Consider the following 144,179-nt stretch of genomic DNA (forward strand, 5'->3'; position numbering starts at 1 on the left):
ACTACCTCCACTTTTGTGCCTATAATGCTTCTGCAATTAATGATCCAAACAAACAGAACGAAAGGTTCATCTCTAGCAAGAATCCATATGCTTGGATATTTCTAGGATCTCAACTGCAGACTTTTCAGCGATCATTTAACTTTAGGACTCAATTGAAATAAGCCCTTCATTTTATACTGGTCTCTTTTTCCGAAATCATTTTTAAGACCAGTAAAGCATCCAGATAGTTATCGTAGACGTTATTGATTTCCATTGCTTGTCATTTGGTCAATTTCGACGTGGCCATTTTCCGTACGAAAGTGATCAATTTCAGTATGTTGAAACCTTGCGTGAGAGACCATTCGGACCGCGGGTAGCTCCAGGCGGAAGGTAGTGGTAACACTGGACGACATCGGGGGAAAACGTAGGAGCCCAGTACTCTGCAGACATGAAAAGGCTTCCATTCTGAGCTAGAAAAATATACAAACATGAAGGGAGTAAAGAGACAGAACTACTGACGACAAAGCCTTCACCCTGGATCAATTACGATGACATGCTGAAAAGCAATATCTTCGCATTTCTTATGTGGAAACTCTTAAGGCTTTTTAAACAAAACAAACTTTATTAACTGTTGTATACATAGTTCCGCGTAGTCAGCGCGTACACAACTTTCCCACTAGAGTGCGCCCCGCTAAGCACAACAGCGCAGGCGCAGTGCTCGTCCGTCTCCGCACTACGAGATGGCGCTTCCTTAGAGATGGACCACATTCTGCTTCCGCCGATCCGTGTATTAATATGTAACGCAGCCAATGAGATCGCTGCTAACGTAGAACCTTTTCTCCCTGCAGATCACACTCGCACAGTGATACATGAACGCACGAGGTATTATAATGAGTGTACAGACCTCTGATTAGTCAGTCTGCATTAGTCTGTACGAGTCTGCATTTATTTTCACCTGTCTTTACCAGTCTACATTAGTCTGCACCAGTCTCTAGTCAAGTTTCAGTCTGCGCCTAATAAGATTACCATATGCCTGTACATAGCCATGAAGATAAATGTATAGACACTTTGTCAAGTATCAGAGATATGTGAGAACAAGATTAACGTACCAAGACCAAAGAAACTTCAGAGTGTCAATTGTCAATAGCATCCAGAATCAAGTTACGTAATGTTTATGCTTTTTATTATTTTAATAAATGTGTGTGAAAATTAATCAAGTTCTGTGTAAAGCTGGTCACCATCACTCTGCTACTCTAAGCGTGCAAGTTGCATTTCTATCGTCTGACATAACAGCAGAAGATAAACACGCCACGATAAGACCACAAGACATATTGCTGACACTCGCCTACTTCGTTAGAGTGACAAGTCAAATAATCTGATGGTGTGTGTTAAGGTCTTACAGTACGCACACCATATTAACATTCTAAATCTTTATTCTTCATGTCTGCATATTTTCAGCGCTCTGCCGCTAGAGGGCTTCGAATTCTAGCGTGTAACGTGGCGATGCGTAACGTAACTAGGTCGGTGCGTGTAAGAAACAGCGTGCTGTAATCGAGTTTCAAGCTCAACGAGTTCGTGCACACATGAGGCACCTTCTCCAACCACATAACAATGCCAGGTCACACACGAGCGCTGCTACAATCTGACACCATGGTTTCACCGGCCGCCGTGTCATCCTCAGCCCACAGGCATCACTGGATGCGGATACGGAGGGGCATGGGGTCAGCACACCGCTCTGCCGGCCGTATGTCAGTTTCCGAGATCGGAGCCGCTACTTCTCAGTCAAGTAGCGTCTCAGTTTACCTCACAAGGGCTGAACATAGAAACTAAATATGCTGGAATAGTATGGAATGTGGTCTGGAAAAACATCAGCAGTGATGTTCTTCCGTCTGACGTGCGAACAGCGTGGTACAAGGTAGTCAATCACATCATCAGCACTAATGTGCGTCTCTTTGCCATCGGTTTAAGTAACACTAACCTCTGCAGAATATGCAACCTCGTTGATAATGTGCCTCATCGTTACATATGTGGAGATCGGATTATCAACTGGAGGTGGACCAGGGAGAAAAGCCCTCAAATAACAGGGCTGAGTGCACCCCGCTTGCCAACAGTGCTCGGCACATCGAATGGTCACCCATCCAAATGCTAGCCCAACCCGAAAGCGCCTAACTTCGGCGATCTGACGGGAACCGGTGTTACCAATGCGGCAAGGCCGTTTCCATGGCTGTAGTTACACGTACGTTAAATGTGATCCCAACAGAGATGCGACAGGACGAGCTACGAGGATAGTAGGTTTAATTAGTTTATAGACACTTAGAGAAAAGATAGAAATTGACGCACATCTTCATGCCATTTTGGAGTCACAGTAACACGACCAAGATCACAAGATCAAGATCATTAGATACAGATGGCTCATGTTTACATAGATAAGTTTACGATTAATTATGGTAGAATTAAATATGCAAACCAGGAGAATATGATAAAGATAACACAAATCCTGAAGGATGGGATAATTTCCTTTCCGAGCAACAATGGACACTGTTATTTACGCACATTTCTTTTCTGTTGTGAAATATGCAAATCAAGAGCAATATTTAATAGCATGTATCTCGACTACAAATAATTGTAGAATCAACCACATAAGATTAATTTTCTTGTTTCATTAGGTTCATTGGCGTGCACGGAATGCCATGGATTACGGAGTATCGTGATGAATTACGAACAATTAAATAATTTACGTTGTACTTGTTAGCCACATTCTGACAATGCTTTGTGACGTCAGAAGCCTAGGAGAGCAGTCTGCAGAGAACAGGAGGCCACGAGCGCAGAAGGAGGTGAACAGTGGGCAGTGAGCGTGGGTAAGGGCAGTGGCTCGCTTTTTCGGAAGTGACGCTGGAGTTCCGTACGGTACCCATTTTGTGTTGAACAATAGCGTGAGCTATGGGATTGCCGCTTTAATGCATCGCATATAAGTCGTAGAACGGTTTTACTGCACTGATACTGCGTGTCTCGCTGAGAATTGCCGCTGGTTCGATCAATGAAGTTGGACAATGGTACTCTACTGCAATTACTAGCGTGATCGTCGAGTAGTCTGCCTCAGACGGACATGTGAACTGGTTTCTGTCTACAATACAATGATTCGATTCTGTTTTGAGGTGTGCCAGTTGTGATATTGTTTAAGTTCCCTTGTATCAAAGGAAAACAAGGTAGAGCGCTTGCCCGCGAAAGGCAAAGGTCCCGAGTTCCAGTATCGGTCCGGCACACAGTTTTAATCTGCCAGAAAGTTTCATATCAGCGCACACCCCGCTGCAGAGTGAAAATCTCATTCTGGAAGAGTAAACTTTATTTACTGATGATCCCGTGTGTTGCACAAAGAATATTTTTTTCTGTAACTACTCAACGTCTTCCGAAATTTCAGACGCTCTCAGGAAGGGGCTTGTGACCTCGGTTGAATTCTCGTGTGCAGTCACCCCGACTTGAATTCAGCGCAGCTTCGTAATGGAACACTTCCATTTGGAACTGCTTACGAACTCCGTTTCCGTCCATTAAAATAATCGCACATGGTACGCTTAGCTTTGTTCTTGATTGTCTCGTAGAAGTCCAAGCTGCGTAATTAGTCGCTCTGGGTTCGCTGCTGCATTTGCAGAAATTTGCACAATTGATTTTGTGATTTTAATTATGATAAATTAAGAAACGTCCGTTAGTGACAGTTTATTAGTTGATTTTTTGCTCCACGTATCAAACACGTTAAAATTTCAAAGTGGATAGTGGATATCTTTCTCGAAACGCCCCTTACGAGGGAGTTCTTTCTCCATGTATTCCGTGGGAAACGTGACCAGAGTTAAGCCGCGTGGAGTGGCCGCGCGGTTTGAGGCGTCATGTCACGGACTGCGCGACTCCTCCAGCCGGAGGTTCGAGTCCTCCCTCGGGCATGTGTGTGTGTGTGTTGTTCTTAGCATAAGTTAGTTTAAGGAGTGTGTAAGTCTAGGGACCGATGACCTCATCAGTTTGGTCCCTTAGGAATTCACACACATTTGAACATTTCAAAGTTAACACAGGTCTTAGATGCAGACTTCTTTACGTCTGTCACTGAGAATGGTTCAAATTTAGATCAAATACTAAACATTCGTCGGTAACTTTAACGTAGTACCTCTCCTTCTCGGTAATGATCACGTTCTATGTACGTTCCATTTATCGTTCCTGTTTTCAAAACTTCAAGGTATTTGATAACGAAGGTCATTGAGGATACTCGTGAAGACAAAATTACAGTGTCATGTAGTCTTTTTTCCCAACATGGCTTTTCCGAAACAAAAACGACGACGAACTATTACCCACGGCTTTGTAGAGAAGCAATTGAAATATATAAACATAGGGATAATTTTAATCGGAAAGAAGAGACCATGAAACTTAGTGATATTTGGACAGTAGCACTATACAATTGCTAGACAGTTTTATCCGTGACGAGATTACGATCGATAGTTAAGTTTTATCTCTGACAAAGATTATCTCTGCATATCACGTGCAACTCTGGTCACGCCCACTTTCTACGATATATAAGTCGCTCTCAGACGTCCGACCCGTCAGTCGGCAAGACTCACCGGAGGAGAAACACCCCTCTGAAGATGTCCAGCGCAGCTCTGGACGAAACGTTAGGAGCTGAAGAGTTTCATGGACCACGACCTTACATCCCGGAAGGTTTACCAGAAGATATGTCATCCGGTCGTGAAAGCCTTCATACTACGGCTTTTCAAGTTCTGAGTATTGTTTCAGTACTGTAATAATTCAGATATGACTTTAGTTCCAGTATTTGAATAAATTAATCGCGTTTCAGAATTCTGATTTGGGATGCAGCTGCGAAATTAATGTTTGAATTTTATCCCAAATCGGTAGATATGACTCACTGTTTTTCCAGTCTGCCCAGGCTACGACGTCCGACAAATGTAATGAGGGGCGGCAGCCCAACCCTATGACGTCTGGACGGCGCTTCGCCTTGGTTTCGCTACGTGTTGAAGACACTCACCACAGCACTCCTCGAGCACCCAACAAGTCGTGCAGTTTCCAAAATGCTCGTACCGAGCCTCCGGACTTTCACAACCTACCCTCGGTGAAACTCAGATAGATCGCGCGCCTTCCCCATTCTACTACACACGGACAGCACGCTCACTAATACCACATGCAGCGTGTGTGTGTCTGACTAGCAGTCATTCCTCTCCAGGTGACGCTGCTATCGCCTGGCGGCTTTATGTCGATAGAGGGTCGGAGGTCATAATGTTCTGGCTTATCAGTGTAAGCTGAACATTATTTAATCTATAACCATATAAAGCAAAGATGACAATCTGGGTTTCTTCATATACGGCTTTTATTAGCCGACGTTTGAGCATACAAAAGAGTATTCTAGTATCCGATCACGAACTGATTTCTTCACACGCTAGAGATCTACACTTAATGGGAAGAGGGAAACACGAAGATGTGCAGTTAAGAGCCATAGTTTCCAATGCATTTATCTGCCCTGCCAGAAATAGTAAATTTCATGATTTTGCTGCAGATCCAGCGCGTCAATTCGTATTCTGTACATTAGTACTTAACGAAAGTCTGGTATACGTTGGCATAGAGCTACGTTGTATGGCGTCAGCGTCTCCTTAGAGTTAACACGACTCGGATGTGATGGTTATCCCAGTCGGTATGACGTTGAACGGCGTCCGTCGCCCACGACAACGCCACCCTGTAACTAGCAGAAAACATAAACTCCTCGCGTGGTTTGGTCATATTTCAGATACCGTCTTCCGTGATTCTGTCAACATTTCGATAGAGCAGCGCGTCAGAATGTGTAAGCCGCTCTTACTTCTTCACTGATAAACGCGGAAATTTCACCACTCGATGGCGTGATGACTCCTTTGACCTGAAATGATGACCAACAGTTTTCTTTTCTTTTGTTGCGAGTCCGCGACAGACTTTTCAGCTTGCACGAACTGGCTAACTGTAATTCTTCTTTCTATTATGCCCGGTTAGATAATGGATGTTGAATATTAATAACATAAAGTCTACATCTACATCTACATCCATACTCCGCAAGCCACCTGACGGTGTGTTGCGGAGGGTAGCCTGAGTAACTCTATCGGTTCTCCCTTCTATTCCAGTCTCGTATTGTTCGTGGAAAGAAGGATTGTCGGTATGCCTCTGTGTGGGCTCTAATCTCTCTGATTTTATCCTCATGGTCTCTTCGCAAGATATGCGTAGGAGGGAGCAATATACTGCTTGACTCCTCGGTGAGGGTATGTTCTCGAAACTTTAACAAAAGCACGTACCGACCTACTGGGCGTCTCTCCTGCAGAGTCTTCCACTGGAGTTTATCTATCATCTCCGTAACGCTTTCGCAATTACTAAAAGATCCTGTAACGAATCGCGCTGCTCTCCGTTGGATCTTTCTATATCTTCTATCAACCCTATCTGGTACGGATCCCACACTGGTGAGCAGTATTCAAGCAATGGGCGAACAAGCGTACTGTAACCTACTTCCTTTGTTTCCGGGTTGCATTTCCTTAGGATTCTTCCAATGAATCACAGTCTGGCATCTGCTTTACCGACGATCAACTTTATATGATCATTCCATTTTAAATCACCCCTAATGCGTACTCCCAGATAATTTATGGAATTAACTGCTTCCAGTTTCTGACCTGCTATTTTGTATCTAAATGATAATCCATCACCCAAGTCGTGGCCACATTATGGAATTGCGAGAATGTTAAGTTAATAAATTGTTATTTCATAGTCAAGACGTCGCTACGTCGCATGTTCAATAACTACACGACGTAATTCCAGAGATAACATATACTTAAGCAATATTCAGAATGCGTCTTAATCTTGCGACAAATCGATGACTGTTCATAGTTAAATAAGCATTAATTAACTTTTCACTTCATGATATTCTAATAGCCCATTAATTGACACTAATACACATGAAAATGTCTATTCAATCATGTAGGCGACACGAGGAATTAAAGTTTTATCCAATTTTACTGTTCCTTGTAATTAATTGTCCCTACGCTGAGCACGCACACCGATTTCTCACTCAGGGAATTGCTTCCGTTTGCATCAGTAATTCTATCGTTGACGAAAACTTGTGACAACTCGGAGCAATTGTACGTTCTTCGTGTTTGCGTTTGGTTCAAATGGCTCTGAGCAGTATGAGATAATCAGTCGCCTAGAGCTTAGAACTACTTAAACCTAACTAACCTAATGACAACACTCACATCCATGCCCGAGGCAGGATTCGAACCTGCGACCGTAGCGGGTTTGCGTTTGTCTATAACCTACACGAGACTAATAATTGTTTTTCTGTCGGCCATCTTCCTTTTCCAATGTCCTTGAATGTTCGTCCTTATTCAGTATCGTGAAGGCTAAGTCCCATCACAAACCTCACACAATTTAATTTCGTCTTGAATCTCCGTATCCCGTTATCTTGCTAACGGTGAAGATGACTTTGCTTTAGTATGACTTCTGAATAATACTTCAGTCTATATCGCAAAGCTTTCAAACTTCCGATTAGCTTAAAACAATCTGGTAGCGCTTACAAGCACGCTACTATCGCAATAGTACTCGAGAGCGACTAGGTAGCAACTGAAGCTGACATTTCCATTTCCGAGTTATTTTGTAGTCACATCGAACTTCCTTTTCGATGCGGCTACAACTCTCTTCTATGGTAAATGATATCTCTGTCCAATTTACCATCTGGGCTTTAGCCTTCGTTATAAACTATTTTGCAATTCTTTCTTTGATGTTTCTGTTGCGTATCCTATCATATTCTTTCATTCGGTCTCTATTTAATGATAAATATTATTATTCACAAGACATTCCTGTTGATCAAATTATCACAAGTGTTAATTTTATCGTCAGCCACTGCCGTCACTGCCAGAATGACTAATTTTCCTACTTCTTTTACAACAAAGGGATGTTTATTAGGGTTTTTGTAATTGGGGTATCACAGATGTCATTTCTTCCTCAGGCATCGCTTCGATAAGCTCACGCCATTGGATAGGCATTGCGCTGTACTGATTGTGTCATCACTTTTGGAATGTGATCCTAGAATTTTTGCATCTTTTTAGAGAGTGCCACGAGTGCGAACTAATTCGAATTGCTACGTCTTTGAGATGTTTTAGTGAGTACAGTCTGAGGCTGTGGTTGCAGGTCTGTGTTTGTCCACGAAAATCCTGCATCGTTAAAGCAGCAGTAGTGGCATCATCGGTGCTCAACAATGTTTAAGATAAATTCATCTGCAAGTCTCGTGTGATAGTTTTCATAACAAATTGAGCAACATTACTTTGAGTGCTCCATACCCCATCATCTGTCAACTTTCAATCTGCGCGTCGTGCTCAATCTTTTGTATCGGTATTAAGCAAATTTGACTCTGTTAGAGAGATTCTCGGGTAGAATGCGGTCTCGAAAAACCTTCCAAGTTAGCCGGTCTGGAACAAAGAGCAGCTCCACATTCAGGACAGCAATGCGCGAGCAAAAGCTGAACGTTGCCAGAATAGGTGTAAAACGAGCAATGCGAGACAGTGTAGGTGAATTTTAAAATAAGTTAGCAAATCGATGAGACTAAAGATCCTAAGACTTTCTGATGCTTCGTAAAGCAAGTAAGAGAAACTAAATGACACGTTTAGTCGCTCAGTGACCACAATGGCACCGAACCGGAAGACAACAGAGAAAATGCCAAAATAAAGAATTCAGTATTCTGGAACTGTTTCACCGCAGAATTTCGTGATACAGTTCTTCTTTTAAATCATAGCCGAGAGCCGAAATCGCAAAAATTGCAACAAGTGATCACGGAATAGAAGTAAAGCTAAAATCGTTCAGAAATTGAAATGCGTCTAACCGGATGAGGACCTGTGAGATTCTGCAGTGACTATGTGAAAGAACGCGCTTCTCTTACAGCAGTAGTATATTGTAGGCCGCTGTAACAAAGAAGGGTAATAAGTGTTTGGAGAAAAAAAAAAATAAAAAACGCGACCATTCTCGATTTCATGGAGGGTCTTCGAACTGATGCATGTAAATATACCAGGAGCGTTCAATAAGTAAGCAAACACATTTGATTCTGAAAGTATGTTGGTTTTATTCAGGATTACAATACACCAAACTATGAATACTCTTTTGGCTACAAAACATTGTTTTTCAACATTACCTCCGTTGAATGCGACGGCCTTACGTCACCTTACTGAGAGGGCTAGTATGCCCGCATGGTCCTGCTCTACTAGTCGATGTTTAAGCCACCGTCTTTCTGCATCGATAACCTCCACATCATCTACGTACTGCTCTTCGCTGTGGGCATCCTTCATTGGGCCAAACACAGGGAAGTCGGAAGGTGCGAGACCCCGGCATGACGTTTTGTTACCGGTTAGAAGTGATGGAACCCAAGTTTCATAGCCTATTACGGTATTCGACAAAAGATTGTCACAATAAACATCGTAACGCGCAAGTAACTGAGCGCAAACGTTTCTTTGTTGCTCTTCAGGGTCTTCCGTTACGCGACGAGGATCGAGCGGGCACACACTCCTGAGTACCCTTACTGCTGGATGGGTACGTCAACACTACCAACAGAGACGTGCAATTGTGCAGTGAGGAATTTGACTGTCGTCCGCGCATCACCTCGAAAGTGAGTGGGCTTACGTTCCAGCACTGCAGTGATCACAGCTGAGTGGGAGATGTGACCGGTTTGCGCGACTTTCTGCAGTCTGGAACCGCGAGACCGCTATGGTCGCAGGTTCGAATCCTGCCTCGGGCATGGATGTGTGTGATGTCCTTAGGTTAGTTAGGTTTAACTAGTTCTAGGGGACTAATGACTTCAGAAGTTGAGTCCCTTAGTGCTCAGAGCCATTTTTTTGCGCGACTTTGTTGCGATTACAGACGCCTCGCCCTACGGCTCACCGTGATTTTCTTCCGTATGAGGTCTCCGTGGACATTCTGCAAGCACCTATGAGTGTCTGCGTTGCTCTATTTTTCCGCCAAAATACACTCTGCTCTGTACTCGGAACGGACCTCCGTTAAGCCGTCGACACACGGACCGTGCTGTCGAACGTTAACGTTGAGCATGCCAAGTTCAACGTGCTGCTGATCGCTCAGGAACGATACGACTTGTGCATACGGTACGTGGGCCCCAACGTGGTAGACGCGATCGCAACACACTCCAGCGGCAGTTGAGGGATGTTTCTAGTTCGTAAATCACACTGTTTACTCAACGGGCACGCCTAAAATTTCCACGATAGCTATATTAAAACGCAGATTTCCTCCATCGTCCACGAAAAGGAAAGTACCATGTCCAATCAATAATGACAGAGGCTTATGAAAGTTCCATTACAAATAGTACGGCAGAAATTTGGAATACTTCTCCGCATAAGATAAACATTATTTCATCATTCCTACATTTTAGTAAAACCCCAAGATCATTCCTATTTGATCACTGTTCCTGTCCAGTAGCAGAATCTTTGCAACATGTGAATTACGAACGTAAAAGGAAAAGGAGAAAAACATCTTTGTACAAGTAGCGCAAGCTGTCCAATAGGTTAAGCCAATCGAACAGTCACCCTTCAAAAAAAGGTGAACTTATATTTACATAACATCAAATATTGTAGTATATACTTATATTAAAGTAATAACAAAGTATCAGAACCTAATAAAAACACGAATGTTAGGAAAAAAATTTAGAAGTGTCGAGACGCGAATCACCGCCCCAACAAACAACTGAATAGAGATGACCGACGCTACACATATCGCTGAACCAACAACAGAACAGTTCTATCTAATCATAGTGCGTTACCCCTTGCTGAAAACCTTAATCGTAGATATGTTACTAATTGCAATATAATGATAACAAACTGTACCAAGAAGAATGCGTTTTGGATGGATCTTCAGTGTGTCGCTGCCTTCAAATAGCCTACTCTCATAATACACAAGTTATAATAATTCTTTTGTCACGTATATGATGTTTGTCATTATTGTATTGGAACGAATCACACAGTTAACAACGGGTTTTCCAGTGATTCTCAATTTGCTGGTGCTCAGAAACGGCATATATACATATAGGGTTAAAACGAATGCCAATATGGCGCCTCACAACTCTGTGCTGAAGGGAGACGGCGTGCGTGTGACGTAGGTGGCGTTGTGCCATCTCATTGGTCAACGCTCAGACGCACGCTCAGAATATATGACATGTTAGCTATTGCTCTGACGTTCGGAAAGACTCCCGAACGCGCTATTCCACGCTATGACGTCAGAAACTCGGCACGCTCAACGCTCAACGTTCGGATGCACGGTTCGTGTGCCGACGGCTTTACAGACGCCAGTTGGAACTCTGCGTATAGCGCTGACACCTATCAGAACTTCATGAAACTGTAGGGCCGAAACAGGATTATTCCGCGATATCCCAAGACGAATTCCGCATTTTTTTCGACCCAAATTGACCGAGAAAAAGTGTCGCATTACTTATTAAACGCGCCACATAGGTCTATGGGGCTAACGCCAAGCTGTAGTGTAATTATGAAACATGCTCTGTGCTAACTCTTGTGTGCCTACAGAAGGAAAATCTCATCTATAAAAATCAACGTGCAAGTAGATTCGATAAACAGAAACCCTCTGAAACCTAGGTCACGCTGTTTGTCCATTAAAGGTTTCAGGAAGGCATTCGATAGAGTCCCATGCCATCGTTTAGCTAACAAAATACTAGTTTACTGAGAACATGACCAGATATGTGACTGGTCTGAGGACTTTCTAAGAAACGGAATTCAGTACGTAATTATTAACGGAATGAAATCGACGGATGTAAAGTAAATTACGGAATATGACAGGCGACTGTTATAGGGCAAATACCGTTTACAAAGTATAGGCTGAATCCGCTAAACGAGGAAAAACTATGGGAAACGATCGCTGAGAGGGTGCGGAGCGAGAAGGGTCACGTGATCGTACGGCCTCAAATCCGTTCCGTGGAGGCACACCCATTTGGAGATGGATATAAAAGATCTGACAGTTTCAGTGGTTGAAAGCATACGTGAGAACACACCAGGAAATAGGGATTGCTGTGTCAGTACTTTGGCGCTGTTTCAGCTCCGCTGTCAAGAGTACAGTAATGTTGTCCATGATTGCTGCGCGCTCACTCATCGGCATTACAGGGCATCCGCTTCAGTTTTATATCCGGTTCACTCCTGTATGGACGTGTGTCGTGTACTGCTGCATTGATAGTCAATGGCCCGATGGACCAGTCCGAAAATGGCCGACGTGGTGTTTACATACAGAGAGAGGAAAGGGAATGGGAGCATAAGGTATAACGAAACTGATCAGCGGCTCATTTTACGCGACGTATAGTACTTGTTGATACAGTTAAGAATAGGATTTCCGAGTACACTTCGTAAAATTAGCATACATTGCAAACATCTTTATCCCCATGTTTTTCAGCGAGCACAAGGTATAACGAATTGATTAGCGGCTCATCTTACGCAACATATAGTACTTGTTGATACAGTTATGAAAATGAGGCCGGACACTGGGCCCGAGAGGTTCTAGGCGCTTCAGTCCGGAACCACGCTGCTTCTACGGTCGTAGGTTCGAATCCTGCCTCGGGCATGGATGTGTGTGATGTCCTTAGATTAGTTAGGTTTAAGTAGTTCTAAGTCTAGGGGATTGATGACCTCACATGTTAAGTCCCATAGTGCTCAGAGCCATTTGACCCATTTTTAAGAAAATGAGTTCCGACTACACTTCATAAAATTATCATACCACGCAAACAAACTCATAATTATTATTGTTTCACATTTCGTAGAATTGTAGTAATATGAATGATTTGAGCTTCATTATTTTTCTCCTAAAGTGATTGTTTTTCTTATATTCGATTTATTTCTAGATCTGTTTTTGTAATATTACCTCGATTTAAAGCAATCAGCATAGCAAATTGGTAGTTATAAACTATTAAAGCACCTTAAGAAATGATAACAGATAAGTACTTCATTTTTTACATAAAATACTTTCTTTGAAGCATACATAATTTTTGTCGTATGTTGTATATTGGCGGGAGGTAGATGTAGTTGTTGGCGAACACGGCCGTGTTGCACAGTTCTAATTTCATTATATACTTGGAAGTTAATTCAAATCATTCCATGTGATGAAATTTGCTGGGATAAGTAGGCAGTGATTGTTTACTTATGCAAACTTTCGTTTTGTAGAGAGAGTATAATTTTTGATTTGTCGAACCACTGTCACATTATAACGCAAAATTTGTAAGTCGAGGATGCGGAAACGTCGAAATGAAGAAAGATTAAAAGTTTAACGTTCCTTCGATAGCGAGGTCATTAGATATGGAGCGCGATCTCGAATTGAGGAAAGATTGGGAAGGAAATTTACCGCATCCTTTTCAAAGGATCCGCCCTCTTATTTGCCAGGAGCGATTTAGGGAAATCACAGAGCACCTAACACTGAACGGTTGTCCTCCTTAATACGAAACCGGTGTGCAAACCACATCACAGCCCTTCTGGAAGGAAGCATGGAAATGACTGTATCTGATATGAAGATAATAAATCAACAGATAAACGCGTTTTAACGGCACGACTTTCTTATCTGGAAATCAAAACCTCGATCATACCACCTGGACGTAACTTATTCTTTCAGCGAGCCACAAGAAGCAGATAAGTAAAGACAATGAAAAAATAAATTATTTACCTATTTCTTGTGCCTCATCTTTTATCACTCATTTTCATTGCACTACACTAACGTTCTCAATGCTATAAAACTGCACTTAATTGAAACAATAACTAAAGATGTTTATCAAGTTGGGACGAACGGCACTTGCGCGTTATGTAAGTACGTTGCAAGCAACGGTTGCGGTCACAACAGTGTTCTGTGTAGTTGTGAGTGCATTATGTCGAACCTTAGTGATTTAGAAAGTGGTCAAACTGTCAGTGTGGTATGGTGGCCGCTTCGGTAGCCAGGGTATCCTATGTCTTTGCTGTTTTAAGAGACACCCTAACGATGACTTGTACCGCATACAGGGAAAGCGGAAAGTCACGACCGTCTAGTGACAACGCTGACGAAAGGGTGCGTTGAGTGAACGGGACGGACGGCCATTGCAGAGGACTGGGACGGAAAATAAGAGGCCGACAGCTGCAAAATTCACTGCAGAACTGAATGTCGCGCTCATGAAACCTGTCGGCATAAAAATAGCACTAAGGGAGTTTCAGAAGTAGGGAACTGCTCGGCGAGCTGGAATTTCAATATCACCGATCACAGATACAAACGCCCATAACACGAAAACGTGGTGCCGAAGCCATAAAACCTGAACTACGCAGCAATTGAAGGAAGTTATTTGGTCGTTGCGTCTTGTTTCACGCTGTTTCCAACCTCTGGCCGAGATTAAGATTGAAACACGGCAGATGTTAGGTAATGATTTGGGAACCATGATGTCGTATTCCTTGGGTACTATCTAAGGGCGCTTTATTACGTAGGATCATTTGACCATTTTGGTTGATCAGGTCTGGCCTTTGGTACAGTGTTTGTCCCCCAGTGGAGATGTTGAGTTCCAAGGCGGCAGGACCGCTGCTCACACAGCTCCCATAATTTAGGACTGTTTTTGTGAGCACGAGGATGCATTGTTACCCCTCCGCTGGCCACCATAATCACCAGATCTCAGTATCACTGAGCCTTTATGGTCTACTTTGGAGAGACCCATATGTGATCGCTATCCACCTCTATCATAGATATCTGAACTTGTAACTAATTAGCAGGAAGGATTGTGTAATATATGGTGTTTCCATGTATCTGTCGACGTCTTGTGGGTCCAAGCAGATGCCGGACACATGGTAGAAATCATAAACAAAGGCAAGTATGCGAAGCAATGTATACAGTGAAAAAGTATTACAAGAATCAAAAGGAATCTACAGAATGAAATATCGTGCCTCATGACCGAATACCAAACATCGAATCTATCGTGCTGCGCTTCGTAACTTTACACCGTCACACAGAACTTGTCAAAACAACTTTGTAAAGTAGAATGTTCTGATTTTACGAAAGAGAGAGATAGACATGTCATCTGTATACACAAATGCATGAAGTAAAAGCGTACACTGGCTTCTGTGTGCTCTTATGAAATCGAATGGACCACAAAAGAGTTGTAAGGTCCCTCTGTAACACGAATAAAAACGCGACCCGAGAAGTTAGACCGGTTTGGGTACCTCTGAAGCATATTAAAATTACCACAATCAACAGGTAACACGAATGCGCGAAGCTTGGTGTGATCTCACGAAGTCTTGCGCTACAAGAGATTGAATGCGCCCATCTCGAAACACAAAAGACATGCTCCCTGAATTACATTCATTCTACGAAGCAACAGGAGCGAGAGTACTGTTTTGTTCAGCTACATGAGGTTCTGAATTTTGGCGGCTAAAGCTGTGAATGGCCGTCACTGATAAAAACATTGCGTGCGCCCAAGATATACCACGCGCTGATTTGCGAAGACAGACGCCGCTAGCAGACGAATTCGCTGGCGTGAGAGATTCGCTATTCTCTGAGAAACAAAAGACTGGCATTGGCGCACAGATGCGCGTAGTATGAACACACACACACACACACACACAAACACACACACACACACACACACACACACACAGTACAGAAACTTTATTATCAAACATCTTGAAAAGTACTTGAAAGATTGACTTCAAAGCTCTTGGTTGACTGATTTCAAATTTCTACATTCAGATGACACAATGAAGGGGAACCAATGAAAAATTAAATGCCCAACAAACGAAATATATCGTGGTAAATTATAATTCCTATCACGAGAATAAATTACAGCGGCAATATCCGTCTTGGGGATAGTACCACCAGACGCCACTAGGTAGCAGCACAAATGGAAGCTGGATAATTAGACTGAATCGTGATTTCGATAATTTATTTGCTGATTAGTTGCCGTTGTTACTTGTGATATATACCCTAGAAAATATTTTAGTCCGTGTTTCACAGTTATTTTTATTATTAGAATTCAGAGTGTCAAACAAACGTTATATATATATATATATATATATATATATATATATATATATATATATATATATATATATATATGCGCACGTTGAAAAGAAATCGTAAGTAGCACATAACAAAATATGATAGACAAACATGTAAAAAACACAGTATCGCTATAAGACAAAATAAGACAAATTTCTTCGAAATTATTGTAATACTTTACTAACAGGGTTCTGTGTATCTTTATAGTTCGTGTACTCTGCAAATAAGGGGTAAGTCAACAAATGTTTTTGGGAGGTTGTATTTTAACGTAAGCAAAAATTAAAAAAGCAGATTGCCTTTATATACTCGCAGCTGCTGTGTAATAACGGACGGTAAACGTAAAATAAAGATGTACCACATGTTTGCATCAGAAGTATATGTTTCAAATCTCTACTGGTAAATATTCTTTCTTTATTTCTTTCTCTCTTTTTCGTCGCCTTGTCGCACGTCACGTAGGGTCGGCGTTGCTCTTCTGGATCCTTCTCCTCCATAGTACTCTATCCATTGCCTGTTCCTTCTTCCATCCTTTCTCCCTTAGGTCCCCGGATATCTTATCCTTCCACCTCACCTTCGGTCTTCCTCTCCTTCTCGCTCCTTCAATCTATATATCTTCAACTCTATTTCCGATATACTCTTCCCCTTTCCTCTGTAAGTCTCCGTACCACCTTAGTCTGCTAATCTTGTATCTTTTTCCCCATGGGTCTCACTTTCACAGCTCCTCTAAGAAATTCATTTCTGACCGGTCCTTCCTTGTTAGCCCACACATCCACCTCAGCTTCCTCATTTCCGCAACTTCCATCTTCCTTTCCTGGGCTACTGTGATTGGCCACGTCTCTGCCCCGTGTATGATAGCAGGCCTTGCCACCGACTTGTACACTTTCCCTTTCGACCCAACGCTCACCTTCTTGTCACACAATACTCCACTCATTTTCCTCCAGTTGTTCCAATCGCAACTTATTCGGTGTTGTATCTCGCTTTCCAGTCCTCCGTCCCTCTGTATGTACGACCCCAGGTATTTAAATTTGCAGACCGATTTCAGCTCGTCATCCTGGATCTTGCAAGACCTCATCTGCACATCCTTCAGCGCTAAATATTCTGACTTTGTGATAAAAACAAACACTAACTCTCGTTAATGTTTTCTTTGGACTTCTGGCTGTGTGTACCAGTAATGAAAGACATAAACAAATACGTTCGTAAATTTCGAAATAAACATGGAACATCATTACCTTGCAAATCGAACATTTTACGAGGGAGTACTAATACCTAACCTAAAAAACAATAAGCCTATCTTCAGTACCAATATCCATGCTTGTTCTACATTATATAATATTTTGTAAGCAATTAGTAATTAATCATCATGTCAGGTCGTTCTAATTTCACGAATATAGTAATCAGGAAAATATATAATGAAAATCCCTGTGTTATTTTGTAACTATCAGACTTACCCTAGGAACTAAAAAATGGTTCTAAGCACTATGGGACTTAACATCTGAGGTCATCAGTCCACTAGACTTAGAACTACTTAAACCTGACTAACCCAAGGGCATCACACAGATCCATGCCCGAGGCAGTATTCGAAACTGTGACCGCAGCAGCAGCGCGGTTCCGCACTGAAGCGCCTAGAACCGCTCGGCCACACCGGCCGGCTCCTAGGAACTTTTTTATCCTCATCTTCCTCTATCCTTCATTAGAAGGAAAAGAAAAAAAAACTGACTCATATTGTCCTCTATAGTAATTGGATTTGCAACCGGCTTCTAGGTATTATACTGATGGAAAAGAACGCGAAACTTCACAGAAATGCGCGCTAGTGCACAGTCCAGCCCCTCAGCGAAACAGCTGATTGTGTCTCCTCTAAGTGATCTATTTATCGCGAAAGTAGTGAGGCAGCACAAGACCAGCCGCGCTTCAACTTTTCCGTGCACTTTGATATCAAAGAAGAGTGGCTGGAAATGCAACCGCTGCGCGGGGTCTGGACGGGCAGCATTACGGCGAGTTGCGGCGCCGGTCGTGCAGTGGATGCGCCTCTCCCGCTGAGTGCGCCGTTTTATCGGCGACCGCAGCGCAGCGCCGGTCATCTGTCGCGGTCGTATCAACACAAGGCCAGCGATACGCGGGCAAGGAGACCTGTCCCTGTCTCTATCTCTCTGTCCGCCGAGTGGTGGCCGCCGCTGCCGTTGTCCGACAAAGCCAATCGAGGCGGCCGATGTGACCGGCATGCTGGCTGGCTACGCTCCTAGACCGCTGATGGCGGTCGCCGCAGACCTCGTCCGTCTGCCCTCCAGCTCACATAAACGTGGCCCATAACCGGAGTCGTTCTTACGTTTATTCGTCTTCCCCGTAAGTACGAAGTGCGAATACCAATGTGACGTCTGCATCTACGTCGGTACCCTGTAAACCATTGTGGAGTGAGTGGCGGAAGGTACTTAGCTTTAGGGGAAGCTAGGGTAAGGTGGGCACTGTAAGGGAAATTGAATTTTCATTAAACCACGCCGCTTACACATGTTGAATCTCCATACCGTAAGGTATCACACAAAATACAGGGTGTGTCAAAAAGAATCATCCGATTAGGCACGTCTTCTGAAACTAATAAACATATACAGCGAATTTTGTTCTTTGATGGACGAGAAACTCAAAAAGTTTTTTCAATCTTTTCATAAGTGTTCAATATGCTCCCCTTCAGACGCACGGCATATGTCAGAGCGGTATTCAGTTTGTTCCCACACTGCAACGAGCATGTCTTGAGTTTCAGCTTCCACAGTTGCTGTTATGCGATGTCTCACTTCATTCACTGTTGTTGGTAACGGAGGCACATAAACTGAGTCTTTTATAAAGCCCCACAAGTAATTATCACATACAGTCAGGGTCCGATTACCTTGTAGGCCAGTAATGTAAGGATTAATAATTTCGTCCAGAGCGACCGATCCAACGTTCAGTAATCATTTGATTTAAAAATTTCGCACTTCCAGACGCCAGTGTGGCGGGCCCCATCCTGTTGATAAATGGAGTCGTTTGAATCAGTCTCCAACTGTGGTAAAAGAAAATTCTCAATCATATCGAGATATGTGATTCCTGTAACAGTGTTCTCGGCAGAGAAAAATGGACCATACACCTTTTCCTGTGAAACAGCAAAAACACATTAAATTTTGGAGAGTCCCTCTTGTGTTGTACAACTTCATGTGGGTGTTCTGTACCTCGTATTCTCACATTATGAGAGTTTGCCTTTCCATTTAAATGGAATGTTGCCTCCCCACTAAACACCAAGCGTGGAAGAAAACTGTCATCCTCCGTCTTGCTAAGAACGAAATTACAAATCTCTACACGTTGGTGTTTGTCACCTTCACGAAGATCTTGCAGTAACTGAAATTTTTATGGTTTCATGTGTAAACGTCGACGCAACACACGCCAGACGGACCTTGGAGGCATGTTGAGCTTTCGAGCTGCACGGCGCACGGATTTCTGCGGACTCATTGTGAAACTACTGAGGATTCGTTCGACTTGTGTCAGACATTTTGGGACGGACCGGCGATCTGCCTTTACACAGACAACGTGTTTCTCAGAGTTGTTCATGCTATCGTCTAATGCTCTGTGCTGTAGGAGGATCCATACTATACCTAGTACGAAAGCGACGCTGAACGGTTATTACTCGCCCTCCCTGAGAAAATGTAGCACACAAAACTCTTTCTCTTGTCCCGACACCATTTTTACTAGAACTGAAGTGGGGGCACACTTTAGCTACCTAGTGGAAACCATGTAAAGCTCGATTGTTTGCTCTTTCCAATAGCACGTTGTTCACGAACACATCTCAAATAACAGTTATGAGCTTCTTTTTTTTCTTTTTTTAATCGGATGATTCTTTTTGATACACCCTGTGTTTTTAAGTGAAAAAGAAAATGATTTATAGGAACCATATACAGTTTTCTGAAGGTCTTCATAGTGACCACTTTCCCTACCTAAGCAGACAATGGATACAGTGCCAATGGAGCAGCATCCCATGTTTATTGTTCTGATTTCAGAACTTTTTTCCAGGCGTCTTGATGCTCTGGTAGCTGAAACAAGACCAGATGGCTGCTGCACACCGTTTTCAATCGGATTTTAAGCAATAAAATGAATAAATAAGTAAATAATTAATTCAAAATCGTAACAACAGGTAGAATGACGAATGATAACATGGTATATGAAAGGTTTTAGGAACCAGTCTAATCAGCAGTATTGTGAATGATACATGGAAGTAACTAGCTCTTAGTGGGGTACCCAGCGAGGTGGCTCAGTGGTCATCACACTTGCTTCGCTTTCGTGGGACGACGGTTCAGATCCCTGCCTGACCATCCAGATTTAGGTCGCCAATAATTTCCGAAAATCGTTCCTCGATGTGTCTGAGATGGTTCCTTTCAAAAAGGCACAGGCGATTTCCTTCAGCATATTATCGTACGGCGAGCTTGTTCTCCGTCTCTAATAACCGCGATGTCGACGGGAAGTTAAATTGTAAGCCTGTTTCCCTCCTCTAATTGGGTAAACCCTTGGGAACTTTCTCCCGATTTGACGCCAAATAGGCATTACTGGTTCACTGACCAAACTAACGTACTGAAAGAGCCCGTAAGAAACTACGTTATTTGAACATTGACGTTGTAAGAAACTGTTACTATACGCATAAGTGAGATTGAGAAGAATAATAATAATCACCAGACAACTGAAAACTAAAAGATAATGGAACAAGCTTCCTTTACCAAACTCATTCACAACAATGTTGGCGTATATTAATCTAGTTTGACCTCTTCCCGCCAGGCAGCTGCACTGTTCACGGCAAAAATAAGTAAATAAATAAACAAAAAAGTGCTTTGTCTACTTTTCCCACACTATCCACTTTAACTCCCCTCCTCTTGTTCATGTTAGAGTAGCTTCCACTTCCAGTCACGTATAGAGAGGGTGGGTGTGGGGCGGAGATGATTATTTAAAGGCCTCTGCCAGCGCCGTAGTCATTGTTCCTTGCCTTTTGCTGTCTTTAGGAAACCGATAAGCACGGGACACAAGTGTGGCTCCAGATTCTTCACTTAATTCTGATTCTTGAAAACTGGTTGGTAGGATTCCAGGTGATGGTTTACAATTATATCTATGGGATTGCCAACTCAATATCTTCTAGATTACCGTCACACTTCCCAATTAATTAAATGAATCTATAACGATTCGTACTGCCTCCATTTCTGCAAGTTCAAAGTCTCCTGTTACTCCTATTTCGTATAGCTCCCAAATTGTGGAAATTTGTGGTAAGATCTTATGGGACCAAACTGCTGAGGTCATCGGTCCCTAAGCTTATGCACTACTTAATCTAACTTAAACTAACTTACACTGAGAACAACGCGCACACCCATCCTCGATGGAGGACTCGAACCTCCGACGGGGGAAGTCGCGCGGACCCTGACAAGACGCCTGAGACGCGTGGCTACCCCGCGCGGCAGGCTCCCAAAGATGCAAGTCATATTGTGTGATGGGTCCTACGAAATTGTAGATTGATTGCGTCTCTGTGGATACGAAGGCCGTCAGTGCCGCAGAAGATGGACGCGCATGACCTATCAGTGAACCGAAGTCTGTAACATGTTTTACCTATGACTGTGCATGTATGGTCGTTCTAGGTCAATTTCCTCACAAATTATTACACCTCTGAAAGGAGGCACTTGGTGAAGGAGTATAGTGTCACAATAACGTTCAGTGGTAAATGTAGCGAGTTCAAATGGTTCAAATGGCTCTGAGCACTATGGGACTTAACATCTGAGGTCATCAGTCCCCTAGAACTTAGACCTAACTAACCTAAGGACATCACACACGTCTATGCCCGAGGCAGGATTCGAACCTGCGATCGTAGCGGTCGCGCGGTTCCAGATTGAAGCTCCTAGAACCGCTCGGTCACACCGGCCGGCTCTACTGTATTCATAGATTTCGGTGTCATTTATGCAACGTCAAGCCTCCTCACACCATAACGCTTGGAACATCAAAAAAATCATTTTCGACAATGTCCCTGGGTGCATTACGTGTTCCCACCTCCGCCACATGGCGCTACGTCTAGCATTATGACTCTCCACCTAAACTTAGAGCTTTTTTGCGTTTAAGACGTAATTTTTAAGACATTTTAAACGTTGAATTAAGACTTCGACGTTTGACAATCGCCGTACTCTGCGGTTCTCTTGTGGCTTACGCTACGGTGCATTCTTCAAATTGTAACGGTCATCGCTCAGGTCACGAGGTCAGTGGGTGTCGAGGTTCGACAGGCGAGACGGTGACATTACAAGTGCTGGAGGCTGAACTCCAAGTGCTAGTAAGTGTTTTAGTTCTACGCCCAAAGGCCCCAGTGAAACAGTGGTATACACAGTATCATTTTACTAACGTGATTGCTACAATAAATATTGCCACTGAGGTTGCTGCAGTGGTAACACCGGTTCCCATCAGATCACTGAAGTTAAGCACTGTCGGGCTTCTGTAGAACTTGGGTGGTTGACCGTCCGGGTCTGCTGAGTGCTGTGGGGAAATGCGGAGCACTCAGCCCTTGTGAGAACAATTGAGCAGATACTTGCTAGGGAAGTGGTGGCTCGAGTAACAAAAACTGACACTGGCTGGGAGAGTGGTGTGCTGACCACATGCCTCTCCATATCCGCATCCAGTGACGCCTGAGGTAGATACGGCGGTCGGTCGGTACCGTTTGGCCTACTGAGGCTGGCTACAGTACGCCATGCTGCCTCACTGTTAGGCAGAGTGCCTGACCAGCAGCGAGCAAAATGATCTGCCAGAGAGCTGCGTGTAGCATTCCTCGCTGACGCCTGAGTGAGCAGCTCGGCCCATCTTCTCTGCGCCAGAGAAGACAGTAATCATTGTAAATTCCTGACGGCTTTGAAGGTCTGTAAATGTAATGAAATGGCAGACACACAAAATGGCTCTGTGTGTCAATGTTCGAACTTAAGTAGACCCGTCGCTGGAGTTCCAGAGGGGATAACGAAGCGTATCATTGGCAGCGGCGTAGTCGTTCGTGGCAGGCAGCGCCCTCGTGCCGCCATGGCGGTTGCAGGAAACGCATCGGCGTGACTGGTTGCCCATATCGCAGTATTAAACTTCAATTACAGTGGCGATCCTCCTCTATTGTACAACTCTGTGAAGTATACGTATATCCAACTTGCGAGTAAATTATGCGTTATCTATTGTATTATAACAACAAATATATGTATGGATGGTATTTGCACTGAATATAAATTAGTTTCTGGGAATCTAATTGATCTTAGACTAAAGATGTTTGGATTGTTAACAGTACTGGTTTGCATTCAAAGAAGTACGATTATTAAGAACTACTGGAGCACAAAAAAGTCGAATATGCTCCTTTTTAAAATGCTGTCACTGAAAAGTGGGGTACCTGTGCCTCATTCTGACTCCTTCAGCACCTTTAAAATTTTCCTATAAACTTTGGCATGTGAACATTTGTGCGCTTTTTTTAACATGCAACTCACTTCTCACTATCACAATCTCTACTAACCATAACTCGCTCACACCCACTAGTCCATCGCTGTAAGTCGCTCATATCATCCACTCCCACTTCAACTTTCTGACTCACTCATTCAGCCCAACTCTCTGACATTATCTCTTTGTGTCTCTCTGTCACTGTCTCCTGTCTCAAAGCCACAGTCTCCTTCGTTCTGTCCTCCTACTATTACTAGTCTGCTCTAACTGTCAATGTCTCCCTCCTGCTTTCTCTTACTGCTATTGTCTCAGCCATTCCTTCCTGCTACTCCTTTCTCTTCTCACTATCACTACCTTTCTCTCTCTATTCCTCGTTGTAATTGTCATAGAGTCGGTCTCTAAATATCACTGGCTCCCGCCCACTTCCACTTTCTCCTTGTCTTTCTTCCTGTACATCTGGCAGTGTCTCCTTCACTCTTTTGCTATACCCAAATGCCACAGAGTCCTACCCTTTCTATAAAGAGTCCTACACTTTCTATACCACAACCAATGTCTACTGCTTTCCAGTATACATTTTTTTACCATCTCTTCCCCATTGCCACTATCTTCTTCTCTCTCAGCATAAAAAAGCGTGAATACGTAAGCATGTCAAAATTTTTGGGAAAATTTTTAAAGGTACAGAGAAAGGTTGAATGAGGCGTCTGGTACTTAACTTTTCAGTGAAAGTCTTTTGAACAGAAGGATATTCGCCTATTTTGTGCTCCGAAAGAAGCATTTTTCCGCTTGTTCCCTTCTTTTCCCTGCCACACAAGGGTGTGTCACTCATCTGGGCGGTAAAATTTTCGTAGTTTCCCCAAGTGAAATGGAAGTAATGCAAACCTAATTTTACACCTCAGACGGGATTTTACGTGCACAAAAATTTCGAGTGTGCTTCAGTAACAAAACATGGGGTTTTCAGAGCCATTCTGGTGACAACGGAGACACTTTACAGCGTATTAGCATATTTCTCCGTGCCACGTCACTTTATAAACAGGGTTTTCGCCTCACACCAGATTTTACGTGCGTATTTTATGTGAACAAATAGGGTAACTTTGATCCTCTGTAACGCGGAAACGGATGAAGATATCAGGAAAATTTCAATGTTGTTCCTAATAGATATTGCAGAAGTATATAGTGAAAACTACACCCACTTTTTATGCGTAACCATCTTACAGTTTGCGTCTCGGTTTTGGGAACTAAATACTGCTTTTCTGGGTGGTTTATCCATAGCGGAAACAGATTTTTGAAAACGTGAAGGTGGAGTTTCTCGATAAAGGTCTAAAGAATGGAATTTTAAAATTTCAGGTGTCTGGAAAGAAAAGGAAACTATTTCAGTTGTCTGATGACCAGATACACAGTTCTGAATAGCTTACTGTAATGCTTCTCTCGTCGTAATTAGACTGAACTGTTGCAAAACGTACATTTATCTGAAATGTGAGCTCTTCTTAGTTCTGCCGTAATATCAAGTTCACAGTAGTGACCCTACTCTTAAATATTGACCTAAACGTTCGTTTTTAACAAAATGGCAAGTGTGATAATCATGTAACTAACCGAGGTATCTTCTACGAGCCACCAACGAAATTCGCCTCACGTCTTTCGAGGGTTCACATTGCTACTTTTGCGTGTAATTTGTGTTTAGAAAAGATTGTCAAAAGTAGTAACATTGGAAACTTTCACGAAAGTTGTTTGAAAATACGATATGCACGAATTTCTTGTGACCGAAATTGGAATAAATAATATACTTCGTAAAGTTAAATGAAAACTTCCCGTTTTATGAAACTGTAATTCAGGAATGAAAATAACAGAAAATTTAGAAACTGTAGAGCGCAAGAATTTGTTAAAACGCAAGTCCTAAAGAAATTCAGGCCACTTTACATTCAGTTAAAAAATTAATTTTGTTAACCATTGAGCCGAAGAGATTAAAAAAGTTCTGGAACTGAAACTAAATGTTCTGTCATCATGGACTTCCACAATATGGAGCATTATTTCGTATCTAAACCATGGAGAAGACTTCAACCTTTGTCTTGTTTGTTTAATTATTAAGCCAAACAGATTGATGGACGCGATCACAGCTATACTATAGCTAGAGTTCCCCAGGCCAAGCGAAATCTTGGCTGAGGAAGAGCTATGGTTGCTTCGACATTTCAGATGGGCATATCTGATTCCACTTCGTAGCTAACATACTGCGGAGATCTTCGATAATAATGTTATCAAAGAAGGATCTGAAAAGTAACCAGAGAAGAATGCTTCAGATCAGCAGTTCCCTTGTTTTTCATCTTTGAAAAAGGCGCCACGCAATTACAATCCTACGTTCAGTGACACACGAGGAGTTCCGTTGACGTCATCTCTGATTATCTTTCTGTGAACACATATGCCACAGATATACCTTATGTACTTGATGTTAATAGCCGAGTGCTCTCTCTAATGCACTAGGGAATTTTAACAACCCAGCAAGGCCGGATATCGGCCATCATTTTCATTATTTTCAATACTACACTGACAGCTAGATCCATGTGGATTACATTTGCATTCTCCTAGCCTACGGGGATCAGCCGCGTATCGCATCTGCGTAGTGGGAAAGTGATTGACCTATATCCATTTCCGAACTTGAAACACCACTTTGTTTCCACGTAACTATGTTTCCTAGTATTTTGCCACATTTTTCTGCGTGAGTGGTAGACGAGTTCTTCAGATACAATATCGCGAATTCCATGTTCGCATGCGTCAGGTGTCCAGTAGTCAAAATTTCAATGATTTTTACGTTTTTAACGAATCAAAAGTGCTTTTTAAGAAGAGAAGTAGATTAGCTGGTGTATAAAGTGCTGCCGATGTCTAGGTAATTGGAGCCGGAAGGCTTGGGAAGAATATGTGCTGTGTCATTTCTGAAAATTGCGTTAGTCTGACTGGGAAAACCACAAAAAAGTAAATGTCGACAATGGATTTTGAAAAGTGTCCTTCCGAATGCCCGTGGATTGCCTTACCATTGCACCTGCAACATTTCACTGGTTGTGCTCCCGGCTCCTAATTCTTCTATATGGTTTAATATGCTCCTTCAATTCTTCGGCTATTGTGTTATTCTTTCCATACTCGTGTACCTACTATAACCTGCCTTCCCTGAAAGTTTTTTCTAGTCTGTATCTGTTTCAACAATATTCTCCCCACGGGTGTCGTATACACTCTACTTTTTGGACAATATACAGAAGGACTAAAACGATGACGGTCCGTGATAAACAAGTGGAAGTGAGATTGAAACAGGTATCGAGCCATATAGTTAATCGTCCTTGTCGAACAGGATGCAACAAATCCCATCTCCAGTGAAACGTACTGAAGTACATTCGTTGTCAAAGGAGCGGGCACTAGACATAATTACGTACATAAAAGATCATCCACAAGGTAATAAAAAAAACAATTAGGAACAGATTTCGATTAAGCCCGTAGCAATACGACTGTGTAGTGCATAAGAAAAACTACGGAATTTGAAGGGAGGACAAGGCACACTTGTTACAAACACTGGCGTTTGCGCGTTTCAGAGATACTGGATACAACTTACAAGATATGTATCATAGCGAAGTACTTCGTTAGGCACATCAAACTGCGCTCAACGTAGCTTACAGTGATTTCAAGGGAAGCAGTTGTTGGTCGCATAACTTCAAACACTGTTACAGAATTGGACGACGTAAGATAACTAAATTTCAAACAAAGAGTCAGCCTGACTATGTGTAGCAAAATGTGGAATCGGCCCTTTGCAAGAGGTAAACAAACTTAACTCGTCGTTCAGTAAGGTATTTGTTTTCAATTCCAGCCAAGTTGGATTTGAGGGGAATGCATATGAAGGGAACTCTGGAAATTAGAGGCACCGAGAGAGATCTCTCAAGATCAGTTAATATCATCGCCTTAACGCATTCCTATACACTTATGCTGACTGTTTATCTGAGTGGCGAACTGGCTGGAAAGTTATTTACTGTACTGCGAGAAGGTGGAGGTGCTGTGCCCCTTCATTCTTTCTAGTGTTCGTGACGTTGCAAGGTCAGTAGGGAATGTCACGGCAAGCGAAAATGGGCAAATGGGCGTAAGAGACCTACAGCTACGGTATGATTACAACTTTTGGCCAATAGCTGGTCAAAATAACTTGCTTTTGCTTGATTCATGGTCTGCGTATAAAAATCGTACTCCCTGAAAAGTGTATGGCATTGCACTTCATACAACCTGGAATCACAGGAAAAATTCAGCCTCTGGATGTTTGATGTTTGCTTTTCCCTGTCTATAAAACATATTATCGCACTATATGCAGGTACGCCTTAAAAGATAGTCAGTTTCACGATAAGCTCCATGACACACTGTTTCGCATTCGTTTGCTAGCCAGCACATCCCAGCAGTTCTCATTACCCCATTACACGGATATGATTCTATATGCATTCTTTCAGAACGGATAGTTAGCTGAACATCCTCCATGGCCTATAACTCCCGAGGACTGCGTCTCCGATCATGCTGGCGCAAACCTCTGTGATCAATGCGGCGCGTCACTTTTCATTCAGTGTTCTTAGTGCAAGTTCATGGTTTGTTCTGAACACTTCTAGAATATATACGATGTCCATATTGTGAAGTGGAGTGCATACATCCCATAGAAGGTTGATTTGCGTATCTACTGGACACTCATTTTTTTGTGGCCCTCCTGATGCACATGGTGAGTCATTAGCGACTAACATTTTTCCTGGTAACTACACTCCTGGAAATGGAAAAAAGAACACATTGACACCGGTGTGTCAGACCCACCATACTTGCTCCGGACACTGCGAGAGGGCTGTATAAGCAATGATCACACGCACGGCACAGCGGACACACCAGGAACCGCGGTGTTGGCCGTCGAATGGCGCTAGCTGCGCAGCATTTGTGCACCGCCGCCGTCAGTGTCAGCCAGTTTGCCGTGGCATACGGAGCTCCATCGCAGTCTTTAACACTGGTAGCATGCCGCGACAGCGTGGACGTGAACCGTATGTGCAGTTGACGGACTTTGAGCGAGGGCGTATAGTGGGCATGCGGGAGGCCGGGTGGACGTACCGCCGAATTGCTCAACACGTGGGGCGTGAGGTCTCCACAGTACATCGATGTTGTCGCCAGTGGTCGGCGGAAGGTGCGCGTGCCCGTCGACCTGGGACCGGACCGCAGCGACGCACGGATGCACGCCAAGACCGTAGGATCCTACGCAGTGCCGTAGGGGACCGCACCGCCACTTCCCAGCAAATTAGAGACACTGTTGCTCCTGGGGTATCGGCGAGGACCATTCGCAACCGTCTCCATGAAGCTGGGCTACGGTCCCGCACACCGTTAGGCCGTCTTCCGCTCACGCCCCAACATCGTGCAGCCCGCCTCCAGTGGTGTCGCGACAGACGTGAATGGAGGGACGAATGGAGACGTGTCGTCTTCAGCGATGAGAGTCGCTTCTACCTTGGTGCCAATGATGGTCGTATGCGTGTTTGGCGCCGTGCAGGTGAGCGCCACAATCAGGACTGCATACGACCGAGGCACACAGGGCCAACACCCGGCATCATGGTGTGGGGAGCGATCTCCTACACTGGCCGTACACAACTGGTGATCGTCGAGGGGACACTGAATAGTGCACGGTACATCCAAACCGTCATCGAACCCATCGTTCCACCATTCCTAGACCGGCAAGGGAACTTGCTGTTCCAACAGGACAATGCACGTCCGCATGTATCCCGTGCCACCCAACGTGCTCTAGAAGGTGTAAGTCAACTACCCTGGCCAGCAAGAACTCCGGATCTGTCCCCCATTGAGCATGTTTGGGACTGGATGAAGCGTCGTCTCACGCGGTCTGTACGTCCAGCACGAACGCTGGTCCAACTGAGGCGCCAGGTGGAAATGGCATGGCAAGCCGTTCCACAGGACTACATCCAGCATCTCTACGATCGTCTCCAAGGGAGAATAGCAGCCTGCATTGCTGCGAAAGGTGGATATACACTGTACTAGTGCCGACATTGTGCATGCTCTGTTGCCTGTGTCTATGTGCCTGTGGTTCTGTCAGTGTGATCATGTGATGTATCTGACCCCAGGAATGTGTCAATAAAGTTTCCCCTTCCTGGGACAATGAATTCACGGTGTTCTTATTTCAATTTCCAGGAGTGTATTAACACTTTCAAATGAGCCTTACTAAAATTTGGACTTGCGGCCATGCACTCAAGGTGTTCCTTGTAACACCATGAGTGTTGGGCGTATTGTCTTCTAAATCGTTTATGTAGATTAGGAACAGCAGGGGGGCCAATCGCACTTCATGGCGTACGCCAGATATAGCTTCTGTTTTACCAGATGATTTTCCGTCGATTTCTACGAACTGTGACCTTTGTTACAGGAAAGCACGAATCCAGTCGTACAACAGAATCAATACTCCACAGGTACGCTATTTGATTAGAAGTTTCTTATGAGGAACGGTGCCGAACGCCCTCTGTGAAACTAGAGTTATGGAGCCAATTTTTAGATCTCCTGTGTAGAGAAGTCATTACTTCGCGCGCATCAAGAGCTGCCTGTGTTCCACAAGAACGAAATTTTCTGAATTCTTGCTGACTGTGTGTCAATAGACCGTTATTTTCGATGTAATTCACAATTTTTGAATAAGTTCCAAAATCCTACTGCAAATCGTAGTCAGTGATGTGTGTCTGCAATTCTGTAATTCATCGAATTAAACCTTTTTTCTGTCTTGTGTATTGGTGTGACCGATGCAATTTTCCAGTCTTTCAGTACAGATTTTTCGACGAGCGAGCGATTGTATATGATCGCTATGTATGGAGCTATTGTATCAGTGCACTCTGAAAGGAACCAAACTGGTCTATTGTCTGGATCGGAAGACTTGCGTTTATTAAGTGAATTTAGCTGCTTCTCTATATCTGCGATATGTTTCTAAATTACTTATGTTGGCAGCTGTCCTTGGTTCGAGTTCTGGAATATTTACTTTATCTTCTTTAGTGGAGGTATTTCGGGAAATGGAATTTGGAAACTCAGCTTTAGTCGCACTGACATTGGTAAAATTACCATTGCTGTCACGCAGTGAAGATATTGATTTTGTCTTGCTGCTCGTATACTTTACTTACGGTAAGAATATCTTTGGGTTTTCTGTCAAATTTGAAGACAAAGTTTCGTTGAGAAAGCTACTAAAAGCATCTGGCAATGAAGTCGGCGCCAAGTTTCGAGCTTAATGGGACATGCTCGTGAAAATGACCAACAATTTGAAAAAAAAAAATTTCTTGGTCTATAGAAAAGAGCATTTGATACTGATTTCAAAAATGTATAGTTTATGGGCATTATCATTTTCCGTTCGTTCTAAAATAGAGGTTGAACATAATGTTGCACAGGGGCCACGCCCATCTGTCAGTTTGAAGTGCATCAGAATACGTGATGCATTATTTTGTTCTTCAGTTTTTTTCCATCGTTAGTTATGGGTCGCCAATACAGGTGTATTCTAGAAGGCACTGACTACTGGAACCAAAGTACAGCCTTGTCTAAAAGGCTATGGTTCGAATGTAAACAAAGATCTGAGAATATGATTTTGGAATTTCATACGCATGTGGTTTTGTAGTTATTGTGTGTTGTTTTGTTTCTGTGTATGTGTTTCCTGTGCTACAAATGCCGAGAGTAAAGAAATTTAGCCCCAAACGGAAGTTTCGCGGCAACCACTTCCAAACACAACCGAATAATACAGATTATATGCCTCAAAAGTCGCCCACGGAAACTGTATCTACAGGCAGTGATTCTAGACGTAAACTTTCGCTTTCTGGATGTAATAAGAACAATCCTAGTTGTAATGTGAGCACTATTAACGACGGAAATGTTATTGTGATCACTAAATATGCTGTTTAGACTTTTGAAGAGTGCTGTGAAATGTAAGTTCTGCATTTGTGAACATAGTATTGACGTTTCTGAGGACATTTCAGCAAGGAAGGATCTTTCAAGTCAGTTAGTGATTGCCTGTAACTCGTTTAAGATGGAGAGTAATAATATGACGTAGCTAGTAACTGATAGTCGACATTACAGTGTAAATATTCTGCTTGCTTATGCAATGCGATGTACTGGAAGGTGAAAGAGAACTGCCCAGACTTTTTGTCCAGTGATGGATTTGCTTCCACCTCCACTGACGTTTGACATATACAATAAATTAATACATAATGCTTTATGTGGTATAAGTGAACATTCAATGAAAAGAGTAGCAGAAAAAGCTGTAGCCTTGTCTGAGAATACAGACATTCTAGCAGCATTTGATGGATCTTGGCAGAAGAGAGGTCAAACTTGTCTGAATGGGATTGTAACCGCCATATTTATTGAAACTGGTAAGATACTAGCTTATGAATGTCTAACAAAGCACTGCCAGGGCTATTCAGGCAAATTCAATGGCACCCACGTTTGTGTAAAGAACTTTGATGGTCCAAGTGGAAACATGGAAACGAAAGGAGTTCCAAACATTTTTAGAAGATCAGAGGTCAGTCGTGATGTAAGGTATGTCGGCTAACTTGGGGATGGAGACTGTAAAGGACACACTACTGTTGTTAAAGGCAGACCATATGGGGACACTCAGATGGAAAATCTTTAATTTGTTGGGCATGTACAAAAAGAATGGGAGCTCGGCTGAGAAAATTATGTAAAGACTTCAGGGGAAAAAATTGTCAGACGGAAAACACATAGGTGGTTGGTTGGTTTGGGGAAGGAGACCAGACAGCGAGGTCATCGGTCTCATCGGATTAGGGAAGGACGGGGAAGGAAGTCGGCCGTGCCCTTTGAAAGGAACCATCCCGGCATTTGCCTGGAGCGATTTAGGGAAATCACACATAGGTGGTCCAGGTCGTCTTACAAAATGTGAAATTGATTCTTTGACTCATGGATTAGCAATAAGGAGAAATGAAGGAGATTTGGAGAACATGAGGCGAGTTGTTTGGTCAAAATGGTTTCACAGAGAGTCTACAGATGAAACCCCACAGCATGGTTTGTGTCCAAAAGGGGAAGATTTGTGGTTCAAGTACTGGTTGGGCAATGCTATAGACATACAATATACCCACAATCATTCCTTACCACTTTCTGTAATGGAGGCAATTAGGCCTATACATGGGGATCTGGTAAATAAAAATCTACTTAGGAAATGTATGCATTGTCTCTCTCAGAATGCAAATAAAAGCTTCAACAGCTATATATGGGAGAGAATACCCTAAAACTTATTTGTTGGGCTGACAGTACTGAAGGTTGGTGTAATGGATGCTATAGTAACATTCAATGATGGTGCAATTTCAAGGATCAATGTTACGAAGAAATTGAACATCCGGATGGGAAGGAATATGCCTTCAGCTCTAACTACTACTGATAAGCGGCGGGTAACCGAAGCAGAGACAGCTGCAGAAGTTGCTAACATGGAGTCAAGGATAAAGAAAAGAATGAAGAGAAAGAGTATGGAGGATAAGGAAACAGGAGGGCAACTGGAGTATGCAGCTGGAATGTTCTAAACGAGCATAGTTAATAAAACTTATTTTGCGATTTGTCCGCAGCTCGTGGTCTCGCGGTCGCTTCCTGAGCATGGGGTCCCGAGTTCGATTCCCGGCGGGGTCAGGGATTTTCACCTGCCTCGAGATGAGTGGGTGTTGGTGCTGTCGTCATCATTTCATCATCATTCCTGCAAGTGCCGAGACTGGACTGAGCAAAGGTTGGAATTTGTACAGGCGCTGATAACCGTGCTGTTGAGCGCCCCACAAGCCAAACATCATCATTATCTTTTTTGCGATTTACCGAAAACTGGAATTTTCATCATTCAGGTGCACTTTTCTCCTAAATGACTGAAGTTAAACTCACAAAAATTTGTACAGATATTTAGAATGACCTCCTCTACCGCCCTTGCCTACTATTTCCTGAAAAATGTATAACATGATGATGATGATGTCGGTGATATTTGAGCTACATTTTTAAATATTTTTGTTGTAGTAAAATAAATTAATTGTCTTTTTCCAGATCAGCATTAGGGAAGGAAATTGGAGGCATAAAACTCTTATGTGAATGTTGGCTGTACTCTGATTCTTTTTCCAAGTTGTGTAGTCAGTGGTTCCAAAGGAAATGGTACCGCTGTGAAATAGTGTTCCGTTTTTTATACTATTATAAATATTGTCGTCAGTGCCAAAGTATAATAAATATCTCAGTGATTTTTTGGGAAATGCTTTGGCTAATGACCCTAATTGTGTGTAAGAATTTTGAGCTATCTCTCATTTTACAGATCAGTTGCTCTATGAGGGTGAAGATAATGCTAAAAATGTAGCCCGTTCAGGGGCGTGTCCCCTTAAGCAAACCATCGTCAGTATAGGAGATTTTGTATTCATTTAAATTTTGTATGCTTTTCTTGTGGCTCCTGCAACACTGTGCTGACCTGTTTTATGTACCACGGAGGTCATTACCATCTTTTATTAATTTATTCGGTGTGACTCTCGCAACTGCCGCCGATAGTATTTCTTTGAAATTAAGCCACATCTGATCTACACTTAAATATTTGGGAAGATTTGGAGGCTGTCTCTTAGGAAGGCGTCAAGGGAATTTTGCTCTTATTTTTCAAACATAAAAAGTTGCATTTACTTGTGGCGAGTTTGGACATTGCAGAAGTCGGTCTCGCTACAATCACCTTGTTGTCACTAACCCCCCCTATCGGTCATAATGCTCTCTCTTTGCTCAGAGTTATTTGTTGTTAAGCGGTTAATAGGAAAATAGGAATGCGGGTAAGCTACTACACTCCTGGAAATTGAAATAAGAACACCGTGAATTCATTGTCCCAGGAAGGGGAAACTTTATTGACACATTCCTGGGGTCAGATACATCACATGATCACACTGACAGAACCACAGGCACATAGACACAGGCAACAGAGCATGCACAATGTCGGCACTAGTACAGTGTATATCCACCTTTCGCAGCAATGCAGGCTGCTATTCTCCCATGGAGACGATCGTAGAGATGCTGGATGTAGTCCTGTGGAACGGCTTGCCATGCCATTTCCACCTGGCGCCTCAGTTGGACCAGCGTTCGTGCTGGACGTGCAGACCGCGTGAGACGACGCTTCATCCAGTCCCAAACATGATCAATGGGGGACAGATCCGGAGATCTTGCTGGCCAGGGTAGTTGACTTACACCTTCTAGAGCACGTTGGGTGGCACGGGATACATGCGGACGTGCATTGTCCTGTTGGAACAGCAAGTTCCCTTGCCGGTCTAGGAATGGTGGAACGATGGGTTCGATGACGGTTTGGATGTACCGTGCACTATTCAGTGTCCCCTCGACGATCACCAGTGGTGTACGGCCAGTGTAGGAGATCGCTCCCCACACCATGATGCCGGGTGTTGGCCCTGTGTGCCTCGGTCGTATGCAGTCCTGATTGTGGCGCTCACCTGCACGGCGCCAAACACGCATACGACCATCATTGGCACCAAGGCAGAAGCGACTCTCATCGCTGAAGACGACACGTCTCCATTCGTCCCTCCATTCACGCCTGTCGCGACACCACTGGAGGCGGGCTGCACGATGTTGGGGCGTGAGCGGAAGACGGCCTAACGGTGTGCGGGACCGTAGCCCAGCTTCATGGAGACGGTTGCGAATGGTCCTCGCCGATACCCCAGGAGCAACAGTGTCCCTAATTTGCTGGGAAGTGGCGGTGCGGTCCCCTACGGCACTGCGTAGGATCCTACGGTCTTGGCGTGCATCCGTGCGTCGCTGCGGTCCGGTCCCAGGTCGACGGGCACGTGCACCTTCCGCCGACCACTGGCGACAACATCGATGTACTGTGGAGACCTCACGCCCCACGTGTTGAGCAATTCGGCGGTACGTCCACCCGGCCTCCCGCATGCCCACTATACGCCCTCTCTCAAAGTCCGTCAACTGCACATACGGTTCACGTCCACGCTGTCGCGGCATGCTACCAGTGTTAAAGACTGCGATGGAGCTCCGTATGCCACGGCAAACTGGCTGACACTGACGGCGGCGGTGCACAAATGCTGCGCAGCTAGCGCCATTCGACTGCCAACACCGCGGTTCCTGGTGTGTCCGCTGTGCCGTGCGTGTGATCATTGCTTGTACTGCCCTCTCGCAGTGTCCGGAGCAAGTATGGTGGGTCTGACACACCGGTGTCAATGTGTTCTTTTTTCCATTTCCAGGAGTGTACAAACAGCATAGTGAACGCATTATTTTGGGCCAAGATAGATACGAATCCCACGCCTACTACAGTAGTACAAGTTTATATGCCAACTAGCTCTGCAGATGACGAAGAAATTGAAGAAATGTATGATGAAATAAAAGAAATTATTCAGATTGTGAAGGGAGACGAAAATTTAATAGTCATGGGTGACTGGAATTCAAGTGTAGGAAATGGGAGAGAAGGAAACATAGTAGGTGAATATGGATTGGGGGACAGAAATGAAAGAGGAAGCCGCCTGGTCGAATTTTGCACAGAGCATAACATAATCATAGCTAACACTTGGTTTAAGAATCATGAAAGAAGGTTGTATACATGGAAGAACCCTGGAGATACTAAAAGGTATCAGATAGATTATATAATGGTAAGACAGAGATTTAGGAACCAGGTTTTAAATTGTAAGACATTTCCAGGGGCAGATGTGGACTCTGACCATAATCTATTGGTTATGACCTGTAGATTAAAACTGAAGAAACTGCAAAAAGGTGGGAATTTAAGGAGATGGGACCTGGATAAACTAAAAGAACCAGAGGTTGTACAGAGATTCAGGGAGAGCATGAGGGAGCAATTGACAGGAATGGGGGAAATAAATACAGTAGAAGAAGAATGGGTAGCTTTGAGGGATGAAGTAGTGAAGGCAGCAGAGGATCAAGTAGGTAAAAAGACGAGGGATAGTAGAAATCCTTGGGTAGCAGAAGAAATATTGAATTTAATTGATGAAAGGAGAAAATATAAAAATGCAGTAAGTGAAACAGGCAAAAAGGAATACAAACGTCTCAAAAATGAGATCGACAGGAAGTGCAAAATGGCTAAGCAGGGATGGCTAGAGGACAAATGTAAGGATGTAGAGGCCTATCTCACTAGGGGTAAGATAGATACCGCCTACAGGAAAATTAAAGAGACCTTTGGAGATAAGAGAACAACTTGTATGAATATCAAGAGCTCAGATGGAAACCAAGTTCTAAGCAAAGAAGGGAAAGCAGAAAGGTGGAAGGAGTATATAGAGGGTCTATACAAGGGCGATGTACTTGAGGACAATATTATGGAAATGGAAGAGGATGTAGATGAAGATGAAATGGGAGATATGATACTGCGTGAAGAGTTTGACAGAGCACTGAAAGACCTGAGTCGAAACAAGGCCCCCGGAGTAGACAATATTCCATTGGAACTACTGACGGCCGTGGGAGAGCCAGTCCTGACAAAACTCTACCATCTGGTGAGCAAGATGTACGAAACAGGAGAAATACCCTCAGACTTCAAGAAGAATATAATAATTCCAATCCCAAAGAAAGCAGGTGTTGACAGATGTGAAAATTACCGAACTATCAGCTTAATAAGTCACAGCTGCAAAATACTAACACGAATTCTTTACAGACGAATGGAAAAACTAGTAGAAGCCAACCTCGGGGAAGATCAGTTTGGATTCCGTAGAAACACTGGAACACGTGAGGCAATACTGACCTTACGACTTATCTTAGAAGAAAGATTAAGGAAAGGCAAACCTACGTTTCTAGCATTAGTAGACTTAGAGAAAGCTTTTGACAATGTTGACTGGAATACTCTCTTTCAAATTCTAAAGGTGGCAGGGGTAAATTACAGGGAGCGAAAGGCTATTTACAATTTGTGCAGAAACCAGATGGCAGTTATAACAGTCGAGGGACATGAAAGGGAAGCAGTGGTTGGGAAGGGAGTAAGACAGGGTTGTAGCCTCTCCCCGATGTTGTTCAATCTGTATATTGAGAAAGCAGTAAAGGAAACAAAAGAAAAATTCGGAGTAGGTATTAAAATTCATGGAGAAGAAATAAAAACTTTGAGGTTCGCCGATGACATTGTAATTCTGTCAGAGACAGCAAAGGACTTGGAAGAGCAGTTGAATGGAATGGACAGTGTCTTGAAAGGAGGATATAAGATGAACATCAACAAAAGCAAAACAAGGATAAAGGAATGTAGTCTAATTAAGTCGGGTGATGCTGAGGGAATTAGATTAGGAAATGAGGCACTTAAAGTAGTAAAGGAGTTTTGCTATTTGGGGAGCAAAATAACTGATGATGGTCGAAGTAGAGAGGATATAAAATGTAGGCTGGCAATGGCAAGGAAAGCGTTTCTGAAGAAGAGAAATTTGTTAACATCCAGTATTGATTTAAGTGTCAGGAAGTCATTTCTGAAAGTATTCGTATGGAGTGTAGCCATGTATGGAAGTGAAACATGGACGATAAATAGTTTGGACAAGAAGAGAATAGAAGCTTTCGAAATGTGGTGCTACAGAAGAATGCTGAAGATTAGATGGGTAGATCACATAACTAATGAGGAAGTATTGAATAGGATTGGGGAGAAGAGAAGTTTGCGGCACAACTTGGCCAGAAGAAGGGATCGGTTGGTAGGACATGTTCTGAGGCATCAAGGGATCACCAATTTAATATTGGAGGGCAGCGTGGAGGGTAAAAATCGTAGAGGGAGACCAAGAGATGAATACACTAAGCAGATTCAAAAGGATGTAGGTTGCAGTAGGTACTGGGAGATGAAAAAGCTTGCACAGGATAGAGTAGCATGGAGAGCTGCATCAAACCAGTCTCAGGACTGAAGACCACAACAACAACAACAACAAGCGGTTAAGTATGTTTTCGCAACCTTTTACTCTTCAAGTGGGCTTCTGAACTAGTTGATCGAAATAATCTTCGGAAAAAGCATTGAGTACAATTCCGGTCGTTATTTTATTCATCTATTTTCGCCAACATGTCGAAGGTAGATTGACATGACCGCCAACTACAATTGCATAAGTGCGGTACCTACTTGAAATGAGACTCAAGTTGTCTTTGAATCGTTCAGCAACTATCTAGTCTGAATCGGGAAGTTGGTATATGGAGCCAATTACTAATTTATTTAGGTTTGTCAGCTGGGACTTCTACCCTACTCACTCACATTACCTTTGTCCTTGAATTTAATGCAAAGTAAATTACTTCTAAGAACATCAAATACGCCGCCAGCAACTGTCCTTTCTGAATACAGATAAGTAATTTGTAAACAATTCGGCTGAACTCTTCAGTTTCAGGAAGCTTTCTGTACCTATGACAGTTTGTGCTTCGGTGCTTCCTATTAGTACTTGGAATGTAGTTCTCTTCCAACACAGCTATAAGAATATTTAAGACTGCAATACTGGTTGTCCCTAGGTCTACACTGTAGTCTGTTTGACGTCGACAGTTTGAGAGTGAAACCGGTTTTGTTCTTTCCTGAGGCCCTCTAACCTAGAAGACACCCCAGTCCAATCCATACAGCTACCACTGCCCGAATATTTGCTTTCTGTGTGTAGTGAACCCCATACCTATTAAGCTGTACCCAAAACCCCGGCGCCCTAAGGCGCAAGTCAAGAAATCTGCAACTTACCAAGGTCACAGGAAAGTCTGAGCCTCTGATTCAGACCCACCACTCTGCTCTGTACCAAGAGTCCACAATCGATTCTGTGACTTCCCTTTCGTAGTTTGACAGGTCAGCTTATTTTTAAGATGCAAAGAATAAAATGTGTTTACATCAATGAAGTTGCGGTTTGAATATGAGCCCATAAGATGAACAATAACGTAAGTAAATACCCAATGGGATCTGTGAAATGGTTTTAATTATACAGCTTTTTAAATCAGCCTCATTACTCTGTGTTTTTTCTTTCAAAAGAAGAGAAACTTAACTCATTAGGTGTAATAAAACTGTTTCTCGTGTTTTTTACCAAAATAATTTCATAAGGAAACTTTTGTACCTTACGGTATTGCTTGACCTGTGCGTAGACGTCGCGTGCCACGTACCTCCGGAAGACCGTCACGTAAATACAGAACCCATGCCTCGCAGAATCGCTGGTATATTGCCATGCATAAGTTGGCCAACACGCTGTTAACAAAGTGCTCATAATGTTTTGGCTCATCCGTGAATATCGCGAGATATGGCGCTTATAACAGGTTGTTGGTGTAAGGAGCCGCTCTCTATGTCGCAAAATGTCTCTCTTGATTGGGACGACCCGGAAATATATATTTTATACAGGGCAAACCAAGCAGACAAAAAATGTAAACATGGAATCTAAAATGCATACCTACTGACCTGTGAGCACTTGTTCAGTAAAGTAATGTGTGTCAGAGTAGCGAAGATGAACAAGCGGTCATGGCTCTTAAGGTATACACGTTAGAGGCCCATTTATTTCACGTTTTGGTCCATACTACCATATCTCAATAAATGAAAACCAAAGAGTTCTCATTCGAAGGTATGTGTCTCATTGTAACGAAGATGAACAGATGTTGATAGCTCTTAGGGTGCAGTGCACATGTTACTACCTATTTTTACTGGAAACCCTTTTCGTGAGCCTGGAGGGGTTCACGCAGGCTAAATATCCGTGGAAGACCAGCCACATTTGCCTCATAGCTGTGATTATGTCTTCTTGAAGATGGTGTAGCACCCTATTGTATCTGGTTCTGTGACTGCCTTCCTCTTCTCTTATGGTCCTAGTATTCTCCTTACAATTTTTCGTTTCTTGAGCTATAGTTTCCTGCGTGGAACCTCCCTGTTCATAAACAGGCGTTCAGAGGCGTGTAATATGGATGACCTTACTACTAATTGTAAGGTCTGATTTGAAAGTCCGTGGAAAGGTACTCGGAGACAGAGATGCCCTTTCATGAGTGGCAGACCCTGTCCAACTCGGCAAGTCTGTTATTTATGCTGAAATCCACTCTTTTAAATAGTGGACTAGAGCGACTTTACGAATGGTGGTGCCGTCTTGTGGAGTGGCAGATGGGGCTCATTTTATATTAGTAATGAACTCGGATTTTGTATACTGTCCTTCAAATCGGTCTTAGCCACCATGTTGCAGAGGCTCTGTAGCTATTAAGTTGTCTTCACTATTCATGGGCTAACAAGTCATCCAATCTTCAATCCAGCTCCCAGTGATAGTGTACAATTCCAGTCCCTGATAACCTTCTATACTGTACAGTTGAAATATCTACGAGATACAATCGCCTTGTGTCACTTCTATTGAGATGGTGAAACTCGCAGAAGGTCCACCTCTAAATGTGGAGGTGGTGTTCCTCACAGTGATTTGGAGTAGTCTGGTGGTCTTCTGACCTGTTCTTGTAAGTTGTGTAAGTAGGCTGTTTAGGTTTTTTTTATTGGTAACGCCACGTAGCGCTCTGTATGAAAATCACTGGCTGTGCCGTGTGCAGAGTCTGTGGCTGGTTTGCATTGTTGTTCGCTATTGTAGTGTTGGGCAGCTGGATGTGAACAGCGCATAGTGCTGCGCAGTTGGAGGTGAGCCGCCAGCAGTGGTGGATGTGGGGAGAGAAATGGCGGAGTTTTGAGAGCGGATGATCTGGACGTGTGTCCATCAGAGACAGTACATTTGTAAGACTGGATGTCATGAGCTGCTATACATATTATGACTTTTGAACACTGTTAAGGTAAATACATTGTTTGTTCTCTATCAAAATCTTTCATTTGCTAACTATGCGTATCGGTAGTTAACGCCTTCAATAGTTTGAATCTTTTATTTAGCTGGCATTAGTGGCGCTCGCTGTATTGCAGTAGTTCCAGTGACGAAGATTTTTGTGAGGTAAGTGATTTGTGAAAGGTATAGGTTAATGTTAGTCAGGGCCATTCTTTTGTATGGACTTTTGGAAGTCAGACTGCGTTGCGCTAAAAATATTGTGTGTCAGTTTAAGCACAGTCATGATTAATTTTTCTAAGGGGACGTATCATATGTGTCTGTGTAACTTGTGTATTTGTGTTCTTCCTGTCTTTATATGTTTATCTGATAACAGTTACATTGTAGAATTTTTCTAATACTATGTTATTTACTTTGTAAAGATGTTTAGACATTATTTATTCTGTTTTGTTTTAATGCTCATGTGTGAAATTAATGTTTCGAAACTGTTCTGATTATTTTATTTATTTACTTATGTCATAATTCCTGTAACAGTGATGTATCTGTTTATTTCAATTCTATTGTAAAGCCTGTATTACCACAAATGTTATCTCTATTGTTATGTTCTTTAATGATGTATTTTGTACCTTTGTAACTGTATTCTCATGTCATAAATTTATAATTGTATAGACACCAGTTCTTCAAATTAAGTTTCATTTCACTGCACACGTTTCTGTTGGTCATAGTATATGCACAATATGTGAGAAGTTGGGACTGTTAGTGTTTGCACGTGTGTTAATAATTCAGCAAGGGACTGGTTAACAGAACTGCTGGTTCTAAGGACAATTCCAAAAAACTTTGTGAGTGCACAAGTGGTGGTTTATGGACTTGATATATTGTCCGCAAGACTCTTCGATGGTGATTGTGCACCTGCACAGTCGCAACAGATGGCTGCTGGCCATCTCTACAAGGACTGCAGTGGGTCTGCACCTTTGATGGCCCACCAATACCATCATTGCTACAAGGACCGCAGTGAGTCTGCACCTCTGGTGGCCCACCAATACCATAATCTCTACCAGGACTACAGTAGGTCTACTCTGTGATGACCTACCCACCAATATTCTTCAAAACTTCGACTGACTCTGTTCTGGGTTGGTCTGTTGTGGCCCATTACCTGTCTGCATGTCAAGAGTCAGCACTGTCTTTCCGTTGGAAGGACAACACTACTTCATCAAGACTGCATGGAAATCCACTACTTCCGTGTGCATTTTCTTTTACTGCTCAGACTTTGAAAAAAAAAAAACACTGCAATTTTACTGTGATGAATGATCAGGACTGTCTTTATGGACTGTGAGAAAATTTTAGCTTTTGACCAACATTGTAACAATAAGTGTGTGCATTTGATATCTCTGTTATTGTAATTATGAAAATTTTTTCAAATCTGTATTGTCCACTGCCCAAAACAATTCGTGAAAATTTTTTTTCAAATCTGAATTGTCCACTGCCCAAAACAATTTGTTAAACTTTTTGTGGGGAGCATGGGGGCTATGTAAGTAGGCTGTTTAGGTTTTTTTATTGGTAACGCCACGTAGCGTTCTGTATGAAAATCACTGGCTGTGCCGTGTGCAGAGTCTGTGGCTGGTTTGCATTGTTGTTCGCTATTGTAGTGTTGGGCAGCTGGATGTGAACAGCATGTAGCGCTGTGCAGTTGGAGGTGAGCCGCCAACAGTGGTGGATGTGGGGAGAGAAATGGCGGAGTTTTGAGAGCGGATGATCTGGACGTGTGTCCATCAGAGACAGTACATTTGTAAGACTGGATGTCATGAACTGCTATATACATTACGACTTTTGAACACTATTAAGGTAAATACATTGTTTGTTCTCTATCAAATTCATTCTTTTGCTAACTATGCCTATCAGTAGTTAGTACCTTCAATAGTTCGAATCTTTTATTTAGCTGGCAGTAGTGGTGCTCGCTGTATTGCAGTAGTTCGAATAATGAAGATTTTTGTGAGGTAAGTGATTAGTGAAAGGCATGGGTTAATGTTAGTCAGGGCCATTCTTTTGTAGGGATTATTGAAAGTCAGATTGGGTTGCGCTAAAATATTGTGTGCCTGTTTAAGCACAGTCATTTACAATTTTTCTAAGGGGACGTTTAATACACTCCTGGAAATTGAAATAAGAACACCGTGAACTCATTGTCCCAGGAAGGGGAAACTTTATTGACACATTCCTGGGGTCAGATACATCACATGATCACACTGACAGAACCACAGGCACATAGACACAGGCAACAGAGCATGCACAATGTCGGCACTAGTACAGTGTATATCCACCTTTCGCAGCAATGCAGGCTGTTATTCTCCCATGGAGACGATCGTAGAGATGCTGGATGTAGTCCTGTGGAACGGCTTGCCATGCCATTTCCACCTGGCGCCTCAGTTGGACCAGCGTTCGTGCTGGACGTGCAGACCGCGTGAGACGACGCTTCATCCAGTCCCAAACATGCTCAATGGGGGACAGATCCGGAGATCTTGCTGGCCAGGGTAGTTGACTTACACCTTCTAGAGCTCGTTGGGTGGCACGGGATACATGCGGACGTGCATTGTCCTGTTGGAACAGAAAGTTCCCTTGCCGGTCTAGGAATGGTGGAACGATGGGTTCGATGACGGTTTGGATGTACCGTGCACTATTCAGTGTCCCCTCGACGATCACCAGTGGTGTACGGCCAGTGTAGGAGATCGCTCCCCACACCATGATGCCGGGTGTTGGCCCTGTGTGCCTCGGACGTATGCAGTCCTGATTGTGGCGCTCACCTGCACGGCGCCAAACACGCATACGACCATCATTGGCACCAAGGCAGAAGCGACTCTCATCGCTGAAGACGACACGTCTCCATTCGTCCCTCCATTCACGCCTGTCGCGACACCACTGGAGGCGGGCTGCACGATGTTGGGGCGTGAGCGGAAGACGGCCTAACGGTGTGCGGGACCGTAGCTCAGCTTCATGGAGACGGTTGCGAATGGTCCTCTCCGATACCCCAGGAGCAACAGTGTCCCTAATTTGCTGGGAAGTGGCGGTGCGGTCCCCTACGGCCCTGCGTAGGATCCTACGGTCTTGGCGTGCATCCGTGCGTCGCTGCGGTCCGGTCTCAGGTCGACGGGCACGTGCACCTTCCGCCGACCACTGGCGACAACATCGATGTACTGTGGAGACCTCACGCCCCACGTGCTGAGCAATTCGGCGGTACGTCCACCCGGCCTCCCGCATGCCCACTATACGCCCTCGCTCAAAGTCCGTCAACTGCACATACGGTTCACGTCCACGCTGTCGCGGCATGCTACCAGTGTTAAAGACTGCGATGGAGCTCCGTATGCCACGGAAAACTGGCTGACACTGACGGCGGCGGTGCACAAATGCTGCGCAGCTAGCGCCATTCGACGGCCAACACCGCGGTTCCTGGTGTGTCCGCTGTGCCGTGCGTGTGATCATTGCTTGTACAGCCCTTTCGCAGTGTCCGGAGCAAGTATGGTGGGTCTGACACACCGGTGTCAATGTGTTCTTTTTTCCATTTCCAGGAGTGTAGTTGGAGATCAGGGTCTATTTGTCTGTTGATTCATATGTCTTTCGAGAGACCATTAGGATGACTGTCCAGGGATGACTACCTTGAGTCTGGTATGTAAGGATGTCTTGAGGTTTTGTATTAGCTCGAAAGCCAGCTTGATATTCTACTAGTTGGGAGTCGAGCTGTTTGGTGATTCTATTGAGCAAGGCTCAGGAGATATGACTCTGTAGGTGTCGAGATTTGTCCAGCTGACCTTCTTGTGAAGAGCCGTATCTTTCTGGTAAGGTCTCTGTTACTCATATGCCGTGTATTATCTGGTGGATGCTCTATACAGATTATTCATCCCCACCTTTCAACATCTCCACTACCATGCCGTCTTCGCCTGAGGCGTTGTTGTTCTTGAAGTTCTTGATAATTTCCTCTGTTTCTTCCCTGGTTGGTGGTATTGACTCTGGATTCCTAGAAGGGAGCTCTTGGAAGGTAACTCTCCCTTTAGGTTCCTCTGCATTTGGAAGTGCTGTGAAAGTTTTTTGATGCAGTCTCGATTGTTTAACTGAAGCTTCTCATCAGGTCCGCGAAGCTGAAGAGTGGGGGCTGTGTAGAGCGTGGTGTGCATCTGGTATCCCCTTTATGGAGGTCAATTGAATTGAAGTCCTCCTCTACCCGTCGTACCAGTGACCTGGCGTAGTTTCTCTTGGTATTGCGGATAGTATCCACAGTTATTTTTATTTCTGTTCGAGAGGCCTGGCATTTGTGCTGATCCTTACGCTGGTTCCACTTGATCAGTGCTATGTACCTTTCCCTTACAACCTGACTACATTCTATGCTTCGTCAAGAACGCTTACCTTTGTTTTATGAGGCAAGGATAGTTTGTTGTGCGGCGTCTTGCAGAGCTTTTTGTAGGTTGGCCAACGTCGTCTTTTTTTCGGTGGTCTGGAAGGTGCAGTCCTCATGCTTCAATCGTTAGATTTTGAACTTAGGTATATTAAAGCTCTTTCTAATGTTAAGCGCTGTTCTCAATGGTTGTAGGTTCGTATTTACATGGGAAGGGTAATAGCCAGAGTCTGGGTTAGGTCCTCTGAGTACCTGATAATCTGTATCTCCCTGTGGTACCCTTCATGTATAGCGAAGGAGTCTGCCTGGAATTCACGTAACCAGAGGGTTTGAGCTCTTCCAACTATTGGGATTTCTGGGTCGGTAGGTTGACTTCAGAACCATGTCATATTTGTTGCAAAGATTTATAAGGCGCTCTCCATTCGTATTGGCCCTGCATTGCGGTCTGGGTAGTAGCAATATTTTAGCTCTTTGCCAAACTGTGCACTGAAGTCACCCATGAGAATGGTTGTGTGCTATTGTCGGATCTTGGCTTTGTTGGCGTTCTTCTAGGATGTTCAACAGCTTGTAGGTTTCTCCTGTTAAAGCCATTTATAGGTGTATGGAAGTTCCCTATAGTATACCCCCTGTTGAAGAACCTTAAGCATAGTGAGGCAGTCCTACTATTAGATGAAAAAACCTATTATGTGCTCGATCATCCTTCAATGTACAGCAAAGCCAGTGGCTGGGTGTGGGACCGTCTTTATCACTCTGATGCCTGGTTTCCATTTGTCGACCCTGCACCCTTGGAATTCCATCATGTCTTTGTCCATGAACCAACTCTCCTGTAGTACTGCTGCCTTGTTGTTACACTTGTCCAGAACATCCATGGCATGTTTCATTTTACCCATGTATACCAAGGGATTGATATTGACTATAACTAGGTAGGTGAAATTTCCCCTAATTTTACGTTATTGTGTATATGGTGGAAAACCTGAAAATACAGGCTCCTGAAAACACAAAGGCCTGCTGTGGGGGTGGACCTGGGGTATTCTGTGAGTTAATATTTCCCACCTTGTTGAGTCCAACGAGTATTTAGGTGGGGGCACCTTAATGGGTGGAGGATTTTTTGACAAAAAAGCTGTTAACTCTGAGGTTTATGATACCAGCCGCTCCTAAGATGGAGGACAGACGTTGTTTGTAGCCACTCAATCCGAATCAGACGCTAATGAAAATAATAGTTCTTCCGCCTCCTTCATCTTAAACCCTCTCACTGGTTTGACGTGGCCAGTCATGACATCTCCTGCATCTCCTGTACCAATCTCTTCATCTCAGAATAGCAGCTGCACTCAGCGTCTCCAGTTATTTGTTGGATATATTCCAATATCTTTCTTCCCCTACAGTTTTTACCTCTACAGCTATCTTTAACGCCGTAAATTTCCTGATGTCTTATCTTATGGCCTATTATCCTGTACCTTCTTCTTGTTTATGTTTTCTTTCCTCGTCGATTCTGCGGAGGACCTTCCCATTCCTTACCATGTTGGTCTACCTTAGTTTCAAAATCCTTCTGGAGAATTACATCTAAAAACGCTTCATTTGTCTTCTTTTCGGTTGCCCCAAACTCCATGATTCAGTTGCAGACAGTGCTGTGCTCCAGGCATACATTCTCAAAAATTTCTTCCTGAAATTAAGCTCAATGAATGTTCTCCTTTCCCGTGCTAGGCTGCCTTTTATGTCTCTCTTGCATCGTCCGTCAAGTATTATTTTGCTCCCGATGTGGCAGAATTCCTTCACTACATCTACTTTGTGGCCCTCAATTTTGATGGTAAGTTTTTTACTACTCCCATTTCTGCTACTCTTCATTACTTTAATCTTTCTTCGGTTTACTCTCAAATTATATTTTGTGCTCAGAAGCCTGTCCTTTCCACTCAATACGTTCAGTAATCATCATCACTTTCACTGAGTACATCAATCGCATCAGCGAAGCTTATCACTGATAGCCTTTCACCCTGAATTTTAAACCCAACCGTGGAACTTCCTTTTACTTCCGTCATTAGATCTACGATGAAGAGATTGAACAGTTGGAAAGAAAGACTGTGTCTATCTATTTCACCCTTTTTAGTCTGAGCGCTCCATTCATAGGCTTCAGTTGTTATTGTTTCTTGTTGATTTTCATACGATGGTGTGCTGTAAAGTAATGTCTCCAAATTTTTTATGCGAACACTCTTAAGGCTTTTTAAATAAAAGAAACATTTTTAACATTCCACATCTTTATTCTCTAGGTCTACATACTTATTTCTCAACATAGTCATCCTGGCGGCGAACTCATTTCTCTCAGTTGGAGACCAGTTTGTTGATACCGTCACTGTAGAGTGTTTGAGTTTGTTGACGGAGGCACAACATCAACTCTGCTTGCAACACTTCATCACATTTGAAGTTTAGTCCTCGAAAGCGTTCTTTATATTTTTGAAGCAAATGAAAATCATATGGGGCCAAGTGGGGACTGTATGGAGGGTGATCGACGACAGAGAACCCCAGGCGTCAGATTTCTGCAGATCTTGCAGCGCTTGTGTGTCTTCTGGCATTGTCATGCTGAAGTGGAGGGTGCTGTATGTGTGGACGAACTCTTCTGCGGCTAGAAGCTCGATCACAGCATGCTATTTATCACACACCGACATAGGTTCGTTACGCATCGCCATAATACGCACACTACAATGCGGAGCCATCTAGCAGCAGAGGGTTGTAACTTGCGTCAGCGAAGCTGGAAAATCGCCCAAGTAATATGAATGACATGTCATACCTTGTAAGGTTTCGTAGTAAGAACAATTGCATACGCTATAAATAACTTTGGTTTAATGTTGCAATCTTATCACAGAAATACGCTACTGCCCATTAAAATTGCTACACGAAAAAGAAATGCAGATGATAAAGGGGTATTCATTGGACAAATATATTATACTAGAACTGACATGTGATTACATTTTCACGCAATTTGGAGGCATATATCCTGAGAAATCAGTATCCAGAACAACCACCACTGGCCGTAGTAACGGCCTTAATACGCCTGGGTATTGAGTCAAACAGTGCTTGGATGGCGTGTACAGGTGCAGCTGCCCATGTAGCTTCAACACGGTACCACAGATCATCAAGAGTAGTGACTGGCGTATTGTGACGAGCCAGTTGCTCGGCCACCATTGACCAGACGTTTTCAATTGGAGAGAGATCTGAAGAATGTGCTAGCCAGGGCAGCAGTCGAACATTTTCTGTATCCATAAAGGCCCGTACACGACCTGCAATATGCGGTCGTGCATTATCCTGCCGGAATGTAGGGTTTCGCAGGGATTTAATGAAGGGTAGAGCCACGGGTCGTAACACATCTGAAATCTAACGTCCAAGTTCAAAGTGCCGTCAATGCGAACAAGAGGTGACCGAGACGTGTAACCAATGGCACCCCATACCATCACGCCGGGTGATACGCCAGTATGGTGATAGCGAATACACGCTTCCATTGTGCGTTAACCGCGATGTCGCCAAACACGGATGCGACCATCATGTTGCTGTAAACAGAACCTGGATTCAACCGAAAAATTTACGTTTTGGCATTCGTGCACCCAGGTTCGTCGTTGAGTACACCATCGCAGGCGCTCCTGTCTGTGATGCAGCGTCGAGGGTAACCGTAGCCACGGTCTCCGAGCTGGTAGTCGATGCTGCTGCGAACGTCGTCGAACTGTTTGTGCAGATGGTTGTTGTCTTGCAGACGTCCTCATCTGTTGACTCAGTGATCGAGACGTGACTTCACGATCCATTACAACCATGTGGATAAGATGCTTGTCATCTCGACTGCTAGTGATACGAAGCCGTTGGGATCCAGCACGGCGTTCCGTATTACCATCCTGAACCCACCGATTCCATATTCTGCTAACAGTCATTGGATCTCGACCAACGCGAGCAGCAATGTCGCATTACGATAAACCGCAATCGCGATAGCCTACAATGCGACCTTTATCAAAGTCGGAAATGTGGTGATACGCATTTCTTCTCCTTACGCGAGGATCACAACGACATTTCACCAGGCAACGCTGCTCAACTGCTGTTTGTGTATGAGAAATCGGTTGGAAACTTTCCTCATGTCAGCATGTTGTAGGTGTCGCCACTGGCGCCAACCTTGTGTGAATGCTCTGAAAAGCTAATAATTTGCATGTCAGAGCATATTCTTCCTGTCGGTTAAATTTCGCGTCTGTAGCACGTCATCATCGTGGTGTAGCAATTTTAATGGCCACTAGTGTTCATGCATTTACACTGTTTACAATGTGACAATATCACAACAGTTGTCAAACAAAGACATCTCGTCCTCAGAAAGTGAAATAATCCTAAACCCCACAACGATAAATTTTAACTAGAAGTTTCTTTAAAAAAATCATTCTTACAACTACGTCATGATGTTGGCCAGTAATACGACAAATCTTCCAATTCCGGTTCAAAGTTTGGTACTATTTAGGATGACAATCAAGTCCATGGAGGATGATTAGTTTTGTCACAAGTTGAGCAAAAGGTTACCCAAGGTCGCTCGAGTGGACGTAAGCTGGTGAACCAACAAGATTACGCCTCTGCGCGTGATATTTACCTTTGCTGCGGTGAGCTGTCATCCGCATGGCTGCTCTCGTCCTCTCAAATTTCTGTAAAAACTAACTAAGCCTTTGCTGATTTTTCCAGCAGGAACTCTCCCTATGTTTCTCGTTACGCGAGAAAACATGCACTCATCCGTAGTCTTGGAATATGGCTGGAGCAGCGTGCATATTAAAATGCCCTCTCAGACTTCAAGGACAATTAACTAAGTGGCTGTTTCGTCTCTCCACAGTTTGAGCTCAACGACGCTTCAGCGGATATCTACCTGAATGTCAGCTGCAGTGAACGCAGTGTTCACACAAATTTCTCCTCTGCATCCTACAGAGCATTATGTGTCTCATTCTGCACTTGACGTCAGTTCAGAGAAGAGTCTATGAAAGTTTCTCTCTCGTCTTTCTCGTAGCCGAACTCTCTCCCCACCTGGGTTCTTTCGTTCTCCACGTCATGGCTTTTTTCAACCAATAGTAGCGTTCCTCTTATGTTGTGGAAACTCTCTCTGACAATCTCAAGGGCCCCCCACTGAACTGTTTCGAAATCTCGGCACTTTACTCTTTCCTAGTTACTTTCCGCCAATCGAACGTTTCATGCCCACTCACATGTATACTATTCAATGTTCACATGATCAACTGTGTCACCGGTTTTGTTCATATCCATTTAGAATTCCGAAACACGGTTTTCTAAAGCTTATTTCTGTCCTACTTCTGGTGGCCCATTACTTGCTGTGCAGTATGCATCACCTGTCCGGCCGCTGACTCCCGCTGTGGGATGCTTCGCATGGTGCCTTTCGTGGTGCGGCTTCTGCGTCTGCCCACGCTGGCTTCCACACAAAACGTTTCCTCTCGCTGCATGTTTCACCTTCTGCTCATTGACATATATTATATAGGAGTGGTGTGTTAATATCGTCAATTGAGTGTCATCCCTTTTGCATTACATACTTATAGGTAAATCTGGTCATTACTGCCAGAGTAAGTTAGGTGTCATATTCACCTTCCCGTTACGATTTATGAAGCTCTTATGTAAGGTGCGAAATTGACCTTCATTTATTCTGCTACCTTACATATCCTCCTCCATCCATGTTCAATTTTGCGCTGGGTCAATCAATGGTTGAGAAATTGATAGAAGTCAGTGCAAAATTGTTTGCAACTGCTGACTAGCAGTTGACCTATTTACTGACCAACTTCCTATTTCAATATTTTGTGTACCTTAAACAGTGGTTCGACCTAGTCTCCTTATCGTTCTATTTTACATTGTACTTGATTTCATGTTTACTGATTTGAGCTCTTAAGTGATGTTGTTTTTTCTTTCAAAATTTAACATTCTTTCTAGTTTTCCGACTTTTGTACAATTCTGTCTAATTAATCTAAGATCTTTTAATTTCACTATAGTTGTCTACATTTTACTTTTAATTTAAATTCGAATAATATGAGCTTATTTATAAATTTGTATCATCCCTAAAAATTTTAACTTTGAGACTGATCTATGTTAAATGATGATGGTTGTATACTGAAGTTGAGGAATCCTTCATTTAACATTATCCTTCCCTTTTTCAGTATCTCCAGCCTTCATATCAATCATAATCTAAGAAAGTTTCATTTCTTATAATAAAGCTTTATGATTTGTTTTAAACTCAACCGAACGATTTCCATGACTTAACAGGCTTAATCCTATTCATAAACATGTTTATATTCCCCAAAAATCTTAAATCTAAGCATTATGAGTTTATAAAAAATTTTAATTTGACTTTTACAAACATATTAAATTTTCTAATCCTTCCAATTATTTTACAGGATTTAAACTGACATCATGGAATTCCTGAACCAATTCATATTTATCTATCCTCAATTTTTGATAAACCTGTCACACATTAGAATCTTAACCGCTCCAAAAATGTTAACTTTAGGTTTTCTTAATTTAAACATGTTGAAAAATATGAAATGCAAGGGAATATTAAACCCATCGCCAATAAGGGTTGTTGCTAACACATAAAAGTCTTCAAATGCAAATATTTTTAAACACGATCGCAAAAAAGTTTCTTATTTCCTTTTCGTTTGGATACTGGTATGTCACAGACAGTTCTTTCTCCTACATCTTTAACATGGTTCATTGAAATCGTCACATCGTTTTTCACGTGTTTCGATGTGCCTCCGTCGAACATGGGATGACGATCGGCTGTGGGCCTCTCCATGTCTCCACTGAGCGTGGAGTGATGATCGGCATGCGCCTCGCCGCGACTCCGATGAGCATGGAATGACTTTCGTCAGAGAGGAAGGTTGCTGAAGGTCTGAGCGTGTCGTGAATGCGTGGTTGCCTTTGTTCCATTTCGCATGTGTCTATGACTACGTTATATTGGAGATCTATTCTTGGCAGCAAAAACGTATCTTCTTCATTTGGCGGATATTTAAGTCGGTTCATCAATGGTCTATTCGTCTCCAGTTTTTCATATGAGTAGTCATCTTGCATCTCTCGGTATGATATCTGAAGGTCTTGCAACAAGGAATATCGGATATTTGTACCGCCAGAACAGTTAAATGCACTAATGGTCTTGCATGGGAAGGGATTTGAAAAGGTTTCTTGATCTCTTCTAGTCCAGGCTCCTCTTTCTTCTGTGTTGCATCTTCTGTTCTAGGTGCTTCTTGCTGTCTTCTCACTTGGCTCTTCGTTCTTCTCCAGACCGGGAATTGGGATTGAAGACCTGTTTAATCTCGTTGATCCGTCCATTCGGCGTCTTCTTTGAAATTATTGTGTCTTCTTTTATTGTATTTGATTGTTCATTTAGATAGATTGGAGAGCCTTCCATCGTTTTCTTGCTTTGTCCCATGTGTATTCAGGGGTTGTTTCGCAGTTGTTGCATCCCGTACGGCCTGATAACAGTTTCAGCTATTCTGCACTTTGAGTTACAGAAATGCGTCTCTTCTTCTTCCTGCAGTGAATTTAAACACCCGTTCTTCCTCGTTGTAATATGTCCGCCTCCGTTCTGGTTCGGTGGACATCCATAATCTCTCCAAATGCTGCTTTGAACAGTTCACGACAAGTGTCAAGTGTCTAACACTGTCCCAAAACCATTGTTGTAATGCTTGTATGTGGCTTTCGTCGGAATAAATCTCACATCAGGGTACATGTTGATTGTATCCAGAATGCATTGTAGCTCTCCAAACTTTTCCCCGAAGATGTTATCCTCTTGGACCATTCCATCCACCTAGGCCTCTTCTTTCGTCATTTCGTAAGGTGACGTACCAGGCACTCACACTGAGTGTCCCTTCCTCTCACGCCTAACCGCTCTCCTCAGTCTTGTCCTCAGTAATGATGCTGCACCTTGTCTGCTGACTTCATATATAATACAATGTTTGTCCCTGATTTGCTTATCTTACTCCTCTTACATCCTCACCTATTCTCTATTTCACGTGATGTCATTATCTATTTTGTTCTAACCCTTACTCCCTTAAATTACGTTACACCTTTACAAACATAAAAATTTTCTTACTAAACTTTACACAAGTTCTCGTGTACACTATAAAATGTTTTTCTTTTCAATGTTTTATTTATTCATCTTTCTTCCCCCTTCTACTTGATTTCATTAATCTACATGTCATGGTTTCTTCATCTTCATCACGACGTATAGAAAGAGTGAAATTGATGGTGATGACGTTTAGTAAGTAAGTGAATTCCTTCCTTTACCTCATTTTAGTTCTCTAACTTCAAGTATATTGTGTTATTTTGAGAACTTCGCACCTTGACTCCGACTTCCGCGTCTTTTTCTCTGCAATCTCTTCTTTTTGGCGTTAGCTGTAACAGAACTTCAGAATACAATAAATCTCTTCCCTTCCTTTTTCATTTTCAAAAATTTTCTCTAATGTCCTATTGTATGGTTTTAAGGCTTAAATTTTTTTCCTCTTTTGTAGTTATCCTTTCCTCCTTTTTCTCTATAGTAAACTTTTATGTTCCTTCCTTTCCCCATCGTACTCTTCCTTATGGGGTTAATCTTACTTATTCCTGTTTACCTCCTTCGACGAAATAACATGTTTCTTGCTTAGCTTAATAATTCGATTCTCTTTCCTAATTATTACCTCCTAACGACTTCTTATATTTATTTCCCGCATATCTTTATTTCAATATCAGTTTGTGGTACCTTCCACAAATCATAGATGCTTCACACATTCCCCCCAAAATATACCCTCAATTATTTGTTCACCGTGCTCGACGGAACAAATTAGAAATGACTATCTCCTTCTTACATAATTCATAATTTTTTATTTCCTTGCTACTTCTTCACTTCCTTTGGTCCACAAAAATCCACTTCCTTCTCCTTTACACTACGTCTTGAAGAGAGGATCTACTACAATTTCGTCGAACTATCCACATGCTGATCTCTGTCTTCCTGCTTGCTTTCTACTCTTTCCCCAGAACACATTCCGTTTGTAGATGAGTTATTTAATTGGTACTTCCCTGTCTTTTCTTCATAATATTCTTTTAACTTCCTACGCAACTTGTTTTATCTATCCAACTGAGATAAGTACAAGTTAAAGTTTTATCTTTGTGCATTTTTCTACCTTTCTTTAATTTCTGGACGTTTAATACAACTAAATTCCCTTACAGAGTTACCCTGTTTTCCTTTTGTTTATCATTCATACAATTTCAAATGACTCACATGGTGCAAACCCAATGATTTTCCTGTTTTTGAATTAATCGGTTCGACTGCATTATCATGGACTACTTTACTCACTTCCATGGGGCCTTTGTATATAGAAAATAACTTGTGGCTTTGGTGTGTTTTCCTGCAAGAGAAATGGTGGGTTTTTAGTAGTACCTTTTGTCCTAGTGAGAATACTTGTGAGTCTGCCGTTCTGTCCGCTCGGTTCTTTCTCTTTGACGTCGCATTCTTCAAATTGCTCAGTGCTAATTTTATTATATGCCGATGTTGTGCCCTGGGTACTGGTGGTAATTCATTTCCAACTTGGGTATCATTATTGGTGTATACTCTTGGTATACTATTTTTCTGTCCGTTTCGTATAAATGAGCTACATCTCTTACAATTTGGTCAACATCAGTTTTTGTACTACTGTCTATATTCACCGTTAATAACTCTTGTTTCTCCTCATCGGTCGATTACCAGTTAATTGAATCCCAGCATGCTGGTGTTTGTATCCGATTACTCACTAAACCTACTTCAGAATATTGCCGATCAAAACTAAGTCTATTTACATGTTTAATTACATAATTAACTTCATTTTGTGATTGAATCAGTTGTTACTGGTCTTCGTATCGTTCATCTCGTCAATTCTGTCTTTCACCCGGGTTTGGTGGCCTCAACTCGACTTCCTGTACCGGTTCATTTCGCGTGTTTTGTTCTACTGAAGTCTGATTTTTACAACCTATCTGCGTTCTGACCATTCCATTTCTACCTGAGAATTGGAATTTGTTGTTGAAAAACTCTAAACCTTCCTGCCGCGTTTGCACGGTGATTATATCTCGGATTATAGTTACCACCGTAGTTTCTAGGTCCAAATCCACTATTGTAATTCCGCGGCCCACCAAAACCACAATTATTAATTGACCTCTGAGAGTTTCCAAAACTATGGTTACTATTGTTATTCCATGGGCGATTACCATTCTTTCCAATACGATTACCTCTTCTTACGTTGTTATTGCCATTGTAACTATTATTAAAGCCTATTCGGTTGCTATTATTCCCTCTACCATTGTTTTCTCTCACCGTACGTTGTTTCTTCGTGTCATGTTCACTGAAGGTGAATTCAAATTTTCTTAACATCCCTCTAAATGTTCGTATATTATCTCCTGCTCTACCAACCAATGACTGTTGATAACGTAACGGTTACTTCATTGTGCACGTACGTATCAGCTCCTCATCACTGTTCTGAATTATCTATTCACTGATTCTTGTCATTTCTTCGAAAAATCTAACTGGTTTCTTTTCTCCTGTATTTTCGAATAACTATTTCTGTAACAAAATGTTCATACGTGTGTGAAATCTTATGGGACTTAACTGCTAAGGTCATCAGTCCCTAAGCTTACACACTACTTAACCTAAATTATCCTAAGGACAAACACACACACCCATGCCCGAGGGAGGACTCGAACCTCCGCCGGGACCAGCCGCACAGTCCATGACCGCAGCGCCTAGACGGCTCGGCTAATCCCGCGCGGCTATTTCTGTAACATTTCTTACTATACTCTATTTTGCGTTCCCGTGGACCAGTATCGCTCCAACAATGCGAATTTAAATTGCTCATACGATTGACAGTTTGCAGCTACTCTTTGCATGGTATCCGCTATTGCGCCGTCCATATCACCACAAATCAAGTCAAGTTTACGTGTAAGTGCTCAATATTCTGGTAAACCGATCAGGAATTGATTTATAAACGTGCGTGGGTGTAAGCCGTTCCCGCTTTCTTTGTAATGGTGTAATTTTCTGACTGTCAAAAAGTGATTATTGTCAAATTTCTCTATTCAACCATACAGCGTTTGTGTTTTCTCATCATTATCCGTTCTCATATTGACTTGCGGTCTGTAACATGTTGTACTATCACTTGGAAATTGAGAAACTGGTACATGTGTAGCAACTTGCTCTGTTCTCGCATCACTCTCTCACTCAAGTAGGGTCGGCTGCCGCTCCGTTGGAATGAGCGCGTTTACCATTACTCGCTCCATTGTCTGTTGTGACCGCACATTACCTGTTTCGGTCACCTGTGTTAACTGTTCTCTTCCCATTTGCTTCTGTTTCGTTTCGGTAATTATTGACGCAACCTCTTGTGGATATACGACTGGAATCTCATGACTTTTTTGTGTTTCCGCTACTGCTACGGAAGATTGCACAACTGACTTGTTTACTTCTGGATTTCTGTCCATCACTATGTCCGATTATACTACCGATTCCGTTGCTTCATAATTGCTTTCTGTGCGACTCTCGGTGCACTGTTTCAGTTCTGTACCAAGCTGTTCATACTCTTTCTAATCTTACGAGACGATGTTTTCCATGCGTGTCGAATTTTTTAATGCGACCCGCGTGACACGTTTTCTGACATTGAGCTCTTCCACGATTTGTTGCGCCTTACCAGACGTCTTACGTGCTAAATTATCAACTCTTTGATTAACATTAGATACTGCATCCTGCACATGGTCAGCGTCAGAAAGCATCTTTTCCTGGTCAGCCCTTAACGAATGTATAAGCTCGCGCTAGTCTCTCGCCTCTCTCCGGATTTCAGTAAACTGTTCATTAATTCCGTTTCTAGTTTTTACTGATCTTTGCAGACTTCATAGAAATCCAGAATATGTTTCAAATTTGAGACTATTTAAGACCGCATTTGCCTTTGACCCACTAGATTCATCATTTGTTTGTTTTTGTGAATTCTCAGACTGTGATACGAATCTCGAAACTACCACCATTCCCTCTGCACTATCACTATTTTCCGTTCCATGACTCGCACTCGATACTTTTTGTTGTACATCAATCTCTACCCTGTCAAGATCTTCAGTTTTCCCTATCTGCGATAATCTCCATTCTTCCGCCATCTCCGATCGTCTCACTAACTTCTCTCTTTCTCGAAATCGGCTAGTCTGAGCTCTCGTCAACATCATGTTATATGTTCTTACACGTTTCCAAAATATTACTCTTTCTTATTTCGTTTCCGCCAGTCGGACGTTCCGTGGCCGCTCACATGTGTACCATTTGCTGTTCACGTGATCAACTGCGTGACTGGTTTTGTTCATATGCATTTGGTATTCCGAAACGCAGTTTTCTAAAGCTTCTTTCTGTCCTACTTCTGGTGGCCTGCTACTTGCTCTGCAGTATGCATCACCTGTCCGGTCGCTGACTCCCGTCGTCGGGACGCCCCCTAAGAGCTTTTTGTGGTGCCTCCAATGGTCCGGCCTCTGCGTCTGCCTGCGCTGGCTTCCACACAAAACGTTTTCTATCGCTGCTTGTTTCACCTTCTGCTCACTGACATGCATTATATAGGAGCAGTGTGTTAATATTGTCAATTGAGTGTCGTCCCTTTTGCATCACATACTTATAGGCAAATCTGCTCAAGTTAGGTGTCATATTCACCTTCCCGTTATGAAGTATAAAGCTCTTATGTAGGGTGCGAAATTGACCTTCATTTATTCTGCAACCTTACAACCTCAACCGATACTGAGGACACTATAAAAAACTGAGAGCCATTATATTTTAGCATGCCCTCGTGCATATTGTATCTTATGCGTCTTTCCCTGCATCTCACTCCTATTTTTCTGAAAATTTCTAACGTCTTGCACCGCTGTAGATTGCTGAACCCTTTTTCGAGGTCGATGAATCCTATGATGGTGTCTTGACTAACTTTTCATTCTCAACCGCAACGTCGGAACTGCCTGTCTGCTGCCTTTACCTTTCCTAAAGCCAAAACGACCATCATCGAAGAGGTCTTCGACTTTATTTTCCTTTCTTCTCGGTTTTATTCTTCTCAGAAGCCTGGATGCACAACTGTTGCTCTTATCGAGTGATGATTCTCGCATGTGTCTGCACTTTATGTTATCAATGGCTTTTGCCTTATTTGATTCCAAGTCTGTATCAAACTCTAGATCTTACAACAATTCCCTATCTCGTCCATAACGACTTCCATTTCTTCTTGTATCACATGAGCAGATAGTTACTCCTTGTCATAGAGTCCTTCAGCATTTTCCTCCCGGCTATCCGCTCTTTGCTCTACGTTTAACAGAGCAGTTTCACCTGCACTTTTACTGCTTAGGCCTTTGCCTTTAATTTCATCGACAGTTGATTTGACTCCTCTGTATGGTGATCCAGTCCTTACCACAACAATTTTTTCTGACTTCTTCACGTTTTTCCTGTGGCCATTTCGCCTTAGGCTCTCGTTACTTCCTACTTATTCCATTCATAATTGGCTGACGTGTGTATGAGAAATACTTTTTGTACAGTTCACAGTGGTTATATACAAAATTCACCAAGATGTGATCTCTGTTTTTTCCTTTCTATCTTCGAACAGTCAGACCTGAAGCCACGCTTTATCCGTTTACTGCATGGTAGCTCTACCGTCTGCGAGGGACAGCATCAGAAAAACTGGAACACGGAGAAGGTGAGACACTGGCTAAGACCTTACTCAAGACATTAGTTCAGGGAGTAACTAACTTTAACTGTAATGCTTTTCCGGGTGCTTATCTGGGTTTTTATTTCCATTTTCGCACCATATTTCACTGCCTGACTCACTCGCTTTCTTCAGGAGCTGCGAGTTAGGCTGTTGTGTTTTCTCATTGCCTGGACTCCGGCCAGTCTGATTATCTGTACTTACTTCCTGCACGTCATCTAGTGCGGTTGCAGCCCAGGTAGCAAGTACACATAACAGTAACACTTACAGCACCCGGGGTATGCGACTGTGTGGGTTATCGAAATACAGTGCGAAAATGGAAATGCACACTCGGCTGAACGCTCGAAAATACACCATTAATGAATCACTGCGAGGAAAAATGATAGGTCACATAACTTAACATGGTTTTGCCTGGTGTACTGCATGGCATCGAGAAGGGAAAAAGGAACAGAAATGAAACTTCTTGGGTTGAGAGACCACTTACCAGTATGACGTTGCATCCCTTATGGCCTAGGTCAGTGGGTCCCAACCTTTCTCAGACCACTACCCCAGAGTGCAATTAGGCTTAATGTAACACCCACAGCCTCCCCGCCCACCACCCCCCATCCTTAACCCCCTGGAATTTGATGTCACCCCCATGTCCCCAACATACTTTAGCACCTAACTAAACTGTAGAATGAAAGACATTTCGAATCATATTTAGTTTGTGTGTGTGTGTGTGTGTGTGTGTGTGTGTGTGTTTGTGCGCGTGCGTGCGTGTGTATATTTGTTCGTGCGTGAATGACGGAGGAACTCGTGGTGCACCGCAAGTGCTACTCACAACTCCTTCTCAGATAAGAAAGCTAACTATCAACAGTGAGGGTAGACACTTGTTACAAAATATGCTTCCCCTGCATTACTCCCCTGCTTTGCGGCTCTTGTTTGGCGTGCACAGTACAACTCCATTTAAAATCAACCAAGTTAAAATGTATTCTCTATGCTTACTATTCGTATATCACTAGATTGCTGTATTGCTTACTTCTGATACGGCAGAAATTGGAAGACTTCAGGCTGTTAATGCTATGTGTCAGACCACAGCCACTAATAGTAACAATAATAATAATAATTGTAATAATATAACTATGTACAGCAATATAGTAGATCTTATGTAGTTACTGCTGTGTCTTGCTATCGATTAATCCATTTGTCTGATTAGAAGCGAGTAATGAAGCAAAAATGGTTCATATGGCTCTAAGCACTATGGGACTTAACACCTGAGGTCATCAGTCCCCTAGACTTAGAACTACTTAAACCTAACTAATCTAAGGACATCACACACATCCATGCCCGAGACAGGATTCGAACCAGCGACCGTAGCAGTCGCGCGGTTCCGGATTGCAGCGCCTAGAACCGCTCGGCCACGCCGGCTGCCTGATGAAGCAATTTCTGTACCACTGCAGGTACTATCTACAACTTGGAGAATCTATTTTCTTGAGGTACTTAGTATTTGTCACGTATGTCTGAGTTTTATCATCAGTGATGTACGGGACAAAGCACAACATACGTGTGTAGTGCGTGGACTATGTGAGGAACGGGTAACCTCCACCACATTAATGCTACTAATTGAGAAAAAGTAATTGTTGATGACTTATATAATAAGTATTTGATCTTACAAAATTATGATGATAGTAACGAACTTTTGAAAATAATATAGTTTCTTGACTGAAACCGTTTAGTTTTTACCTCTCAGAAAATTTCATATTACCCCTCAGGGGGTTATTTCCTCCAGGATGGGAACCACTGCACTAGATGGATGTATTTATTAAGTTGGAAGTGTGTCATAAAGCCGGTTATCCTCTTCTGACGCAAACTGGCCGTAAACTGTTGAAACCCGTCCTTCATAACCTGTGTACTGGCTCTGGGACACAGTTGACGTCGAAGGTGTTCTGTCGGGAATAGATCTGGCGATCTTGTTGGTCATGATGTTCGTCAGCATCACGCAGTACTCTCTTAGAGACACATTTCATCTGTGGACGAGGGTTCTCCTGTTGAAAAATCACACCACGGTGCTGTCGCATGACAGGCAACACACAAGGACATGACGTACCGCAATGCGGTCATAGTTTCCTCAGTCACTACCAGCGACGACCCGAAGTCGCACCCGATGATGCCAGGAGTAACGCCACTGACCCTCTCCAAAACATTAGAAGAGTGAGACCTCTCCCACATTGCCACCAGAGGAGCCAACGATAGTCACCCGGATATTGGAGGACTGCGACTCATCGGTGAGCACAAAGTAACGTAATTAATCAGCAGTCCACCTTCCAGGTGACAGAACCACTCCAAACGCACCCTTTCGTATTTGTGGCGTTAGCGGTAGCCTACACACGGAACAGTATTTATCTAGTCCGGGTGCTGTTGCTCTCCAACTGAATGTTCTGAGGAACTCCATTCCTTGTTATCGGATGACAGGCGCAGGTGTGGAAGGGATAAGATGTGCATGGTCCACAACACGGCGAACCTCCGTCGTGGAGGATTGACCGCAGCCTTGACGACGACTGTACCTGGCCTCACGACCCCGTGCAGTCCGTGTCACATTCTAATGCCCCACTAAGCTGGATAAGCACAATGCGGCCAGTCGGCCAATTGAAGAGTCACAGTGAGTCCCCTTTCAAACACTGTCAGGTGCTGATAACGCTGTCTCATACGGGAACGCAGTGTCTCCCTGTCCTTCTGAGGGAACACTCAACATCTGACAGTGTTCACATCTCTTATATATTCCACCAGAGCTGTTAAGAAAACTAAACACGAAGAAAACTAATGCTCTGTCGTGAGCACTCTACCTTTTACAGGGAATTGCAAATCATTTGTATACCCTACAATTTTCCATATCTGAACGGAACTGCACACACATTCGACCATTTTTTCTGGTTGCTTCACCAATTCTATCAGGCAGTAATATACGTTTCAGTCACAATTTTTTCTTCGTCAATGAAATAATTTATTTTTGCGTTTTCCTTGATCAAATTGATTTTCTGAAAAAAAGAAATTTCGAAAACGATTTTCGAAAAATATAATCTCATTTGATACCCTTGTGTAGCAACAGGTACGTATAACTAAAGAATGCGGTCAACAGCTTTTTGGTACAGAAGTAATTAGGACACCATTCAAGTGACAAAATTTGTTGCAACAAATTATTTAATACGAAATTTAACAAAACAATTGTTATTTTTGTTCAAACAAAGTATTACCTGGCATTTGGAACATCGAACTCGGCTTCTGCCAGTGCATTTTCCTGATTTGCATCTTTGCACCCTCCCTTCAGTGTGATGTGGCCAGTGAGAAAACCCGTCATATCTTGCATCTGAAGCTGGCCTCACCTCTCTCTGCGATGTTTTTAGCACATCCGATGTGAGTTGTTCATTTTTAAACTGATCCTCAGTCAATCGCTGACGTCCTCTTTTCCTCGAAGTGGAGCTGTTTTCCTTCTCCATTAGAAGTAAAGCGTCAGCTACCTGGTTTCTGAAAATTTTCTCTTTACGCCCTGTTCCTTTGGCATCCAGGGCTCTCAGGTATTGTAGCCATGAGTTGCATATGGAGAGATCGACCATGCAAAAAATTGCTTTTACAGAGCACCTTTAGTTTTCATCCGCATTCTGTGCAGAGAGATCAAAAAAATCAATTTTGTCAACGCCGCCCATTACCGCACAGTAATCCTTTACGATGGCTGGTCTTGCGACCTCCAGATGTTCCTTCTGTGCTGCACTCTACCTCTCTACTTTATCGCTAATGCCTGCACCCATGTATGAGGAAGTGAGAGTGACAGCACTATTGTCGAGGCAGCGAACGACACACAGATCTTCATCTGTGGTCTCACAAACATCGACAGATCCTCTTCCTTCCACCTTCAATTTAGACTCGGATTTCAGTGGGCACATTTGTAACCGGTTAGCTCTTATGGTCCCAATGGAAAAGATCTTCTTTTTCAACAATTCACGCCCCAGTGATATAGATATAAAATAATTATCGAAATATAGTTTGTACCCATAGCCTTGTCGAATGTGTTCTCTCAGTCGCATCACAACGGCACCTCCAAAGCCCAGGTGCTTGTGCTCTGATATATTTCAAAATCATATACAATTCCGGAAACTCCTCAACGAACCAAAATATTTTAGACGAACGGGGTTTGGTTTACCACGAACAAACTGCTCGCCAATACTTTTCCTTTCTTATTGTTTGAGACTGAGACAAGTTTCCATGATTATATTTTTCAGCGGTCTCACCTTTCCAAATTTTGTCTTCCGGAGAGCCATCTTACGTATTGTCTAGTAAATGAATATGACTCCTCAGTTTGAATATTTTATTTAAAGAAACTTTGTCTGCAGTCAAAGGTGTTCCGTTTGTGAGGTACCTAATACATATGCAATCTGGAAAATCTTAATGGCTCTGAGCACTATGGGACTTAACAAAATGGTTCAAATGGCTCTGAGCACCATGGGACTCAACTGCTGAGTTCATTAGTGTCCTAGAACTTAGAACTACTTAAACCTAACTAACCTAAGGACATCACACACATCCATGCCCGAGGCAGGATTCGAACTTGCGACCTTAGCGGTCACGCGGTTCCAGACTGAAGCGCCTAGAACCGCAAGGCCACACAGGCCGGCGGAAAATCTTAATGTACCCATCAAAATGCGAGTATGTACTCCAATCAGTTTTCGTATTGCAGAGCTGGTACATTTCACTGTGACTGTATTTTTATGCACTGAATACAAATTTGTTTGTTATGAAAGCAATTCCAGAAAATCTTTGGTGAAGTATTCTGAAAGGTATTCAGCAGGAGTTCTTACTTCTTGGTCAGCTGTAATATCTAGACCACTGAAAATAGTGTCAAGGCACATGAAAGGCATTTTTTTATATTTGAAGTTACCAAGTTACCTAGCGGCTGTTCATTTTGTGCTTGTGGAACGTCTCTTTTAGGTTCTAGAGTGTGTCTTTCATACTGTGAGGTCTGGCACTCCCATTGTATTTCCTCATTCCTCGTATCTGATGTATCGCCAACAGTTTAGGTCCAGACTCTTCACTGTCTGGGAGCTCTGAAAGGTCGCAGTGATTGAGGTACAGTAAAATCTGCTCAATTTCCTTGTCAGAAAGTTTCGCCGTATCAGAGTCTGAAAAATTTAACTATTTACTGAAATGAGCTATGTGATGTGTGAAAATAATCGTAACATTTATTAAATATATCTAAGAATGACAAGCTTACAAAATTACAAGGAGTGCTTTTTAAGTAAGTACCGTTTTGAAATTTAAAAACGACGTACTAAGACATCTCAATAATTATATTTTTACATTAAAGCCTGTACGTTAATCTACGCACTGACGCCATTACAGTCTGATTCTTCCTTGTTTGCGTTGTGTACTGAGTGTTTAAGATGCCTCCGATAATCGTGAGTCCTGCCGACTGTGAAGTACGGGCTGTTGTAAGATTTCTTAGTTCTAAAGGCCTAAAAGCGATCGATATTCATCGTGAGATCTGTGCAGTTTACAGAGAAAACATCATGAGTGATGGAATGGTAAGAAAGTGGGTGAGAGCATTGAAAGACGGCAGCACAAATGTGCATGATGAGCAACGGAGTAGGCGTCCTTCGGTCGTTAATGAAAGTTTGATGCAAGAAGTGGACAATAAGGTGGGAGAAAATAGACGCTTTACGAATTCCTTCTTGCGGGATGACTTTCCTAATGTTTCTCGTAGTGTTTTGTATGGCATTGTGACCGAGTACTTGAATTACCGAAAATTGTGCGCACGTTGGTTACCGAAAATGTTGACGGATGTGCACAAAGTCAAACGTTTAGACGGTGCATTGACTTTCCTTGAGCGGTACCACAACGACAGTGATGATTTCTTAAGCCAAAATGTTACGGGCGATGAAACATGGGTGGCCTTCGTCACACCAGAATCAAAGCAACAGTCCATGGAAGTTGAGCAAGGGCATCGTTTTGCTGCAAGACAATGCCCGTCCGCATGTGGCGAATCGGACCAAAGATCTCATCACATCTTTTCGATGGGAAACTCTAGATCATCCTCTTTACAGCCCCGATCTAGCGCCCACTGACTACCATCTGTTCCTGCACTTGAAGAAACACCTGGGCGGTCAGCGCCATCAAGACAATGACGAAGTCAAAACAGTGGTGATGCAATGGTTAACAAGTCAGGCGGCAGACTTCTATGAGGAAGTATTCAGAAACTGGTACAACGTTGTGACAAGTGCCTCAATATTGACGGAAATTATGTAGAAACGTAGATTAAGGTACACGCTTTCATGTAAAAATAAAATTATTGAGATACCTTAGCACGTCTTTTTTTTTGTTTCAAAACGGTACTTACTTAAAAACTCGCCTCGTATTTCAACTGAACATAAAAATATATTACCCACAAAAACGAGAATGTCCATGCAACACGAACGCACGTCGTCACATTGGTGTCAAATGGCTACAACCAGATTTGAAAAAAATGTAGCCAACAACGTAACAGAAAACACTCACCGAAATGCCGGCCGAAGTGGCCGCGCAGTTCTGGCGCTGCAGACTGGAACCGCGATACCGCTACGGTCGCAGGTTCGAATCCTGCCTCGGGCATGGATGTGTGTGATGTCCTTAGGTTAGTTAGGTTTAACTATTTCTAAGTTCTAGGGGACTAATGACCTCAGCAGTTGAGTCCCATAGTGCCCAGAGGCATTTGAACCATTTGCCAACTCACCGAAATAACACACACTCACACAATAACCTTACCTTTAAGAAACTTGTAACACCTCTATCATCAATAAATGCTGAACAGGAGGAATAAATGTAAAGCAAGTTCCAGACACTGCAGCACACGTAACACAGCACGAAAAACATTTGACTGTTGAATTGTCTATTCAAAGGAGACTAAAGCCTTATAGATCTTACAATCAAATTTTCTCTGAGACATTTAAGTCTCATGTTTATTTATGATAATATTATTATAAGGTCAATAAGAACACCTATAGTAAAGGACTTCCCTATTACGTCCAACCCTGGAGTGCTATTCTAATGCCAGAGAGCCGTGGCAATAGTGCCAATGTAAGGGGAAAATAAGCCGGAGATATGAAGTTTGTGTTGGGGAGGGCACACGACTTGTGTAGTTCGTGCAGCAATATTGGTAGCAGTGATGCGATGGTGTAATGGTTAGCATTTATGCCTAGCGAGTAAAAAGACCCTGCATCAGGTACCAGGCGAAGCACAAATTTTAAATTTCTTCTGCTTCCATCGCTATCGTAGAGACTAAAGCCCTCCATGTGGCAGACGCCTGTACAATTTTGTTGTCATGCGCCACTAGCGAGATGAAACGCAGACATTCGGTGTTTCCACTCTGCAGTGGGTGAAACATGATGGCGTCAATTGACAATACGATGAAAGAAGGGATATATTTGTTTTTTGGGCGGAAGGGGAGGGAAGGGGAGAGAGGCAGCTGCCTTCCCTGGGTGCGACGTTGGCCATAGCTGTTCAACGTGCACTTGACTCCTCAGCTAACTCAGCGCTCTTCGATTTATTCTGAGCTCCACTCTTCCGCAGTGTAGCGTCCCTCGTCGGGGCGGCAGTGCGAGGTGAGACGCAGTGCTCAGCGAAATGAAGGACGCGGCTCGGTTGCGGCGCCCCCCCCCCCCCCCCCCCCCCAGCCGTAACTCCTGGGGGCCGCTGTCGAAACGCCGGAACGGCCGGCCGCGTCACGTACAGAGAGCCGCGCCGCCCCGTCTGCAGGCGGCGCGACGTGACCTGCGTCCCGCCGCCGCTGACCACGCAAACAGCCAGCCAGTCTGGCAGCCGGGCAGCCAGCAGGGCGGAGCGCAGTGTTGAGCAGGGGTGGAGGGGGGGGCACTTGTAGCCGGCCGCGGGCGGCTCTCCTCGTATCGGCGAAACACTCTTCCCTCTCCGGTGGTCAGCGGGGTATACACAGAGGCGAAGACCGCTGCCAACATAGTGGCTGAAACGAACTCATTAGCTCAGAAAAATAGACATAGTTCACAGCCACGAGCTGATGATAAATACTTCTTTATTACAAAACGTTTCTGTCCTCCCGACATCATCAGGTACCCTGTATAACAAATCAGAGAATATGTCAGAAGCATATTTAGCAGTTAATGCACTGAAGAGCTAGAGAAACTAGTACACCTGCCTAATATCGTGTAGGGTACCTGCGAGCACGCAGAAGTGCCGCAACACGACGTGACATGGACTCGACTAATGACTGAAGTACTACTGGAGGCAATTTAGGCTGTTTAGGTTTTCTTATTGGTAACGCCACGTAACGCTCTGTATGAAAATGACTGGCTGTGCTGTGTGCAGTCTGTGGCTGGTTGGCATTGTTGTAATATTCGCTATTGTAGTGTTGGGCAGTTGGATGTGAACAACGCGTAGCGTTGCGCAGTTGCAGGTGAGCTGCCAGCAGTGGTGGATGTGGGGAGTGAGATGGTGGAGTTTTGAGAGCGGATGATCTGGACGTGTGACCATCAGAGATAGTAAATTCGTGAGACTGGATGTCATGAACTGATGTATATATTATGACTTTTGAACACTATTAAGGTAAATACATTGTTTGTTCTCTATCAAAATCTTTCATTTGCTAACTATGCCTGTCAGTAGTTAGTGCCTTCAGTAGTTAGAATCTTTTATTTAGCTGGCAGTACTGGCGCTCGCTGTATTGCAGTAGTTCGAGTAAGGAAGATTTTTGTGAGGTACGTGATTCATGAAAGGTCAGGGCCATTCTTCTGTAGAGATTATGGAAAATCAGATTGCGTTGCGCTAAAACTATTGTGTGTCAGTTTAGTGGTGATCAGAATAAGTAAAGAGAGAGATGTCTGAGTACGTTCAGTTTTGCTCAGCTGTTAAAAAATCAAATAATGTAAGGGGTTTACCAGCATAGTAATTCATAAATTTTTCTAAGGCGACGTTTCAAATTGACTCCATGAATCCTGCAGGGCTGTCCATAAATCCAAGAGACTACGAGGGGGTGAAGATCTCCACTGAACATTAAGTTGCAAGGCATCCCACATACGCTCAGTAATGTTCATGTTTGGGGAGTTTGGTGGTCAGTGGAAGTGATTAAAGTCAGAAGAGTATTCCTGGAACCACTGTGTAGCAATTCTGGACCTGTGGCGTGTGGCATTGTCCTGCTGGAATTGCCCACGTTCATCGGAATGCACACTGGAAGTGAATGGATGCAGGTGATTAGACAGGATGCTTACGTACGTGTTCAAAAATGGTTCAAATGGCTCTGAGCACTATGGGACTTAACATCGGAAGTCATCAGTCCAATAGAACTTAGAACTACTCAAACCTAACTAAGGACATCACACACACCCATGTGCGACGCAGGATTCGAACCTGCGACCGTGGCAGTCGTGCGGTTCTGGACTGAAACGCCTAGAACCGCTCGGCCACCGCTTCCAGCACGTCAGACTCGTATCAAGACGTATCACTCCACCAGCTTCAACAATCCCCTACTGACATGAAGCGTCAACGGATACATGAGGTTGTCTCAATATCCGTATACGTCCATCCGCTCGATACAATTTGAAAGGAGTCTCGTTCGACCAGGCAGCATCTTTCCAGTCATTAACAGTCCAGTTTCGGCGTTGAAGGGCCCAGGCGAGGCGTAATGCTTTGTGTCGTGCATTCATCAAGGGTACACGAGTGTGCCTTCAGCTCCGAAAGCCAATATCGGTTAGGTTTCGTTGAATGGTTCGCACACTGACACTTGTTCCTGGCCCATCATTGAAATCTGCAGCAATCTGCGAAAGTGTTGCACTTCTCTCACGTTGAACAATGCTCTTCAGTCGTCGTTCGTCCCGTTCTTGCAACATGTTTTACCGGATTCCTACGGATTTGTATCTCCACTTCATCCGTACCTAGGAGATGCTGTGTCCCATCGCTCATGTGCCGACTATAACAGCACGTTCGAACCTACTTAAATCCGCCAATGTAGCAGCAGTAACCGATCTAGCAACTGCGCCAGACAGTTGTTGTGTTATATAGGTGTTGCCGACCGCAGCGCCGTATTCTGCCTGTCTACATTTGTCTCTATTTGAATACGCATGGCTATACCACTTTCTTTGACGCTTCAGTGTATAAAAATCTCTGGTGTACATTCTCATGAAAACTCACATAATAAGTTGTCAGATTATACTACCATTCATGGGAGAGCCAGCCACGGTAAAAGAATCCCACTTGGAGTGCAAGATACAGGGAGTGCACAAAAATATGGAAACACCAAAAATAGAATACATTACCACGCCTGTCTAGGAAAACTTTTGCCATTCAAAACGTTTCCCAGTCCGCAATGGATAAACACTGGCCCCTTTGTAGTTTTCAAGGGAACCTCATACCATTCTTCTTGCCAAGTACTGGGATAGCGATCACCCACGCTTCTCTCCAAAATACTCGTAGACAACAAAGCCTGAATAATAGCGAGATCTTCGTGACTCTCGTGGTCAGGGGATATGCGACAAGTTGATCCCCGTGCTCACAACACCTATCCTCCACAATGCGAGCTCTGTGAACGGTTGCCCTTTCTTGGAACACTGCATCTTCAATGAGGAACCAACATTATACAATGGGACGGAACGTGTGATGTCGTCAGTCATACGACCACAGCGCCGCCAGAGAGTTCGATCCGCCGGATGCGATTCTCTCGATAAACGGAACACAAGAACGGCTGTGCTAGCCAAAGAGTACGCAGCCAGTCGCAGTACTTTTGCTCGCCGTGAGGCGCCGCTAGGCCACTTCATGTGTAGCAGGAGAGTAGTGCAGTTGTGCCAGTCTACAGTTCGTAGCCGCGCTTAGTGGTCAGCCAGCGCCGACATTAGTCAGTCATCGTCTGCAGCTCAGTCACTGCTGCCAGCAAGTCTTTGTTGCCCAGTTCCAAGTTATTCTTCAAATTCACCGGATTCGACTTTCAAGATTACGAGAGATTAATTCATCACTGCAAGATTTGTGACTTGTATATTACGTCGTTCTGCAGACGCTTAGTCCGGTCGCGTCTTCTACAATTGTCAAGCAACAGATCATAAACTACAACAAAGTTAAGAAATAAAATTTTCTTATTTTGCACTCCTTCTAATTAATTGCATTTTTCTGTTGTAGCTACCAAGCTGGGTTGGGGCTGGGTTGTTTGGGGAAGGAGACCAGACAGCGAGGTCTTCGGTCTCATCGGATTAGGGAAGGAAGTCGGCCGTGCCCTTTCAGAGGAACCATCCCAGCATTTGCCTAGAGTGATTTAGGGAAAACACGGAAAACCTAAATCAGGATGGCCGGACGCGGGATTGAACCGTGGTCCTCCCGAATGCGAGTCCAGTGTCTAACCACTGCGCCACCTCGCTCTGTGCTACCAAGCAGTCTTGGCATAGCAGAACCCACGTTGCCACCTCCTTGGCTATCTCATATTTGCTACCTCATGTTGGTGGACTCGGTTATTGTGGAAGATCTAGAGCCATGAGAACGGGTCAGCCAAAATTGTCACATAATCCTTGGCTGTAATATGACCGTACAGAGTAACCATGGATACTCGGAAAGCTATGGTGTGGCTGTCCCAATCACTTGCAGACAAGCGTCGTATTTCAATCTTGGGACCTAAACTCGGCTAGAATTTGGAATCAGTGTACAACAAGACTCAGCCAACCAAATGACATTCTTTCATTCCCCGTAGTCCAGGTTTTATGGCTTCAACACCACGTTTTCCTGTTACGGGCGATTGCATGACTGATGATTGGTTTTGGAAATCCAGCTCACTGTGCAATTCGCTGCTTGTTGACTTCCCTTCGTGTTGCCTTGGTGCTGACAGGTTTCGAGAGTGCGACATACAATTTTGCAGTGACTTTTGCAGCTTATCTTCACAATCCTCTTCGATGACCGCCTATCGCGATCGCTCAGTACACTTAGCAGAGGATGAGTTTTCCACTTTCCCTTTATGCGGTATAAGTCTTTGGTGTGGTGCCTCTTGTAATACCAAAGACTTCGGCTACCTTGGCTAAGAAGGTTCCACCATACGAGCACCGACAATTTCCCCACGTTCGAATGCACTGATTTCCGACGTAATGCACTCACAACTACACAGGACACTGTTCTGACCATTAAATGCTTACCATAAATCGAGAGCATTGCACAGGTGCCGTTCGTGATCATATGAATAAAAAAGAACGCAAACTGCAGCCTTGGCTAGCATCTGCGTTTACGGTCAAGCATGCATTTGTCGTGGTGTTTGAATATTTCTCTCTAACCCCTGCATATGAGACAGGCGGAATACCCTCAGACTTCCAGATGAAAGTAATTGTTCCAATTCCAAATAAGGCAAGTGCTGACAGACGTAAAAATTATAGAATTGTTAGTTCAATAAGCCATGCTTGTAAAATACTTTCCAGAAGAATGGAAAAGATCGGTTTGTGTCACGGAGAAACATTTGGACACGTGAAGCAATACTGACCCTACGACTGATAATACAGATTAAAGAAAGGAAAAGTACGACTTTTGTACACGGTAGATTTCGAAAACTTTTGACAATGTTGACTGGAACACGTTCTTTGTAATGGTTAATGTAAGGGTTAATGAAACATTTTTACAGAAACCAGACAGTACAAATATGAATAGTCGGACTCGAGAGGGAAGCAGTGATTGAGAAAGGACTCAGACAGCGTTATAGGCTATCCCTGATGTTATTCAACTTGTATATTGAGCGGCAATGGAAACATTGAGAATTTTGGAGAGGGAACTATAGTTCGCGAAGAAGAAAGAAAAATTTTGAAGTTTGGACATGACTTTCTAATTCTGTCGGAGACGGCAAAGGACTTGGAAGAGCAATTCAGTGGAATCGGAAGAAGTTAAAAGATAAACATCAATAAAAGCAAAACTAGGGTAAAGGAATATAGCCGACTGGAATAAAATTATGGTGAAGGAAATTAGTTTCGGAAATTAGGCAGTAAAACTGGTAACTGAGTTGTGTTATTTGGGCAGCAAAAGACGAGTAACTCGTCATGACCGAAACATTCAGGTTATAAAATCGAGACTAACTATATCACGAAAAGCATTTCTGAAAATGAGCTATTTCCTCACATCCGATACAAATCTGTTAGGAAGTCTTCTCTGAAGGTGTCTGTCTGGAGTGTAGGCTTGTGTGGAAATGAAACGTGTACAATAAGTAGTTCAAACAAGAAGAGAATAAAAGCTATTGAAACGTGGTGCTGCAAAAGAATGTTCAAGATTATCACTTTAGTCTCCCAGTCTGTAAGTGGGGAGTTGAAATCTCCATCTAACAATAAAACGTGCTGAAGACTATCCCTTTAGCCTCCCAGTCTATAATTGGTACCATGAAATCTCCGCCTAATACTATAACGTAACCAGGCAATTTACGTGAATCTTCTAAGAGTTTCTCAGCTTTGCGCCACTGCTGGCAACACAATACTGACACAGTTTTCCGACCACCGGCTAAAACGCGCGCCTTACGAGGGACGGTGAAAGACGACGTCGGCCTCAACAAAGCGGGCGCATACAAAATTCCGTACGTCTGTGGCAAATCCTGTAGCTGCCGAACCGTTCTTATGGTGGAAGATCGATGCGAAGAACACCAATGCTATGCCCGCCTACGCCAACCAAGCCAACCTGCCCTAGCAGAACATTGCGTAAATACTGGATACACAGCGAATTATGACTAGACGAAAGTACTGGCCCCCACAAATAACTACTGGGACTGCATCTTCAAATAGGCCATAGAAATTCGCGTAACACACAACCTTGTCAGCAAGGACACTGGTTACCACCTCAGTAAGACATGGGAACCAATGCTAAGCTCTGTCAAGGAGCACCGGTGCAAGCGGACACGAGATCATTCCGCCACGGCCGCACAGGGAGCTCCTTTGCCTTAGTCCGCACCAATTCGGTTTCAGGGTGGGAAAATCTATAGATGACGCACTAAATAAGGTACTAACCACTGTTAGTAACATAGAAAACAAATACGCAATTCATATTCTTACAGACATTTCGGGCGCCTTTGATAATCTCTGGTGCCCCGCAATGTTTACAGGACTCAGAGAGATGCAGATACCTAAGGACGTCTATGATAGCCTCTCGGGCTACTGTAGAAACAGGGTGGTTGGATGGCAGGCGTGAAATCAGAAAGTGATTAAAAGAATCACCAAAGGTTGACCACAAGGTTCAATCTGTGGCCTTGTCTTTTGGGATATCGCCTTGAACCCCTCCTACATCAACAGGATGGGGATAACCGTGCGAACGGGGCGATAGCATACGGAGATGACCTCCTGGTGGTGGTATCCGCTGACTCAAGAGCGCAACTCGACACCGGTCAACACAGCTACTCACAAGCATCAGCCAGTGGTGCAAACATTACAAACTTCAGATGGCTCTCCATAAAACATTTTATATACTACTCAAAGGAACACTACAAAGTAATCCTACATAAAACTACACGAGATCAGCATACGCAGGCAGCGGAAAACACGATATCTTGGTGTGCAACTTGACGAACGACTGTCATGTGACGAACACATCAGAACAACGACTGACAGGGCTGCCAAGATTATGCAGAAGTTGGGCAGATTCAACATAACACACTTCAGGAGACCATTACACACACTGAGAAGTTCCATTGCGCGCTCTGAGTCTGTGGTCTGTTTTGCAGCCAGTGCATGGGACCACTGAGAACGTCTGGTGACGAATGGGAGCATCGTGCGGCGAGGGCATAAAAGTGTCCTGGTAAGGCTGTCAGGAGCTTTCAACACCACGTCAGTGGAATCACTCTGCGTGCTGCTTGGAGCCTTCCCTATCGACATAGCCTCACGGTTTCGGGCTGTAATGTACTGGCTGAGGAGGGGGAGACAGGAGAAGGTAATCGAGATTACCGGACATGACACCACAGAGAAGCGCCAATTCGTTTAATGGCGGGTGGATACCTGGCAATGGGAATGGGAATCAAGCGATAAGGGCTATAGGGTATATCATTTCTTCCTGGACATCAGGGAACGTCTGATACTACGTCATATCAATCCCAGCCGGTGTATGGTCCACTTTCTAACATGTCACGGCCCTTACCGTGCGGACTTACATCGCGTAGACCGCAGCCAGAATGTTGCTGGTACATATGGGGAACGTGGATCCCCAGAACACGTACTTTTTCATCGTCACGGATACAGAGCAACACACCAGACACCAACGCAGCACAACAGCGACATGATACGGGCAATAAGGGACAAAGCTGAGTGGGAAATAGTAAACAAAATCGCTGATGATGTCTCAATGAGATTACATGACGAATACAGACGGACACGGCCGAACAACAGAACATTGAAACACACACGAAGTACGTAACACAGCAGTTTCAATTCGTGCACCAACACAGACAGCAGTACCGAAACACACACTTACTGAAACAGCTAATACTTCACCAGCACACACCACAGACTACCTTAAACAACAGCTAGAATAATTAAACTGTATCAGAATAAATGTTGTAATGCAATCAACCATGTAAACTTATTCTAGCTTAAGCATATAAAGCAGGCATATCCATCCCACGCTCATTACACCGCTGTTGCGATGCAACATTTGTAACTGAACACTTTGTATTTAAGCAACATAACGGCTAAAATGCAAGACACATAATATAGAAGCTGAAGCTTAATTAATAACCGCAAGAAATAACATACTTTAACTCACGCACCATTACGCTTTCCACAATGTACATAATAGTAATAGTCTTTCTGTAAATAGTGTTTAAAAATATTAGTCCGTAAATTAAAGTATAGCGGGCCGGGACTGCAGGGCTGGAAGTAGTGCCGAGACTTTCACAGCAGGCTGGCTCAGATAGGGTAACATTCCTCCCTCTCTTGGTATCCAAGGTTTTCCTATCGTCTTTCATCATATCTGAATATTTTTGTGTGTTTTTTTAATTGCTGTAGTATTTTTAATTTATTATTACTTCAACTGTAATTGTTGAAAACAATAATTGCTGTTAGTAATATGGAATATGTTTTGCAATCTACATGAAAATGAAAAGCTGTGAAATGAGCGACTTGTTATAAAATGTAAGGCAACAGGTCTCTAAATGAGCAATAAATCGAATTCAAATCAAAGCAACCCCCCCCCCTCCATCCTTCCGTCACCTACCGCAGCCACTGCTTCCCCCACCACCGAAAAGGCCACGCGTCGTTGGCGGACGGAATCGCACCTGGACTCTCGAGAGATAAATACATACTAGAAGCAGAGAGCAGACAGACCGTGCATCAGCTCCACCTGATGATGGCGGAACGATTATTCGCCGAAATATCGTGACCATTCAACGATCGTATCCGGCTGGACACCCGAGAACCCTTCAAACAGCACATACGCCATGAAAGCCTCAGATCAAATGTTTTCTTTCTCAGATCTGTCACGAAGAATTGACTTTCGTTTATTAATATGGATAGTATTCTTCCCTGTCAGAAAGCAGAAGGTATCGTATCAGACCTGTGAGACGATTCCTCTATTCAAAAATAGACCACACGCATTCTGCTACACTAGCAGCTCCTTTGTGATTGTAGTAAACTTATTACTTTACTTATCTTTACTTATCAAGATGGATCCTACAATTTGCCACCCGACAATGGAGATTCAAATATCTGCATCCAAGTTCGTGAGAGAATCATCAGACTCATTGCTTTAAGCCCTCTACTCGGTTCCTAACCAATGATGTGTACGATACTGCAAAACGGCAGCTCTGCTTCGACTCCACACACTAGGCTAGCCGTCTTCTTAACAGCAGCTATCTGCCTGTAGGTACTGAAAGAAAGAATGAAGATCAGAATTCAACGTATCGTCGAGGGCGATGTATTTAGAGACGGAGCACAAGCTCGGATTACAAAAGGCTTGAAAATGAAATCGTCGGTGCTCTTAACTTAGACGATCCATCGCAGCATTTGCCTGGGGTGGTTTAGAGAAATCACGTGTAACCAAAATTTGGATAGCCCGACGGGGGTTTGAACCTTCATCGTCCCGAATGCGGTTCCTGTGTTCTAGTTAACAAGTGCGCCACCTTGCTCGGTGTGTAGGAACTGAGGATGGCCTCTGGACTAAGGCGACAGGCGCCACCTGTGTGGACATGAGCGTCGATTGGCAACCGGGTGGACGCAGCGTGCTCGGTGACTTGCCAGCAGAACCGGCTTCACATCTCTGACACAGCCCGCTGCAAGCAAACAGAATGGACACTGGTCTTCCTTCCCGAGCTGCTCACTATTTTCCTAACATAGCCCGCCCTACGCAGGAGCTCCAAGTAAGAAACAATTCGACCATCTGCACTGGTTGCGATGGTTGGGGAAGTTCGATCCCACTCCCAACATACCAGGAGTCAGGTGCCACCTCCCATGTATTTCTGTCAGTCGGTAATACTTCCAAACTGTTTTTGAGGCGTAAGAGGACACTCGGAAATTGGCCTGCCACTGGTCGCCCTTCACCGTCACGTTTGGGTCAACCGGTCATGACGAACGAATCTGAAGACGGTGCGTCACGGACCCCAGGCTATGCTAGGGGCACCAGATGTGCGTTCCTCCCAGGTGCCCCAACATTACCGCAGACATTTCTACTCCATGGCTACGCTAAAAATAGCATAAGTTAGTCGAGTCCTTCGGATAGGAACGGCTGCTTTTTGCATAGAGTTGAACCACAGATATTAGGTTACAAAATGATTGTCAGCTACGATGATGAAATCACCACCCTGTTAAACGTTACCATGGATAAAGGTAGTGGCGTGAGAAGGCGGGTCTTTCAGGCTATCGTTTATCGTAAGTTTTCACAATGACGTTGCGCCGCAAGTAATTGACTGGGTGAAGCTGAACAAAATTAAGGCACTTGCCATGTCTAATGCGAGAGGCTGCATAACTGATCGTCATTACATCGGGGGCTGCCTGCTGATACAACATGAACTGCCGTTACGACGCCAGGCAGTTATCACATGGGCAGGTGCAGCAGAGGGACCAGCGCTGAAATACGACCAACTCATCAAGAAGGCACACCCATTACAACGTTCCTGCTCGGTTACTTCTCATCCGAGCCGTGGGCTTTCGTGGCTTATGTGGCCGAAACCGATGCTGCAGCAAACAAAAGATTGGTCAAGGCAGTATAAGTACGCGTCATTTTTAGCCGAAGGTACCGGAGTGTGCCAGCTAGCTGTCCCAAGGACAGATCTATGTCGGTTCACATGTCTGCGATTCCACGAGTCTACATGGCTCAACCACTCACCCTCTCCGGACTTTGCCGCTGATAGCTGCAGCCCTGCTGCTGATTTTTAATCCGTTTAAAGAGAATTTTTAAATTTATACAATTTCGATAATGGCTAGAGATTTTACCACATTTGCTACAAAAAAATTGGACCTCCATATTCTCTAAGTTTTTACAATTTCGAAAATGGCTAGAAATTCTACCACATTTGCTACAAAAAAATTGGACCTCCATCTTGTCTATCATTTGTAGAACGTCGAAAAGAAGAAACTCTTGCGTTCTTACGTTTCTAACGATGCTCTCTCATCCCATTTAACTGTTTCATTGAAACAAGGATATTGGCCCTGCGGAGTACGTCGCTCTTTGGCGAACGTGGCTCGTGTGAAACGCGCGAGAAGGAGACGATGGATTAGGGATGTGGGGGACATCGCCGACAGATCACTGCCGCCGGCGTCAATTATTTCGGCCCGTGGGCTTCACGTGAAAAAGCGCCGTTAGCAGCGCGGATTGAGCTGGTGGATCGGATGGCGAGTAGGGAGGGTGGGGTGGGCGCTTGGCGACTAATCCGTCAACAAGACAGAGGCTCTTCCACAAATCAACACGTTGTCGCCGCCGCTGCGCTGGGCCGTGAAACTAATTCGTCACGGTCTGGTGGGAGGAGGGGGGGGTTCAGTAGGAGGGGAGGGGGAATAGGGATTGCTGGCTGCCTAAAGAGAGGGCGATTCTGCTCTGATACTCCACCCGTCGTTCGTGGGAATTCTGCGCCCACTGTAATGCATACCATGTGATGGGAGAAGCGAAAGTCTTTCTCTCTTACCACTATTTTACCTCTTTTATGATAATCGTTTTGTACCACACCTAATTTATTAACTTGACTTTGATACGGAATATGTACTCTATTAATTTTCAGCATTGGTATATTTGACATAGATAGGAAGAAACACTTAAGTAGTTACAATCATGAACTAGTTTGTATAATATCCAGGTTGTTATTTTGCTTTCCCGGCATTCATAGTTATAGTCCATTGTCAGTGTTACATACGCAAACCTGTTATTGTTGTTGTGGTCTTCAGTTCGAGTAGTGTACTGATGTATCTCTCCATACTGCTCTGTCCTGCACAAGTTTCTTCGTCTCTCATAACAGCTGCAGCCTACATCCATCTTACTACGGTTACTGCATTACTGCGTAGTTTACCCTCGACAGTATTTACCCACAACACTGCCCTCCACTGCCAAATGAACAATGTTTCGATACCTCCCGTCCTTTATTCAAACTGTGCCGTAAATCGCTTTTGTTTCCATATCCATTCGGTGTCCCTCCATTAGTTATATATAATGTTCAGAAGTCTTCTGTGGCTTCATATTTCAAAGGCGTCTACTTTCTGCACGTCTGAACTGTTCACTCTTCACACTCTTACAGATCTATACTATAGACAAATATCTTCTCAAAATACTTAATGTTGTGGCCGTGCGGTTCTAGGCGCTTCAGTCTGGAACCGCGTGACCGCTACGGTCGCAGGTTCGAATCCTGCCTCGGGCATGGATGTGTGTGATGTCCTTAGGTTAGTTAGGTTTAAGTAGTTCTAAGTTCTAGGGGACTGATGACCACAGCTGTTAAGTCCCATAGTGCTCAGAGCCATTTGAACCATTTTTGAAAATACTTAATAATATTTAGATTTTTATTCGACGTTAGCAAATTTGTTTCTTTCAGAAGAAATTTTCGTGCTAGTTCCAGTCTGAGTTTTCTATCGTCTGTACCCCAGCCTCAGACATTTATTTTGTTGCCCAAAGAGCGAAACTTACTTACTATTTTAAGAGTTTCACTTCCTAATCTTATTACCTCAGCATCGCCTGATTTCATTTAACTACATTCCCTTACCTTTGTTTTACATTTGGTATTACTCGCCTTATTACTGCTTCACAAGATACGGTCCACTCTCTTCGGGTCATACGCCAAGTTCTTTTCCGCCTCTGACAATCACAATACCGTCCCTAAAATCAGTGTTTTGTTTTCTTCTCCAGAACCTTAACTACCTTTCCAAATTTGTCCTCGGTTTTTTTGCTGAATGCTGAATAACACATAGAATAACCCTGTCTTGCCTTTCTGTTTAAAAGTTCCAACCAGGCTATAATACGCCTTAACAGAGTTGCCGTACACGTCGGCACTGGTACTCCATCCCGCATTTTCTCCTGCAGACGAGCTACACGTACAGAGAGAATAAATGCGCAACCACAGAAATATATTACAAATTTTGATGGGTACTCACTAACCACCAACTTATTTTAGAATAAACATTTCTAATGCACAAAGGTATCAACTTACTACCGAAATTCCAGCCGCAGACTTAGCCGGGACAACAGACACTTCGGTCATCTTCCCCTACCTTCTCTCTCCCTCTCTTACTTTTGGGTCACCAGTCTTCTCGCTGGTTCGATGCGGCCCACCGTTCATTCCTCTTGTTTTTCAGTCCAGTCTCTCCATCTCAGAATCACGCTTCCACCTAACGTCCTGAGCAATAGAAATTCGAACCGCTTTCACTGTTTTAGATTGCGTGACACTTTGTCTCATCGAAAACTCCTATGGACTGGTTTTGATTCTTTTTAAGTATTACTTCCATAACCAAGTGCAACGTCAGAACTGCCTCTCTGTGCCTTTATCTTTCCCCGAGTTAAATTTACTGTCACCAGAGCCCTCAAATACACTTTTCATTATTCTGTATATAATTATCGTCAGCAACTTGGATTCAAAGATTGTGCTGCGGAGTATGTGATAGATATCGCAAGTAACTGCCCTTGGGATTGCATGATTGCTATTTTTCCGAAAGTCCGAAAATATATCTTCAGACCCACAGTTCGTACCCACCGGTTTGAACAGACGTTTAGTTGTTAGTTCCACAACGATTACTTACCACAGGTCTTCGAAAGCTCTGTCAAACGCAGACTTTAATCATCTTGAGTATATTACTGGATCATCTGTCTTCCATATCGACTGCTATTTATTTTCCCATCACGTCACGAGACAGTTCCTATCCCCATGCAGAAGTGTCGTATCTTTCTACCTATTCGTTCTCTCATTTGTGTTTTATAGTGGTATTCCTCCTACTGTCTTAGTGTTGACTCCTTCGTGAATGAAAACATGGCCCAGGTAGGCCTTTGCTTTTAATTTCTCGTAGGGTCGTTTTGACGTTTCTATATGCTGAAGCTGTCCTTCCAGTGATTAGTTCTTAATTTCGTTTCTTCACATTTTTCCTGCAGCCATCGTCTTGGTTTCCCTGCACTTTCAATCAATATCATTTCTAAGTGACTTACATTTCTGAATTTCTGTATTTCCACGAATATTTTGGTACTTCGCTCTTTCGTCGATCAGTTGAAATAACCCAAGGTTTTATCGCAGTTATCTTCCTTGCACATAGTACGTTTTCTATCCATCGTCTATGGTTGTCCGTTTTAGAGATGTTTACTCCTCTTCAGATGAATTTCACTTCATAGTATTATACATCGGAGTAAACTTGAAACACACCTTCTCATTCCTCGTAACTACAGTACCCGATTTCTTTCCACGTCAATTCTTCCAGGCTATTCTGTTAAACTTAAGTCTACTCTTCGTCATATTAAATTGTGCTCCGGGTCTATATCTGCTTCTGGGTATACCTTAAAATTCCATATCCGATTTCAGAACCTTTCTCTATTCATCTGAAATCTTCCTTTCTCTCCAGGCCCTCCCAAAGTGTAACTTCTTCTCTTGTGAGTTTCGATCAACGTGTTCCCTACACTTTTGCAAAGAATTATTCTAGCGCTATGCATGGGTGTAGGTTAATATCGACATGGCTCCCTTCATTCATAATGAATGTAAGCATCTAATATGGTACTCTCGTATTTGTTTCTGCTGAGTAAATTCCATCCGTAAATCGACATTCAGGAACCTCTGCAAAACATTAATATAAAGTTATCACTACTTCTTCACTGTATTCAAAACATTTTTTATACCTTAGATTTCTTTAGGCAGATGGAAGTCTGCAAACTACGTATATAAATTCCTAAGTTTCGCCATTGCCTAAGCACTAATGTCCCGACTAGATTGTCCTGTAGGATTATTATTTTTTTCTTCACACTCATTGTTGGCTCTCAGACACTTGTATCAAAAGACGTACGTAATAATCCTGGAGGAGGACTGATGAAATCGAATTTGTCTTTTTTTTCTATTCTTTTTTTTGTGGTGTCACTGGCGCTTATGTTATTTTGTTTCTGGCACGAAGTAGTGAAACCACGTAAGTAATCAGCAGCAACAAACAGGGGATGAAAACTGGTTGAATTCTCATTGAAGCAATGCAAACTTTAAGTCGAATATTATTTTGCGGCGGCCGGGGCGGCCGAGCAGTTCCAGGCGCTGCAGTCTGGAACCGCGCGACCACTATGCTCGCAGGCTCGAATCCTGCCTAGGGCATGGATGTGTGTTCCGTCCTTAGGTTAGTTAGGTTTAAGTAGTTCTAAGTTCTAGGGGACTCACGACCTCAGAAGTTAAGTCCCATGGTGCTCAGAGCCCTATTATTTTCCTTCCTTATTCAAAATATGCGATGCTCGTATTTAACACAACCTTCTTAGTGTTTATCCTTCATGCAAAATATGCAGTACACTTTGGAACTTCTTTATTAATTTTTTTACTTGGCCTGGAAAAACTGAAAGGTGAAACTTCTTCATTTATTTTTACGTAAACTGGAATAACTGGGAAGATGAAACTTCTCAATTTAATTCTAAAACTGCTGAGTGAAACTGAATGCAAGTGAACCAGCTTAAATTGCTGAGTGAAATTGAACATACTGTCACTTTGCTTGTCTTTATCATTTCAGTGAGCAGCCTAAGATCATGGTAGCAAAATAGTTTCTCAATTTCCTGAACGCAAACGAGTTGTGTAAGAACAGAGGTACATTGTGAAATATAAATACAGAGAACTGCAACCAATCACTTTTCTGAAAGTTTTGCTTATTCCATAAACCGGCTTTCGAACCTATTCAGACTCATCTCGGATGATATACAGGAAGTTAGATGACTACTTGATCGGGAATGCTGAGTGCTTGCTCTGTGGCAAGAAAATGAAACATGGTTTAATCTATCGTCACGATTAGTGTTCAAATGGCGATTCGTATCCAAATATTATTTCGGTACCTACGTTGACAGTATGGGGGACTTTGTAATTAGCATCCATTGTCATTGACAACTGGTTACACATCACTTTTCACTGGATACGATTATATACATATACAGATAATCACGAAACTTTGCTAGCATCCAGCAAGTGCTGTACAACTGGTGCTTGTTACAAAGACCTTCATAGAAAGATATAACATGCTTTGCTCGGAGAAATGATTTGTTTTTTGTTTGCATATAGTGTAGTCGGACTGTGGGGCAAATATTTTTAATCAGAACTGGCGTCAACATGAACTTCACATTTAATGTACAAAACTTCAAATAAACTGAGTTATTCCTATTCTTACATTAACATGGTCCGGAATATCAAAGAAACCACAATGGAAGCTGCTATATGGTACGAATTACAGAGCCACCAATACTGCCGCAATAAGTACACAACTTATTTTTGGATAGAAATCAGCATGTAAATATTAGTCATGGCGATACTTTAAAACATGTTCAGTCCTCTTGTCACAGTGTCAGCGCCCAGCATTACGCTTTGAAATTGCCATGTATTTTCCTGTGCACCATCTTAAGACAAGCCTGAAAAAGTTGGAAAAACATTTTCTGAAAGAAGCGTGTGAAGAAAGTGTACGTCCCTGTACATCTGTCTGTCTTCACATATATCTTTTCGCACATCTAATTTTTGCCATAAGCAATTTCTTTTTTAACGTCTCTATGTCATTCCGCATACTTCCTTCTGTCCTCAAGGTCTCTCGTCCTCAGCCAGCTCTTGTGTGTTTTGTCCTTCACTTTTACCTTTTCCTTATGTTGTCCGTCCACCACTTTGGACTTGGTTTTCTTTCGTCATTTTGTTGACCCATTACTTCCTATACTGACTCACGAATGCCTCTTTTAATTTGTTGGCCGGCAGGTATGGCCGAGCGGTTCTAGGCGCTTCAGTCTTGCTTGGATGTGTGTGATATCCTTAGGTTAGTTGGGTTTAAGTAGTTTTAAATTCTAGGAGACTGATGTCCTCAGATGTTAAGTCCCATGGTGTTCAGAGCCATTTGAACCACTTTTTTAATTTGTTGATATTTCTGTTCGGGTTTCCCGTCAACAGTGTAGCTTGACAGCTTGCTAGGTTGTCTCAGTTTATAAAGAAATTTCACACGTTCAGGTCTGTGACTATCTTTATTATTTTTAAACCGTTTATTAACGAATCTGCCTGACCAAGCCGTTCTAGGCGCTACAGTCTGGAACCGCGCGATCGCTACGGTCGCAGGTTCGAATCCTGGCTAGGGCATGGATGTGTGTGATGTCCTTAGGTTGGTTAGGTTTAAGTAGTTCTAAGTTCTAGGGGAATAATGACCCCATAAGCTAAGTCCCATAGCGCTCAGAGCCATTCGAACCATTTGAACGGCTCTGCCAACAGTTGCAATACTTATGTCAGCCTAATATAAGTACTGCAACTGTTGGCAGAATTGTTAATAAACGGCTTACGAAACTTAATAAATTTGCAGTGACATGCTGAACCTGAAAACAGTATTTTGATTATATTTATCAGCACCTAGACTTTTAATAGGCTCACAATTTTCCTGAGGTACCCCTTTTTCCCGTGGTGGAAATATAAATTTTTGGCCAAGCGGGAACTGATCGGAGCTACAATCTGGGCCACTGTATAGCTTTAACTCACTCATCCTAAGTCTAGATTTGTTGATTCGTATGATGTAAGTTATGAATGTTCTCAAATCTCTTGAATGACGTGCACTTGCTTATCTGCCTACTTGTGGGGCAAGAAAACACCTAAAATTTTCAAATCATATGCCGGTCTTGTACGAGGGCTATTCGGAAAGTAATGTACGATCGTTCACGAAATGGAAACCACAGTGAAAATCGAAAATGTTTTACTTGCAACAGTTAGCTGCTCCTTCAAGCTACTCCTCCACATCGTCGCCGCTTCGGCTGTGACGTTTGTCGAAGCACTGTACCAACTATCCCATACTCTCGTTATAGAAGGCAGCCGCATGTGATTTCTGCCAATTCTCTGAGCTCGACTGCAGCTCGTTTCGTGTGCCAAAATGCTGTCCTCGTAGCCAGCGGTTCAAGTGAGCAAAGAGTTGAGAAGCAGAGGGAGCCACGGTCGGGCTGTGTGGTTGGTGATCAAACACGTCTTATCGAAAACCACCCGTGCAGTGTACGGCCGTGGATTTTGTCATGAAGTAGGAAATCCATGACAGTTATGTTTTGTAGGCTGCATGAAATTAATTAAACTTTTTGGATGCCACTACCTGTTGCAATCACTCCAGTAATCGCCTTTACGATATAGTCCCTTTTCAGGATAATGTACGCCGTTTATGGCGCATCGCTCAGGATTTTTAGAGTGCAGTTTGCTGTAGCCCGGCTTGTTTTAATGGTTGTTCAGTGGTCTACGTACGGACAGCAGATTTCCTAAGCATACTTTCCATGTGTAATCATTAAACAGACATAGGGAGATTTACACAACAAACATGGTGCAATTATAATACACTAATCATGGTATTTACGCAAATGTTCTATCTTTTTCACGAAACGAGGTATACGAGTAGTTGAAACTGTTTGTAGTTGATGAGTATGTTTTAAATACTCGTCTAACAAGATACTGCTACTTAGAAATAAAGTACTTAAACGCATTTATGTTCGGCTATCATTCGATTTTGTCTCCTTCGCCATAATCAAGAGTCTTTGCACCAGCATGAACGTGTATCACAATAACACACCGCACACGGGATAAAGGAATGTATGCACAAACCTGTGAACATGAACCCCAATATAAAAAAAACTCACAATGGACGGCGTAATACGTTCAGACGGTCTACTAGTGCTCGGGAAACATACACAGAGGAACTGTTTTATACGTCGCAGTTGGCAGGCAGTCACCAAAACAAAGAGTTATTCCTGATTTAGAGGGAACATTACGTCACTTCAAGTAACTGCTGGTGTTATCTCTTCAATAAAGCTACTACGAATTACTTGTCCCATCCTTATCCGACGGTGGTGTATTGCGCGTATACCTACACTGGGATGTCGAACAATAGCCGACCTCCACTTAGAACTTCCGCAATGACAGGCCGTGGTCGATGCATAAAACTTTGCCCTAACGTTTCATCTCCGACTGCGGGAGACATCTTCAGAGGTAAAGCGGCGAACTGCAACCACAACTCGAAGGAATGCCGAATATGTAGGCGGTGTAGAGGGTACCACTACCCATCACACGACGTCGGTTACGAGATTATCTCTGGATTGAAAGTAATCGATCGTCATTCTTACGGTGCAAAAGAGTATTCTCTGTCTCATGGGGTTGGCGGTTAACAATATGGGCTCATTCAAAATGACCTGCCAAATTTTCTCGGTAGCATCTTCCTCTCAGCTAACACTTGTTCAGCTATTGAACGGTATAGACTGGACTCTCCTGCAAGTTTCATTTTCAGTTTGCTTCCTACGTAACTGTAAAATCTGTGTGATAAAACCAATAATTTCAATTTGAAAATAAAGGCATCCTTGTGGCATACCCTTCAACGGATTTCTTTGCCATAGACGAAAACTTCGCGCTGTAATTTATTTTTCATTAAGTTAATATGTGTTAGTATAAATCTTCTTTCTTAGCTTTTAAATCTTTCGACAGCTTTCTTTGAATTATGTCGCGACCCTCTCTATTATCAAGTTGCTTTAGCTCGTGTTATCCCACGGAACATTATGAATTCAATTAAACTGAATCAGCTAATCTGTAAGCTATTATTTTGCTATGCGGGTGGTATTCTTCCCCTAGAGTTCCTTGATTTTTGTCTTACTATAAATACCGTGATGTATCGTTCTTGAGTCTACAGTTTTAAAGATTGTGTTTCGAACTGAAGGCTGCATATATTCCTGAAAATATCTTTCACGCCCAACTTTCCTTCAAGACACTTCTGACTTAAACATCCTTTACACCTTTAACAAATTTGTCTGCTCTTATAATTAGCTGTTATTATTTTTTTACGTCTCAAGCTTACTGCAGCTAAAAAGCATTTTGCACCAGACGCGTTTCACTTTTGTTTATCAAGGACCTTCTGTGATCATTCTCGGTCACCACACTTTGGTATTTATGGATTTAAAACAGCATTTCCTCTTAAAAATTGCGTGCAACGTACTTACGGTGTTTTTGCATCTTGTTAATAATATTCCACAAACCACTTGTGCTTCCTTCAGTTGTTAGCGGAGGTTGAGACCAAAACAAATTTCGTTGCACATTCATTTTTTGCGATTTTTTGCCTTTTTTTAATCAATTTTTCCTTGCGCTGCATTGTTTTTTTTTCACTTAATGTCACTTGTGTAAGACTTGGCAAGGGAGAAAGTACTACAGTCTCACGTATACTGAACTCCGTGTTTGCGTTTTCTCACCTGCCATAAGTAAATCTGCAACCAAGTTGCTTTCGACATTAACATCCGACATTCCTAAAAAAGTTCTGCAAGAGTAATATGTGGTGCTCATCCCTCATGAAGTTTTTTGTAAATAATCCATTACAGATCAAAAGGAACAATGAGTTACATAATTACAATACTAGAGGAAAAAGTGACATTCATTACTCAACATTAAGGTTGCCTTTAGCACAGAAAGGGGTGCACAACGTAGCGACAAAAATTTTTGACCAGTTACCCAGTGATATAATAGTCTGACAGACAGCAAGTTAAAATTTGAAAATAAACTGAAAAAGTTTCTTCTTGGCAACTCATTCTATTCCGTAGAAGAATTTCTATGTTTGTAATGTGTAAAAGGTGATGGGTAGGAATTGCTAACTCAATCTGTATATCTTGTTTTCATTATGGGGAAAAAATAAAAATACTATGGTGATGTTTAAAGTACAAATAGATGTACAAAATAATTTACAATATGAATGTGAAATGACTCCTTCCACATCATGACGATTTATCGTGCAAAGTGATCCATGGAACATGAAAGTAACTAACCAACTAACAACGGAGGAAAAAGCCATGTTTTGCAGAATAGGTAAACAAGAGGCCACGACCTCGTAAGTAAATCGTACGCCAGTTTTTTAAGGAAATGCTGTTTATAATCCTTAAATATCGAAATGTAGAGACATGCTCTGTATCCATGTTACCAGAATGAGAACAGAAGATTCTTCGTGACGAAAGGCATCTGTATACGTTATGAAGGGTATTAGTGGAAACCATACACTGTATCTATTGAAATTCCGCGGACAATTGATGACTTTAATTTACCACAAGGAGGCTAAGGGTCTCTAAGTAAACTGGAATGTGCAATCTGTTCTCAGTCAGGCAATCGATCTGTTCATAGGGAATGCAATTGAAATTTTACTTAACAGCATTTAAATAAATAGACCTGCGTGAATTGCACAAGTGACAATCGCTGTTGATTATATCCTACGAAACTAAGATAATACATTAAAAGTGAAATTTAATTTAAACTAGATTTTACAATTATTTTACATAATAAAATTAGAAAAGCACTACACACTTATATAAAAACATGACGGTTAACTGGAGCCTGCTCTACATAACCGAGTGAGCGCAACAAATAATCAGATACCTTGTCTAATGGGCTAATAAATTATTAGAGTCTCATAAAAAAGGAGTCACTTAATGATAAGGAATCACACAAGCACTTCAAATTCGTACTAACACCACACCTTAGATAGAAAAGGAACCAGAAGAGCTACAACATTCAGCACAAAAACATATGATGGGCAAAAGATTTTCTCCAACGGCCTAACGAAAAATACGGAAAACTCAAGCCGTGGAATTGAGCGAGTATTACGACCCTAAATGCAGACTAGATCGGAAATGCTTGTAAAACACAGCGTACACGTGAAAGCAGTGTAATTTAAGCTCTTTAAGCCTTCAATATATAAAAACGAAACGTGTCAAGATTTATTCCATAACGATTCTGTGTGCTTATTTTTGTAATGGGGTTCATCTCCTGCTATGGAGTTTTGTCAGCACTTCATTGAACATTCAGCCCGATCAGTGCTAGATCCACGCCGGTACTCGCATGGACATTCAACTGTACCTCTTAAAACGAATCCCACTGGACAAACTAACTTACAGTATCTTAGCAGCAGCAACTGAAAGCAGTGCTAGCTATACGTTATACAGGGTGTTCACTAAATGTGTTTGCCTCTGTAAGTTACGAAGTAATAAGCGACGGAAATATTTATTGCGTTAGGTCACCATAAGAAACGTTACACTGTCTGCAGAGCTATGAACATAGTTCATTGTGTTACTATCCAAAGAGTTACAGCAAAAAGATACATTTTTTTTAAATGGAACAAACGCGCGATATAACTCACCTGTAAGTGTACCTGGGAAGTAGTGTGGACCGATGATTTCATCCCAAAGGATTCCACACCATACATTAATAGACCACTTACGTTGACGGTCGACAGGTTTTACCCACCGAGGATTGTCTGCGGCCCTGTAGTGCACGTTATGGCGAATCACTGCATCATAATTTGTGATCGTGGACTCATCAGAGAACATAACACCTTGTAAAGACACCAGCGTGAAATTACGCATGGCCTATTCCCAGAATGCAACTCTCGCACGGAAATCGTTCCCATGCAGCTCTTGGGTCAGTGACAGGCGGTACGGGTGAAACCTGTGGTCGTGTATTATACGCCGCACAGATGTGAGACTGACACCAGCGACTGCAGCAACGGCTCGTAAGCTGACATGAGGATCGTGGTGTACTGCAGCTAAAACAAACACCACCGTCTTCTCACTTCTTGCAGTTCTTCGTCTGTTACTGCGGCGCATTACCAAGCTGCCTGTTTCCCGAAGTCGTTGTTCGGCACGTAAGAACGGAATGGCTGCCCGAGCTCTTCGCCTAGGATATCTCACGGCTTACACCATGGCTGCTTCAGTGGGATCTACATCTACATCTACATCTACATGACTACTCTGCAATTCACATTTAAGTGCTTGGCAGAGGGTTCATCGAACCACAATCATACTATCTCTCTACCATTCCACTCCCGAACAGCGCGCGGAAAACGAACACCTAAACCTTTCTGTTCGAGCTCTGATTTCTCATATTTTATTTTGATGATCATTCCTACCTATGTAGGTTGGACGCAACAAAATATTTTCCCATTCGCAAGAGAAAGTTGGCGACTGAAATTTCGTACCAGATCTCGCCGCGACGAAAAACGTCTTTGCTGTAATGACTTCCATCCCAATTCGCGTGTCATATCTGCCACACTCTCTCCCCTATTACGTGATAATACAAAACGAGCTGCCCTTTTTTGCGCCCTTTCGATGTCCTCCGTCAATCCCATCTGGTAAGGATCCCACACCGCGCAGCAATATTCTAACAGAGGACGAACGAGTGTAGTGTAAGCTGTCTCTTTGGTGGACTTGTTGCATCTTCTAGGTGTCCTGCCAATGAAAAGCAACCTTTGGCTCGCCTTCCCCACAATATTATCTATGTGGTCTTTGCAACTGAAGTTCTTCGTAATTTTAACACCCAGGTACTTAGTTGAATTGACAGCCTTGAGAATTGTACTATTTATCGAGTAATCGAATTCCAACGGATTTCTTTTGGAACTCATGTGGATCACCTCACACTTTTCGTTATTTAGCGTCAACTGCCACCTGCCACACCATACAGCAATCTTTCCTAATTCGCTTTGCAACTGATACTGGTCTTCGGATGACCTTACTAGACGGTAAATTACAGCATCATCTGCGAACAACCTAAGAGAACTGCTCAGATTGTCACCCAGGTCATTTATATAGATCAGGAACAGCAGAGGTCCCAGGGCGCTTCCCTGGGGAACACCTGATATCACTTCAGTTTTACTCGATGATTTGCCGTCTATTACTACGAACTGCGACCTTCCTGACAGGAAATCACGAATCCAGTCGCACAACTGAGATGATACCCCATAGGCCCGCAGGTTGATTAGAAGTCGCTTGTGAGGAACGGTGTCAAAAGCTTTCCGGAAATCTAGAAATACGGAATCAACTTGAGATCCCCTGTCGATAGCGGCCATTACTTCCTCCTCCTCCTCCTCTGCCTCCTCCGCCTCCTCCCCATACTCTTCCTCCTTCTCCTCCTCATACTCTTCTTCCTCCTCCTCCCTTTCCTCTTCATCCTCGTTCTCGTGTCGGCACTCGCCGAGCATCCGCAACATGTCAACGTACTCGTCGTTCGTGTATGCCATCTTCATCCGATGTCAGTAACTGTGGTATATGAGCCCCGTTTGTTTGTGTGGGCCGGCCGGAGTGGCCGAGCAGTTCTCGGCGCTTCAGGTTCGAATCCTGCCGCGGGCATGGATGTGTGTGTCGTCCTTAGGTTACTTAGGTTTAAGTAGTTCTAAGTTCTAGGGGACTGATGACCTCAGAAGTTAAGTCCCATAGTGCTCAGAGCCAATTGAACCATTTTTTTGTTTGTGTGGCTCGAACTGTTGGGTATACGGCCGTGTGCGGTGACGGTCGGCAGTCTAGCAGCTCATCGAGGAAGCTTCTCACTTCGTGACACCGGGGTCGTTACAACTCAGCCACACCACATTTAGAAAGTGCATTGCTTTATGCGCAGCGTGTATGGTATCTGCCCCTGAAACTTTGAAGGGTTGTAGCTGCCAAACTAAAAGTGACAGGAATGTAATTTAAACTGATGTATACACAGCTTGTGTTACTGATTCCAGTGCATGATAGAAACAATTATTCCTCCATTAAAAAATTGTATCTTTTTGCCATAGCTCTTTGGATAATAACACAATAAACTATGTTCAAAGTTCCACACACAGTGTAACGGTTCTTATGGTGACCTACCACAATAAATATTTCCGTCGCCTATTACTTACAGAGGCAAACACATTTAGTGAAACACCCTGCATATGTGACCGGTGTGGGAGGTTCAGCAAGTGTGGGGAATGGTTGCGTTGAAGGATTTCATTGCACTGTCGCACATGGGGCAACGAACATTTGTTTTTGATTGGCGAAGAGTAATTTATCAGATGGTGCAGACATCAGAAATTGTCATATGGACCATGTGAAAACAGAAGAACTATAAACTAGGAGTAATTGAGATGTTATTAGGAATGAAGTGGCCAAACAAAGTGTGAAATAAGGAGGAATAACACATGGGGCTAGGTGTCTAAAGAAGCATTTACCATATGAAGTTAGGTGTTATTAGGTCATTTACAACCTCATTCAGGAATCAGCACAGAAAGAAAAAAATTGATTCGGATCATCGTGGAGGGACAGAAAAATTGAAACATTCATCCCCTTTCCCCTCGTCCTTACCATCCTCCTTATCCTGATCCCCCTCCTCCTCCTCTGCCTCCTCCGCATCCTCCTCATACTCTTCCTCCTTCTCCTCCCTTTCCTCTTCATCCTCCTCCTCCTCCTTGTCCTTCTCCTCATCATCATCGCCTTCATCATCCCCATCTTCCCTTTCCTTTTCCTCCTCCTCCTGCCCCATCTCATCATTATCATCATCATCCTCATCATTATATAACAGCCCTCTTTACATCTCTTGGATGGCTGATGCACCAATCTCGTTCTCGTTGGTATGCAATTTAGAACTTTTTGAATTGGCCAATCCTTGAACGTGTTGAAACCTTTTTTCTCTGTCTTGGAGACGATATGTGAAATGTTGCCTTATGTACTTTGGCCATGGTTTTATTTCGTTTGTGATCTTAAAGACTACATCCACTTGTTTGTCGTCAGTAGTTTTGAATAGCTTTTAACTGATTCCTACTGTGATTGCTCTATGTTTCACTTTTATAACAGATAATTAGTTATTCTAAAATCTTACAGGCTGTTAATGTTGTTTGTTTTCAGACTTATGTTCTCTTGAAAACTCGGGCGACAGTTCTCAGTGATCCATTCTACTTTTGTCTTGTGTATGATATATTTCGTTCGGCTCTAACAGGCAATATGTAGCTTAAGTATTTAGAAGAACAGATTTGCTGTGCTACTGAATTCCCAATTAATCGGTATTACTGATAGGCATTTGCCCTTGAAGACCACGACATGTTTTCGTTGTAGAAATCACGATATTATTTTTTTGCCTAATATTTCTGTAGTGGAAGGAGCATCGCATTTCATTCAATAGATTGTGCCAAAAGGAGTTCAACAAGCTTGGCTATAGTAGAGATGAAACGTTTTTTACAAGTTGGGAAGTGGATCAGTAATATCAACCATTCAGAAATTCTCATAACTTATGAAATAAGCTCGTATCATAGTATTAAGTTTTGTGTTATACAAAATGTTTTAGAAAAAATTTATAAATTTCTCTTGTCATGGCTCGGTTGCGGAAAGTTGGTGCTTTGTACGTGAAACCCATTTAATTGTAGAATAAATGTGAGACAAATAAGAATTAATATCCGCAAGTTTTACAGTCCATTGACTTTTATAGGTGGCTGTTTATTTGGCTTCATTGTGTCGAAATACCACCTAGTACGCAAGCGTCACACATATGTTGGGAGCAACATCGCATCACTCGGATTTTTTCCGCCAAACGTATATCTTCCAGCCCACTTTTTTTGAGAGTACTCCGTAGTGTCTAAATTAAACTAAAAAAATATACAGCCGTTGTGTTTTAACTGTGTGCGCCGGAGAGCGTGCCCGCCGTAAAATCCGAGCAATGACCCAGCGCTAATGCCGGCTGTATCATGAACTACGGCCGACCATACTTGCACGCGGATAAACTGGAAACATGGCTGACGCAAATGGCAACGCCACCAGAACGCAGAACCGGCGCCCCAGGCTGGCTCCCCGTTTAATGCTTTCCACCAGGAAGCCGGCATACGCTTTATGATGTTCCGAGTTTCACTTTTAATGGACATCCAGCGCCGGTGCAAAGAGTGATTGATGCCGAGAGGGAAAAAAAGTTAGTGAGTAAGTACATAATTGGATATTAATAACGAGCAAAGCGGCGGTATATTTATAGGCCGCAAGTTCTGGCGCACATGGTGCGAGACTGCCGAGTGTTACGAACGAAACGGGACTGAGTGATGGCGGGTAGTTATCAGCATCAGATGGGAAGGGGAGGGGTGGGGAGGGGAGGGGAGAACCAGAGATGGAAGCCGTTAGCCAGAACGCTGCTCGACCCGACGATGCCAACAGGCCTTTCGGAAATTCAAGGTACTTCGTAGATGTATGTCGTTGATCTGTGTCTCTTCATTAGCCCTTATGACCACAGCTGAGATTGGCTCTTACTGCAGTCAGATGCTCAATGGAGGCCCTGACAGTTAAAATGGGCCCTACGCAGTTGATTCGTGCGTCTTCACCAATCAGTGACATGAAGCAATTTTGTGTTCGTCTAACTCTTCAGTGTTGTTGCAGTATTTTTTAATTGTTGAGCAGTTGGTTCATAAGACCTTAAGTCAACCTGTTTGCTTATTAACCGCTGTACGTTACAGTTATTATTCTTACATTTAAAATTTTTGAGAGCAAGCCTTAAGAATAGAAATCTTTCGGTAAAGCAATAAAGTGCTCGAAAGTCGTTAATACACGTTAAAACACAGATGTTACAACACACACATTAAACCTATATGAGAAAAACTACCACCACAGCTGTATCTTGAGAACATCTTTATTCTATCACACGACTAGTTTCGGCGGCACATTACCGCTATCCTTACGTCCTGTTTACCAAAGAACAATAACACGATGCCAATATTTAAAAACTAAACACCTATAAAACAACGAAAACAAAAAAATATGGTACTCTAATGTATTAGTTGAAGAAGCATTAAGGTAATATTCTACGAAGTGCCAATACAGCATGTATGACAATACCTTCATTTTTCTTTCCATCTCTAGTCCAGAAATGTATACGCATATAAAACATAAACACAGAATAAACCTGAATCACAGTCACAAAACACATGGTTGCCGACATACGTAAAAACAATAGATACCTAAAAAGGCAACTTTCACTTCTGATAAAACAAACCATTAAAAAACACAACGTTCCACGGTTATAAATTTAACAAAGGGTCTCAAATATCTGACATGATCCAACTATAAATGTTCATTATTGCTTAAAGATGTATGCCAAAGGTGTAAATGTGATGTAAGAACCTAATGGTGAAAGTAAACCAACCTGGTACAGCGTAACCACAGACCCATTGCAACTGTACATGAACCACACAATTATGTAACAGCCTATCTCCAAGAAATGAAAAGGCCCTCCTACCAAAACGCTTGATATATATGTACCCTTAACTAACCAAATACACCAGACCTCAAACATTATGTTCGCTATTACATCCTTGTATGATAAACACAAACACCTAACCGCAACAAAACAGAACTAAAATACCCACTTCAATCAGTATATTCCTCCACAACAGAAACTTTTCTAGAAATAAAATCTAGGAACCCGAAAACATATTTGAATATCTGCAATTTAACTGCTACAGCTTCACTGTCTCAGTGTTTGGCATGGGTGCCTATGACGATCTGGTACCTTGTGATCTCTAATCATACACAATATATAAATATGTAGAGCAGTACATGTCAGGTAAGGTGTAACAACAATAAAAATGTGGTACAATCCCTTCTGAAATAACTATTACTTATCAGGAAAATTGTAAACCACGATATTTGAAACATACTTTGACATACCAATGTAATGTATCTGGAGTCAAAGGGAAAAGAAGAAATTCAAAATGGAGCTAGACCTCCATGATACCAAACTGCATAGTATCACAAGTAGAATATGGGAAGATTAACCCAAGATAAAAATCTGTTGGCTAAATAGACACGAACAACTTGGCAGGAGTTCCAACCCGTATTCTAGTGAATGTACACACAGAATTTATCGACCTCTCATGTGGCATTTTGTGTTTCTTTTCTTACCATCATGGTGTCATTTTGATAATGAGTTCAGGTGTGATTTGTATTTTACCTGTCGTTGTATAATAATGGTTAAGGATATTCTTTCTGCACCACATTATGCGTTACAGAGTTCGCAAAAGGAGTTTTGTGTTAGCAGTTCTTATCAGGGCATACTGCATATTTACTCAACGAGTTTCGTAGTTTCACCACTAAAAGTTACATCTTTTGATTCATAAGTAACACTGAAATTCTGATTGCATCATTAGGTGTGCGCTAAAATTCTAACACAAATCGATGTCCCATCTTCAATTCTACGCGCATTAGTTCCCCCGATATTTAAGTTAAACAACTGCAAAACTTCGTTGTACTGCTTAAAATCAGTTAACGCTGTTCGTGCCATCACGTATTATAATTATAGATATGGCACCACTTTCTTATCGGATTTCTGCCCCCGATATTTAAGTTAAACAACTGCAAAACTTCGTTGTACTGCTTAAAATCAGTTAACGCTGTTCGTGCCATCACGTATTATAATTATAGATATGGCACCACTTTCTTATCGGATTTCTGCTCCCATTTCCAATGCAGTGGTTAGAGTAAATATATCTATAATAGTTCACGAGTCGTGGGCTGAACTGCGCAAATTTGTAAACAAATAATGAAAACAAATAATGAAAACAAATAATAAAAAATGTAAATCTTAAGAACTAAATGTTTAGTATTCTGTGTAACAATGTCTGACAGTGCAAACTGCCTTGCTGGATGTGTACTTGTATTAAATTTTATATCAAACAATCGCCCATTATGTCACAAACTAGAGTAATGACCTTCAATGGAAAATATCCAATACGCTCTACAGCAGTACAAGATGAACAGTCAATAGAATAGGTGTCAGATGTTCGGCTGTTTGACTGTGATATTAGCTATGAATTTGAAAACGACGTCATTGATAAATTAAATGTTTAGCACGACATGCCGCAAAATACAAGTCACGCTGTTTGACGAGACAGGAAATGGTTCAAATGGCTCTGAGCACTATGGGACTTAACATCTATGGTCATCAGTCCCCTAGAACTTAGAACTACTTAAACCCAACTAACCTAAGGACAGCACACAACACCCAGCCATCACGAGGCAGAGAAAATCCCTGACCCCGCCGGGAATCGAACCCGGGAAGAGACAGGAAATTTCACAAAGATAAAAGTTTACTCCTATTCTAACACACGGAAGCGAATATCTTGCCTCCAATCGTAAGAAAGACAAAAGAAATGAAGTTTTTAAGGAAAGTTAAAAGAGATCAAACACAAAAAATATTGTAAGAGAAGAAACTAATATATACCGTATAAGTGAGGAAATCTATTAAGGATGTATAAAGTAGACATAGTGGGACAAGACAGATTAGTTAAAAGATGCAAAGTTATAAACGAACAGGAAAAAGAGATATAGGACGTTCAAAAAATAGATCGCTTCAGTGATGAAGGAACAGGCTGTAAGCCTACTCCGTAAACTCAGGAAGATGAAAAAGCGTGTGAACCTGCAGTTTGTCTACCAGTACAATATTGATCACAAAGCAGTTGTGGAATGCTGAAAATGTATACTGGATACACTTGAGAGAAGATTAGCGGGAGACATGCAGAGCATGCAAAGAAATACAACGCGAATTGCGATAAACACCTTTGGTACGTGGGAGTGTAGGAGAAATTCTGAAAAATCTCAACAGTCAGCAGCTGTCTATGTAACTGGAAGAAAAATGTCGCTACATAATATTGTTACAGTGGCTGCAGTCTCCCAGTTCTAAATACTATACAGCTGTAAGTAGTCGTTATTATTGTAACAATTATTACAAAAACGGAAAGTAAAATCTCATTTTTTGCATGAGACTAGTTTGTAAGGTTTCCTCTGAAACTGAATGATCCTGATCACTTTATAATACGAATAATAAATTTGATATTACCTAATTTCCCGTGTTTCTTTTTAATAAGATTGTGTTTCCTAGTCCAGGTACCCGTCCACCAACTTTGTTGACGTGCGATAAGATTTAAGTATTTCGTTCATAAAGGACAGCCTCATAAACTGAACTTCGACTGATAAAAATAAGTAAACATGATTTATGTGACAATTACTGGTTTATTGTACCACTACGTGTTTAGATGGTTCACATAATCATCTTCGGGTAGAGATTCACGTAGTTAAATTCTTGGTGTTAGTACAGATCACATGGCTTTGTACAGCGGCAGGCCAAGTGAAATACAATTACGTTTCATCTTTTGGTGGTGAAATAAATGTATTTCCAGTAGCAGCACTGCTAAAGATAAAAAACATAAACTACGCGAGAGTAATATGCAGTTACTGTACAGATAGCGATACAATGTTCTTTCATTTATTCTCTGTACTGTAAGTTCATATTACTCTTGAATAATTATAGTTTTTCAGTTTACCAGTATTCTTTCCATAAAAAATTAATCGTCAGCAAAAGTTTAAAATAATCTGTTCCTGCTAAGGAATCCCGGAGTGAAAAAGTGCCTGTGCTCTCCACTATTACCTAGAATGTAAATACGTAGTTTTCCATCTGAGGACGATGGGGTGAAAAATAGAGAAGGTACTGATGCAGAAAGATGTTTTATTTATTTTTAATACAATTATTATTTTCTGTAACTTTTTTGTAGGTACTAGTTCTGATACAAAAATACGTGCAGCTTTAGTGCATTGTGAAATGAAACATTTTTAAGGGGATACCTACCAAGGAATGATAGCTGCAATTGAATCTGGACACTGCAGACGAAGATGAATGGAAAACCGACGTCGAGGATACGAATTTCTACAAAATGTATCGTGACAGTGGACATTTTGTGTGAGACTTTGCCTGGCACAGATTTACGGTCGCGATGAAAGATGAATAGTCCTACTAGTGAGTTGACTTCATCCATATCTTCGATTTCGGTATTTGCCTGGATATTAAGTCCATCTGGCCCACCCGCTAATCCTAACGGAAGTAAATATCGACTAGTGTGCCGTCTCTGCTTCGGGCCTATTTTTAAGTTTCGTGGCAACTCGCAATGTCAGTTTAAGATGGCGGTTATCAAGACAACGCTGCAGGAGCTTCGGCAATTTTCTTCGAAGAAATTAACGTGATGTAACGATCCACCTTATTGCCTCGCGCCACGAACGGAGAACATTGGGGATCCGAGTTTTATTTTTCTGCGCTGCCGTAATCCCCGTTATGAAAGCCTTTGCATGTTTCGAGACGCCACGGAAATGCTAACGTCGGTGGGCGAAGAGCGGATGTTAAAAACAACGATGCCCCTGTGTGGCCCACCGGCTTACTCACAACCCTCCCAGATCAACAACATGCATGTCGCATTGCGTCCACAAGAATCGCTTGAGGGGGCACCTCAAGGTTCCTATGTTTTACGCAGCCCAAAAGTGTCAAAGGAAGCGTGTTATACACGAAGGTTGTCCAGAAAGTAATACGCCGCATTTTTTTCTTAAGGAATTCTTTATTGAACATAAGGAGAATCACGCACACGAAAGATAGTTGTTTTATATACACACCCTACATTTCCTCGTAATGATCATCCCGTTCTCTGTCCTTCCTCCAGCGCGAAACAAGGGCGTGTATGCCCTGTCGCTACCAGTCCTTGTCCTGGTGGCGAAGCCAGTGCTTAATTGTGTGAATCCCCTGCCGGCCGGAGTGGCCGAGCGGTTCTAGCCGCTACAGTCTGGAGCCGCGCGACCACTACGGTCCAGCCTCGGGCATGGATGTGCGTGATGTACTTAGGTTAGTTAGGTTTAAGTAGTTCTAAGTCTAGGGGACTGGTGACGTCAGATGTTAAGTCCCATAGCGCTTAGACCCATTTTGAAACGTCCCCTCAGAAAAATTATAAATGACTGTGCTTAGACTGACACACAATATTTTTTTAGCGCAACGCAATCTGACTTTCAATAATCCCTACAAAAGAATGGCCCTGACTAGCAATAACCTACACCTTTCATGAATCACTTACCTCACAAAAATCTTCATTACTCGAACTACTACAATACAGCGAGCGCCAGTACTGCCAGTTAAATAAAAGATTGTGGCTACTGAAGCCACTAACAACTGATAGGCATAGTTAGCAAATGAAAGATTTTGATAGAGAACAAACAATGTATTTACCTTGATAGTGTTCAAAAGTCATTATATGTGTGTGCGTGTGTGAGTGTGTGTGTGTGTGTGTGTGTGTGTGTGTGTGTGTGTGGTGTGCGTACTGTAAGACCTTCGGTACACACACCATCAGATTATTTGACTTGCCGCTCTAACGAAGTAGGCGAGTGTCAGCAGTATGTCTCCTGGTCTTATCGTGGCGTGTTTATCTTCTGCCGTTAGGCCAGACGATAGAAATGCCACTTGCACGCTTAGAGTAGCAGATTGACGGTGACCAACTTTAAACAGAACTTGATTAATTTTCACACACATTTATTAAAATAATAAAAAGGATAGACATTACGTAACTTGATTCTGGATGCTGTTTACAACTGACAATCTGAAGTTCCCTTGGTCTTGGTACGTTAGTCTTATTCTCACATATCTCTGATACTTGACAAAGTGTCTATTCATTTCTCTTCATGGCTATGTACAGGAATATGATAATCTTATTAGGTGCAGACTGAAACTTGACTATAGACTGGTACAGACTAATGCAGACTGATACAGACTGGTGCAGACAAATGCAGACAAATGCAGACTGACTAATCGGAGGTCTGTACACTCGTTACAATACCTCGCGAGCTAAGGTATCACTGCGCGAGTGTGATCCGCGAGGAGAAAAGGTTCTACGTTAGCAGCAATCTCATTGGCTGCGTTACACATTAATACGCGGATCGGCGGAAGCAGAATTTGGTACGTCTCTAAGACAGCGCCATCTCGTAGTGCCGAGACGGACGAACGCTGCGCCTGCGCTGTTGTGCTTAGCGGGGCGCGCTCTAGTGAGAAAGTTGTGTACGCGCTGACTACGTGGAACTATATACACAACAATATATATATCAGTTCATGACACCCAGTCTTACAAATTTACTGTCTCTGATGGACACACGTCCAGATCATACGCTCTCAAAACTCCGCCATCTCACTCCCCACATTCACCACTACTGGCGGCTCACCTCCAACTGCGCAACGCTACGAGCTGTTAATATCCAGCTGCCCAACACTACAATAGCAAACAACAATGCAAACCAGCAACAGACTGCACACTGCACAGCCAGCGATTTTCATACAGAGCGCTACGTGCCGTTACCAATAAAAAAACCTAAACAGCCTACTTACAATTTGAACCATTTGAATCACCTCCTCCTCGTCCTCAAAACGTCTTCCACGAATGGCATCCTTTAATGACCCAAACAAGTGGAAGTCCGAGCAGGCTAGGTAATGGCTGTAGGGTGGATGAGATAACACTGTTCAAACCTGTTTTGCGATGTGCTCAGCAGTCCTCAGACTTGTGTGGGGCAAAGCGTTATTGTGTTGCAGCAAAACATATCCTGGGTTGCTGTGGCGCCGAAGTCGCTGGGAGCCCGTCTTGAGCTTTGTTAATGTATTGACATATGCTTCTGAATTAATGGTACTGCCTCTTGGCATCACATCAATGAGAATCACCGCTTCACAGTTCCAGAACACGGTGATTATGACCGGCGGAAACAAGTGCTTTGAATTTTTTCTTCTGTCGGGAGTGGGAATGACGCCATTCCATTTACTGTCGTTTTGTTTCGGCCTCAAAATGGTGAACACAGGTTTTTATCATCCGTCACAATCCGGGACAACAAAGCCTCCCGCTCAGCTTCAAAACGCTGCTGCAAATCAAGACAAATATTTTTTCTGTGCGATTTGTGATCCACCGTTACACACCGCGGGACCCATCTTGTACACACTTTTGAATATCCAAGAGCGCGGATAATTGCATCCACACTTTCTCTGCTGATTGACAGGTACAGCGCCAACTGCCGAGTCGTAAAGTGTCTGTCCTCGAGAATGCCAACATCAGCTCGCTGCAACACGTCACGCGTGACAGCCGTGGATGGTCTCTCCGACTGCTGCAAATCGTGGGGCTCCGTCGAACCGCCTTCTGATGACCTCACCCTCCGTGCCCAGCGACTTACTGTACTTCTGTCCACAGCAGATACCCATGAACTTCGCACAAGCGTTTGTGAATATTCCCCACAGTTTTCTCTGCAGTGAGAAATTCAAAGACGGAACGTACATCACCCACAGACGCCATTTTGAAACTGTCCTGTAGCTATGCTATCTGTTGGAAGTGACGCAAGCTTGGCGCGCTCACTCAGAAGACTTCAAATAATACATACGTAACGTTTTGCATTCGTACCACTGCTTTTGGCTGAGAAAAAAATGTGGTGCTTTATTTTCAGGGCAACCCTCGTAGGTCGGTAACTGTCAGTTTTATGTGCTATACTAGGTGCAATCGAATTCCTTCGACAAAATTTCGGATTTTATTCACGAACATTTTGTGTGCAAATAGGTACACAACAATGAAAGAGCCTTTAATATACATTCACGAAGACCTGCTACACAAAATACAATGGAACGTAATAATAGGTCTTCCTTTATGAGGAAACGCGTGTCGCGTTGAATGAAGGTTTGCGGTGCGGACGTTTCACTGTTGTTGTTCCCGTTAACTGGTTTGTGAAGATTGAAAAACTTGAGATTCAAGCACTGATTAAGAACTCCAAAAATATAGGTATTAAAGAAAAGAACATTCTTACCGAATTTCAGAACATAGTGGGGGACTCTGCTCCTTCATATTCAACTGCTGTGGATTGGACAAAAGAATCAGAAACGCATCGGAACAGAAATGTCTGACTCAATTTCATCGCTACCAACAAAATAACAGTCAAAACAGTGCAATCATATCGATTCACCACTACCAATCAAAGCAAAGACAATACGTCCGGACAGAAAAGTTATGCCGTCAGTTTCCTGGGAAGTGAAAGGGAAAATACTATGATGACCTTCTGGACCAACTACGGGAAAAGATACGCGAAAGAGGGCGAGGTTACGCAGGAGGAAAGTAATCTTCCATCAAGACAACGCGCGCCCACACCAAAGTGTCGTTGCCATGGCAGAAGTATGTGTACAGGGAAACGAATTATTTCCACATCCGCCTTATTCGCCCGATTTGGCTGCATCAGACTCCATTTATTACCCAAGCTCAAAATTTTGCTTAGTGGACGGAGATTCTCTTCAAACGAAGAACTGACAGTTGAAGTTGTCGTGTATTTTATAGCCCTGGAGGAAAGTAATTTTCTGGATGGGATCAAGGCTTTGGCACATCGCTGGAAAAAGTGCATTAGTATACGGGCAGACAACGTTGAAAAATAAAAATGTTTCTCTGACGTGAAATTTCTTTCAAATACGTTTTATCACTTTTCGAACTACCCTCGCAAATGTCAGTACGTTCAAATATTACAGATAGCCTACCTGAACAAACAGTTGGAAGGTATCTTTCTATGTTTTAAAAGAGCCTGTGTTCAACTATCGAATCCGAACAATCGAGTTGTACGGTTGGTAACGAGGAGAAGGGCATGATTGACATGAAGGATGGCTGGTGGGTTGATTTTCGTGTCTCAAGATATAGACGAAACATTTAAATTAATATGTCGCTTTTTCAATGCGAACTACAAAAAGACAGTGCGCAACACTGAGTGAACTGTGAACTACGCGCTCCGCCTTTATTCTAGGATGAACTATGACAGTTTTCACGTGTGTAATTGACCAAAATCGATGGGTCGCTGGTGAAACAATCAGTGTGCATGTTATTAGGTTTGCACAACGCGAGGACTCTATTTTGATGTGAGTAAGCCTTGGACTGTGTCGTATCACTCATTGAACTGAAACTGCTTCACAGGTGCCACGGGGTAGTCCTCGTACAGACAAATATACCCCTTAAATAGCCAGTGTCACGTATTTCGAATTTACACACTCTTGAATAACAACCCTACATCAAGCTTACGTATACAGCTTTGATAGTACTGGAGTCACCTCTACGCGCTTGAGACATAAAGCGTACATAGAGACGCAACTTTCAACGCAGAATCGTCAAATACTAGTCTCCACGATTCACCGCCGCCGCATGAGTTCGGAATCATGCAACGAGGTTACGTGCAGCCAGAGTGGGGTTTTTTGAAAGACAGCTGAACAGGCACTTAATCGAAAAAGTCATTTATTACGTGTTTTATGTTTAAAAAATAACAGTTTGCCCCTCCTGAAATATAGATTTACATCGGCAGCATTGTTACCCCTTGTATGAACATCAAGAGCTCAGATGGAAACCCAGTTCTAAGCAAAGAAGGGAAAGCAGAAAGGTGGAAGGAGTATATAGAGGGTCTATACAAGGGCGATGTACTTGAGGACAATACTATGGAAATGGAAGAGGATGTAGATGAAGATGAAATCGGAGACATGATACTGCGTGAAGAGTTTGACAGAGCACTGGAAGACTTGAGTCGAAACAAGGTCCCGGGAGTAGACAACATTCCATTAGAACTACTGACGGCCTTGGACGGGCCAGTCCTGACAAAACTCTACCATCTGGTGAGCAAGATGTATGAGACAGGCGAAATACCCTCAGACTTCAAGAATATAATAATTGCAATTCCAAAGAAAGCAGGTGCTGACAGATGTGAAAATTACCAAACCATCAATTTAATAAGTCACGGCTGCAAAATACTAACGCGAATTCTTTACAGACGAATGGAAAAGCAGGTAGAGCTGACCTCGGGGAAGATCAGTTTGGATTCTGTAGAAATGTTGGACCACGTGAGGCAATACTGACCTTACGACTTATCTTAGAAGAAAGATTAAGGAAAGGCAAACCTACGTTTCTAGCATTTGTAGACTTAGAGAAAGCTTTTGACAATGTTGACTGGAATACTCTCTTTCAAATTCAGAAGGTGGCAGGGGTAAAATACAGGGAGCGAAAGGCTATTTACAATTTGTACAGAAACCAGACGGCAGTTATAAGAGTCGAGGGACATGAAAGGGAAGCAGTGGTTGGGAAGGGAGTAAGACAGGGTTGTAGCCTCTCCCCGATGTTATTCAATCTGTATATTGAGCAAGCAATAAAGGAAACAAAACAAAAATTCGGAGTAGGTATTAAAATCCATGGAGAAGAAATAAAAACTTTGAGGTTCGCCGATGACATTGTAATTCTGTCAGAGACAGCAAAGGACTTGGAAGAGCAGTTGAATAGAATGAACAGTGTCTTGAAAGGAGGATATAAGATGAACATCAACAAAAGCAAAACGAGGATAATGGAATGTAGTCGAATTAAGTCGGGTGATGCTGAGGGAATTAGATTAGGAAATGAGACACTTAAAGTAGTAAAGGAGTTTTGCTGTTTGGGGAGCAAAATAACTGATGATGGTCGAAGTAGAGAGGATATAAAATGTAGACTGGCAATGGCAAGGAAAGAGTTTCTGAAGAAGAGAAATTTGTTAACATCGAGTGTAGATTTAAGTGTCAGGAAGTCGTTTCTGAAAGTATTTGTATGGAGTGTAGGCATGTATGGAAGTGAAACATGGACGATAAATAGTTTGGACAAGAAGAGAATAGATGCTTTCGAAATGTGGTGCTACAGAAGAATGCTGAAGATTAGATGGGTAGATCACATAACTAATGAGGAAGTATTGAATAGGATTGGGGAGAAGAGTAGTTTGTGGCACAACTTGACCAGAAGAAGGGATCGGTTGGTAGGACATGTTCTGAGGCATCAAGGGATCACCAATTTAGTATTGGAGGGCAGCGTGGAGGGTAAAAATCATAGAGGGAGACCAAGAGATGAATACACTAAGCAGATTCAGAAGGATGTAGGTTGCAGTAGGTACTGGGAGATGAAGGAGCTCGCGCAGGATAGAGTAGCATGGAGAGCTGCATCAAACCAGTCTCAGGACTGAAGACCACAACAACAACAACTTTGTTACCCCAACAGTAACAACATATAAATGTAGTGTTTGCACTGAACTACACTCTACTATTTTTATGATAAATCAGCCGGTGCATTTGCCATGATTCTCAATTCCGATTTCTTACATTATTAATACTGAGCTTTCTGAAGTGAATAAATTTGCAAACCGCTATTATACGTCGTGCGCGTGAGCGTGTCATAATTGATCGTTGGTCTAATTGTTCGAGAACTACAAGCAGCTAGTGATGATTTAAAAATTGACAGATGGTGTTTACATTCTTAGTGCTTAATTTTGATAATTTTATGCAAGTTGCGTGGAATGACCACGTGAGTGTATTTAGAGTGATTGAGTGCATTTGTAGGTGCATGCATACTTGTTATTCAGCAACTATATACTTGTGACAACTATATTTAATGCCAAAGATGATATTTATTTTTCTTGGTCGTGGCTATTGCTTATTTCAACAAAAGTACAGGATGAGTATTTGAGAACAGTTTTATTACCTACAAACTCTGAAGCACCAAAGAAACTGGTACAGGCATGTATATTCAAATACAGAGATGTGTAAACAGGCCGAATACTGCGCTGCGGTCGGCAACGCCTGTCAAAGACAAGTGACTGGCGTAATTGTTAGATCGGTTACTGCTGCTACAATGTCAGTCAAGATTTAAGTGAGTTTCATCGTGGTGCTTTAGCTGTCCCAGAGCAATGGGACTCAGCATCTCTGAGGTAGTGATGCAGTGGGGATTTTCCCGTACGATCATTCACGAGTGTACCGTGTCTATCAGGAATCCAGTAAAACATCAAATCTTCGACATCGCTGCGACCGAAAAAAGATCCTGCAAGAATGGGACCAACGACGACTGAAGAGAATCGTTCAACGTGACAGAAGTGCAACCCTCCCGCAGATTGCTGTAGATTTCAGTGCTAGACCGTCAACAAGTGTTAGTGTGCGAACCATTCAACGAAACATCATCCATAACGGCTTTCGGAGCCGAAGACCCACTCGTGTACTCTTGATGACTAGAGAAACACGTTGCTTGGTCGGACGAGTCTCGTTTCAGATTGTAACGAGACGTGTATGGGTAGGGAAACAACTTCATGAGTTCATGGACCTACATGTCAGTAGGGAATTGTTCAAGCTGGTGTGACTCTGTAATGGTGTGGGGCGTGCGCACTTGGAGCGATTTGGGACTCCTGATAGGTGACATATACGCAAGCATCCTGTCAGATCACCTGCATCCATTCATGTTTGTTGTGCATTCCGACGGACTTGGGCAATTCCATCAGGACAATGCGACAGTCTTTACGTCCAAAATTACTACAGAGTGACTCCAGGAACACTCTTCTGAGCTCAAACACTTCCGCTGGCAACCGAACTCCCCAGACATGGACATTATTGTGCGTATCTGGAATGACTTGCGACGTGCTGTTCAGAAGAGATTTCCACCCCATCGTAGTGTTACTGATTTATGGACAGCCCTGCAGGATTCATGGTGTCAGTTAACTCCAGCACTACTTCAGACATTATTCGAGTCCATGCTACGTCGTGTTGTGGCACTTCTGCGTGCTCATGGTGGCCCTACACGATATTATGCAGGTGTACCAGTTTCTTTGGCCCTTCAGTGTACAATGCGCATATACGCCAACTCCTCATTAGTAAACACATGCATTCGTCTGCGTATCACTGTTAACGTATAACTGACCCTGCAGAAAAGAGAAACTAGAGATAGAACCGAACAATGTTGACTCCAAGTTTTAGGGGAACTCCAAAGCAGCCATTACTGTTGTCGCAAAGTGCGCTATAATATATGAAACAAGTTTCTATCCAAATAAGGCATATAGCGCAAACTGACGACAACTGAACCTGTGCAGATATTATCTGTGCAGTGCAGACGTTGTTGGTTTTGTGGGCTTCGGTCTGAAGTCTGGTCTGATGCAGCTCTCCACGCTACTCTACCCTGTGTTAGCCTCTTCATCTCTGCGTAATTACTGCAGCCCATATAGCCTTGAAATTACTAACTGATTCATACTTCGGTTACTCTCTACAATTTTTCCATCATCGTTTCCCTCCAGCACCAATTTGACCATTCCTTGATGCCTCAAAATGCTTCCTATCAACTCATTCCTTCTTTTGCTCAAGCCGTGCCACTAATTTGTTTTTATCCTAGTTAGATTCAGTACCTCCTCTTTTAGTATTCGATTGAGCCCTCTAATCTTCAGCATTCTTCTCCAGTAACTCCTTTCAAATGTTTCTGTTATCTTACAGTGCTTATCTTCCACGTTTCATTTCCGTACAACGCTACACACCAGATAAATACCTTCATAAAACAGTTCCTACCACTAAACTTGATATTAGATGTTAACGAATTGCTCTTTTTCAAAAATACTTTTCTTGCTAGTGCTAGTCTGCATTTTATATTTTCTCCACATCGGCTATCATCAGTTACTTCACTATCTAATTCGTCTGATTTCCTAATCAGTTACCTCAATTTGCCTGATTTAATTCGATTACATTCCATTAGCCTTGTGTTACATTTGTTCATGGTCATTCCGTTCAACTGTTTTTCGTTATCCATTGTTGTCTCTGACAGAAGTACAATATCATCCCCAAATATTAAAGTTTTGCTTCTTCTCCATGAATTTTAATTCTCTTTCCAAATTCCTTCTTGAATTCCTGTATTGCTTTCTCAGGTTGCAGGATGAATAACACTCGGCACAGGCTACAACCCTGTCTCTCTCTCTCCTTTATCAATTACGGCTTCTTTTTCATGTCTTTCGACTTTGCAGTCTGGTACCTGCAAAAACTGTGTTAACTTTTCGCTCTGAATATTTTATCTCTACTAAACTGAAGAGCATTATCTAAGTCTACAAATGCTGGAAACACAGTTATGCCGTGCTTCAGCCTATCTTCTAACATCGTAGGGTAAGTAATGCCTTGCACGTTCCTACAACGCTCCGGAAACCGAACTGATCTTTCCCGAAGTCAGGTTCTACAGTTAATTCTACATTATTCTGTAAATAATTCGAGAAAGATACAACGATTAATGGGATTAAGAAACTAAACAAAATGTCATTATTTTGTAAGGAACCACCGGATGTCACGGGTGCCTGGCACCAAAATACCCCCGAACAACCTCTGAAATTTGGAAATTTTTGGTAAGTTCATCGGTCCCTTGGCCTACACACTACTTAATCTAACTTAAACTAACTTACGCTAAGAACAACAAATACACACCACACACCCATGCATGAGAGAGGACTCGAACCTCCGACTGTGGAGTTCGGGTCCACTCTGTGTGGGGTGAACCATTCAACTTTTTAAGGTCAGCTGTAGTCTGAGACGTTATGGCTAATGATATTTTCGTAAATAATTTAGTGTATTTGTAGCAATAAGAGATCCAGGTACTTTTTTACGTACGGAATATACTATTTCTCACTATAGGTTCGTAGTTTCTGATGATATTAGTAAGAAAGATCTTTCATAGTTGTGACGGTGTGGCCGTGTGGTTCTAGGCGCTTCAGTCTGGAACCGCGTGATCGCTACGGTCGCAGGTTCGAATCCTGCCCCGGGCATGGATGTATGTGATGTCCTTAGGTTAGTTAGGTTTAAGTAGTTTTAAGTTCTAGGGGACTGATGGCCACAGATGTTAAGTCCCATAGTGCTCGGAGCCATTTGACGAGGGTGGTTCGGTACTAAAATAAACTTTCGAGTTCAGCAGCTCTGCGCTTTAAACGTCAAACTCTGCTAAAACCTTATTAATCAATAGATTTTTAGTAATGACGAATTGGTTACAGTGGAGATAAGTTATAGAGATCGTCATCAAGACGCAACAGGAGCAGAATGCGAGAATACGGAGCGGTTTGTGAAAGGATGTAAATCAGATCATCACATCGTCATTAGCTTTGTTAAAATGTTTCGGAAAACGGATTGTCTTGTCCTGAGAAAATGTACTTAAGAGAGAATGTTATAGGATCCCAAACAAGATTCAGTGACTGCTACTGATTAAATGACTTACAATCAAAAAATGTAAATTTCTCGCAAAGAAGATTTGTAGATAGAGTTAAGATTTCCTCGCAACAACATAAACATTGGTAGCACGACAGCTTGTTGAAATATTCCGAAGGCCAATATTCCGTACAGCTTATTAGGTATCTGCTTTCTCGGAGAGTAATTTTATCGGTGATAGGGGCATAAACTTCCATTTAGAACATTTGTCAGTCCACAAAATTCACGAAATTAAATCTGTTTTACTCTGGTGTTCCTTATCATTGAAGTAGTCATACTACTAAAGTTATCTCTGTTATTCTGGAGCCTGAGGCCTACGGCCCTGCTCAGTGGTAACATCGATTTCCGTCAGAGCACCGAAGTTAAGCGATGTCGGGTTGGGCTAGCACTTGGATGGGTGACCATCCGGTCTGCCGAGCGCTGTTGGCAAGTGAGGTGCACTCAGCCGTTGTGAGGCAAACTGAGGAGCTACTTGATTGCGAAGTATCGGCTCCGGTCTCGTAAACTGACGTACGGCCGGAAGAGCGGTGTGATGACTTCATGCCCCTCCATATCCGCATCCAGTGACGCCTGTTGGCTGAAGATGACACGACGGCCGGTCGGTACCGTCATGCCTTCCAAGGCCTCTTCGGAGGGGGTTTACTTTATTTTTTATTCTAGAGCCTGAGCAAAGCAAAGATCTATGTGGAGAAACAATATCTCCTTATTGCGCTGATTAATGTAGACATAAAAATGTATTCTTCACTTTATGAGCTCATTATGAATGCGCAGGTAGTTACTGACAATTATTAAGTATGTCTGAGGAGAAAAGATTAACTCCATCACCTATAAACGGCAAGCAGAAAACAACGATATTCGGATCTGCTAGGGCAGGGTACTGGAACATAAATACACTCCTGGAAATGGAAAAAAGAACACATTGACACCGGTGTGTCAGACCCACCATACTTGCTCCGGACACTGCGAGAGGGCTGTACAAGCAATGATCACACGCACGGCACAGCGGACACACCAGGAACCGCGGTGTTGGCCGTCGAATGGCGCTAGCTGCCCAGCATTTGTGCACCGCCGCCGTCAGCGTCAGCCAGTTTGCCGTGGCATACGGAGCTCCATCGCAGTCTTTAACACTGGTAGCATGCCGCGACAGCGTGGACGTGAACCGTATGTGCAGTTGACGGACTTTGAGCGAGGGCGTATAGTGGGCATGCGGGAGGCCGGGTGGACGTACCGCCGAATTGCTCAACACGTGGGGCGTGAGGTCTCCACAGTACATCGATGTTGTCGCCAGTGGTCGGCGGAAGGTGCACGTGCCCGTCGACCTGGGACCGGACCGCAGCGACGCACGGATGCACGCCAAGACCGTAGGATCCTACGCAGTGCCGTAGGGGACCGCACCGCCACTTCCCAGCAAATTAGGGACACTGTTGCTCCTGGGGTATCGGCGAGGACCATTCGCAACCGTCTCCATGAAGCTGGGCTACGGTCCCGCACACCGTTAGGCCGTCTTCCGCTCACGCCCCAACATCGTGCAGCCCGCCTCCAGTGGTGTCACGACAGGCGTGAATGGAGGGACGAATGGAGACGTGTCGTCTTCAGCGATGAGAGTCGCTTCTGCCTTGGTGCCAATGATGGTCGTATGCGTGTTTGGCGCCGTGCAGGTGAGCGCCACAATCAGGACTGCATACGACCGAGGCACACAGGGCCAACACCCGGCATCATGGTGTGGGGAGCGGTCTCCTACACTGGCCGTACACCACTGGTGATCGTCGAGGGGACACTGAATAGTGCACGGTACATCCAAACCGTCATCGAACCCATCGTTCTATCATTCCTAGACCGGCAAGGGAACTTGCTGTTCCAACAGAACAATGCACGGCCGCATGTATCCCGTGCCACCCAACGTGCTCTAGAAGGTGTAAGTCAACTACCCTGGCCAGCAATATCTCCGGATCTGTCCCCCATTGAGCATGTTTGGGACTGGATGAAGCGTCGTCTCACGCGGTTTGCACGTCCAGCACGAACGTTGGTCCAACTGAGGCGCCAGGTGGAAATGGCATGGCAAGCCGTTCCACAGGACTACATCCAGCATCTCTACGATCGTCTCCATGGGAGAATAGCAGCCTGCATTGCTGCGAAAGGTGGATATACACTGTACTAGTGCCGACATTGTGCATGCTCTGTTGCCTGTGTCTATGTGCCTGTGGTTCTGTCAGTGTGATCATGTGATGTATCTGACCCCAGGAATGTGTCAATAAAGTTTCCCCTTCCTGGGACAATGAATTCAAGGTGTTCTTATTTCAATTTCCAGGAGTGTACGAAACTGAGAGTAGTTCAATTACTAGCTGTCATCATCATCATCATCCTGGACAGTTTCCAGCCTCTGGCAGGGTCTGTATTGAACATAGGCCTCTCCAGCGTCTTCTGTCTTATCACCATCTCTCCGTCTGTACTTTGGTCCAGTCTTCTCCTTTCTTCTGGATGCATTCCTCTACTCCTTTCAGCCATCTGTCTCTCGGTCTTCCTCTTGGTCTTTTTCCTTCCAGTTTCATCTCGTGTATCCTCCTGGGTATCCTCTTTTCCTTCATTCTCATAAAGCTTCCATACCATCTCAGCCTTGATTTCTCTATCTCCTCATGTAATGGTTTCACCTTCATTAACTATCTGATCCTCTCATTTCTTAACCTGTTTATCTTCTCCAATACTGTTTCTCAAAAATTTCATCTTAAGTGGAACATATTATGATCGGTATACAACCTTTTTACTGATTTGGGGTACATTCCTGCTCCAAATCAGGCTTCTGACACTCTTCCGCAATGATTCTGCTTTTCTCCCCCGCTCGTTTATTTCTCTGTCGTTTTTTCAATCTTGCTGTATCAGGCTTCCTAGGTACTTGAAACTCTCCAGTCTCCTCAATCGTTCCTCACCAATTGTTATTCCAGTTGTTCCTCTCTCCTTCTTTCTTGTTGTGATAATCATGTCGCTCTTACTTATACTAAATTTCATCCCATATTCTTGTATAGTTCGTTCCCATACGTCGCACTGCTCTTGTACTTCCTCCTCTTTATTCCCCCCAAATCATGAGATCAGCTGCAAACACTACAGCTTTCATCTTCCTTTGACCAATTACTTGTGCAACAGTACTCTATATATCATCCATCACTACAATGTAGTGGTGAAAGTGCACTTCCCTGCCTCAAGCCATTCTTCTGTTCAGTCCAAGCTGATCTCTCTCCTCCAACTTTCACACAGCTCACACTTCCACGGTACATTTCCCTTAACCTCCAAAATCTCTGTTTTGCTACTCCTCTGTTCTCCAGGGCTTCCCACACTTTGCTTCTATGTACACTATCATACGCTTTTTCAATGTCCAGGAAGGTCATTAGTAGATCTATTCCATATTCATAGTGCTGTTCCTGCAGTTGTCTTGCAGAAAAAATTAGATCCACGGTGGGCCTTCCTGTTCTGAAGCCATGTTACTCTTCTCTCATTCTTCCTTCTAATTTTTCCAATATTCGTGCTTCTAAAATTTTCTCAGAAATCTTTGCACAATGACTCATCAGTGTTATCCCCCGATATATCTTGAACTCTTTTCTTCTTTCCTTCTTAAATATCGGGACAATTGTTCCCTTCTACCAGTCTTCTGGGATCATCCATCTCCACACAATTTTCATTACTCGATACAGCGATCTTATCCCCACCTCCCCTGCTGAGCTCGCCATATCTACACTTAGCTCCTCCAGACCTGGTGACTTCCCTCCCTTCATCTTGCCCAATGCCTCTTCCAATTCTCTCCATGTAAGGTCTTTTTCTATTTGCTGTTCCTCCTCTTTTTTCTCCTCGGCTTGTTCCTCCTCATCCAGGTCCCCATTCGGGTCCAGCAGATCTTCAAAATACTCTTCCACATATTCTTGAGCTGCTCCCTGTTCTCTACATTTTGTCCACTTTTGTTCACCATTCGAACATAATCTGTCGTACCATTCTTCCTCTTACTTTTAATCATCTTGTAAAACACCTTTTCTGAACCTTCACTATCCTCCTCCAACATTCTGGTCCACTGTTGCATCCACTTTCTTCTTTCCTCCGCCACCATTGTTTCTTTCTTGCCTGATACTCTTCCCTTGTCTCTGCTGTTCTCTTCTGGAACCATACCCTAAAGGCTCTATTCTTCTTTTGTACTATATTCTTTGTGTTTCTTCCCATCTCTTTTTGTTGCTTGTCATTCCACATATTGCTTCTGCTGCACTAATGTTCCGTTGAATCCACCTCATTCCTCTTCTACCGTTTTTTGTTCATCCTTTGGGATACTTTCCTTTACTACTTGTAGGTACTGTAGCCTGCTTTCTTCCCCCTTCTACTTCCATACCCTTACACGCCTTTCATGGTTTTCTGTCCCTTCATTATCCTTAGTCCCTCTCAGGTTCATTACCAGCAAATGGTGGTTGCTATCCAAGGACTCTGACGGTAATACCTTAATGGCATTGATGTTCCTATTCATCTCACTATCGTACAGGAAGTAGTCAACTATCGAATTTCTCTTTGAGTCTGGACTCTACCAGGTAATCTTGTGGCTCTCCCTTTTCCTGAATCAAGAGTTCCCAACCAGCAAGCTATTCCTTTGATAGAACTCCAATAGTTTTTCACCTTCCTCATTTCGGCAGCCCCAACCCTCTGTTGTAAGCACACTTTCCCACCCTTGTCTTTCTCTTCCTACGTGTGCGTTTAAATCCCCCATTACTATCATATTCTTCCTTCCCATCTGCTTCTGCATTTCCGCTTCAAACTCTTGCTTCTCCTCAGAAGTGCAACCCATCTGCGGCACATACACTTGTATTATCTCTATGGTCGTCTGCTTGAGTAATATTTTGGTCTTCATCATCCTATTACTTATTCTCTTCACTTCTCTTTTTAACCCATCTCTTACTACTATTCCGACTCCATTTCTCCTTCCCTCCTCATTTCCACTCCAGTACAGTTGGTAGCCTTTCCCCAGTTCTCTCCTTTCTTCTCCTTTCCATTTCGTTTCAGCTAACCCCAATAGGTCTAACTTCCTTCTTTCCATCATGTCTACCATCTCCTCCACCTTTCCAGCCAATGTTTGTGTATTTAATGTTCCAAATCTTAGTCCTCGTTTATAGACAGTTCGTCGTCGATTAAATCTGTTCTTTCCGAGGCCCGTTCCATTTTTGAAAGCAGAAATTATGATCCACTACTGGCTTGCTGGCCCTATCGTAGCTTCACCAGCGTACTAGCTGTAAACTTGTGAAATGTGTATACGGTCATTCTCAGAACACTTGAACACATGAATGTCTGACTAAAACTACAAGTAAAAATGTAAGATCCATTCAGTATTAAAATAAATAAATTGATGCTTGCAAAACTCCAGATTGCAAGTTGTGAGGATCTTGTTGCCATCCTCAGGCTTGTGTGATAGGCCTCTAAGAGTGTGTTTACTAGACTCTGGATAATGATCCATGTAACACTAAACAGACATCTGACAGTCTAAAGTGTGGGTTGAAGGTCTAGTCGACTGCAGGAAGTTGAGCCTAAATTCATAGTCTGTTCGGCGGGATGAAATGTGTGGTGTTTGATATTATTGTAATTTCATATGGCCTACATCCTGCTGTAAGCTTTTCTAGGTAATAGAATTCCGCTGTGTCATGCCAATTTGTAAAGTTTTATTTTTATAGTGAGTTGATCTGTGACGAGTGTGTGTACTGTGTCGTCCCACGTTCTTCTTCTTCATCTACTTCTTCTTCTTTTTTGTTGAGAGGGAACGGGGCGACTGAAGAGTAATGACAGCAGATCGCTTACTTCTCTGGAACAACACTAAGCCAGGTATCACACCTAAGGTCTCTATCTGACGAACAGACCGGATGAACATCGACACTGCCACACATCATCATTGCACTATGAATTACTGGAGATATGTTTCACTTTTCCCTTGGACATTTGCTAATAGTCTTATCACCTGGGACTGTGCCCCAAACGTGGGATTTAGTTCTCTCACGCGCAGCTGACTGTTTTATCATCAATCAAATCTATATAAACCTGGAGAAACTTCTGAAATTACGGGTGACCAAGCAATTGGTTGTCACAGGCAGACCATCACCGGAGACCAAGACTGCAGCAGCGACCAAGAATGGGGCAACCAATGATGTAAGTTGTAGCAAGTCACGTGCACGCACTCGTTTCAGCAATCAGATGTCAACCAGAGCATTTGTAGATTGTGTTCAGAACATGGTGTTCTATATAGAGCGCATTGTCCCCAAAATTGAGCGCCCTAGGACGGTATGGGACGTTTTTTCTGTTGAATACTCACATCAGGAGATGTAAAAACACCACGAAGTTGAAAAAAAATGAACATCTTAACGTTCAGAGAACTAAAGAAAAAATAACTAAGAAAGCATGGATCTTCACGTAGTAGTAAGTTTTATTCGATAAACGTTTCTACATTATTTTCCGTTCCTCAACACAGAGTTACGTTTTTGTTCAAATAGTTATTGACTTTTTTCGCTATTTTACATAATACATAATACATAAAAAAAGTCTTCAGCGTTTAACTTCTTGGCGACAGTGTTGAAAAATGCGTGTTGCAATCACTGAACAATACTGTTTCATCAATAGCCATATTTTCATCCCTCTGTGCTGAATATGTATCATTACTGTATTGAAGCGGGGGAAAGCCTGAATATTGTCAAAGGAAATGGCCGAAACCAGTTGCTGACGAATAAAAGTCTGAATACGCAGTCGACACGGTTTTTATTCAATTTTTAATATGTTTAAGTTTAAATCGATACTTCTGTAACAACATTGCAAAGATATGAATACAGACAGTAGTGATCAGTCACAGCCTTTTCGTAGCACTCTGTTAGCTTTTACTGTTAAGAAGATCGCATGGCCTCTCTATATGCATATCTCTGTATCTCTATTGATTTGCACCAATGTGTTAACAAATTTCTGTAAATAACTGTTATACATCATTACTTCCATAGTTCTGGTCTTTCCCATCTGTGTGTTACATATAAGCAAACACTATGACCAGTTCTGCTTGTGGTTACCACTCATCCCGACACATGCTTCAGACGTTATTCACAGTGAATCGCATACTCTCTCCATCAGGCGTATGGCTGTACCTTTAAATGCCGCCATAGCCAGAAATCCAGAAATCCAACGGTTTCAGATCCGGTGAACAGGGAGGTCAGGTTACCGGACCTCCTCGACCAATCCATTGCCCATGGAACTTTGCGGTGAGGTACTGTCACACAATGAGCAGAAAATGGGTAATGCTCTCCGGTGACGCTTCTAATTCAAGCACAGAAATCGGTGTACTGTGTACTGTGGTAATTTACTGTGCTATCTCTGGTAAATCCTGCCTTATGCAACGTTGTTGTTGTGGTCTTCAGTCCGAAGACTAGTTTGATGCAGCTCTCCGTGATACTCTAACCTGTGCAAGTCTCTTCAACTCCGAGTAACTACTGCAACCTACATCCTCAACCCCCCCACGCTTCCCTCCAGTACTAAATTGGTAATCCCTTGATGTCTCGGAATTTGTCCTACCAATCAATTACTTCTTCTGGCGAGGTCGTGCCACAAATTTCTTTTCTCCCCAATTAATTCCGTACCTCCTCATTAGTTTCCCAGCTAATCTTCAACAGTTTGCTGTAACTGCAAGCTGTACAAATGGACTTCGCGAGAAGATCAGCAAGACTTCCTAGAAAAGAGAAAATAAGAAACGTCGAAATAATAAAGAGAATGGAAATAAGAGAATGAATATACGACGTGATGGATACAAAGAAGTTACAGTGGTACGGGCATGCAAGAAGAATGGAGGAATCCAGAATACCGAAACTGATCCTGGAATGCGAACTGGAGGGAAGCAAGAGAAAAGGAGACCCAATTACCACCTGGTTCCAAAATATACAATTAACAATGAGAAGACCTGGCGCAGAGGAGGAAGATATACAAAATCGAAACACCTAGAGGGACATCCTGAGGAAATAAATTAAAATTTAATAATTTCCTGGTATTTGTTATGTTGGAGAAAATCCTTTGTATAGAGGAAAATGTCAATAAATCAAAATTCTTCTGCAACACATACTTCAAGAGCTTCTGTTCTGGTCTTGTCTAAATTGCACATCACTCATTTAAAGTAAAACGGTCCATACGTCAAGAGATATAGGTTTCAGGATGTACAGTTATGGGACCTTTTCTTGGTGTTTTCATCGATACTACCTCCTGTAGGAGTATGTGACACATCATTTTGTTATTATAGTTTATCTGTGCTGAGATGAATTACAGCAGACGTCTTTCGCTTTTACTTACAAAGCACCTTCTGTGGAATTGTGTAAATTGGATAGATACGTTTGTACATTTATTTTTTTAATCTTTCAGGTTAAAAGCAGCGTTTTCTTTATGAAGTTAGTCTGTAAGCTACTTACGGTGTTTCTTTACATAGTATGCACCTTCCCGCAGTTTTTGGGATTTTGCGTTATTTCCTGCGCTGCACTATTTATAACTGACAAACGAATATCCATAAACACTGTAGCAGTGATGGATAAAAAAACAGTTAAGAAAGTCAACTACAAATAGTGCAGTGCAGAAAATAACGCAAAATGCCAAATACTGCAGATGTGAAATGAAACCTGTCGACATTAACCGCCGCGCGGGATTAGTCGAGCGGTCTGGGCGCTGCAGTCATGGACTGTGCGGCCGGTCCCGGCGGAGGTTCGAGTCCTCCCTCGGACATGGGGGTGTGTGTTTGTCCTTAGGATAATTTAGGTTAAGTAGTGTGTAAGCTTAGCGACTGATGACCTTAGCAGTTATGTCCCATAAGATTGCACACACATTTGAACATTTTGACATTAACCACTGATAGCAAGATGGGAAGGTGCATACTATGTAAAGAAAAACGTAAGTAGTTTACAGACTAATTTCATAAGGAAAACGCAATTTTTAACCTAAAAAAGCCAAAAAATAAATGTACAAACGTATGTGTCCAATTTACAAAATTCCACAGAAGATACTTTGTAAATAAAAGCGAAATGCCTCTGGTGTAATTCTTTTTAATTACATTGCAGTCAGCTCAATACAGATAACCTATAATAACAGATGTTAACGGCTGCTGCGGAATAAGGGCACAAAAACAGACGTATTACTTTGTATTTTCATTTATTACTGTGTTTCAGCTACTGTCATCAATAGAACAAAACTCAGAACTCGTAAAAGGAAGATCAGTGTCACTTGCAATAAAACTTTATGGGTAAGAGGAGTGTCCACTCAGTTGGAAACTGAGCTAAGAAAATCTCCGAGTTGACATCCCGCTTAGGCAAGGTTTTTATCGCAACTACAACTAAACGCTGTTTTACGAGTTTCAAGTTTTGATCTGACGAATGCGTTAGCGGTAACGTCGTAATAAATCAAAATGTGTTAAGCGATCTAGAGAACTATGTTCGCAGATCGTAGACCCATTTGGGGGATTTATGTGCTTTATTAATACAACGTAGAAACCTAACTGTAACACAGATTTAGCTTCTGTCGAAATGTCGAGTGCTGGTGACGTATTTAGAAGCGGTGTACACGGCGCAGCGCGGGGCTCCCATGCCGCGGCCAGCCCACAGTGTTTGCGGCCGCGTGATAAATGCCCCCCCTGGAGTGTTCGCGTCATCTTGTGTGACGCAGCCCGCCGCCACCACTGTGCGACCGACGTCCGCCCACAATAAAGAGCCGCCACCACTGCCAACGTCATTCTTCGGGCCCCGCCCACCGACACGGCGTACAAAAGCCAGCGCACAATGAAGAGGTACAGAGTTGGATGGAAACCGAGAGACAGGGGAAAAAAAGATTAACTGGCTCGGAGGTGCAATTTGATTGATCGTTAGAGCGATCAGTGGCTGGCAGCAAACGAGGCGTGTCGTGATTGATTGATTAATTGCCGCTCTCGATGCACACGCGTCAGGTATCGCAGCGGGCGCGGGCCGCCGCCTATGACTGATCGACACTCGCGTCGTTCGCCGCCCTACTCTGCGGTTTTGGGCTGCACAGGATGCGCTGTCGATCGGCGAGTGCTCACTCCCCGTCGTTCGCTCTGTGTTATATGTCGATGGCATTCCTTCGTTTAAATTTCTTCTCCGGTAACAATAACATGCTAAAAGTTAAGCCTAGTTTACACGACGACATTGGGTTGCCCCACTCGTTGTGTGGAATGAGGTACACGCAAATGGTTTCATATTTGACTGTAGAAACGGCGAAACCAGTATATACTGGGTGATCAAAAAGTCAGTATAAATTTGAAAACTGAATAAATCACGGAATAATGTAGCCAGAGAGGTACAAATTGACACATGTGCTTGGAAAGACATGGGGTTTTATTAGAACCAAAATAATACAAAAGCTCAACAAAACGTCCGACAGATGGCCCTTCATCTGATCAGAATAGCAATAATTAGCATAACAAAGTAAGACAAAGCAAAGATTCTGTTCTTTACAGAATGTGCTCAATATGTCCACCATCATTCCTCAACAATAGCTGTAGCCAAGGAATAATGTTGTGAACAGCACTGTAAAGCATGTCCGCAGTTATGGTGAGGTATTTGCGTCGGATGTTGTCTTTCAGCATCCCTAGAGATGTCGGTCGATCACGATACACTTGCGACTTCAGGTAACCAAAGCCAATAATCGCACGGACTGAGGTCTGGGGACCTGGGAGGCCAAGCATGGCCGGCCGGAGTTGCCGTGCGGTTCTACGCGCTACAATCTGAAACCACGAGACCGCTATGGTCGCAGGTTCGAATCCTGCCTCGGGCATGGATATGTGTGATGTCCTTTGGTTAGTTAGGTTTAAGTACTTATAAGTTCTAGGGGACTGATGACCTCAGTAGTTAAGTCCCATAGTGCTCAGAGCCATTTTTTTAGGCCGATCATGACGAAAGTGGCGGCTGAGCACACGAGCATCACCAAACGACGCGCGCAAGACATCTTTCACGCGTCTAGGAATATGGTGTGGTTCTAATAAAACCCCAGGTCATTCCAAGCATGTGCGTCAATTTTTACTTCTCTATCTACATTATTCTGCGGTTTAATAACTTTTCAGATTTATACTGTCTTTTTCGTTGTTTTGTGGGTTCCTGAGTCGTGCCTGAAATGAAAGTTCTGGCAGCTGCACGTCGCACGAGTTGTGGTGGGGTTAGAGCTTGTTGCGTGGAATCGCTGCATAAGAAAAAAAATAAGAAACGTGTTTCGATTCGTGACTGGATGAAGAAAAGACGTCAGCTCGGTTGCTCAGCATCCTTGCAAGAACCAGGAAATTCTTTTAATCATCTTAGAATGTCACCAGAACTGTTAATGTTTCTTCTAAATAGAGTTCATGATGAGATAATGAATAAAGATACTGTAATGCATGAAGCACTGTCGTCAAAACTGAAATTACATATCAATTGCATGCATTACTATCGAAAACACTCTGAATGCTATAAGATGCGGTTTTAGTTGGTGATGACGCTTTTTCGTTAACACTAATAATTATTAACATTAACAGCAGTAATTATTCGAAGCAGACCGCATTAAGAAGAGAATGGTTTGCCAACTACTCTCTTGAAGTACGGTGTACAGTGTCAGTATTTCAAAATTCAAACATATGTGAATGGGGAGCACTGTGCAACGTTTTAAATAGACGAATATTGAATAAAGAATGAAGCCTCTTGATTTGTGTAGCCTTCTCTCCTGTCAACAATATTCCTAAAAAAAAATAAAAAAGAGTCGGCCAACTCGAACGATGGGATTTTAGTCTTGTAGACAAGAGCATTTCTACAGCTAGGATTACATTTGCTTGTACTTTTCTTAATTCAGTTGTGTATGTGCTCCTAATTCAATAAATTTTGCCCTGCAGCTCAGATATTGTCAAGTTCTCTATGTTCTGATGTCACGTGACGGTCCCAGGAGCAGCAATATGTGCCTTATTTTTGTCATCAGCATCACTCAAAACCCCACAAACACCTATTCAAAGCACAGATATCCAAAAAGTGAACATTATTCTCCGTTCCCCACTTCATATTTCAACTTGTCTACACTCTACGAACACACATAACATCAAAACTCATGCAGCTAGTGTCGCCAAAGTTGGAACACGCCGAAACTGTTTAGTTTCACCGATGAGTTTCGCAAACGCGCGGTGCGCATGCGCAGTGGCCGGTAGCGCAGTTGCCTGGAACCTAGTGTCGTCGTGTAAACTAGACTTTACCGACACTTCATTAATCAATGCATGTTAACAGGGCAACAGGTTAAAATCCCAGCCAAACCTTCTGGATCAGGCTAAATCGAGCGTTTTGACATCAAACATTCAAAATGGTGTATAAGAGAAATGACTCAAAGGAAAAAGGACATATATTCACTGATGCTGTCGATCGTCTTTTGTGGTTAGGATTTACACTTGTGAAATTTCCTTCTAAACTGTCTTCGTGTGGAAATCCATATCTCGTTCATAGTTCAAATGGTTCAAATGGCTCTGAGCACAATGGGACTTAACAGCTATGGTTATCAGTCCCCTAGAACTTAGAACTACTTAAACCTAACTAACCTAAGGACATCACACAACACACAGTCATCACGAGGCAGAGAAAATCCCTGACCCCGCCGGGAATCGAACCCGGGTCGTTCATAGTCGTCAAGTATTGTTGTTAATTTTACAAATGTCCCTGGCACAGTCCATACTGACATCTAATGAGCGATGCAGTATTATCTGTTGCACCAAAAGTAGGAATAACCATGTGGAATGAAATAAAAACAAAACAAAACAAAAAAACGTGTCGATAAGGGATCAGTGTGGACTACACCAAGGTGACTGTGCTACTCAGCTTCTTCTGTTACATTGCTCCCTCCTTAAGAGAACAGAGTCTCGGTGTTACGTCATTAAGACATAAAATGGGATCCGCAAGAGACTTTTCTGCCCAGGTTTAAAACACGGTGCCCCAAGGTCGTTAATTACGGATCGAGGCAAAGTTTTACATTACAAGGTTCAAAGTAGCGCCTGAGGAGCTTCTCAGAGAGACCAACCTGCCGAACAGGACTGAAGATCCAGACAAGGTCACCAGGCTGGTAAACAACAGGGCGGTGGCTCGCGTCATACCTCTGGCGATCGTTCCTTGAGCCTGCAGCGTGCGGAGTCGAGCTAACTGCCGAGCTTCCTTAGCTCTGGTTAACACCTGGCCGATGTAGTCGTCGACCACGTCATCGGGATGTAACGGAAACACAGTGTCCATCGTTGTCGTCTCCTCACGCCCGTGCACCAGGAAAAATGGCGTAAATCGTGTAGTGTCTTGTTTGGCGGTGTTGAAGGCAAACGTCACGAAAGGTAGCACCTCATCCCAGTTGCTCTGCTCAACATTGACAGCATGTCGTCCATGGTCTTATTAAGGCGTTCAGAAAGCCCGTTAGTTAGCGGATGGTAGGCAGTCGTCATGTGACGAGTAGTGTTGCACCGACGGTTTATCTCTGTCACAAGATTCGATTGAAAAAATTTCCCTCGATCCGTAATTAACGACCTTGGGGCACCGTGTTTTTAATACAATGTCTTCCACGATGAATGCTTCGGCTGTTTTTCACGGCTTTTCTATTGCCGTAGCGTGTCAGATAATGTGCAAACAATAATCCATCTATTGCCACTAGCAGACGTTGGAAATCGTCCGCGGAGGTCAATCCCAACACGCTGGAAAGGCTTTTCGGCTGCTGGAATTGGTATGAGTTGGCCAGGTAGTTTCTGAGGAACTGCCTTTCTCCTCTGGCACTGTCGACAATGCGACACATAGTGACGGACACTCCTAAATAAACATGGCCAGTAAAATCTCTTGCGGATCCTATCGTATGTCTTAATGACGGAACAATGAGACGCTGTCCTCTTAAGGAGACAGTAATGTAGCAGAAGAAGACGGGTAGCACCGTCACTGTCGTGTACTGGTTATGATACTTGACTGCCGAATGTAGGTCGTGAGTTCAATTCTTACCTCAAGTGTAAAATTTTATTTTCTATATTCGGTTCCAGTGCATTCTAGAAGAATCTACAAATGTCAAGAATCATTGTACTGGAATGTTCTGTAATTGTATATACACCGTATGTGTTCTGGCCGGAGGCAGTTCGCTCTGCGTATTTGTATGTGCAAGTGCCGAATAAACTTTCATTAAGTAAAGTGAGTGTTCGTCATTCACCTAATTACACATTCTTCGACATAACAATATAAACAAATGGATGAAGACAAGGAAAATAGTTGGAAGTATCATGTGGAAAAGATGGTTCCCACAAAACTAGCTAAAATATGCAAACATGGACGACAGTAAAAAGTGCACTCAACATAGCTATGTGCGCAGATTACCCGACAATAATTTTTTTCCATGGATCAGTTGCTTTCCGCCGTAGGTTATTACGTTATTAGATTATTACATAACCAGTGAAGCAGGGTTACACGTTGTTACCTATTTAATGTCAACGTCCCATTTCTCGCAGTAGTTTTGTTTTATTTTAACTGTCAATCGTCAGTGCATTATCATAAAAGTGTAATAATTTTAGCGTGTGTACTGACATTTATTTATAACCCGACGTCGGGTAGGCCGATGACTTTGGGTCATATTTTCAATAGCTTAACATTTTCCGTATTAAATCCCGAGGAGAGCTTTGTATGTTGTAGGAGTAGCCCCTGAAAGGTAATACAATCATTAATGTTGATGCTAATCATGTACACATATTCCGTAATATGCTCTTTCTCATTTCGATAAAGAAAAATAGTTGGAATTATCTAAGGAACATGTAATTAATTAATGAATTAAGCAACCATGTCCTAACTGTCAAGTTTGTTGACATTTCCAACCAGGAGACACGCGATCTGTTGTAAATTTGTTATCTGTGTTAGGGATTGAAAATCTATGCAGTCAAGATTGCACATGAAGTTTTCTTTATTTGGATTAATTACTATTTTCGGCTATCAATCTAGCCATCTTTAGTTGTAAGATATAAAACAGATTATTTCTGATGTTAGTAACTTACAGCAGCAAACAGAGCTGCATATGCTGACATATGGAACCAATGGTCTTCAAAGAGCAGTGCTTGTGAGGCACCTTTTTGTAAACTGATTGTGTTTCCGCACCAAAGTTTGTGGGCGCTATCTTTGAAAAGCAATACAGTGTCGTCTGTCATATTGACACGTGACCACATCAGTGTGCTTGGCCCTATTTCTGATTCCGTGAAATGATTTCTGCCACGTTTCAAAGCTCACCACGGAACCAGTTGATTCAATAGTTCATAGGGGAGTTTTCTATATGATTACTGGCGCCAAAAACTCATGCAATTATCTGTGTTCCCATAAACGTAAGCTTCTTGGTCATTGTCAGAGAGAACGCGGAAACGCTGTGTGGGTGAGGCAAACTTTGACGAGATATCAGACCCAGTGTACGTAGCCACTTATAGTGCCGGCGGTCATTTCACAGCTCATTTTCTTAACAGGAGCAATTTCCATACTTGTGCTAATACTGACTCATATTGATAGGCTGTGATCATATAGGGAATCTGTATTCTTATTCAGTTGTGTAATTTCATTTGTGTTTAACAAAGTAACCTCTTAAAATGTAGGGTGTGGAGGAATGGTCAGAAATGAGGGATAAGATAGAATCGATCACTGCAAGCAAAAAAAAAAAGTTAGCATGGATTTAAATTGCATACATTAAAACATGAGCTCCCTCTCTACTTAACTACTGTGAAACACATCTCTTTTACTGAACAAATGCCTATACCTTTTAAGATATGCATTTTAGAGCCCATCTATACTGGCATTTTTTGCAAGGAATGATTATCCCTGTCGTAACCCTGAAAATCTAGCATTTCTTCTGAGACACTCCATACTTGTGTACGTTGTATAGGTGGTCGCACACAGGATATATTACCCAACCACCGTATTACTGCACTTGCCCTCAAGTGGCCGCTACGGAAACTCGTGGTGACCAAGGAAAGCACGTCGCACTGTGGATGATTTAAAGATACATTAAATGTATTCGCAGTTGCGAATTTGGACAACAATCAGCTGCACAATGGAAAGGCGACACTTGAAATTTGTGCCGCGCCGATATCTGAACCAGGATTTCCCGCGTGTCACGAGCGGTCCCCTTACTACACACATTAAAAAAAGTTTTGCATTACCTCGGTTCCGAAAGTTCTAGATCCTGTACAGAAAATTGGAATAGAGATCAACATAAACATCAATTCCGCCCTTTTATTAGACATGAAAACCACACATTGCATTGTACCGCCATACAGCGAGACCTTCAGAGGTGGTGGTCGAGGCTGCTGTACACACCGGTACCTCTAATACCCTGTAGCACGTCCTCTTGCATTGATTCGTGCCTGTATTCGTCGTGGCATACTATCCAAAAGTACATCAAGGCACTGTTGGTCCAGATTGTCCCACTACTCAACGGAGATTCGGCGTAGATCCTTCAGAGTGGATGGTGGATCACGTCGTCCATAGACAGCCCTTTTCAATCTATAACAGGCATGTTCGATAATGTTCATGTCTGGGGAACATGGTGGCCACTCTAATCGAGCGATGTCGTTATCCTGAAGGAAGTCATTCAAAAGATGTGCACGATGGGGGCGTTAATTGTCGTCCATGTACACGAATGCCTCGCCAATATGTTGCCGATATGGTTGCACTATCCATCGTAGGATGGCATTCACGTATCGTACAGCTGTTACTGCGCATTCCATGACCACCAGCGCCGTACGACGGCTCCAAATAATGCCACCGCAAAACAGCAGGAAACCTCCACCTTGCTGCACTCGCTGGAGAGTGTGTCCATGGCGTTCAGCCTGACCGGGTTGCCTCCAAACACCGACGATTGTCTGATCGAAGGCATGTGTGACACTCATCGGTGATGAGAACGTGATGCCAATCCTGAGCGGTCCATTCGGTATGTTGTTGGGTCCATGTGTACCGCGCTACACGATCTCGTGGACCTCGCCATTGACGCCGGGAGTGGAGTTGCGCATCATTCAGCCTACTGCGCACAGTTTGAGTCGTAACATGACGTCCTGTGGCTGCACGGAAAGCATTATTGAACGTGGTGGTATTTCTGTCAGAATTCCTTCGAGCCATAATCCGTAGGTAGGGGTCATCCACTGCAGTAGTAGCCCTTGGGTGGCCTGAGCGATTCATTTCATCGACAGTTCCTGTCTCTCTGTATGTCCTCCATCTCCGAACAATATACACTCCTGGAAATTGAAATAAGAACACCGTGAATTCATTGTCCCAGGAAGGGGAAACTTTATTGACACATTCCTGGGGTCAGATACATCACATGATCACACTGACAGAACCACAGGCACATAGACACAGGCAACAGAGCATGCACAATGTCGGCACTAGTACAATGTATATCCACCTTTCGCAGCAATGCAGGCTGCTATTCTCCCATGGAGACGATCGTAGAGATGCTGGATGTAGTCCTGTGAAACGGCTTGCCATGCCATTTCCACCTGGCGCCTCAGCTGGACCAGCGTTCGTGCTGGACGTGCAGACCGCGTGAGACGACGCTTCATCCAGTCCCAAACATGCTCAATGGGGGACAGATCCGGAGATCTTGCTGGCCAGGGTAGTTGACTTACACCTTCTAGAGCACGTTGGGTGGCACGGGATACATGCGGACGTGCATTGTCCTGTTGGAACAGCAAGTTCCCTTGCCGGTCTAGGAATGGTAGAACAATGGGTTCGATGACGGTTTGGATGTACCGTGCACTATTCAGTGTCCCCTCGACGATCACCAGTGGTGTACGGCCAGTGTAGGAGATCGCTCCCCACACCATGATGCCGGGTGTTGGCCCTGTGTGCCTCGGTCGTATGCAGTCCTGATTGTGGCGCTCACCTGCACGGCGCCAAACACGCATACGACCATCATTGGCACCAAGGCAGAAGCGACTCTCATCGCTGAAGACGACACGTCTCCATTTGTCCCTCCATTCACGCCTGTCGCGACACCACTGGAGGCGGGCTGCACGATGTTGGGGCGTGAGCGGAAGACGGCCTAACGGTGTGCGGGACCGTAGCCCAGCTTCATGGAGACGGTTGCGCATGGTCCTCGCCGATACCCCAGGAGCAACAGTGTCCCTAATTTGCTGGGAAGTGGCGGTGCGGTCCCCTACGGCACTGCGTAGGATCCTGCGGTCTTGGCGTGCATCCGTGAGTCGCTGCGGTCCGGTCCCAGGTCGACGGGCACGTGCACCTTCCGCCGACCACTGGCGACAACATCGATGTACTGTGGAGACCTCACGCCCCACGTGTTGAGCAATTCGGCGGTACGTCCACCCGGCCTCCCGCATGCCCACTATATGCCCTCGCTCAAAGTCCGTCAACTGCACATACGGTTCACGTCCACGCTGTCGCGGCATGCTACCAGTGTTAAAGACTGCGATGGAGCTCCGTATGCCACGGCAAACTGGCTGACACTGACGGCGGCGGTGCACAAATGCTGCGCAGCTAGCGCCATTCGACGGCCAACACCGCGGTTCCTGGTGTGTCCGCTGTGCCGTGCGTGTGATCATTGCTTGTACAGCCCTCTCGCAGTGTCTGGAGCAAGTATGGTGGGTCTGACACACCGGTGTCAATGTGTTCTTTTTTCCATTTCCAGGAGTGTAGTTTTGGTTCACTCTGAGACGCCTGGACACATCCCTTGCTGAGAGCTCTTCCAGGCATGAAGTAACAATGCGGACCCGACGAAACCGCGGTATTGACCGTCTAGGCATGGTTGAACTACAGGCAACACTAGCCGTGTACCTTGTTCCTGGTGGAATGACTGTAACTGATCTGCTGTCGGACCCCCTCTGTCTAATAGGCGCTACTTATGTATGGTTGTCTGCAACATTGTATGGTTTAGTGACATCTCTGAACAGTCAAAGGGACTGTGCCTGTGGTACAATTCCACAGTCAAAGTCAATCTTCGGGTTTTCTGGGAACCGGGGTGATGCTAAACTTTTTTTGATGTATTTATTTGGTTACCCTTGCGTGACTCACGATCACACCCAAACTTCCATATGTCGTGAACGATGTGTCTACAACATGTACTCCTACATCCATTATGTATATTCTCGTATATGTGGGACATTTTATTTGAAAGTCCCTTTCCGGGTATCGGCGTAGAAATACGATATTGAAGTGCCTGTGTTATTCTACATTACGATGCCAAGTTCGTTGTGTCTGCAACGTGTACTAGTACATGTATGCATGTCCGAAGGACCATTGCATCGTAATTCGGAATAACACAGCCACTGCAAGATCGTATTTATCCGCCGACACCAGGCAAACGACTTTCGCGTAAAATGTCTTTTCAGTACGGAAATATAAATAATAGATGTATGAGTACAGGTTGTTGACACACAGTTGATGTCATATCTGCGTTCGTATCCCGGTCCCGCATAAATTTTCGTTGTCGTCATTCTATTATACAGCTGATGTTTATCTATATTCGGAACTGGGACAAAAATTTAATACGATGTTAAAGTTTTAAACATGGCTGCGTGGTCAGATACCGTTTACAAATTAAAGCAATTATAGCGCTCGGTCGCCAAAATTAAGTCTTTCGCCCTGGTTTCGGCACTTCTATGAATGCCTTCATCAGAAATTAAACATTTAAATTGGCCTATAACAAAAGGCCAAAATTATGGAACAGAATATTGATATTTATTTTATATGTGACATGTAATTATTGTTTCTTTTTTGAACTCTTAATCAGTTTTCAGTCTTAAAACTGTATTTCTAAGCTTTTACGTAGACAAAAAGTTACCGTGTCTTCCGCTGTCAAGTAAAACATTGCCTGTTACTTCATGTAGTAAATTATGTTCGTCTTAGCATCATCTGTCTATATTTTAAATGTTAAGGAGCCTACTTATATTTACGGCTGCTAGATGGCAGTCGTGGTGTAATGTTCACCTGCCCGCAGTTGCTAACGAGGGCGTCTCAGTCTGTTGCTAACTGCGGCTTGATATTTATGAGTAGCCCATAGTGGCTCGCCTTCCATGTATCCTTTTTTAAAAATTCTGTGCCTACAGCTTTATCGCTTGATATTTATTTTATACGTGACATGTAAGCAGTGTTTCTTTCTTGTACTGTTAGTCAGTACTTACACTTTATATATAAAAAAAAAAATTCCCATAACTTTGTACTTGTGTTATAGACCAATTTCAATGTTTAATATCTGATGAAGGCACTCATAGAAGTGCCGAAACCGGCTCAAAGACTTAATTTTCTCCACCGAGGGCTGTAATTGCTTTAACTTCAGTACGTTGTATCTCATAACGGCCACATTGCCTCTTCCTTTGGGCATGCATGCATGTCAAAAGCAACTTCTCATCGTAATTCAGATAACACAGGCACTGCAATATCGGTTTTCAAGATAGTTGTGATTATGCTATGAAGTGGTTCAGCATGTCCTCGTCAAATATCACGACATAAAACTCACGATAAGCCGACAGAAGTGCCCTCACTGTGAAGAGAAATAATATTGCGGTCGAAGAGAAATATTAGCACATCCTATAGTGAACGAGGCAGAAAGCGACAGCAACAGAATACAAAAACAAATAATCATTCTTCTACGTATAGAAACCAAACACATATAACAACGATGAATGAGGCCCCTTTCAAAAATTAAAAAAATGTAATAGACACCCACCTACAACAACAGAGGAGGTAGCAGAAAACAAGGGCCAAATGTATGCTATAGAACAAGAGCAAAGGATACCAGGAGCACCGCAGACACGACGCATAACACAAGGGCTGTTCAGTAAGCAATGCGACATTTATTTCCCAAAGTGATATGGTTTTGTTCATAATTTAAATGCACCATATTTTCCCTCAGTTCTTTGGCTAGAAAACCTTATTTTTCGGCGTAATCTTCGTTCTATGGCTATACGCTACCCTGACATGAGAGCCTCTATACCGTCATGGTACCACACTCGACTGATCTGCGCCACAGACAAGTTCTCGCTGAATCATTAACTGTCCCATCACTGCTGCAGTGCTTCCCGCCGACTACATCTCCGAGTGGTCCAAAGTGACGTAAGTCAGAAGGTGCGAGATCCACGCTGTAGGCCAGATAAGGAAGAACAGGCCCAGAAGTTATCTGCTCTCGGGATCGCAGACTCGTGTGTGACCATGCGTTATCTCTTTTACATTTTTGCGGCCACGAACAGGCTGTAACCGTATCTTCAGTTTCCTCAGCACCTCACAATGAACTTCGGAGTTGGAGGAGCACGTTGAGCACAACTACAGATTCAGTGTCCCAGAAGTTTGTAGACATGGCTTTACAGATGAGGGTACTCTTTCCTCGAAGGAGAGTATAACACGCTTTTACTGTTTTAATTTCATAGCAAGTTAGTGTTACCATTTTACAGGGTTTATGACCGCGAACGTGTCACCAGTGGATCTGAAGCAACTGGACTACTCACCTGAAGATGGCGGCCTGGTGGACCTCAGAAATATTGTGTCCAGATGATATGTTCCGGCTGGAGACCCAACAAGAATACGACTGGACTGTTAGTTGTTTCATGTGTGGCTCCACAGCCTCGACGCAGTTCCACAATGATAATACTTTTGTAAATATCTACCGTATGTTGCCAGATTCTGTACACAAGATGACCTGTATTGGATTATTTAATACATTAACTTCATTAGGCTCAAATTTTGGTCTGTGGCCATATTGAAATGGAGGTGAGATGCGTTTCATTTTGAACTGTGTGTTCCACACAGTTCGAGTCCTCTGTCTTAATGTCGCTTGCAGCGTTAATTTCAATTCCCGTCACGCGCCATCTTTTGTTTACTAGCGATTCCAAGGAGGCGCTGTGTGCTCTGCGCGGAGCGGTCCCTCGTTGCACGCGCAGCAGGGGGTGACCGGAAGGCCGGCAGTGGGGAGTGGTGGCGAATAGTGCGACCGTTGTCGACGCTCCATGTCTTGTGTGGACGTGGCTCCGATAAGGTTACTGGCTTCGGGACGTAACAGTGGTGTCTGATTCAAGACGTAATGGAAATTCTGTCACTTACGTTTCCTCTACGTTGCTGGTGTGGAAGCAAGACTGTGTCTCGGTTCCGGCAGCTATCTGTCGGGGTGTGCATCGTCGGCCGCTGTGATCGAGCGCCGGAGTGGCCGAGCGATTCTAGGGGCTACAGTCTGGAACCGTGCGACCGCTACGGTCGCAGGTTCGAATCCTCCCTCGGGCATGGATGTGTGTAATGTCCATAGGTTAGTTAGGTTTAAGTAGTTCTAAGTTCTAGGGGACTGATGACCTCAGAAGTTAAGTCTCATAGTGCTCATAGCCATTTGAACCATTTTGTGACCGAGCGGTTCTAGGCGCTCCAGTCCGGAACCGCGCGATCGCTACGGTCGCAAGTTCGAATCCTGCCTGGATGTGTGTAATGCCCTTCGGTTAGTTAAGTTGAAGTAGTTCTAAGTTCTAGGGGACTAATGACCTCAGATGTTAAGTCCCATAGTGCTCAGAGCCATTTGAACCCTTTTGAGTGTGCATCAATCAAAGTAAGACCTATCAAGCAAGTCTGTGTCCCGGTACCGGCTGCTGTTTGTCGGAGTAAGACCTATCATACACCTTTGTTTAGTAGCTGTTGACATTCACACTGCGCTAAAACGGTTATTCAGTAACCCGGCCATATTGCCGTAGTTACTCGTCGTGACTACTGTTGACTGTTCCTATCAAACGCTTCAGTATTCTCTTCCGTTTCTTCCGCTATGTGCTGTTGGTTTCATTTCAGTGTTAATATTCAGCCTAATGTATTAGAAATGAATTCTTGTTATCTTGTGGTTGAGTCCTGGGTTTGTTTGAATCAATAACCAGGACGTCTCATACCACTCACAACACACGTCAAGCAACCAATATAAATGTGACTTAAATTTCCATTTGTGTAACTTGTTTATCCAGTGTTCCATAAGATTTTAGTTAGTTAGTTAAATAACTATTTTATACTTTAAATTATGTAAAACTTGTTCCGCCCGTGAACCGTGAAACGCGTATATATTCAGTACCAGCGATGGCGAGGCATGACAGAATCTCTGACCAGAGAGTTGTTTATCGTTGCTAGTCTGCGCTTGACCGCGCGAGAGTTCGGTTGCGAGTTGTACTCAGTTGCGAGTTGTACTCAGTCAGAAGTAGTTGTGTGTGAGGAGTCGGCGGGCGTCGACATGGGTCTCTGGTCAAGGTTCGGGACGAGTTATATTGTTAAATAAGGTAATGAAGCTGCATTGCGCACATCTGATAATGTAATGTATGTTAATTGTAATTAATTTGTTCAAGAAATGCCCCAATAATAATTTTGTTTTCAAAGCAATCGTTTTTAAGAAACGAATCATTCCAATTGAAACAATATATCCTATGCTTTTCCTCCCAGAATCAATTTATCAGGTTAGTTATTGCACAGGGCCTAAGGTCAGCGCTGCTGCCCTATTATTGTGGGTTTAATGATTAATGTTCATTTCTCAATTTTTGTGTCGAGTTTACATTGGGGCATTATTTTTCAATATTTTTGTAGCGAAGGTACAGTCGCTTTTATTTCAATTTAACGATGTTTTGTGGGAGCTCAACAACATTTGGCTCTATTTCGATTAACATTCAAATATAGTCTTTTTACATTTTTTTGTGGGGGGTTACAACCAGGGTTTTAACATGAGATGTTCTCTTTTTTTTTATTCTGGTCAAGTTCCGTTATGTCATGTTAATGGTCTGTTAAGTGCCTCAGCACTCGACAAACTTTTATGGGGTATATCTAATTTATTGCTTAGGTCAATTAATAGTAATTTTATTCGGTTCATTCCAGTCCTCTCAATTTCTGAGTGACTTCAAGGTCTTTTATTTTCCATCCTCATTCTGGAAGTGTGAATGCCTGTAATCTGCAAAGATTTATTGGCGAGTCTCTTCCTATATGCCGTTACAGTTGCCCGGCTCCTGGTGGCTGTTACTATTTCTATCGTGACTTGTTTGTTCCTCAGCCAGTCGCTTCAATTAATGAGTTTAGCACTTTGCGGAGGTCAATATTACCCTTTCTTTAAATGCCTCAGCCTTAGGGACGGGTATAGTTCCTCAAGCTAGCTTTAGGCCACCACTGGTCCATTGGGATTTCTTTGATCTTATGGTAATTTTACATAGTTCTACAGAGTAACTGATTGTGGTGGAGTTGATTAAGTTGGTTTAACACGTCCAAGGTGATCCCAAAGTGATGGTTTTAAGAATAATTTGTAACCCCTTTTATATGCTGAATTGTTCAGGGCGAAACGGAGTTGTGTTAGAAGTCTGTTTATATATATTTATGATATTGTGCTATTCCCATGATTAAATGTATATGTCCCTTTGAATGGGCGCTAGATCTATCCTGTATTATTTAGTGTTAAAAGTAAGCCCACTGAAATGTTGTTGTTGTGGTCTTCAGTCCTGAGACTGGTTTGATGCAGCTCTCCATGCTACTCTATCCTGTACAAACTTATTCATCTCCCAGTACCTACTGCAACCTACATCCTTCTGAATTTATTTAGTGTATTCATCTCTTGGTCTCCCTCTACGATTTTTACCCTCCACGCTGCCCTCCAATACTAGATTGGTGATGCGTCAGAACATGTCCTACCAACCGATCCCTTCTTCTAGTCCAGTTGTGCCACAAATTTCCCTTCTCCCCAATCCTATTCAATACCTCCTCATTAGTTATATGATCTATCCATCTAATCTTCAGCATTCTTCTGTAGCACCACATTTCGAAAGCTTCTATTCTCTTCTTGTCCAAACTAGTTATTGTCCATGTTTCACTTCTATACATGGCTACACTCCATACAAATACTTTCAGAAACGACTTCCTGACACTTAAATCTACACTCGATGTTAACAAATTTCTCTTCTTCAGAAACTCTTTCCTTGCCATTGCCAGTCTACATTTTATATCCTCTCTACTTCGACCATCATCAGTTATTTTGCTCCCCAAACAGCAAAACTCCTTTACTACTTTAAGTGTCTCATTTCCTAATCTAATTCTCTCAGCACCACCCGACTTAATTCGACTATATTCCATTATCTTCGTTTTGCTTTTGTTGATGTTCATCTTATACCCTTCTTTCATGACACTATCCATTCCGTTCAACTGCTCTTCCAAGTCCTTTGCTGTCTCTAACAGAATTACAATGTCATTGGCGAGCCTCAAAGTTTTTATTTCTTCTCCATGGATTTTAATACCTACTCCGAATTTTTCTTTTGTTTCCTTTACTGCTTGCTCAATATACAGATTGAATAACATCGTGGAGAGGCTACAACCCCTGCCAACTTCAGAATTTGAAAGACAGTATTCCAGTCAACATTGTTAAAAGCCTTCTCTAAGTCTACAAATGCTAGAAACGTAGGTTTGCCTTCCCTTAATGTAGCTTCTAAGATAAGCCGTAGTGTCAGTATTGCCTCACGTGTTCCAACATTTCTACAGAATCCAAACTGATCTTCCCCGAGGTCAGCTTCTACCTGCTTTTCCATTCGTCTGTAAAGAGTTCGCGTTAGTATTTTGCAGCCGTGACTTATTAAATTGATAGTTTGGTAATTTTCACATCTGTCAGCACCTGCTTTCTTTGGAATTGCAATTATTATATTCTTCTTGAAGTCTGAGGGTATTTCGCCTGTCTCATACATCTTGCTCACCAGATGGTAGAGTTTTGTCAGGACTGGCTCGTCCAAGGCCGTCAGTAGTTCTAATGGAATGTTGTCTACTCCCGGGGTCTTGTTTCGACTCAGGTCTTCCAGTGCTCTGTCAAACTCTTCACGCAGTATCGTGTCTCCGATTTCATCTTCATCTACATCCTCTTCCATTTCCATAATATTGTCCTCAAGTACATTGCCCTTATATGGACCCTCTATATAATCCCTCCACCTTTCTGCTTTCCCTTCTTTGCTTAGAACTGGGTTTCCATCTGAGCTCTTGATATTCATGCAAGTGGTTCTCTTTTCTCCAAAGGTCTCTTTAATTTTCCTGTAGGCAGTATCTATCTTACCCCTAGTGAGATAAGTCTCTACATCCTTACATTTGTCCTTAACCATCCCTTCTTAGCCATTTCGCACTTCCTGTCGATCTCATTTTTGATATGTTTGTATTCCTTTTTGCCTGCTTCATTTACTGCATTTTTATATTTTCTCCTTTCATCAATGAAATTCAATATTTCTTCTGTTACCCAAGGAATTCTACTAGCCCTCGTCTTTTTACCTACTAGGTCCTCTGCTGCCTTCACTACTTCATCTCTCAAAGCTACCCATTCTTCTTCTACTGTACTTCTTTCCCCCATTCCTGTCAATTGTTCCCTTATGCTCTCCCTGGAACTCTGTACAACCTCTGGTTTAGCCACTGAAATATCACTCTCAAATTAAACTAACTGATCCAGCTTCCTCTAACACGTGAATTTGCTTAGTTCTCTGTGTTCTACGATTTATCTCGTCGAAAAGTGTTTCACTGTTATAACGTATATCAGCCAAATCAGAACCAAGTTGTTCTCCAATTTTACTGTTTATTCATTAACTATGGTCGAATTTAAAATTTCTAAAATTGGCAAGCCTTAATCTGTTTTGTGTAAATTGTTGTCAGTATAGCTGTGACCTACCTAATCAATTGCAACACGTAATTGTTGGTGTTTTAACTGGTTGTGTTGCAATACATGCAAACTTAAAGTGAAGCTTGCGGGTGATTCATATTCCCCGGTTCCTCATCCTCAATAATGCTAGGATTCAAATTCTTTATTAAAGCATGTGTTAAGATTTATCGGTGAGTTAGTGGGAGAAAAGAAAAGGAGGCGCTACAGATATTTAAAAACTATTTAGTGCTACGTGGGAATAGAGACCTGTTCCCATACATAAAGGTCGAAAATATTCATATATAATCCTAGTCATGACATACTGCATACAGTATACAGAATCTGAAAGCCACTGGTGGATACTTAAAACGGTTCTGTCAGTCAGCAATTGGACTGCAGGTTTCGTCTCCAAAACACATCATTTGATGCACGGCCGCATAGATTCGGAAACAGAATTTAAGCAGAGACTTGTTTAGCAATTGTAGTATTTAACAGCTGGGAAAAAAAAAAAAAAAGCCAGTCCAACTCGGACATGCAGTTTTGAAATTAGTATTAGTTATGTTAAGTTTCAGAAATTAATTATAAAATGGAAACTTCTGGCACTCATCTGACGTGAGAACAAATTCACAAAATCAAACATTATGAACAGCTTCTATATAGCTCCCTATTCGTACATCAGCAGACCTATTTCTAGAATATGGGATACTATCAATACAATAACACTTAACAACACTTGTTTAGAACACTCTTAAACCAGAAATACATTACACAATATCAGTCTTTTTCTCAATTCTCAGAATGAGATTTTCACTCTGCGCCGAGGTGTGCGCTGATATGAAACTTCGTGACTGCTGAAAACTGTGTGGCGGACCGAGACTCAAAGTCGTGACCTTTGCCTTTCGTGGGCAAGTGCTCTATCGACTGAGCTACCCAAGCACGACTCACGACCCTTCCTCACAGCTTTACTTCCACCACTTCCTCATTTGCTGCCTTCCAAACTTCACCGAACACCAGCCGATGGAGTTTTTTCCGTTTGATCAAAACCAGTATGTCAGAGGTTTTTCGTAGCAAGGGACTAACCGTTAACAATAAAAAAATGTTTCGGTCATGGATTGTAAAAAAGTAGCAAGTGATTGTCCGTTGGTTGCATGTGTGATCTTCGGCGGTATTCGGTAGACACACAGTTAACGGTAGATCTGTTTGACTGTCAGAGCTTTGGCTGTCCTTCCCCTCGATTTACTCAGCATGGGCCGACCTGTTTGCCTAGGCTCTGCCAACTGCGTTTCTTATCATTCTTCTCCGCTAAACTTCAGTCCCGCCCTCCGTATCACTGAACCGAAAGAGATGCCGAAGCTGCTATACCACTGGACTCGTATGCTGGAGCACAGTTTATAAATCTGATGCAGATACAGTATTTCCGTAGTTTCCTTAAATCAGCGAAGCCAGATGTCGTGATGATTTCTTTCAGAAGAAAGCAGCTAATTGCCTTCCTCATCCTTCCCAAATCCGAATTTGTACTCCGTCTCCAATGACCTTGTCGTCGACAGAGTATTCCTTCCACGTCATTAATAAACTGCAATATGGTGGTCACGTAGTTCACAAGTTTAACGATGTTTTTCACCAACCGATAGATTTCGAACATTCAGATACTGCATCTCTTAGAGCACTTCACATGTGTTTTTTTTTTAACTTTTTCGTGAGTCTGCTTTGTAGCGGTTTTTGAAATCGTCTTCTTTGTCGCGCTGATGGCTGCCATTAACTGTTGCGAACATGCACTCTTGTGAGGTCGGAAACAGCTCCGCCATAAACGGCAAATGCACTGTTCTTTGTGTGTATCCTTTGTGCATGCTGACAGCAGTGTACATAATACAATGCATTTATGCTGTGAGCACAGCTCTACGATGAAGAGAGCAATGAGGCGTTCTCCAACGTCTGGCCTCTCTGTTTTACTATTTCATTTCACAGAGACTGAATGAAGTGCAGTTACACTTTTTGAACAAACCACGCAAATGCAGGTCTACCTACTCTGCTATTTGAATAACATTGCCTTGTGAAATTTTCTCTATCCTGTTCAAACGTAGATGCAAACGAGGTTCGTCGTCATTTGCACAGACTGTGACGTGGAGACCCGTAGAACAAATGGACAGTTCCAAGTTGCCGGTCAACGCGCAGTTCACGTAGTGAGTGGCTGGAAAGAATACAGTGTTGGAAATGAGTATAAATGCAGGGGCCCAATGGCAGGAATAGTAATATGTCTGGAGCCTACTGTACCGAATTTATTATGAAAGTAGGAGATACATATAAGACACAGACACTCGTGGCAGAATTACGTAGTTTCTTTCATAACACTAGTAACAAAATACGGCGCTTGGATTGCCTGTGTGCAAACAGGAGATAACCACTGACTGTTCTGTTGTGTTACTGCATTGTCAGTACTTTTTCCAACCTCTGTTCTTCCTAATTACGTCAGGAATTCTCTTCGGCATTGATTCTCTTAGGGTTTGCAGTTCTTGTAGCGAAATTATCGTCCACTATTCTGGCATCGCATTTTTCTGCTCACACACGGCTCAAATTGCCTTCCATTGCGATAAAACTCTCCTTACAAGTATTCCCCAAAGCTTTTCCGTGGGGTTCATACCCGGGCTACATGTAGGCCAGGGCAAAACATCGGTATCTTTATCTCCAAACCAGTTTTTGGCTGTAGCAGATATCTGCACAGAGGCACCATCTTGTTGAAACATTAGACTTTCGTTCCCTAGGTCTTCATAGATTCTAACCAGGTCAGTATCTTAGCGAACATGTTACAGTTCATTAAAGTGTCCAGCCAAGCAACGCGTGATTATCTTTAGCGCAGAAGGCTGCCCAAATCAGAACACTCCCATCACCAAAAGTCTGCTCGTTGTTACGTCCAGCTCCGTTCTCAGATCATGCCTGTAATATTGAAATTCATTTGGCCAATCTAAATTAAACTTCTACCCATCACTTAATTATCCAATTCTGAAGTCCATGACATATGTTTTTCAACAAACTTCAATCCAGCCTGTTTCAGTTCGGTGTTAGAGCAGGTTTGTACAGTCGTTTCTTGAATGCAAGATGTTTGTCATTTAACAAAATTTTTCGCATACGTCTGGCAGTTACTGACAACTGTATGTCAACAAAAAGTTGAGAAGAATAACGGTTTTTAGCCCTTCATTTGCGCAAAAGGAACCGTTTTGATGCATCAGTTTTCTACTTACACCCAAATCTTCAGATGTCATAAACTCAGATCGGTACGGAACGTTCTGTGTCGACAGAGTGACAACCAAAACTCAGATTTAGTTCGTACTATATGGTATCGTTCAGCAGAACGGGCGTGAAAGTTAATTAAAAATAACACCAGAAGTACTAAAGGGAAAGGAAAGGCGTATCTGTGTAGCACTGGAAGGGGGGGGGGGGCGGGGGGGGGGCGGGGGGGGGGGGGGCTGGGAACTGTGGATGAATTCGTAGAGTCTCATTGAGACCCCAATAACGACAATTTTCTTAATTGTTTACGTGCGAAATTGTTATGTGGGAGAACACTTTAGTAACATCTAGAAAGACTTCTGGAGTTTGTAGAACTATTGTTCTGACAGTCTGCTTTCGCTCCGTTACTGAAAGTAGCAAACCAATGGAGCACATCTGTATAGATAGGTCTCGTGTCCTGTCGTATAAGTGCGAGGGAAGTGCGAGAGAAAGTGTGCAGCATTCCTACTGGACACAGCTGATCAATGAAATACGTCGAACGTTAGATATCGACGAGCGCTCATCAGATGGAGCGGAATCGTTCGTTTGTGACCAAGTGAATGGACTAGAGCCGACGTTATGTACTTCTTATTAATCTTATTATTTTGTTTATTATTGCTACTACTTGTTTTATTATTATTATTATTAGTACAACTATTACTTCCACATTTGTGACGCAATTCTTTCTTTATTTTTCTGTTCTGATTGTACTCCATGCTGCGTATTACAACGGAGCAAGATGGAAGTGATCTATGTGAGTTATTGGTTAGAATACGGAATAGCAAGCTCAAATAACGGTTAATAATGACACGCAAAGTATTTTACTTTTAATTGTTGTACATATACGTACATATTGGAACATACTATTATTGCTCCGTTTGATATAAACCGACGTTACCTGGCCAAGCAGTTCTACTAGACACGCCAGGTGGTGCGAGTAGACCACATGGCTATGTAGAGGTACGTTGTTTACATGTCACTTCACTTGTAGTTACGTTTGCACAAAGCTATAACACGGCACGAAAGTAATTGAAAATGGCCCCAAAGTGCCAGGTTCCTTATGAATCACGGGTAATGATAATCACTTTGCACCAAGAAGGCAATAGTGTCCGACAAATAGCAAAGAAACTGATCATTTCCATCGGCGGAGTTGTCAAAGCCACATACCGGCATCGAGAAACAGGCTCCTATGGAGATCGTCCTCACTCAGGAGCACCCAGGAAAACATCAGAACGCCAGGGAAAGTATTTGGTGGTGACCAGTAAACGTAACAGATTAAAAACTGTCCGTGAATTAACTGCTGAACTAAACGCAGCGAGGGATACACCTGTGAGTGAGTCAACAGTGAGACGACGCCTGGCAGACAACAACCTCCGAGGTTATATGGCAACAAGGAAACCACTGATGCGCCTTGTTAACAAGAAGAAAAGACTTCAGTGGGCTAAGACACACCAACATTGGGCAGCGGGGCATTGGGAAAGAGTCTTACTTCCTGATGAAGCCAAGTTCAAAATATTTGGAAGTAAACGCCGCCAATTTGTACGCCGTTTACCCCATGAACGGTTGAATCCACAGTGCGTACTTGCAGATGTAAAGCATGGTGGGGGTTCTGTGATGGTATGGGGATCCTTTGGAGGCAATAAAGAGGGAGATTTGGTGAAAATAGATGGAAAAATGAGCCAAAAGGATTATAATGACATTATGCCATTATCCAGCGATATGCTAAGACATTTGGTTTTCGTCTGATTGGGTAAGGGTTTGTCTTGCAGCAAGACAACGACCTGAAACATACGTCTCGCTTGTGTGAGAACTATGTGAAGTCTCTAGAGGTTCGTAAAGTATTGAAAAACATGGAATAGCCGCCCCAATCTCCTGATTATAACCCAATCGAGCTGCTATGGGATGAATTGGACAGGAGGATCCGAAAACTGGAAATCATAAGTGAGTCACAACTGTGGGAGGTCCTGCAGCAAGAATGGGATTAAATCCAACTGAAATATTGGCAAAACGGACGCAGCGCATGCCGATAGTGTGCAAAGCAGTGATGAAAACAAAGGATGGCAATTTTGAGGAATCGAAAATTTAATTGTATTATTTGTCCTTAGTAAACATTTGGAAAACAACAAAATGCATTTTATACTGTATTTCCTTTTCATTGACTATAATTACTAGGAGTTTCCAAACTTAGGGAGGGTAGTGTATATTCTGTGAAATTGCAAATGTGTTCTATAAAAGTACTACTTTCCAAGAAACAAAGAGGAAGCAGACTGCCACGAGGACGTTGCTGTAAACTCCAAACAGCCCTTTGACATGTCATAAACAAACAATAACCTGTTACCAATGGGATTCGAACCCGGGACCTTCGATACGACCTTCTACCGCTCTATCAGCTGATCGACAGCTGTCACTCGTAACGTTTACGGCCATTCTGCTGGACGGCAGCACACACCCCGAGGTAAATCGGAGTTCTGATTGGTACTCTATCGACACGCAACGTTTGGTACCGATCAGAGTGTCAAACATCTGGAGTTTTGGGGCCCATATTTTACGTTTTGCCCAAATCGTGCACCCAGTTCAACGAAATTATCAATCGTTGCATCTGAACAATTAAACTTGTTTTCGACTTGACGATTAGAGAGAGCATTTCCCTGTACACGGCGATTTTTGCTGTATCAATTCATGATAGCTGTTTTCTGCATGGCTTTGTCACAGTCGTGGTCTATGTACAAAACACGCACTGTCACTAATGAAGCCTGTTTTGCTATCCGCAGTGAAGGCACACACGCACACACTAACACCGCACAGAGCAGACTGCTTTTGTGCAGAGTTCCATCCTCCGCCATTTGAATCGTTGATGTCTTATTATATACTGAACTACTGACATCAAATGCGATACCATTTGACCGAATTTGTCAGTCTACTGGATCTCACACTATTTCCTGTACACTGTGCACAGCTATTCCAGCTGACAAAGTTACTTTTCCTGCAAGTATCGAAGTCTTTACACTGATTTCCACCACTGTGACAAAATGCTATGCACGCCACGCTAAAGAGGGCATATGACAAATTTTTATATTTAAGGATATTTAGTAGTACAAGGCCCCAGCCATAGCCACCAACGTGGCAGCTCAACTACCGCAAGTCTGTGATTTGTAGAGTTACTCAGTTGTAAAACATTGCCCCTCAGTAGTTCTTCCTGTAAGTATTTTGAACTTCAGGATACGAGAAGCGACGTAAAAGTGGACCACTTTTAAATTTTTGCTCTGACATTTAATTTACACATATATGGACCTCTATATTTTTATTCTTTAATTCAGACAGAAATAAAATTTGTATTTACAATGAGGTTGAAAGACGGCAAGTCCTGAGGATTTACAGTCATGATGTTTAACGATATGGGATGACAATATTGCATACTGTGTATCTCGGTGTCATCTTGAACTGGGTAATTAGAGGTAGCTGGTCTTTTCTTCTGTTGACTAAGATTTTGTGATCTCTCTATGCTGAAGTTACGTGGGAAGAAACATGCTGTTCGGAAAGCCGTAATGAACCTGTAACGGTAACTCCGGCCACCTTAAATGGCAATCGATGCTAACGTTAAACATCCGCGAGAAATGTTTGAGAAAAATGGCTCTGAGCACTATGGGACTCAACTGCTGAGGTCATTAGTCCCCTAGAACTTAGAACTAGTTAAACCTAACTAACCTAAGGACATCACAAACATCCATGCCCGAGGCAGGATTCGAACCTGCGACCGTAGCGGTCTTGCGGTTCCAGACTGCAGCGCCTTTAACCGCACGGCTACTTCGGCCGGCAAATGTTTGAGAAAGGTGTGGCAGTGAGACAACCTAATGAAAACAGAACAATTAAACTGGGATTCGTTGCAGAAACACTCTAAAAGAGTATAACCGACAGTAGACAAATGGGTCAGGAACAGACGTTCTCCCAGCAAAAAAGCAAGTTATAATATTATGCATTAGGCATTCTTGTGTCAAGCAGTACAATAAAGCAGATGGCAGTGCTAAGGCTAGCCTAAACTTCCTTGACACACACAGTAAGCTATCTCTTTATAAGTATTCACACTACAACACAATGACCTAACCTTGCAGATAAATGTATGACTAACTTGAAAGTGAGACAAACAAATGGTCTATGAGATACCAAACGGTAACATATGCCGCTCAGCAACACCTACGTTAAATGAGCTGGAAACAATAGTTTACAGAACCAATCACCAATATATATGAAACTAATAGTAATACTAAACAGGGAAGAGCATGAAATGATTCTGACTGAAATCGCTGGCCGTTGTGGCCGAGCGGTTCCAGGCGCTTGAGTCTGGAACCGTACGACCGCTACGGTCGCAGGTTCGAATCCTGCCTCGGGCATTGATGTGTGTGATGTCCTTAGGTTAGTTAGGTTTAAGTCCTAGGGGACTGATGACCTCAGATGTTAAGTCACATAGTGCTCCAAGCCATTTGAACCATTTTTTGACTGAAATCAGGGGTCTATTAATGATCACACTCCATACCATCATTGCTTAGTGCTGTGTCTCTATGCTTGTGCATTAACCAACTTGCAATAGAATAGCTAACACAGGAAATATTTCTTTCTTAAATTGGGTTTGAAGCAATTAAACAGAATGCAAATGTAACTACTGGCTCTGAAGGAGTCCTTGCTTTGTTTCATTAACTAACTGGCCTAGCTGCTATGGGATGAATTGGACAGGAGGATCCGAAAACTGGAAATCATAAGTGGGTCACAACTGTGGGAGGTCCTGCAGCAAGAATGGGATTAAATCCAACTGAAATATTGGCAAAACGGACGCAGCGCATGCCGATAGTGTGCAAAGCAGTGATGAAAGCAAAGGATGGCAATTTTGAGGAATCGAAAATTTAATTGTATTATTTGTCCTTAGTAAA

The sequence above is a fragment of the Schistocerca serialis genome, chromosome 8, assembly GCF_023864345.2.
Source record: "Schistocerca serialis cubense isolate TAMUIC-IGC-003099 chromosome 8, iqSchSeri2.2, whole genome shotgun sequence".
Taxonomy (NCBI): Eukaryota; Metazoa; Arthropoda; class Insecta; order Orthoptera; family Acrididae; genus Schistocerca; species Schistocerca serialis.